Source organism: Myodes glareolus, chromosome 9 (genome assembly GCF_982192425.1).
Source record: "Myodes glareolus chromosome 9, mMyoGla1.1, whole genome shotgun sequence".
NCBI classification, from domain to species: domain Eukaryota; kingdom Metazoa; phylum Chordata; class Mammalia; order Rodentia; family Cricetidae; genus Myodes; species Myodes glareolus.
The window spans coordinates 27248301-27382589 of NC_142034.1; the positions used below are offsets into that span (position 1 = coordinate 27248301).

General features: G+C 43.3%; 2 protein-coding genes, 1 long non-coding RNA gene, 1 other non-coding gene and 1 pseudogene across 5 annotated transcripts; 3 read left to right on the top strand and 2 right to left on the bottom strand.

Moving 5' to 3' along the window:
• Window positions 1-8505: 8505 nt before the first annotated feature.
• On the top strand, window positions 8506-15461 carry Nxph3 (neurexophilin 3). The gene is made up of 2 exons (XM_048446976.3): window positions 8506-8938; window positions 11282-15461. Exons 1-2 carry the CDS (start codon window positions 8885-8887, stop codon window positions 11984-11986), a joined length of 759 nt encoding a protein of 252 aa, XP_048302933.1. The 5' UTR covers window positions 8506-8884; the 3' UTR covers window positions 11987-15461.
• A 5130-nt stretch (window positions 15462-20591) lies between these two features.
• LOC125408570 (uncharacterized) lies at window positions 20592-24798 on the top strand. The gene is made up of 3 exons (XR_007234495.3): window positions 20592-21162; window positions 21888-22180; window positions 24537-24798. It is a non-coding gene; the product is annotated as an uncharacterized LOC125408570 (long non-coding RNA).
• A 5031-nt stretch (window positions 24799-29829) lies between these two features.
• On the bottom strand, window positions 29830-111958 carry Spop (speckle type BTB/POZ protein). 2 transcript variants are annotated; one of them, XM_048446973.3, is made up of 11 exons: window positions 111740-111958; window positions 69266-69316; window positions 52226-52369; window positions 51400-51521; window positions 48038-48189; window positions 47804-47931; window positions 40710-40887; window positions 37354-37409; window positions 36765-36887; window positions 32468-32610; window positions 29830-31082 (listed from the first exon to the last, which is right to left on the bottom strand). In XM_048446973.3, the coding sequence occupies exons 3-11, from the start codon at window positions 52301-52303 to the stop codon at window positions 30938-30940; spliced, it is 1125 nt and encodes a 374-aa protein (XP_048302930.1). In that variant the 5' UTR covers window positions 52304-52369; window positions 69266-69316; window positions 111740-111958; the 3' UTR covers window positions 29830-30937. The 2 variants fall into 2 exon arrangements, with proteins under 2 accessions (XP_048302930.1, XP_048302929.1); XM_048446972.3 differs by lacking the exon at window positions 69266-69316.
• On the bottom strand, window positions 57468-57767 carry LOC148120806 (signal recognition particle RNA). Its single transcript, XR_015738959.1, has one exon.
• LOC125408569 (U6 snRNA-associated Sm-like protein LSm5 pseudogene) lies at window positions 60022-60280 on the top strand (annotated as a pseudogene).
• Window positions 111959-134289: the final 22331 nt, after the last annotated feature.

Here is a 134289-nt window from a genome sequence, read left to right on the forward strand (position 1 = left end):
GGCTCCTCAGACACCTGCCCCACAAGCACATACTCACATGCAGACACACACATGCCTGACCCTGGTTAAAAATGATAGAAACAAAACATCAAGCCTGAGGCGTACGAGCTTTGGCTCTTGGGGCCCTTGTCTCATCCTTTCAGGCCTCAGCGCTCTCGGACGTAAAATGTGGCAGTGGTTAGTGGGACCTGCCTCTTTGGGTTGCACAGATAGATGAGAGAATGCAGACCATGTCTGCTGACATGACTTGGCAAGTTCCCGACAGCAGGAAGACAACTGCATGGGCCGACCCCCTTCTGATTACCTCTCCAAACTTTGACTCCCTCTCGCTTGGGTTGGAAAAGGCTGGTGGGAGGGCAAACCGGGCAGCACCCCCCCACCCCACCCCACGAACAGCAGTGGAGTCCTGCAGCCTGCCCTACCGTGTACTGGAGACGGGAGTGGGGAGGAGCAGACACGAAGCTGGCATGGAGATTCTCATGAGGGTGACGACGGGGCTCTTCAGGAGGCAGAACACAGGGGCCACTGATCATCAACCATGACACGCTTGATTTTGCACCTCAATCTGCGAAGTCAGCACTCACCAGAGAGGGGCTGGCTTATCGGGAGTGTGTAGATGCTGGCCTTCCACCAGCTTCAGGGCCTGGCAGGCAGGGGCTGAGTTTGCATGAGATGGGTGTGGATAGCCACACTCCCCTGGTGACCCAGGGTTGATCAGTGGCAGAAAAGCCAGGTCTAGGTGTCGCTGCCTCTGCTGTCCCTCCGTTGATCCCCTGCTCATTCCTTAGGCCTCATGGCTGCTTCTGACACTCCAGGAAGCAGCCTGGACTGGGGCCCTTTTCAGGCTGTGGCCATCCCTAAGCTTATCCACCTTTGTCCCATGTACTCTCGTTGAAGCCTTTAGGGGCTGTGTGCTACTTTTTCTGTCACCTTGACACAGATTCGGGGTCCCACGAGAAGAGGGGAGCTGAGCTGAGAAAACCCTTCCATCAGACTGGCCTGTAAGCAAGCCTGTGGGGGCATTTTCTCCGTTAATAATTTATGTAAGTGGGGCCCCTGCTCACGATGGGTGGAATCACGCATAGGCACGTGGTTGGAGGGTATAAGGAGGATGGCTGGATATGAGCCTGGGGAGCAAGGCGGTAGGCAGCATTCCTCCATGGTCTCTGCTTGAGTCTCTGCCCCGACTTCTCAGTGATGAACTGTGACCTGGAAGGGTTAGATAAAATAGACCTTTCTTCCCCAAGTCATCTTGATGACAGTGTGCATCTCAGCGATAGAAAAACAGCTAGGACAGGCTGGAATTGCCAGAAAGGGAACGATGATGACCCCAAATAATTTATAGAGACAAAACCTGAAAATCCTCCCCTTTGACGCCCTAAGGTCCCCGGCTACCACTCACAGCCCTGATCCTTCCTGGAGCCCTAAACTCCCTCTGCCAGGTCTTTGATGGGATTTGGAATCCGATAGCCTTAGATGTCATCTGCCCAGCAGAAGTCCCAGTCAAGGCTACTCTGGGGAGCCCTTGTGATCCCAGGATCTCAAGGGAAGTGTCTGTTGCTCCCCTTAACCACTATCCAAGAGAGCCCAGCAGGACCCCACCCAGAAGGGCCTCTCAGCTAGCTGGTAGAAGCGCGCCGATGACGGCACAGTTATTCTTCCTTTGGTCGCCAGGCGTCGCTACAGGCCTGGAAATGGAGGCCCCAGCCAGGCGTGGTTACTATCCTGGGGAGTGGCCCCTAGAATTGTTGAAGCTCCTGGACAGGCCTGGCAGGTGACAAGACTCGATCTAAGGAAGGAGCTGCCACCTGGGGTTCTGGCAACAATGTTCAGCCGGGGGTTCAAAGAATCTCGAGTCCCTGAATTTGGGCTGGTGTGGTTGCAACCCACAAGGCAAACCCGATGGCCCTGGGGACTGGAGAGTTTGCAGGCCCTGGGAGCCCCGCGTCCCCTCTGTGTAAAAGAAGTAAAATTCCTCGTCACAGGTGACCCATTTCACAATGATGAGCCTGAAGCTGTGTGCGTCCCAAGATGTACGACCTGCATCCACCCGTCCGTCCGTTGTCTTCCCTACAGTCTGCCACCGACAACGCCGCCTTCCTCATGAGCTCTAGCATGGCAGTGACGCCTGGAAATCTGCTTGGCTCACAAATCAAAGTATTCCAATAGCTAGCACTCATTAAACACTTGCTGTCTGCGCGACATAGTTATTATCACCATGAAGAGCACAGAGGTAAAGAACCTGCTCAAGATGGTGAACAAATCCAGGCTAGGGACTAGGCGATCTGTCTTCGGAGCTCAGGTGCACAGCACCCCACCCCCCATTCATACCATTTTGGGGGCATGTAGGACACAGGAGTTCATGTAACCTAAGATGACCTCGAACTAGCCCATACATCTGAGCATGATCTCGAACTTTCGATCCTCCTGCCTTCACTTCCTAAGTGATGGCCATTCATTTTTCAGTCTGTGAACAGCACTGGGAAGGCACTGCGCCGCAGCGGGCGGCCAGGGGGCCTTGCCTTTCCCAGACTGCCCACCAGGTGGCGCGCCGACGCCACGCGCATCCTCGCACCACACCCGCGCTCAAATTTCTCCATCGCCCCCTGTAATGGTCTTGTTAACCACAGTGACTTGTGTCCAGCCGACAGGTGGCTGAGGGGGTTGCCACTGACCTGGTGCCAGGTGTTGGCTCCTTGCCAGATGCCTGTTTTCTCCTCTTTGCTCTTACCTCCCAAGATGCTGAAATGCAACAGGAAGCAGCCCAGTGCTCCTTTTGTTCCGTTTACAAAGCACTTTCACTAGCTACATCCAGACAAAGACCTGGGGAGAGAGAGAGGCTAAAAGCCCTTCACATCCTCAAGAAACTAAGATCTAGGGAGAGGAGAGACCAATCAAGATGGCGAGAGGTGGGTCTCAGAGCAGGACACCTAACCAGAGCAAATAGACTATGCTTTCCCCGGGAAAATGTTCCTTTGGATGGTGAAGGCTTGTGAAGCACTCGAGGTAACCCCCCCTCCCCGACCCCCACCATCCCACCCCCTCTTCGAGCCTAAGCAATGCACAGTTTAGGACTTTAGCAGTCTCCCTCAGGACATTCTAAGTCGAAGGTCCTCTGAGGTCTTCTCTCTCTTTTCTCATTACTCTCTACAGCCTCTGAGCCCCACTGTGGCCCTGCCTGGACCCCCCTGCCTTTTGTCGGCAATTCCCGCTGTCACTCCGGTAAGTCTCCAGGCTCACACACTGGTTTGCTTCCGGCAGTTTGACCTCAGCTGTCATCCATTTTCACAGTACCTGAGTCCTGATTCCCACAGGCACTTCCCACACCTGTGTTCCCCAGGCCAGAGCTGGGGGTCAACTCTGACCCTTTACCTTCTGCCATTGAATTGACCTCCTCCACCCTCCCCCTTAGACACTTTTCAGAGTCACCACCTCCCGTCCCCACTATCCCTTTCCTCACATTTCCAACCCTCTGGCCTAATTCAGGCTACCATCACCTCCTGGCTCACCCTGGCTCCCAGATTCAGCCAGCTCTCAGCTCCACCACTCACAAAGACCAGGATGCTCTTTGGGATGCTGTCTCCAGAGCACAAAGCCTACATGAGGACTCATGAGCCACACACTGAGACCCCAGAGTTCTGCGCTCTCACACCCCTGCCACAACCTGCCCCCCTTCCCTTGGGTCCCTCTTTCTGTCTCCTGGAACCTGTCTTCCCTCAATGCTAGGTGCCAGCATCTCAGAGCCTGGGCCTTCCCTTCTTGTATCTTCCACGTCTCCCTCCCAGCTCACATTCTCCATACAAATGAGAACTACCGTCTCCTGTCCAGAGTCATACTGCACACCAGCCAGGACCCGACATAAAAGTAGACACTTGATAAGTATCCATGGAACAAATGACTCTTTTATCTGGCCCCCTCAGAACCCCACTCCTGGGCTGTCTTTCATCTGTGGCTTTTCCTCGATCTGCTTCATCTGCCTAGAAGGTTCTTTTCTTCCCCCTGCCGCTCCACACATCATTTCCCACTCATCTCTCTGGGATCCATGTCGGCCCCCCTATTTAAGTTTGGCTTTTCCCCCTGGGCTTCCCTAATGCCCAATATGAAACTTTCTAGCCTAACTCTTTAGAATGCAAATTGCCATCTAAACGGGGGAGATTATCAATGATTATGAGCTAGCCTCTTCTCCCCCTCACACCACTCCAGACACTGTCTGTCTGCCTTTCAAACATTGGCTGAGCACAGACCAGGGGCCAGTGTCCTGTTTTCCTGGGGCTGCACTGGGGAGGCAAGGGGGAAACAACATAGACCAGACTCATTCAGAAGCAGGGAGGAGCATAAGGAGGTGACAGGCAAAGCGGGCCAGGAGCATTTGGGTGCAGAGGGGGCTGGGCAGGCCTTGGGTACTCAGCCTCTCTCCCTTTGTTGAGTACCTGCTGTGTGCAAGGCATGCTATGGCAAGGACCTGGGCATAGGGAGATGTAGCCCTGAGTGACAGATGCACCTTGGGAATCACCACTATGCCACCACCTCGGTGCTTGGTTCAGAGGGCACTGTGTCTGTGGCCTGTCTTCTCACCCTTTGCTGGTGCCTTCAAGGGTCACCTTTCTCCTTTCCTTGCATTCCCAGCATTCCTCTGTTCTTTTGTGTTGTGGATCATCTCCTCCTTTCCAACACTCCCCATAACAGAGCTTTTCTTTCTCTCTCTCCTTTTAGATGGGGTTTTACATAGACCAGGCTGGTCACAAACTCATAAAGATCTGCCTACCTTGCCCTCCCAAGTGCTGGGATCAAAGGCATGCACCATGACACCCAGTCTTTCTTCCTACCTCAGATATGATCTTGGGTAACCCGGGCTGACTTCAAAATCACTATGTAGGGGTTGGAGAGATGGCTCAGTGGTTAAGAGCAATGACCGAGTTAGGCAGGGTGACTTCTGCCTTGAATTCCAATACTGGAGAGGCCAAGACAGGAAGATCTCTGAGGGTTTGAGGCTAGCCTCATCTACCTAGACACATCCAGGTCAGCCATAGCTACATTGTGAGGCCTTGTTGCAAAAAAAAACAAGTTTGATTCCCAGCACCCACACAGCAGCCTACAACCAACAATCAGTCATTCCAGTTTTAGGAGATCTAATGCCCTCTTCTGGCCTCTACAGGCACCAGGCAAGCAGGTAGTGCACAGATATACATGCAGGCAAACGTTAAAAACAAAACAAAATCTAAAAAAAAAAAAAAATCCTTCAAAATCACTATGTAGTTGAGTGGTGGTGGTGCATGCCTTTAATCCCAGCACTTGAGAGGCAGAAGCAGATGGATCTCTGTGAATTCGAGGCCAACCTGGTCTACAAGAGCTAGTTCCAGGACAGGTTCCAAAGATACAGAGAAACCCTGTCTTGAGAAACAAACAAACAAACAAACAACCCATTATGTAGCTGAGGGTAGCTGTGAACATCTGATCTTCTGCCTCCACTTCCTAAATGCTGGAATTACAGGTGTGTACCACCATGCCTTGTTTATGGGGTGCTAGAGATGAAACCCAGGGCTTTATGTATGCTAGACAAGCAATCTACCAACAGAACTGCATCCATATTTTCAGAAGGCTGGAGGCTACCTGGTTGGGGGTTAAAAGCTTGTAAAGACATACAGTACTGGGTTCCTATTCCCCCAATGAAGCCTTCAGAGTGGAGGCTGTCACTCTACCCCTCTGCGTGGCACATCCAGGTGAGAGAGTTCCTGTTCCTTCAGTCTCCAGAAAGGGCCTCGTGGCCCACTTTGCTCCTGACTGCCTGCGCTGCCCCAGAGCACCTGGGAATTTTCTTCCTTTGCCAACTTTTTAAATGTCAGACTGCCCAGGACTCCTCCTCTTGTGCCTCCATCTTCCCCTGCCCCCTCCACACCCCAGGGCAGACTTTCTGGTGCCCCCTGAATGACCAACAGCGGCATAGCGATACGTCATCGCCACAGCGGAATGCCTCCACGACATGCTGCCCCGCACACCAGAGATTTACCTCCCCACCCCCGTCTGTCACACAGCCTGTCACACAAAGCAGGACACTGCATGGCACCCTCACCCCTCCCTACATCTGGCAACAGCCAAAGCCTGACTGGTTCTGTTCTCCTGGTTTGCCAGCTGCTGATGTCTTCAGGCCCCCAACCCGATCTTCTAATTGCTTCCCTTCCCCCTCCTCTTTCCAGTGAACTCTCCGAAAGCTGCCCAAAATGCAAGCTGGACAGGAACCAGTGCCTTAAAACCCTCCCGAGGTTCCCCACAAACGTGGGTACAGACCCCTTCCGCCGACACATAAGCCCCTAATGGCTGGTCCCTGCCTCTGGTCTTCCCCTGGGAGAGGCACTCCCAGAACAGTCAGATGCTGTCATTTCTAGCTTCCCGCACCCCCTGCGAGGAATAGCCCTTGCCAGCCCTACTCCTCTTGACCTCTTAGATAGGGAAGGTCAGTCCTGACCTTCCTGTCCCTCCCCCGCCTTTCCAGGTGCATCCTCAAGGCTTTCTGGAGACTGTGCCATCACACTCACTGCTGTGACTTATAATGATGGATTTTCACACAGAGAGGGGAGATTCTTGAGGGCCGGGACGGTGTTCCATTCATCTCTGGAGCCTGGACCCTGGCCTGGTGCCTGGTATGGAGGACAGGCCCCACCAGTGGCTGGCAGAGAAGAAACTTGGAGGAAGTGGGAGCCAGGAGTGTCCAAGAGGGAAGCGAGGGCAAGCCTGGCAGGAGGAACAGCCCGAAATGTGTGGGCAGTGCAAAAGCGAACCCTTCCTTTTACTGCACTCCCACGATGCCCGCTAGCCGTGGGGCTTGCACTGGGTTTACACATTGGATCTTCTCTCCTTCTCTAAATGACAGATCGGAAAACTGACATCAGAGCCTGGAAGTAACCTACCCAAGGTCACACAGCGCATAGGGGTCTCGGGTGGAATCTAAGCCTGTCTGGTCCGAGAGCAGTATTCCTTCTGCTGGGCCACGCTGCTCTCCTGGGAGCAGGACTTGGAATGGGCAAGGAGTGGGCCCAGCTACACCTCTGCCTAGCTGAGAGCGGGAACAAGCTGCCCACGCTCAGACCAGCAGCATCTTCCTTCCAGCTGGACCAGAGGCTCCAAGGCCACACAAAAATTTACCTGCTTCTTCCTCCCCCGTGGCTTTGGGAATCTTTGTGCACACACCACACACACGCGCACACACACACACACGCACATACACACACAAGCACACACCGGAAAGGCCTGGGGCATCCAGGAGACAGGGGCTCATCCAGGCTAGCTCCTTCTGCAGTCTCTCCCTCTTTGCACTTGGCCCAGGCCGATATTAAGATTCATCTGCATTCCTCGCACAACGCCTGGCAGATGGTGGGGGAGGAGGCTGGGTGTGAGCTGGGGGCTGCAGCCAGGGACCACACTGGATCTCAGAGGGACCACAGAAGAGAGTGCAGAGAACCTTCTCCAGGCCTGGCCTAGACTGGGGCCACTCCAAATGCCTCCAAGGGATCCAAGGATGCAACCTTTTGTTTTTCTCAAGACTAAAGGAGTTCTAGAGAGCTAGGAAGAGGTCTAGCTATTATCAGTGGGAGTGATGGAGGTGGTCCTGCATCTTTGGGAATCTCTTGTCTAGGTCAGTCCTTCTTGCCCTGGAGATCTGAAGAGACCAGGACAACCTGGGACCCCACTGGGATGGGCCCTCCCCAACCTGAATCCCTCCCCAACCTGATGAGCTCCTGTGTAGTAGGGAATGGGTAAGAAAGAATGGAAGGACAGCCTCTGAGAGGCCTTGTTCATCCCATTTAATCCTCTGTTTCTCAGGAGGCAAGCCCTTACCCTAACCCCAGAATCCAGCCTGGCCCCTAGTGGTCTCTTCTGGCCAGCGCCTCAACCAAACGCTTCATAATAATTGCTCCGAGGTCCTGAAATCTTCCAGGAAAAAGAACGGCCGTGCTAAGGGGTAGACACTTAGAAGAACTTCCCTCAGCACCCTCATCAAGTCTTGCAGGAACCAGCCTCTGTGGCCCGCTGTTGCTATCCTTAGACCCTTAAAATGGGTTTGGACAGAATTGTCTTTCCAAATTCCAGGACTCCTAAGGGTGGGGATAGGTAGGGCGACAGAACCTCGATGCCCGCTACAGAATATGAGGCGCGCTGCCAGAAGGGCAGAAAAGCTGGTGTCCCCATCGGCGGTCTTCCAGTCTCTCGCCTCCTCTCCCAGGGCTCCTCCGCCCGCCTCCTGTCCCCTACGCTGGAAAGTCGGCGTCCCAGGTCCCCTGGCTGCGGGCCGGCAGGGGAGGAGTTAACTCCGGAGGTACCGACTGGGCTCACGGTACCTGCCGCCGCCGCCAGTGGGAGGGACGAGGAAGCGGGAGCCGCCTGGGCGCCAGGAGCGCTCCAGTCTGGCGGGGCGCAGCGAGGGGAGCGGGCGGCCGCGGCTCGGCTTGGCCCGGGGCGTCCGCCAGGGGGCGCGCCGCGACGGGGCGGGAGGGGCCGTCTGGTCTGGGGAATTAGCACCGGGGACGGGCGCGCGCGCAGGTCCCCAGCACATCTGGGCGAGAGCCGAGCCTCTGGAAGCGAGCGGGGCGTCGAGCGCCTGTCTGGAGCGTCAGAGCCACCGCGCAGCCGGAGCCCCTTCGAGACGCTCCGGGCTCACATCTGGCACCGGGAGAAGGGACCGCGCAGCCCGCAGCTGGACGCGGGGAGGGGGCGGCGGCTACACAGCTGGACCGAAGGGGGCGGGGTCGGTCCCAGCGACCGGCTGAGGGAAGGGCCGCTAGTCACCGGGACCTGAGCATGGGACAGCGCGCCTGAAGGAGCAGCCCGGGGAAGAGGGGCCTGGGACCCCGAAAGGAAAAAAAGAGACGGGTGAGAGCGGAGGAGGAAGATGCAACTGACCCGCTGCTGCTTCGTGTTCCTAGTGCAGGGCAGCCTCTATCTGGTGAGTGGTCCGCGGGGAGAGGCGCAGGGCGGGGGCCAGAGGATGGGGAGAGCGCGGGAAGCTGCGGAGCCCTGAAACTTTCTCCCTCCCCCCCACCCTGACATCCCGGGGCTGCGGACGAACGCTGGAGGCTGGGGGAGAGGGCGGGTCCGAGGCCGGAGGCCGGACTGGAAGGGTTAATAGGGGCGGGGAGGAGGGTGCTCGGCTGGCCCACCCACTCCGCGGCTGATGGCGGGAGGTGCGAGTGACACTAGGGAAAAGGGCCCTCGGAGCTGAGTCGCCAAGGATTACCCGACCTCTCGTAGCATCCCAGGACGCGCGGAACGGGGGTGGGGCAGGTGACCTGCCCGGTCTGGGGACGCTGGTTTCTCCTCTGACCTCTAGGGCCCAGAGAACCCCAAACTGTGGGCCCTGGCGCGCCAAGCCCGGGCGGACCGGGGGCGGCCCCCGCGTCCCTGCCTCCCGCCGTCCCTCCCGCTCCCTCCCTCCTCGCCTGTTGTTTTCCTCGCCTCTCCCGGCTGCGCGCAGCCCGAGCCCCACAGGACCTGGGCAGGCGGCTCCCGCCCCAGGCGCTCACAGCAGCTGAACTGAGCGCCTAAAGCCCGCTCCCCCATGACCCAGAATGCCCTAGAACCCCACCCCGGACCCTAGCCCAGAGCTTAACTCCCCCGCGACCCATGCCCGCCGCCCCACAGCTGTCCCCATCCCCATCCTGTCCTGGAGAAGCCTCAGCGCCACTAGATCTGCCCCCTTCCTCAAAACGATTTCCATTGACAGCCACCCTCCCACCCCCAGTCCAATGTTGGGAAGGAAGCCTTCGCTGCTTGGCCCTGTGGCCCTGTTCACTACTGAGCTATTGACTATCTCAACCATTCAATTAAACCTAGAGCCAAGTAGGAACAAGTGGGCAGCCTTGAACCCAGCCCTAGGAGTCTCCCTTCCTGCCTTTCCTGACCCTGGAGGCGCTGAACCTGGAAAGCAGGGCCAGCCTTAACAGCGGGACAGATACTGGCTTGATCACAGCGCACAGCCATAGGCACAGCCAAGGCCAAAGCAAGAGGTGTAAAGACTAACCCTTTATGGAACCTCCCATCCCAGCTCCTCAGTAATTCTTCGGCCCCACCCACATCATCATCAGTCCAGATGTGGTAGTTGATCTGGTGTCTCCTCGCTGGAGACATAGACACACTGGTGAAACTCGGTTTGAGAAACTGAGCAAACACATCCAAGGCCACTGAGTCTAGGGAGCCAGGTAACCTCCCCGTTGCCCTGCCTAGCTCTGCCTGTTCTTTATCCCCTCCTCTAAAAAGCCTCCCCAAGGTGTGGTCTGTCACCATAGCTGAGGCTACTGAGGCAAGACAAGCCCTGGCAGAGTTTGACAGGACATTCCAGGTGGAGACAGGGCTTCGGTAAAAAGTCTTCTTGCAAAGGTCCATCTGGCCTGTGCCTTGTGATGGGACACTTGTGGCCCGTGTCCTGTGGTGATGTAACCTGCACATCCTGATGTCTTCACCTGGGAGACGGGACTCCCAAGAACTGGTCCCTCATCATGCAAGTGCCGTCTTGGCATGTCGTCACCAGTGTTCCCCAGAGAAGGGTTTTGCTTCCACAAGCTTGGCCATCCTAGGTGTGGCATTCGTACCTGGGTCTCCTAGTCTCAGCAAAACCTGAACCAAACTGGTTCCTGACCAGGATTGTCACTGGGTTCTAGAGTCCTATTTTATGGTCCATAAGCCAGCAGTTAGGCTAGGAATGGTGTCTCAGCCAGAAGACGAAAATGTCTTAAACAGCATGAGATATGTGTGTGTTGACACAAGGGAGCTCTAAGACAGAGATGGGGCTCCCCAAATAACTTGCAACTCCCCTACTCCAGGTGAAAGACTCCTGAGGACAGAAATGATGCATCCCTGGCATCTTGGCCATTTCGAGGGTAGGGAGTCTTCCTCGCCTTCAGACTGGGGGCTTCTGCAAGATCAGAAGCTGAGCCCTTCCCACTTAACTGGGGTTTATCTGGAGAGGAGACCTGTGTGTCTCTGACACCCTAGTCCATGAAGGGGAGAGACTTCCTGACCATCCTTCCAGATGTTGAATAGGAGCCAGGGACTGGGCAGTAAAGAAAACACACGGAGGTGACTGGAGTATCAGAGCATGAGAGTGGATCATGAGGGAGCCAGGGCATACACTTGACCGCAGCACAAGGGAACAAGCAGGTGTTCCCCCTTAGCCTGGGTCAGACAGGGACAGAGACCCTGGAGAGATGGTGATAGGGTGGTGGGGCAGATCTCAAATCCCTTGTGTCCTCTGGGGACAAAGCTCTAATTCTCTTTCCAAATCCCCCCATAGGTCATCTGTGGCCAAGATGATGGCCCCCCTGGCTCAGAGGACTCTGAGCATGATGACCATGAAGGCCAGCCTCGGCCCAGGGTGCCTCGGAAGCGAGGTCATATCTCACCTAAGTCCCGCCCCTTGGCCAACTCTACACTCCTAGGGCTGCTGGCCCCACCTGGGGAGGTTTGGGGTGTCCTCGGGCAGCCCCCCAACCGCCCCAAGCAAAGCCCCCTACCCTCGACCAAGGTAAAAAAAATATTTGGATGGGGTGATTTCTACTCCAACATCAAGACAGTGGCCCTGAACCTGCTGGTCACGGGGAAGATAGTGGACCACGGCAACGGGACCTTCAGCGTCCACTTCCGTCACAACGCCACAGGCCAGGGTAACATCTCCATCAGCCTTGTGCCCCCCAGTAAAGCTGTAGAGTTCCACCAGGAACAGCAAATCTTCATCGAAGCCAAGGCCTCCAAAATCTTCAACTGCCGGATGGAGTGGGAGAAAGTAGAACGGGGCCGCCGGACCTCGCTCTGTACCCACGACCCAGCCAAGATCTGTTCCCGAGATCACGCTCAGAGCTCTGCCACCTGGAGCTGCTCCCAGCCCTTTAAAGTTGTCTGTGTCTACATTGCTTTCTACAGCACGGACTATCGGCTGGTGCAGAAGGTGTGCCCAGATTACAACTACCACAGCGATACCCCCTATTACCCATCTGGATGACCTAGATGGGCCGCAGAGGCCTGTGCAGGAGGTCGGCTGTCTGGGTGCTGGGCAGGGAAAGGGATGGGCCTCAGGAAGGGAGGGGGTGGAGAGGACGAGAGGTCAGGTGGGGGAAGGGTCCCCAGTGCTGGCCCCAACCTGAGGTTAGAATGTACTCATTAAGGAGGAGGAATGGGCTCTGGGCAGCCTTAGAGAGTTTTCCCACTGGTCCAAAGCTGAAGCTGGGCCCTGAGGCCCCTGGGCAGGCAGGCCAGGTGGCTCCAGAGCAAGCCACAGAAAAGACCTTAACCCTTGGCTCTCTCCTTGCCATTCGGAAAGAGGACAGCAGTGGGCAAAGGGGTGTCCACTGTGTAGGCCAGGTAGACAACTTGGGATGGACAGCTCCGTGACTTCCTCCAATGGGGCTGGCAGTGGGCAGCCGGAGCCCCTTTCCTACACTGAGGCTGAAGTGGTGACCTCATCCCCACCCTCAGGTCTTTGATGTCATGACTACCTGTCACCAGCCAGGCCACCCCTTTCCGAAACCCCTTCTCCCTCCAGCACTGTGCCCTGCTGTAACCCTCTTGCTGATGGCACACCATCCCTGTCCTTCAACCGAGACAGGACCATTATTAGTTCCTCTTAGCATGAAGGTCAGTGAGCAGAAGCCTGCCTGTGTGCTGCGCGCCCATTCTCTGCCCTAACCCCGCTGAGAGTGCTCCCTCACTAGCCAGCTCTTCATATCGGACGGGGGACTCCGCAATAGGAATGGGGATTCCTTCTCTGGGCCCTGGGACTATCAGCAGAGTGGGGTGCAGGAGGCTGGACTGTGTGGCCATGCTGGAACTGTGCCCTAGTGTTGTCTGTAGGGTGGGGGGAGGGGTGGGAAGTCTTGTGAAATGCCCTGTCACTTCTGTGTGCAGAGTCTTGTCCTTGGAGCAGAGAATAAAGCTTTCCCAGGGCAGTGCATTGTGAGTTATCCAGGGGAGAGGGACCTGGGGCCCTGTCTGACTAGCATTTTCCAGATGGGGACCAAAGCTGTTGGCCTCTTGGTGCCGGGGCTCCCTGAGGCTTTGGGGCTACCTTCTCTGACACTCTTTGCAAGCAAACAGATTTAGTGCCAGTGGCCCAAACAAACACATTTGAGGCTGGGCATGGCACCTGAAGGGGCAGCTTGGGGGTAAGGGTCAGCAAGGGAAGTATGGGCCAAATCTTCCTCTCGGGTCCTCACTGAGTTTGTGTCTCTGGCCCTGCAGAGGGCAGTGGTAGATGCCCCAATGGTGTCCCAGCTCTGCCATTGTTTTTCTCTATGGCCTGGTAAAGTACACTGGCCTCACTGGCCTCTTTCTGTTTCTTCCCCAGCATCACTCAGCACTTACATCTCTGAGAATCACCCAGCCTTCAGGGTCCTCCCTAGCTCAGCAGGGGTGGGTAGGGCCCGTATCTCGGCCCTGGGCTTGGGTCAATGCTGACATACTTTAAAAACCTGCCCAATGACCTCCAAGCAAACTTGGCTCCAGCTCCAGAGGATGAAGAGATTCCTCTCTTCTCTCTCCAGCTGTGACTCCCATCTGCCTCTTGGGGGAAAAGGAACAGACTGAGGTGGCATGGGGACAAATGGAGCAGGAGAGTAGCCACGTCTTCCTCCTGCTGGAGAAGGCATCAGAATGGATGGACGCCCGGGCTGGCGCCCCTACCATGATGTCCCCTCTGGAGGTCTTTTTAGGTCTACTTTTTTTTTTCTTTTTTTGAGGTCAGCACTCAGGTCCATAGGTCCCTTTGGGAAGTGTAGCCATAATGTGTAGAGTCCTAGAGTGGGGGCCAGTGGCCTGACCTCTTCCAGTCTTTGCCTTCTGCCCACAAGCTCTGAGCCCAAATGGTTCATACTTACACCCTGCAGCACACACCTGGCTGCAGCCCTTCTACATGGGAAATGACCTAGAAAGTGAGATGGCTGCGGGCAGGGGGAGGGGGCGCACTCTCTTTCCAGCTATGCCCTGAATCATCCCGAAGCCATTTCTTCTGAGCAGACTTAAGACACACATGCCCCTACACAGCCTTCTCCCTCCCTCCCTTCTGTACCTGTGACTGCAGTCAGAGGGTCTGGGACTTCCCCCCTCCATCCTCTACCCCCACCAAGAGAAACCTTGGCTGCTAGAATCTGGAGGCTTCTCCCACCTGTGCCCCTCATCAGACACTGTCCTAGGGCACCTGTGGGTTGTAGCGGAAGAAGAAACTGTGAGGCGCCCCCATTTCCACCTCTGTGTGAACACTGAACTCTAGAGCGGAGTACAGGGGCACTCTGACCGGCCCCTCCTACTCCTCTTCTCCTGTGGAGAGCCAGCTGCTGCCGACAGCTGGAGGGCCCGGCCTTTCTGGCACACGGTGCTGCCTGCACAGGGGGTGGGTTCATTTTAATAACTTCATTTCACCCTCTTGCACACTCTGCCTCCTCTCCCCTGCCTATCTGCCTTCCCCGGCAACCAGGCTGATCTCAGTTCAGATCTGGCTAACAAATGTCTTCCCGAATCCTGATTCCTTGGAGGAGCCCTCTGGCCTCTCAGTCTTTCCAGATAGTTCATGAGCCCCCTTGATCCTCACAAGGGTAGTAGGTCCGCTCAACTTCCCTGGCTAAGAGGATACCCACTTCTGCCCTTCTGAGCAGGCAAAGGTTATGGCACCCTCTGTAGAGACGGGTCTCAGGTCCCACAATGCCCCTGATTTCTCACTCTGGCTTTGTAGAGCACCCACGGGAGACTGGCTTTTTCTGCAGGAGCCCTTCAAGAGAAGGTGGTGAGGGTCCTGCTTCACACCAACCCTTTGACCTCCCTAGAGCACCTTGAGGTCACTTTACAACCTTCTCAAACTGTTTGGGGACCCTGCTTCTGGCCTGTCTTGTCCCCCCACCCACCCACTCAACTCTGTAAGGGTCTTGTCTCTTCTATAGGCTTGCCCCTGGAGCAAGCCTAGCACACCAGACCAGGGAGCTCTTCAGTTACTTGGTTTGTGTCTCCCCATCAGAGTTTGGGGGGCATCTGGGGGAAGAGGTTGAACCTCCCTCAACAGACTGGACACTCTTTGGTTGACACCAGACAGAGGTAAAGAGTGTGTCTCCCTCGTCGGTTAGCATCTTTCTGAGGGCAAAGGGCTGTACTGTGGCTGAAAGAGAAGCACTGGCTTCCAAGTGCCAGGGTCCCCAGAGTTGCTTTGCCCTTCAGTACTACCTGGCTTCAGCAGTGCCTTCTCTATGCAATAGCTTGCTCTGGAACTTGGGAGCTAGTAGACGCTCCACCGTCAGTAAAGCCGAGTCCTCTTCCTGGTGAAGCTTAAGGCAAAACTGAATGGGCTTCTGTCCCTCCTCCTCTCTCCTTCATTCTCCTTCCCTAGATGAGCAAGCGGGAACTGAGTCACCCCCGTCCCCATCCTTGGCAGGGATGCTGATGACCTTGCATGTGGCAGGCTCCTATGGCGAGGACCATTGCTCAGAGAGGCACAAGGTGGGTGGGTGGAGAGGGAAGCTGGAGGAAGGGGTTTGTGGGGGTGGAGGCAGCTGAAGGTCACAGGGTGATCAGGGACTTGGATCATTGAGTGGGCATTTGCAATGGGTTGAGGGCAACTCCGTGATCCAGCTACTCTTAGTTGGGAAGTGAGCCAACGGAATGGCTGGGAGTGGGAGAGAGAAATGTTACTTCCGAAGGCTTGTAGTTCTGCGGTGCTGCCTGGAGAACCGGGGGCTGGGGTGACAGGTGACAAGAGACACCATCAGTCCCACCAGGCAGAGGCATGGTGGGGGTGGGGGTGGCACCTGCCAATTACGCCAAGGTCCTGAAGTGGCAGCTGACAATATCCCCAAGGCACAAATGCCACAAGAGACCCGCAATTTGCCCATCAGGGGCTAAGTTCTGGCTCCACCAGGGACCTTGCTTCCTGTGACCTGTCAAGCATTAAGAGTCAAGTTTGTGGAGCTCAGGGGTTCTCAGTTCATTATCTCAGAGCCACCTAGCTAGGTGTCCCAAGGACCATATCAATTCCTCCTGAACAACAGAGGCTTGCAAGGAACTGGCTACAGGCTGTGGAAGGAACTCAAGCCAGTCCCCATCAGAGATGGGTTGTCCGGATGACCTTGGACAAAGGACCACCTCCAAGCACCTCTTTATTTGAATTTTTGCTTTGTTGTTTGAAACAGGATTTCTCTGTGTAGCCTTGGCTATCCTGGAACTTGCTCTGTAGACCAGGCTGGCCTCGAACTCACAGAGATTTACCTGCCTCTGCCTCCTGAGTGCTCTGTGCTCTCCAGGCATGCATGCAACACCACTGCCTGGCTGATTTGAATATTTTGAGGCAGGGTCTCATAATCTAACCTTGGTTGGCCTGGAACTTGCTAAGTGACCAGACTGACATCGATCTCAGAGATTCACTTGCTGCTGCCTCCTGAGTGTTGGGAACAAGGGTGTGTGCTGCCTCACTTAGTGAGCCACCTTATTTGAAAAGTGAAAGTTCTCCCTATCTTGGTACACTGTTGGGGAAATTAAGTTACCTCTCCTCTTGTGCTTGGAGATAGGTTTCTGTGATAGTTCATCCTCCCTTCTGTGTGGTTGGGCAAGAGGGCCCAAGGTTGGAGGGAGAGACGTGAATCCCTGCTCTCCTTCTGTTCCATGATGCCCGCAGCAGAAATGGCTACAAGATATGCAGTGGTTTATCTGCCTTGTCTACTTGACTGGATTTAGAACAGTATAGGGGCCACACTTCTACCATTGTGTTTCCAAAAGATTTGACTAAAGGAAGAAGATTGGTCCTGGATGTGGGAAGGACCATCCCATGGGCGAGAGTCCTAGACTGTTAAGAAAAAGAAGCTGAATACCGGTGTTTATCTCTTTGCTTTCTGCGGATGCAATGTGACCAGCTGCCCCACACTCCTCATGTCATCCCTTCCCTGCCATGATGAACTGTGTCTCTTCAAACCGGGAGCCAAACTAAGTAAACAAACAAACAAGCAAACCCTTCCTTCATTTGTATCACTTTTTTGCTGTTGTCATAGAAACAAGAGAACCAATACACTAGCCATTTCCCCTGTTTTCTTAGGAATGGGGTCCCCGCTTGTTAGTTGGATACACAGCTGTCTAGCATAATCCTACATTTCTCTGCTCCCACCCCACGTTCCCGGCCTTCTGCACGTGGCCATGTGCCTGAGATCTGGCCAATGACCTTTAGGCCAAGTGATTATACTGTAAGTTTCCGGCATCTTAAGGCAGAGGTGTTCGTCCTTTGTTCCTTCTTCATCTCGTCATCCACCCAGCAGTCTGGATGTGGCCACAGCCCTAGCTGCCATCAGACTCCAGTGTAAGTGCACAGAGAAGGGGGAGGGCGATAAGTTGGATGGAGACACGGTCCCCGAGGGCCCCAAACTGCCTGCAGACTTCTGTATGTGAGAAAAAGGAAATTCCTGCCGTCTTTAAGCCTCTGCTTTAGGGCTCTATTTCTTTTTTTTCTTTTTTTTTTTTTCTTTCTAAAATCCGTTCTCATGCAGGCCAGGCTAGCCTGGCCTGGCTGTAAGCTAGAAACTGGCCTTGAACTCCAGGACTGCCCCCAATCCTCCTGCCTCTTTCTCTGAGTACTGGGATTAAGGGCAGGTTCTGGCATACCCAAGGGCTTTCATTTCTTGAAACTGTAGCTAGTGCTGGAGAACTTCCCTGCAGATTTTGGTCTTCTCATCTGTGAAACTGAGGCAATGCCCGCACATCTCAACACATCTCAGAAATGTGTATAGACTCCTGGGCAAGAACAGAAGGGCTTATCTCCTCTTTCCCTAGCCTCACTTCTGGAGATGGTACAAGCTGCTTCTGCTTTTCAGGGAACCCCAGGGAACTCAGGATACTCTGCCCCTGTCTTAAGGACCTCCAGGTCCCAAATTCAGTCCTCACATGTCTAAGTCCCCATACACATTCTGATGTTAGTGACACACAATCCTCGTTAAGGGCCTGACTGATCCCAGCCAGATGGGATCCTAATTTAATTAAAACCCTTTAATTACCTGCAACAACACTGCTTTGGAAGTCCAAAGGCAGAAGGGGGTTGGTGATGGGAGGGGGCACTGTTGACAGAGCAGAGGAGTGGCTAGCATTTTGGCCCTCTGGGAGCTGGCATTGCCTCCCATGCCTCCCATTGTGGTGGCCACGGAGTGCATGGAAGAGCCAGCACAGCCAGAATTCTGGCGTGGTCTATATAGGGCACAGCTGGGACAATGGGAAGGAGCAGAAAACTGGTTGGAGCAGAAAAGATCCTTGGGAAACTGAGTCCAGGCTCTGAAGCCTACTGCCGTCAGTGTTGGTCTTGAGGTGAGAGCAGGACCCACATGACCTGTTTATGGGACCCTGGCCCTGCCTTTGGGGAGGTAAAAGCATGGTTCGGATTTCTTTCCAAAGGTCTGGCTATAGAAATAGGGGCACCTCTGTAGCTACAGAAAGAAAGCTATGCCATTACAACAGTTTCTCCTCAGTGTCATTGTCCTAGGTGTGGACAGTGGAAAAGGGTCACTTAGGTGGGCTGCAGAGGGGTCATGCGGTTTGAGGACTCCTTCCTGTGATGTCAAAATGAGCTCCAGCCAGGCCAGAGCCTGCCAAGCCCCGGCAAGGACAGACTGAAACCTAGGCTCGTGAGCAGAGCTATTTATAGCCCATGTGGACATCATCCGTTAATACCCCTTCTGTTCTTCCGTCGTACTTATTCACTCCACAAATATTGTTTAATAAAGCCTCTCGAACTTCCAGCTGGTCTCCACTGGGCCGGGAGACCTGGAGAAGAGATGTTGGTTCGCGTTGGCGCCATCCCCTCAGAGGAACTCTTCTATCGGGGTCAATGTGATGCCAGGGGCTGGAGTCAAAACAGGAGAGGGAGCCACTCCAGAGTGTGTGAAGCTCAGTGCCCACCCCTTCCCCACCTGAGTTCCCCTCCAGAGCTACAGAACAGGAGCTTCTGGGTTTAGCTTTACAAAAGGGGTCCCCTAATACCGTCCTCTCCTGATGTTCCAGCCTGATCCTGACTTGGCCCGTATCGACAATGCTGTGTGTCTGTTAACTTTGGGACTCCTAGAAAACGTGGACATCTCTGATAGACTCAGCAGAGAGTGCACACATTGCTCTCTGCCATCACCCTGGAGGTTCCCTGAGACAGGGCCTGGGAGACCCCATCTAAATGGTCTGGGTGGTACTCTCCTTGGAGTGTAGTCTGAAGCTGCCCCAGCACCTTAGCACGTCCAGATCTGCGTGTGAGATCACAGCAGCTGGCTGTGCTGTGCGTGCTGTCTTTGTGAATACCTTCGTTCTCAGTAGGACCAGGAGTGGCTACCCTTTCGTCATTCCTGCAGCGGGGACAGTGGAAGAAACACAGCATCAGTGTCGGCACACTTCCTGCCCATCCTTATGGACTACATTGTCTTCTCTAGAATAGTCTGAAAAACCCACCAGTGAGGGGCTGGAGAGATGAAGAGCACAGGTTGCTTTTCCAGAGGTCATGAGTTCAGTTCCCAACAACCACATGGTGGCTCACAACCATCTGTAATGAGATTTGGTGTCCTCTTCTGGCCTGCAGTTCAGGCATACACGCAGGTAGAACACTACATACAAAATAAATAAATCTTAAAAACAAACAAGCAAACAAGTGAGTTCATGGGGAATGGTGATGGCTGGGATGCAGCCTAGGACCATCAGTTGTAAGATAAATAAATCTTATAGCTCTTGCCATCCTCTTTATTCCAGGAAGCCTCACTTGAACTCATTTTGTGACTCGGGAAAGAACAGTCTCCAAGGTGCCAGGGAAGCTGGAGCTCCCAGGAGTCAGGGAAAAGCTATGTAGAGCCGATGCATGGCTGAAGAGAACAGTCTTACTTGTCAGGTGATTTTGCTGTAGTTCCCTGGGCTCTGTGAAGTGATTTTCCTCCAACCATACCTGCTCACATTGTGGCTGGAAGGACTGGCCCCACCAGTAGTGAGTGCCATGCCAATGTGGCCAGTTCTGAGATGTTGTCACTCAGCCGCCCCCCCCCCCCAACTTATAAGCATCTCGAGGGAAGAGGGATGGCTTCCCCTGCACAAGGCAGGCTGTGTAGCCCAGCAGCGGAGAATCAGTTCTGGAGCCAGGCTGCCTGAATTCAAATTCCACTTTGGGGGGGGGAGGGGAGGATTGAGACAGGGTTTCTCTATGTAGCCCTGGATATCCTGGAATGCTCTGAAGACCAGGCTGGCCTCAAAATCAGAGATTCGCCTGCCTCTGCCTCCCAAGTGCTGGGATTAAAGTTTTGTACCACTGATGCCTGGCTTGAATTCAAATTCTTGTTCTGACATATCCTCACTGCAGACCTCAGATAGGTTGGTGAACATCTTTGTATCTGAATTTCTTTACCCATGGAATGGGGATGCTCTTTCCCTCTCAGAAGGTTTCTCTTAGAATGGGTAAAGTATCTGAAAATATGTTTAGCACAGGGACACAGACTACAACTATGCACACTACAGTCATGATGCTTGGAGGGTGGTGGCCATGGACTTTATCATGCCTTGCTCCAGGAAGAATATGCAAGAAAAAAAAACCTTAGGGAAGGCCAGAAGTTGTTGTATTTTTTTTTTTTTTTTTTACAAAGCACATAAAAACCATGGCCCCTTTTTGCATCGTGTAGCTCCTTGGGTCCAGATCCCACTTCTGCTGGCTCTTGAGAAGACCCTTCCAGCATGAGCTGTATGTGCCTCCAGGCCTCTACCCACTAACAATACACAATTCTGAGGGTCTTTGTTTAGGAGGCAAGTTGACAGTCAGAGTGCAGCCCCCACCAACACACTCTAGGCCTGGGTGTTCTCCCACCCTGCTTAGCCACTCTCAACCCCACTCCAGGCCTCCCAGCTGGGCCCTGGTCAAACTCAGCCATTTCCCTTTCTCCTTGGCCACCTACATCATCTTCACTCACTTGGGAAAGAATGGTCTCCAAGGTGACCAAATTCTTTCTCTGCTCAGGACAAGGCTCTACCCAGCCAACATGTTTGAAACCATTTGGTTTGAGTCTTAGCCCTCTCCACGCTCCATGAGCATTACTACTAGCTCATCAGCCTGGACGGGCCCAGGGTCCCTTGCTGGTACCCCCTTCGTGTATAAAACACGGCCCTGCCTAGGATGGGACTCTTGAGGGTGAAGACTGTCTGCTCAGCCTCGTGGTGAGTTCTCTGATGGCTCCTATGTGGGTCCTTTCTGCTGTATCCTGGAAGGGCTGAGGACATGGGATACACAGGACTTGGGTCAGGAAGTCTCACTCACGGATGAGTTCCAAATTTAGTGGCTATGTAGATGCCTCCTAGAGGGACTGAGAAACGGCTAGAGAGGGGATGCACCCCTCCAGGTCATTTTTATAGGACATGACAGTGTTTTTGGTTTGGGCGAGCACCAAGTAGGGGTGCACAAGTGTAGAGAAGCACATAACTAGCCCATTTACTAGCCCTGGCAGCTCCCTGGCCTGGAATGGGGGGGCTGCTGCCGCTCACTCAGGCTCTGCCATCTGCCACATCTCCGTGGAGATCAGAACTGAAGGGCTCATTGGAGGCAGAAATTTCTTTTTCCTTTTTTTTTTTTTTTTTTTTTTTTTTTTTAATGCAGCAGGATCAGGCTCAAGATGTCACTCTAGTGAAAGGGACCGGAGATGGGAGAGAAATGTCTAGGAAAACAGGGGAGAAATAAATGGAAGCTTCCATGCTCCAGAAGGAGGGAGGAACAGGGAACAGCAAAGACAGGAAAATGAGAAGAAAGAGGAGGAGGATTGTGCAGAGAGGGGCTTGATTTAGCATCCATCTTTCCTGGGCCGCTCAAGGCAGCAGCAGCCCAGGAAGCAGGGCTCTAGGCGTCAAGCGACTTCCTCCTGCCAACCTTTATTTCTGTGTAACTACAGGCTGAAGTGACTCCATCCTGCCTTTACCCCTTCCGGAATGTCTGCTCTCCTGACCTTTGGAAATATCACAATGATGACAGTGAGGATCATAATGGAGAACCCAAGAGTGATTTCTAGGTGACCGAAAGATTCAACGCAGACTTTTCCCTCAGACTCCAGGGGCCTTTCCACCTCTGCACATTACAGCAGTGAGAAACCTGGAGCCCACAGGACACTGGCTAGCAGACACCTTAAGAGACCTTTCTGGAGTGAGTCCTGCTGTGGAAGACTCCTGCAAATCCAGAGGTGCTCATGTATGTCACCACCTCACTGTAGGTTTGTGTTCTAAGAAATCCTCTAAGGAAATGGACTCCAAAAGTGTCCATTGTGGCATAGGTTAGAAATGGAAACAGCCACACGGAAACATCAATAGCACTGCCGGAAGTTTTTCTTTCTGGAGGCTTTATTCAATGCCAAGTTCAGTGTTAGGGATGTGATATTTATTTGCTCACTAACTCCTTAGCATCTATCTGTTATGTCCATTATACAGGTAAGAAAGTGTTTACCCTGATCTGACTCAGGCCCAGATTCTGCATGGCAGCACTCAACAGTGCCAACTCCTCTTCCACAGCTAGCTCAGACCTTCACTTAGAACCCCACTCTTTCCCAGTTGTGGCCATTACCTCATTTCTACTTAACTATAAAAAGCATAAGTCAGGCTGGGTGGTGGTGATGCACGCCTTTAACCCCAGTACTCGGGAGTCAGAGGCAGGTGGATCTCTGCTAGTTTGAGGCCTGCCTGGACTACAGAGCAAGATCCAGGACAGGCTCCAAAGCTATAGAGAAACCACAAAAACAAAAAAACAAAACAAAACAACACACACACACACACACAAAAGCATAGGTCAGGTATGGTATGGTGGCACACACCTTTAATCTCAACACTGGAGGTGGGAGGATCTCTGTGAGTTCCAGGACAGCCTGGTCTACTTAAAAAGTTCCAGGAAAGCCAGAGTTACATAAAGAGACCTCACCCACAACCCACCCCCAAACCCAGAAAACCAAACAAAAAACGTGAGTCACCAGAAGTAAACAAATTTTCTTACCTTCCCACTAAAAGACAGGTCTGCTTGTTTCTGCACTGCCTGGGCCCATGCACCCAGCCTCACTGTCCCCCCTCTCTACTGGGCTGCCCCAGCGCTCCAACTCTAAACACACGCCAAGTCCAGTCCCTGGCACACGTCAAAGTTCACAACCACCTGTAACTTCAGCTCCAGGGGAGCAGCTACCTCAAGGCTGCTTCTGCAGACACATGCACTTATGTGCACAGACCCCCCCCCCACACCGCTGACACACACATAATGAGAAATGTGTACCCATGCTTTGACTGCATGGATGTCTGTGTACGTGTGTGCCACATGTCCAGAGGACAGAAGAGGGCATCACGAACTGTAGTTAGAGATGGTTGTGAGCAGCATGTAGGTGCTGGGAACTGAACCTGGATCCTCTGGAGAAGCAGCCAGTGCTCTTAACCACTGAGTTCTCTTCATCCCTATATATAATTTTCAAAAATTAAAACATGTTCCCATTTTGTAAAAACACACATCCACCACCACACCCTCATGTGCTCCTTTGTCTCCTCTGTCCTTCCCATCACACCATGCCCGGAAGATTTGCAATCTTGCCCTGAAATGACCATAATCTCTGAGGGTTGCTATGCTACCAATTCTCCTCTGCCTCCCTAGTGCTTGGGTTAAAGGCATGCTTGCTACCGCTACTGCCACCACCCAGCTGCTATGCTGCTGCCAATTTGAATGAACATGTTTTACTTTTTCTTGATACTTTTAACACATTTTGTTAAATTTTCTGGTTATCATCACTTCTTCACTGCTGATTCTTTAATTTTTTTTTTTGGAGACAGGGTTTCTCTGTATAGCTTTGGCTGTTCTGGAACTCACTCTGTAGACCAGGATAGCCTTGAACTCAGAGATCTACCTGCCTCTGTGTTGGGATTAAAGGTGTGTGCCACCACCATCTGGCAAAATTTTAAAGCAAATTTTGTTAAATTCTAAGCTCCCATGAGTGCAAGGAACAGCTTTACTTGTGGCTGTGTACCTACATACATACAGCATACTCCTTGGCATACTGTGTGTTATATCTGTGAGTTATTAGCAGTAAACAGAAACAGTATAAAACCTTTAAAATATTTATTTTTTAATTGTGTATATGTGTATAGATTACATATGAGTAGGTTTCCTGAGGCCAGTGGTAGATCTTCTTGGAGCTAGAATCACAGGCAGTTGTGAACTGGGTGCTGGAATTCCAAGTTGGGTCCTCTGTAAGAGCAATAAACCACTGAGCCACCTTTCCAGCTCCTGAAGATTGTTATTTATGTGTGTGTGTTTATATGCCATGTGTGTGAAGGTCCCCAAACAGGCCAGAAGAGGGCACCGAACTCCCTGGAGCTGAAGTTACTAGCAGTTAGGAAGCACCTGACATGAGTGCTGGGAACCTAACGTGGATCCTCTACATGAGTAGCCCATGCTCTTAACCAGAGCTATGACTCCAGCTTCTCTAAAACCTTTATGGGGCCAAATCAAGGGAAAGACTTTTCAGGTTTGATGGGAGGATCCTGGGGGACCACCCACTCAAATGCCCTTTCTTTTCTAGAGAACTTTGGAAGGATGCACAGTAGAGGCCATGGCCCTGGGAGGACTGCTGGCGATGGTGGGTAACTCCCTGGTATTGATGCCTGCTTTCCATTAGCGTTCCATCAACACAGATTCCTAGTGCTGCTGAAAGACAGAAATAAAAATGTGTTAATTTACCCAGGGAGATCAAAACATGTAATAAGACTATTGGTTCATGTATCAATGTCAACAGATCTACAGATGAATAAAAACACACAATTTCATCTTGCCATTAAATGACATAAGCGCATTTAAACTTTTTTTAATTTTGTGTGTATGACTATTTGCTTCCATGTGTCTGTGCATTACAAGCATTATGGTGCCCAAGGAGGACAGGAGGGTGCTGGGAATTGAGCCCAAGTCCTTTGGAAGAGGAGCCAGTGCTCCTAACTCCTGAGCCCTCTCCTCAGACACAAATGCATTTTTTTGGTTAAAGATTTATTTATTTATTATGTATACAATATTCCTTCCATGTGTGCTTGCATGCCAGAAGAGGGCACCAGATCTCATTATAGATGGCTGTGAGCCACCATGTGGTGGCTGGAAATTGAACTCAGGACCTCTGGAAGAGCAGTCAGTGCTCTTAACCTCTGAGCCATCTCTCCAGCCCCCATCAAATGCATTTTAAAGTACCGTGGGTCAACAGGAAGTAACCAGGTACAGACATCTCAGAAGACAGTCTGAAACCACACTTCTGGTGTGCTAAAGCTGGTTCACACTGGCTTTCTAGAGCCAACTGCTCAATTTTTAGGAATCTTAAAAGCTAGCTGTTAAATAGCCATAGCGATCACTAAAAATTACAACTGAGAGGTGGTGGTTCATGCCTTTAGTTCCAGCACTTGGGAGGCAGAGGCAGGTGGATCTCTGAGTTTGAGGTCAGTCTGGTCTATAGAGTGAGTTCCAGGACAGTCAGAATTATTATAATAGAGAAACCCTATCTCAAAAAACCAAATAAATAAATAAATAAATAAATAAATAAATAAATAAATAAATAAATAGTATGACCACACAATTAGTAAAGTACTCAAAAGCTCTTCCTAATCATCTCACATCTTACAATTGTCTATGTGTATGGGGTTTTTTTTTTTTCATTCTTCTTTTTTTTTCTCTGAGACTCTCTGTAGCTTTGGAGCCTGTCCTGGAACTAGTTCTTATAGACCAGGCTGGTCCTGAACTCACAGAGATCTGCCTGCCTCTGCCTCCCAAGTGCTGAGATTAAAGGCGTGCGCCACCATTGCCCAGCTGTACGAGGTTATTTTCATCTATGGTCTCTACAGGGGAGATACTAGGAAATGGCATACTGTACATCTCCAATTTTCACTCAGTAAGGTCACTAATCTTCACTCAGTTGAAGATGTGAAGTCAGCCATGGTGAGAGCATGTGCATCATGCAGACTGGCAAAGAGCTTCTGTATACAGGACCCGAGGAACATGCCTTCAGTAGCATACCACTGAATCCACCACTGGCCCATGAAAACATTTAAGGTGTGAAGAAACTTCTACTTGAAAGATAGGCTGAAAAAGCCCAGAAGTGGGTCTTTAGGGAATCATTCTCAAGAGTGTAGACTAAAGCTGGCTGTTTTCTTCCTCATCTGAAAAGCCTAATTATTCCACAAGCATGACTTTCACTACATTACAAATAGCTGTGGCTGCAGTGTTCGAGACATCAAACAACCAAGCCAACAGCCTGTATACCATTACACACTGAAACAAATGAGTTCATTGACTTGACTGAATTATGTGATCAGGGGTTAGTTCTTTTCTTCTCTCACTGTCAAAACTTGTGCCAAGGGTAGCCTGTACTCAGTTTGTTGATTTATCCTGTCAACCCTGGCTTCTTCTGCCTCCATCATGACTGAAAATGCTTTACGGTAACTGCTGTCCTCCTAACGCATTTGCTTTTAGTCCTAGGGGGCTCTCTGGTTTGCTTCTGCCTCTAGGACTTCATTGGTAGAGCAGATATTCTACCCACCACCCTAGACCTCCAGTGCCGTATAAGCATTTGCTCTCTTAGTGACGTAAGTGTTAGTCTCTGTCCTTTGGACCCTTTTCCTCTTTTCTAAATGTCTGTTTTCTCTGACATGAAGATGAATTTTGTGACCACCTCCTTCTTCAGTTTGGGAAGTTGTCACCATTACCTTTCCTCTGAGCATCAGCAGGCAAGTACATGTTGCCATCAGACAAATGTGGCTTTTCGTCTTCTCTTTGGTTCTTGGTCCAAGCTCCAAATATTTTGACTGCTGTTGTTTCTTGGCTCTGGACCAGGAGGTGTGACCTTGAAGAAGTGACATTTTCACCTTCCAAACTTCCACAAGAGCAATGAATGAGAGCTACACAAGACAGGCCAGTAAGTGCTCAGGATGCCTGTGACATCTGTCAGCTGCAGGTACACTTCCTATACTGGAGTGGCATGCACTTTATCTTCATAATGTCTTTCCCCTAGAGTTGATCCCCTTCAACTCCTTAATCATTTCTGCTGCTTGTATTGAATTCCCTCAAGTCTAGAATTCTTTTTTTCTCAGAGTGCAGAAATCAGCAAACAGTATTGTAGATGGCACTTCCTCCTCCAGTATTACAGACAGGATTTACAGAGGGGAGCACTCATTTTGTTAATGGCTTAAAGATCCCATCAGTCAACAATATTCAAGTTCTGTTCTCATCTGGAGGTCAGAGCTTCTGATTCTCCCAGCTCATTATCCCAAAGGCTGATCTTCCTACATCTGCTTTCTTGCTCACTGTATCCAGGAGGCATTCACCTAAGGGGTCAAAGGGCCCACAGTGGCAGAGTCACCTCTGAAATTAAAAGCGGGAAAGCACAGCTACCTTGTGCATGCACATACACAGCAGGCCAATAACACTTACCTGAATGTTAGATTAGTCAGCAAGCCATTAGAAATGAATCTAAATGAGGGAGGGCAGATTTCGATGAAAAGTCACGAGACAAAAGGAAACACACAGGGCCCAGGCTGATTAAAAAGATAATTAGTTGTTGAAAATAAGGTTGGGTTTCAGCCAATAATTTGTTTTTAACAAAGGTATAGGAAGAGATGCACGGCAGCCATGCTGCACGTTGATCTAGTGGCTCTTTTCTAGGAGCTGAAGGGCCAGAACCAAGCACCAGTGGGTGCCAGGCGCAGCTCTGCCCCTCTACCCAGTTTAATGTTTGCATACATAGAAGCTGCTTCCCTTTCATCGGCACAGGGCTCATCCAATACGGTGGTCCCACAATAGGCTGAAGCCACAACTTAAAAGGAGCTCCCAGCTAGAGATCTTCTGGCCTGTCGTAGGATCTCCATGTTCCTGGCTGGAATTAAAAAGGAAAGCAAAACAGCAGTAGCTCTCTGAGAGCTCAAGTCCAGCGGCCTTATCAGTGAAAAGGGAAAGAGACATTTCTTTCCTAAATTGTTCAAACCTATAAAGGTCTTCAAGTTGCCTGATAACTGACAGGTTTAATCTCTATGTAGGAAATGGAAAAACTCCCCACCCCCCATGGATGGCCAGAGACCACAGGGAGGTGGGGAGATGGGGACACTGCCAGATATTCTATTTGGCCCCAAAACCTGCAACTCTGAAGGTTCTGTGGAACTACTTGCCTGAAATATTGTTTTGATAAATAAGCCATATCCTTGTGGAATTGCCATCTCCAACTGTTCCACTGGCACGGACATCTCTGCAGTGACAGCACATGCCCCAGATTGTGGAGTTAACTGGAATTAGATTTCAGATGTGGGGGAGCTAAGGGAAGAGGTGGTGGCGGTGGGAGGTTTATGAACAGTATGCTGGGGCTCTGATGTTGTCATAACCAGATGGCTTCAACTGTATCATTTAAACAAAAACAAACATGGCCAGAAATAATATAGTAACAGGAGCAGCATTGAGCATCATCATCTATACCTGAAATTTCATCAGTTTTCAATCTACAGTGAAGTCCACATTGGAAATTCTATCAGTATGGAAAATCCCAGAAGAGACCTTTATCCTGCCAAAGCCAGATGTCAGGCCAGCTCCCTTCCTGAGAGCACATGCTCTGAGTCCTCCAGCCTCAACCCCAGAACTGTGAGTGAAGCTCAGCGAAGCAAATCTGCTTCACCCTGCTGGGAGCGCTGAAGAACAGGCCAGTAGAGGCACCTTTCTGGAGCTTTGTTCTCACTATTCCCAGAGGAAGCAAGCTTCACTTCCAATTTTATACCTAAGCACTCCAGAAATGGAACTTCCTCTACTCCTTATGTAATCTTCAGGATATGACATTAGACGATCTGGTACTTGGTATTCATGTGACCTTAGTTAGGCATGTGCCTTCCTCCAGTTTCACCTCTTCCAGCTACAGAGCAACACTAACTAGCACCTGTCCAACTAAACTCGTTGAGAGGCTAGAGGTTCAAAAGGACAGTACAGACGAAGGTCTGCTGAGAACTGAAGGCTGTAGAACAAACACAGAGGCTGTATGGGCAAAGCAGATGTTGTGTCCACTGGATCACTAGGAGTATGCACCAACACGGCAAATGGGGGCCAAAATGACAGCGGTCAGCAGTCAGTACACAGAGAACCAGACACTTCCTTACACAGGTCACACTTGGGAAGAAACATTTGTGAAAAAACTGCCGCTAACTCATACATACCCAGCCCAGTAGTAGCTATACAATGAAAACCAGAGAATTTGCAAAGAGCAGTCACTGAAAGGAAATGGAGTGTGAAAAGGGCTGAGATTCCACCTAAGACTAAATAATGCAACTTTGGCCAAACAATGTATTCCTAGTGTTCCACTGTCTGGCCAGTGCTGTGGAGCTGGGAGCTCCACACATTCTTGTTATCTCACTGCAAGTTAAGACCTTAGTTTCCTCAGAAACACAGTCAATGACAGGACCCATCAGAGACAATAATTTCCCTTTATTTAATCTCCATATTCACGTCTCCTAAATACTTTTTTTTGTATTTTGTTAGGAGAAAGGAGATTTGGGATTGGGTATTAACACACATGGTTGGGGTGCAGAAAAAGCCTACTACAATTGCTTCTCTTGGCAGAGTAGGGCCTGGTTCCAGTCTCTCAATAGGACATGGTTGGCAGATCCTCAAGGAGGACAAGACTGGCAGATGCTCACAAAGGAAACTTGAGATTATGGAGAATAAATAAATCCCTACTGCTTCTTGGATATTTTAGATATAATTCCTGAAAGATTAAGATCAAACCAGGGCTTCAAAACCCCGTAAGCAAAAAACTCAGATCCGAGAGACAAGCCAAGTGAGTGAAACAAAAGACAAGAGATACCACACAGTACAAAATAGTAATTATTTATATTTCAAAAAGAAAAAATTAACATTTGGAAGTCTCCCCCTTGGAAGAGGGGCTAATCAGAAGTGACAGACTGGCTCCTATGCAGGCGACAAGTCAGGTACAAACAGCCGGGCAATCTGGGCTGGAATTTTTTTCACATAGCAATAATAATAAAATTTCTTTTTCTCTTCTTTTTGTTTTATGTATTTTCTGGATTTATTTCTTCTTTTTTTTTTTAAAAAAAAAAGGAGGGGGAAGGGAAGAAAAAATAAAATCAGAGAAAAATGCCAAAAAAAACCCACCAAAAACATTTTCCACAATATCTAAAAACAGAACCATGTTCTTGTCAAGACAGTATGAATTCTGGATGAATAACTTTTTTTTCCAGTTTTCAACACCAATAAAGATTTTGCAAAAGCCACTACCATCAAAACATTCATCTTCTAGATCAAATAACCTCCTTCCCCCTTCGCCTTCACGTGTCACTTTTCATAAGAGGATAAAAGGATGGGCTCTGTTCTTGCAAATGGTAAGTGCTAACGAGAGAGCTCTGCTGATACTTGTATGGTAGTGAGGAGTTTTCACAAATATCCAAGGTTTAACACAGCTGGAAGGACTAAAATTTGCTTCTTTCAACATAAATACTACTGGAATTCACAAACTGATTTCTGAAAAAAATTCTTTCTTCTTTCCTTTTCCCTTCTCTTAAAACCAAATGTCCATTTTGTTTTCCTTTTTGCTCCAGGCACCTGACGATTTGTTCTGCTCAGTCAAATGCAGGCAGGTTTCTCCAAAGTACCACTGCTGGGATGTGCTTGGGGCCAGCACCTAAACTGAATCCCAGGGTCAACTTGGCCAGGCCAAAGGGAACACGGTGACACGGCGACAGGGTTTTCATTAGGTTGAGCAGCCCCAGTCCTGGGCCCTTCCCTCCCCCCACCCGTTCCCCTAAGTTATTTAGTGCTGTTTTAAAGTCTGGGTCATGGTACAGTCTTTCCCCTGACACAGAGTAAAAGCTCCACAGATTGCGCCGTCTACCTGGTGGTCAGTGGCAGCAACGATGGCTGCTGCTTCTGGAAAATAAATGGAGTCTTATAACAGGCAGGATCTTAGGATTGCTTCAGGCGTTTGCGTGGGGGCCCCAGGAAAGGGCATTGTGCTGAAGCCAGAGAGCGGTATGCTTCAGCCACTAAGTGGGGATGTGACACCACCATTGACTTCCACCCAGAGGTCTCCAAGACATCCGAAGCATGACTAGGAGAAATGCGAGAGAGAGGTTACCAAAGGAAGTGTGCACATGGACCAAACAGCTGCCTAGATAGCCCACTTTTTCAGTGTTTGGTGTAGATGTGGTCAATACAATCAACACTACCCAAGACAGAACCCTTAACATGCATGTGCTTGCTAGACAATGTGCAGACCGGTGATTGGGCTGTGGCTCTAATTCCCAAAACTTGGACTCTGAGGCACTGCACTCTGAAAACATGGGCTGTTCGACAGAGTCAACATTGTTGATGATAATTATATTCACAGTTGCCAATAAAGAGAAAGAGCAAGGGCTTCCTTAGACATTCAGCTCTGAGCTCCCACCTGGTGGTGTCATTTACTAGTCTTGTTAACCACAAGGCACATCACAGCCAGGGCCTATCTGACGATCAAGAAAGAGAATAGCCGCTTTTTGCTCAATAGTTGAGTTACCTTCTAAAAAGTGACAAGTACATATCCAACACATAGTGAGCCTGAACAGAAATGACACTGGTCCTTCCCTTCCTCTTCTGTCTCAGGCTCACACCTCAGAAACAACCATGCAACTAGATCTATAAGATATTACTTCTGAATTAAACTTGGCCACTCATCTACCTGAGGACCTTTTTTATTTTTTTTTGGTTTTTGAGACAGGGTTTCTCTGTAGCTTTGGAGCCTATCCTGGAACTAGCTCTTGTAAATCTGTAGACCAGGCTGGCTTCGAGCTCATAGAGATCCACCTGCCTCTGCCTTCCGAGTGCTGGGATTAAAGGCGTGTGCCACCACCGCCTAGCACTGTGAGGACTTTTTTCACTCCAACTTTTGCTTCCCACCAAACAAGGAAATAATAGAGTATCTTGCAATGAAAAGGACTACAGTTATAACCTCCTTCAAAGCATTTTAGAAAGTGCTGCAGTGAGGTCACCTGTCACTTGGAGTGAAGGAACAGACCGACCTGGTAGACTGTTTCCTTTTCAAAACAGTCCTTAACAATCAGTTAATGTCCATCCCTTCTCTTTCCCTGAGCCCACCAGAGACATAAAACATATTTTACCAATTCATAAAAAATGAACCTCTGTTCTCTTGGAATCTGTCTATCTTTCATTTTGTCAGTGAAAGTAAAGTGAGGTTCCACACAGCTTTTCCAGGTCAGCAAGTTATCACTACTCAGTTCCACTGCTGTTTGGAAGTACAGGGATTCACTCACAACTAGGACCTGATCCATGAATGCAAAACCATTTTCACACTGTCAAGCTGAACAGAAAGACAAAAATTCTCTACTTACTACCAAAAGGTTAATGAATCTCCTTGCTCATTTTACTCACTAATTCAAAGTCTTTTTTATTTCTTTATCCCAATTATTCTGAAAGAAAAGCTTTGAAGATGCTACTCACTAGTTGATGAAATCCACTGCCTGAGTTTTCAGTTGATCCGCGCTGTGGAGGTCAGCCAGGATGAGAATTTCTGCAGCATTCTCCACGGAGAGGTTACTGCAGAGGGCATCCTCACACATGACCTTCAAACGCTCCAGGGCATACTGTAAAACAAGCAGTGCTGTCATCAGAGCAGCAGTCGCTCAGGGCTGACCGCTACTGAAGTTGTTCTCTGTAGCGGCACTGCTGTATAACTGGGTATCTGAACAGAATTGCAGAGTGCAGGAAAAGCCGTCACCACAGTTATAAAGCACAACCACACTCTGAAGGCTGGTTGCTTAAGCTTGAAAAGAAAACAACTGAAATATGGTGGGTAGTATCTATCAAAAATTCCAAAGTTTACTGCTAGAAAATGGCAATCAGAGCAGATTTTTATTCCAAAGCTCATTGCATTACCTGTCTTTCTTAAACAATCACCACCTACCCTGACAATGATGCATTAGCCACCTGCAAGCCAGCAGAACATTTTATTACAACTTTCACAGTCCTACAACTTATAGCCAACTGAGCCAAAAGCACAGGTCTTTTTGCCTAAGCAGTGTCACTATCCTGGCAAGATACCCCAAAGACCTATCAAGCTGTGAAAAGGGACCCTGTGGTAGTTTTCACCAGCATTTTTACCACACATTGTTCGTGAGTGAGGGTGAATCAAGGGCTTCTTTGAAATAGGAAAAGATAAATTAAGTTTTACTTTATTGGGGTTGATTCTTAGGGTAAAAGGACAAAGCACCAGAAACCCTGGTTCAATTTCAGTTTAAAACTTCTAAACAAACAACACAAACATCTGGAAATGGAAAGTCTCGGCCCACTGAGCACACTGATCCCGCTGACTAGGTCTGATGCCACTCTGCTACCTGCTCTACCACAGCATGAACTTACTGAGGAATAAAGAAAGCACAGAGCAAAATGTCATTAATTACTTCACAGGACAAGCGTTTGCTATGAGGCTTTCCAGGCTCTCTACAGGGCCTCCACCTTCAGGCCCCAGAATCATGACACAATGCCCCTCCAGGCTGAATCATGGCAACCAAATCAAGACAATTTTATTATGAACTTCAGGCAAGGAGGCATACCTGCTGGCACTGTGATCTCCTGAAGCAGAATGGAGTTTTATTGGTTTTGGTGTCAGTTTAATTTCTTATATTTGAGTAACTGAAAAACAATTTCAATGGAAAAGGGGAATGGCACTAGACAAGTAAGAAACGAGGGTGCTGGGAAAGTTGAGTAGACGTTCAGTCTTCTGCAGTGCCACTAGACTGTGGCACTTTCTTTTAAAAGGACTTCTGCTGTGAATAGCTCTGATCCCGCCCGCATAATTAGACCAAAGTAGCCACTCCTGTCTCTTGGGGGACAAAGTTTTTTTCTTAATTATGCTTCTGAAAACCCTGCCTAATGGCAGTACTTACTCAGGAGATTGAAATTGTGTCTCCCAGGCCCGGCCAGCGTGTTTTGTTTTGTTTTTGGTCTAATTACACATGTCCCCAGGAGATTGGAAAGGCTCAGAAGAAGCTGTTTCAGCCTCCAGGGTAAATTCTAGATGTTTAGATCCTTCCATGAAAGATTTTTTACTGTTTTCCTAAACTCACAGAGAGGTGTAAAGGTAAAGCATGCTTTCAAATAGGCTTGGAGCAAAGGCTACCCAGTGGGAAATTCTGAACGGAATCTGAAAATGCACCTACCAGTTACTACCCCTGCCCCCCATTTTCCTAAAATAGTGTTTCTTGGTGTAGCCTTGGTTATCCTGGAATTCTCTGTAAACCAGGCTGGTCTTAAACTCATGAGATTCGCCTGCCTCTGCCTCCCGAGTGTTGGGATTAAAGGTGTGTGCCACCACTGCCTGGCACTTCTCATTCATAAATTTATTGCACTGTTGGGATTCAAGTTTTTTTTTTTTTTAAATCAGAAGGAAACATGCTGCATTGAAACCAACATCCAAATGGCAATTTGGGCTAATTCCCATTCCTCTTGCCCCAAGGGTCACAATTAGGTTTTTGGCAGAGAATGAAAATGCAGAAACAGTAGTTTTTAACTTTGACTCTAGGGATGTGTAACTTTGAGCTTCAGTCTTTCTGTCTAAAACGTGGGCTTTGTAGTACTCATCATTCTTACAGGACCTCAAAGAGAAGTGATAAAGACCTGAGGTATATAAAACAAGGGACCAATTCTTTGGAAACCAGAGGCAGGTCAGACAAAACCATAGTAACTCTATGAAAGTTTGGATACACTCAGCTAAACCCAGTACTCAGGAACTGAGTAAGGTTCAGGGTGACTGTGAGGTTGAAGGCAGCTGGGGCTACAGAGCAAAGCCCTGTCTCAAAATAAACAACAACAAAAAAAAGAGCACTGGACTGTACTAATTTTACCCAGCTTAAAGAGAATATTTTCTCATTATCTCCATTGAAACCAAGTTTCTCCTAGTCAGAAATGAGGTTGACTAGAAGGGTGTGGAGTTTTCATGCTGCCAACTACTAATCAAGCCTCCAAAGGTGATAACAAAAATAATTACTATCCCAATCTTCATCAAGAGCAATGATTAGGTCTATATGCCTCATATTCAGTAATACTCCAAAATGCTGAACACAGCCTCTGTGATAAGTCTAGGCACCCTCCTTTGTTCTCAGACACAAAAGGAGGTATAAGAAGACAATTCTTGGGCTAGAGAGATGGCTCAGAGGTTAAGAGCACTGATTGCTCTTCCAGGGGTCCTGAGTTCAATTCCCAGCAACTACATGGTGGCTTACAACCATCTATAATGAGATCTGGTGCCCTCTTCTGGCCTGCAGACATACATGTAGACAGAATATTGTAAATAAAATAAATAAGTAAATCTTTAAAAAAAAAAAAAGACAATTCTTCACAGCAGAAACTGGAAGGCTTTAGCATTCTTATCTAGAGCTACTTCTTCAGAAAAGTACTGGAACTCGGACACAATAGAAGAGGTAGCACTCCCAGCAAGCATCTGCTTTCTCCTGAGGTCTACTGCTGGCAGCTAAGTAAGCCTTTTAATTCTTCCACATCAACTGCTCCTGCCTAACGCACAGGGAGCAATTATACAGGGCAAATATCAGTCTTCCTGGCCACCTCACAAGTGATATCTGCACAGGCCCCAGGACACAAACAAGCAGGCAGCCTTTGGGCTCTACATGCCTTCACAATGGAAGTCAGTTCCCATTGTGTTCTGAGATTCTTTTATCAGATGTGATCCTTGAGAAAAATGCTTCCAGGGTAAACTAAGTTGGAGGAATTCTGTCTACCGTTACTTATTTTCAAAAAATTATTAGTAAACCGAGTGTGGTGGCCTACACCTTTAATTCCAGTCAGCACTTGGGAGGCATAGGCAGGAGGATCTCTGTGAGTTAGAGTTCAGCCTGGTCTGCCTGCCTTTGCAAAGGCATGTGCCACCACTGCCCAGCTAGTTTCTCTCTTTAAAATTACATTTATTTGAAAAAAAGAAGACAGGAAAAAAAAAGCCAGGCAGTGGTGGTGCACACCTTTAATCTCAGTATTCAGGAGGCAAAGGCAGGTGGATCTCTGTGAGTTTGAGGATAGCCTGGTCTACCGAGCAAGTGAGTTCCAGGACAGACAGGACTACACAGAGAAATCCTGTCTCAAAAAAAACTGACACACACACATACAATATCCACTGATTTATTTTTTTGTGTGTGGGGGGCGTGTGTGTGTGTATGTGTGTGTCAGTTTTTTTGAGACAGGATTTCTCTGTGTAGTCCTGTCTGTCAGAGACAACTTGTGGGCGTCAGTTCCTACACTCTGTGGGTTCTGGGAATTGAACTCAGATCCTCAGGCAAAGCACCTTACCCACTGAGTCACCTCATAGGCCCAAGGCTATACAGTTTTTTGATAAAGTTTGGGTAAGTTAATGAAGTAAAAAATATCTTGAAAATTATAAAGTACAACCCAAACGTTAGCATTCTAACGTTTCTTGTTAGGTTAAATATTCTTGTTAGGTTGAATATTCTTGTTGGGTTAAAACTAAGATAGAGTAAGAAGAGGGTGACTATCAAACAACCCCTCCACTCCATTGGATGGCTCCGATAGTTTATCATTCAGAGAACAACACCTCTAGCACCAAAAGGTTACTACTGTGCTGGAACAACAGGATAAAGAAGATTGTCCTGCCCAATTAAGATGTATGTATGCTCACTTCATCCATATACAGCACATAAGCCCTTTCACAAAACTGAAGAGGTCACAGGAACACCTGGTCCTATGATTATCTTCCTATTCTTTCTTATCTTACCTTGTCAGCAGCTGCCAGCAAATCATCAGCCATTTTGTCAAGGTTTGGCGCCTTCCCTGTGTAGATGAAGCACATCATTTCCTTAAAGACATCAGGTTCCACATCGTTGATTTCGACCCGATTCTGTGCCGGAAGAAAAGTCAAAAATGAGAAGCATTCCAACAGAACACAATTCTAAACTATACTCATGTTAAGTTCTGGTGAAGAAAGCAGCTTGTATGAGTTCAAACCTAGCATGGATAGAAAGCCTCCTCCCTCTTCTCTCCTGGCTGCGTAAACAACACCTTCCCTCCCATCATTGTATACTACTTTTATTTTATCACAGACAGTTGGAAAACAACTACATGTGTAGTGTTTTGTTTTTAAATCTCTGGACTTTCTAGTATCTTTAGCCCAAACCACTGAGATGATCTCTGAACAGTAAGTCCACACAACTGGGACACTCCCAGACCACCCGTCTGCTCTCAAAGAAACAGCACTTTACTAACATGGCAAGATAAAGATAATTAGGAAAATAAATCTGCCAGACTGAGAAAGGTCTTACTGCAGTCACTGGGTTAAAAAGACACATGTCCATTCTGTTACACACCTTTTTGCTTTCCTCCATTTCATGTTCAAACATGGCACTGAAAACTGGAGACCGAGCTACAAAGTGAGAGGGAAACAATGAGGTTATGACATGGGAATTGCTTGATTACCCAAGTAATAATAATGATCTTTGTTCTTCCTGTTCCATTCCCAAGGAAACGATCTTGGCCTCAAATCACATCAGAATTAGAAAACATATGTTTCAAAACATTTCTTTGGCTCTATTTTAATCATCCACATTTAATGAAATTATTTATCTATATTGGGCAACAATGGAATATATACTACTTGTGTAGACTTTGAACTTTAAACTGGAAGGTATTCCATGGTCTAAGCAGGGTGTTCTAATATCTGGACTTTTGGCTGGAACAATGACTGGCATCTCTAGAGACTACACAGGAAGAAGGTCAAGAGCTGGGCTCAGTGGCATGCACTAGCTTGATAATGAACATTTATGGCAAATTGCCTGTCCCTCTAGCTATGTGTTCTATGTTCTTTCCTGTTTGGTGAAACCATCTTCCTTAACATTTAATTTTTTTTTCATCACAGAGAATTCAGTTTTTCTCTTTAGAAATGGGAATGAAGACAAAAGGTCAAGAAACAGTGCTATGGTCCACGTACTTTCTATGAACACTCATGAAACACCACACACATACACAAAAAATAAGCAGACTTAATTCCAACCAGAACAGTAATAAAGAACTCATTTTTTCTTCATATTGATGAGTAAATCAGGGATTGAGGCCAAAGTTAACACTTCCAACCCAGTACCTAAGAGCAGAAGGACAGATAGAGAGTGGGTAGGATGGTGGCAGAGACCTAGAACTTTTGGCCTTTAGTTTACATCAGAAAGAACAAATTTTAGCTTTGCCATTTTCTAATCATTTTCTTGGTAAAATCATTTAACTCTCTGAACCATTTACCCTGTTTCTCCTGCTTAATATATGTATGCATGCATATATATATTTTAATTTTTTACAAAAAATTATAAATAAACGAGGCATTAGTGATGCATTAAGTGTAAGGTAAGAGAATTTCGAGTGTGAGGTCAGCCTGGTCAAATTTCTCCCCGCTTTTTAAGATTTTGAATGTGAACCTCAGTATTTTAATCTATTTCAGAAGGTTATTTCTCAGAAGAATTACAGACTATATGGTGTGCATGGACTGGTACTTTAATACAAAGGGAAGGTTCACAGCAGCAGGTGGGGGTTAGAAAGTCATCAGAAGACAGACCATAGCTAATGCAATGGAACAGAATTCCCAGCAAGAATAGAGGAAATACTGAAGCAGACTCTTAGGGCTGACAGCTGCATGAAGGAAAGGTAAAGAAAAGGAAGGGAAGGCACACAGGAGAAACAGCTGGGGCAAGCAGGAGATACAGTTTGGCAATAGAGTGCTTGTTGAGCATCGGTGGGGCCTAGAGTTTGCTATCCTGAACCATAAAGGGGAAGAACAAAGTCGTCAAAGAACCAGGAGAAAACTGGAGCACGGAGTCAACTAGGATATGATCTGCAGCCTTTCCAACTTAGGAGCTATCAGGTAGTTCACATAACTTTGGAAAATTCTTTCCTAGCAAGGAGGTGAACTGAGGACAACATGGAGAAAGGAAGCAGACAGTGAATGTGCTACCTCAAGAAATTTAGCTCAGAGTATGTGGGGAAAAGAGCACATGCACTGAGAGAACCAGGCTTCTAGGAAGGCAGGGCGAGACTCAGAGAGCAGAAGTATACAGAAGCATCCATCCTCAAGTCAGGGATACCTCCTTGCCACTGAGAAGACAGGTGAGGGAACAAGAGGGCCTCTTGAAAGGAAATGTGGGCAAAAGCATCCTTTAGGAGTTAGAGGAATTTAGAGGGGATGACAGAAGTCTGAAACATCTATTGTTGGGAAAAAAGAAGGAGGCTGACTGCATCTACAGAAAGATACAGTGGGGGTCGGGCAGGGTGGGGAGTTGAGTTGAGGAGATGGTTCAGCAGATAAAATGCTTGCTGTACAAAGCACGAGGACCTCTTTTTGGATCCCTAGTACCCACTTAAAAGCCAGACATGTATCTGTAACACCAGCACTGGGAGGACATGGGAGAGCTGTGGGAGGGATCCACTGTGTTCCTCCCATGTCCTCAGATCCCTGGATTGCACTGATCAATCTGCTCAGTAAAAATGGTAAACTGCACGTCACTGAGAGACCTTAGCTCAAAAAGTAAGGTAGAAAGCAACAGAAGAAGACATGCAACTTCTGGGCTCTGCACATATACACACAGTAATGTACTTGCACAGACATGTGCGAAAACATGCTTGTACCACACATACAAGAAACAAACATTAAAAGAAAGAGAAAGAAAGGGAAGTAAAGAAGAGAGGGAGGAAGGGAGGGAAAGAGGAAGGAAGAAGAAAAAAAAGAAACATGTTGAGGGCCTCACTATACAGACAGACACTAGTCTGAGTTGCTCACTTCCTTCAGCATTGACAGCCTAGTTGAGGCAGAAAATGGGAAGTTGTCACATGAGACAGCTTGAGCTCACTTCAAGAGTAAACCTTAGAATGATGGAGTCAAGATGTCTCAACAAAGGAGTCCTGGGAAGAAGTATGTTACTTGGAGAGGAACACAATACTCCCTTATGCTCTGTACTCTGCAGAGCAGTGCGTAGCTATGGCTCCCATTTTCTATAAGGTGAAGTCAGCCTTCTCTCAGTTCCTCCTCTGGGTGAATCTTTCTGGTCTTAAAGATCAAGAACCTGATAGAACAAGACCTGATCCTCTGGGTCAGCAGCAATAGTCTCATTCTTCTTGTATGTTTATAGTGAAGAGACAACTTAACCATCTGAGGCCTAAGTCTCAGTTTGATAATATTTACTCCCTTGACCAGAATCCTGTCTATTGTATCCAAAGCCCAACTAGGAGCTACCACCTAGTACTCAAAGAGCTACTTTCCCGATGCAAAGATATGTAATATTTTTATATAACCATCATTTACACTTTGAAAATGATATAGCCTAAGAGTCCACTCAAGACAAACCAGAAATGCTACTTTTATGAAAAGCAGCCTTTTTGGTTATGAGAAATGTCCTCAGAATACAAAAATATAGTACAGGTATGGTGGTATATGCCTATTATTCCAGCACGGTGGGGGGGTAGTGTGAGGATGGGGTTAGGACTGAAAGTTTGAGGACAGCCTGGACTAAAATAGTAAGTTCCAGGTCAGCCTAAGCTGTCTCAAAATACCAGAATGAAAATGAACTTTGAAAATAAGTATTTAGGTGCAGAGTTCAAAAGTTGAAGTTGTTCCAAAGACAATTTTGCAGCCACTAGTTTTCCTATTGCAACAAAATTATAAAGTGAACCATGAATAAATACTAACCTGCTAGGATAGCCTTGTGAGCCTGGAATTCTTGGCCAGCCACACACAAGCAGCAATCTGTGAATCGGGAATTCTCCCATAGTCCTCCTAACTCATCTGCCAGCCGACACTCAGGAACCTTCACCATGTTCATGGTATTCTGTCCAGAAATATTGACGGAATCTTGTACTACACTCACCTATGAAATATAAGGAGACAGAAACAAAGCTTTTGTTACCAGCAGGTGGAGAGAGAACTTCTGCCACAGTGCAGAAATAGAAGATTTAGATACCACACACTTTCTTGAAATTATTTCCACAAATCAAGACTTTCTCCTTTGAATCAATTAACCATTTATTATAATCGTACTTCTTTTATACCACACTGTAGACAATGACAGCCTCACAGAGCAAGTTCTTCTCCAGTTTCTAATAAGTTCCATCTCCTTGCAAACCCAAGCACAGATACCAAAGAGAAACTGACAGGAACAAATGCTCAATTTCAAGTATTCCCTTTACCCTGCCTTAAAAGAAAGGCCACACACACGAAGAGCTACTATAGAGGTCACTGCCTTAGTTAGCATTTCTATTGTTGTGAAGAGACACTATGACCATGGCAATTCCTATAAACACTTAATTGAGGTGGCTTACAGCTCAGAGGCTCAGTCCATTATCATCACGGAAGGACATGGCAATGTGCAGGTAGACATGGTGTTGGAGAAGTAGCTGAGAGTCCTACATCTTGTAGGCAGCAGGAAGTGGTCTCTCTCACTGGGCATGACTTGAGCATATATGAGATCTCAAAACCCACCTTCACAGTGACACACTTCCTCCAATAAGATCACATCTGTGCCAACAAGGCCACACCTCCTAGTAATGCCACTCCATTTGAGGGGCCATTTTTTTCTCAAACCATTACAGTCACCATATAAAACTCTCTAAAGAAATCTAGTAACTTAAGCCCACTACCCATAAAGATTAGACGAGGAAAAACTTTCAGTAGGGAAACTGGGTGGATATACCATAAGTTTTACACCTGAATTCAGTCATCTGTGACAATGACATTCAAGATGGCTGACTGCAGCTTAGATATGCACTTATACCCCTGGAACAGAATGGCAATGCCAACTATATGGAAGGCTCCTCCAACCTTCCACTCTGGTTTTAGAAGCATGTTTCAACTAGTTAAATTAATTCAACCTAGACAGCTAAATTTTTAGATGAGTTAGTGAAAGTCAGCTGTTAGGATACCAATTATAAGGACTTACAAATCACATTAACATTATAAAATATGCTAGTCATTAAACAAAAAATAACATCTTGCAAAGCAGCCATGCACCCAACAAATACTGTGTTTTGTTTCCTACAACAAACACATCATGTTAGAAAAGTTAAGTTCAAGCAGAACTCAAGCCTTGAGAATTAACTCACTGCTCTTCTACTGATAAGAATCTGATAAGAAAGACAGTTTAAGAACATCCTTGATGGCCCACATTTCTTTTGACCTTCAAGATGCAAGTCATCCTTTAGCTGCAGTCACAAACCCAAAGGCAAAGTTAATGCTTGATCCAAATGACCTATAATCCCTTCTGTGTAAGAGTGAGATATTTACTACCAGGTCAAAAAACTTATTCATTTGTTTAAAACTGTTATGATCTTGCACAAGGAGGCAGTCAAGCTAATCAATTATGAATGTGCTCAGCATTAGAGCACATTTATCAGGAACAGATTATAACAATATTTTAATAACCCGAGACCCAGCACAAACCACCCCACAGAGATCCTCTCTTGTTTTTTTGTAAGATTTCTAATTTGGTTCAATCATTTTCTCATATTAGTATCCTCACTTCTTTGATATAATATTAACATTAAAAGTGAGAGTTGTCTGTTCCCAGTTATAATTCTAAATATTAATTTAGAAAAAAAAAGGAAAAGACCAATTAAATCTTGCTTTCTCATAGGGAAAGGCAGGAATCCCCAGGGATGGACAATGTAGAGAATGGAGAAAGCTTTTGGCACTATGTCTCTAGTTTGAATTAAATCAGGCTGACAGGAGCCCAAAATCATTAACACTTAATAGCAATTGAGTAGACTGGGTAAATGAATTGGCAAAAGCTAAGCTGAATTTCAAATGAACTATGGTTACCAGTGGACTTTCTGCTGGCTAGATACATGCTTGGTAATGAGTGGAGCCCAAAGACTGCGACACCCCCCAGTAGGGCTATTCTGCTCTTTGGACACAGACAGGAACACAGCAGGAAGGAGAATGTACCTTTACTGCCAGAGCCAGGCTTGTTCTGTAGATATATGGATGCTTGAAATCTCCAGAGCCCTGAATGTCTGGCACCTCTTACCAACATTAAATACGCTTAATTAAAAATAAATTTTAAATGGCACTCAGAAATGAGTCTTCAGAGCCCAAACTTTTAACTTAGAGAGGAATTGTTTTCCTCTGCAAATGATGATGCTAAAATGAGACCATTTTGAGAAAAATGAAAGTTTTTTTTAATGCCTATAAAGTTGACTATGGAGACTCATTCAGAACTGCAGCTGTGAAGATGACGTGACTGTGACATTTATGTCGTCTTATAAATGAATGCATGAAAATGTCTCAGGAAGGCTGTATAATCTACAAAGTTTCAAGTTATGGGAGGGTCTCACTTTTAAAGTCAACTTCTTTTTCTTCTCTCTCTTTTTTTGTTTTTTTGGTTTGTTTTTTCAAGACAGGGATTCTCTGTGTAGCCCTGGCTTTCCAGGAACTCACTCTGTAGAACAGGCTGTCCTCCTATTCAGAGATGGGCCTGCCTCTGTCTCCTTAAGTGTGGGATTAAAGGTGTGGGCTACCATGTTTGGCTTTAACTTCTCTCTTTTTTTTTTTAAATATTTATTTATTATGTATACAATATTCTATCTGTGTGTATGTCTGCAGGCCAGAAGAGGGCACCAGACCTCATTCCAGATGGTTGTGAGCCACCATGTGGTTGCTGGGAACTGAACTCAGGACCTTTGGAAGAGCAGGCAATGCTCTTAACCGCTGAGCCATCTCTCCAGCCCTTAACTTCTCCTTTTTAAAAAAAGAAAATTACAAAGAAAAAATTTTAAAGAAAATTTCATGAACAACTAAGGACTGTCAAGCCTTGTATATATTCATCCACTAAATGGGAAGTCCGTGAAAATATTTAATATCCATGAAAGACTAAGTACTGTCAAATCTTGTCCAGTCATCTCTATAAAGGGATAAGCCATGGAAGTCACTTTAGTGTCTATAGAATTAAAACTTGAAAAAATAAGAAAATGCCACACATTGTTTATAGTGTAGCACATCATTTGCAGCAGAAGACTAGCAGCAACCTGAATGTCAATCAGTAAGAGAACAAACCACACAATCATAAAACAGACTTTCCCTTGTACTAAAAATAAACTGTGGTTACATTTAAAGTATAAATCTTAGAAACAATATTTTAAAAAAGCAAGTCCTAGATGACAACATCAAATCTCATATCAGTTTTTGGTCAGGGGACAAGTATTCCATATACAGGAACCGAGATATCAGTGTGGTAGTGGGTTTGCCTCATCAACATGTTTTATAACCTACCAAGACGCTACATAGCAAGCTAACATCTCTATAGGTCAATAAAAAGCAAATATTAGTTGTTCCATATAGTATAACTAATGCATACCAACAATTCACTAAAAAAGAAAACTATGAATAGACATATTTATTTAAAATTGGGCAAAAATACATATTCCCAGGCAACCAAAGGAAGAGTCTATTCTTGAGAATGGAAAGGATACTTTAAAAACATAAGCTAATGTCTGGATATTTTACAAGTAGTGTTTATATTTCATATGATGTTTCCTATTTTGTCTTAACTGTCACCTTACAAAGAGGACTCTTCTACCTGCATAGGCAAAGAAGGGGGAACACATGACACCTTCACAGCTAAAGGACATTTGTTTTCAATATAAGTAACTGGAAAGGGTTAACAGAAGCTGAAAATTTTCACAAAGATTTCCTATGGCCCAAATTATTAAGGAGAAAATTTTAAAAATTTAATTTAAACATGCTTTGTATGTTCTCCCTTTCATTACTAAAGTAAATACGCTCTACTAAGAAAACTTGGGAGAGCCCTTGCTCTCTTGGGTGAATGGCATTCAGCTCCACTTAGTACAGCACAGCAGACAAGAAGTGGGAAATGGAGAACTGACATGGCTTTGACATTAATTTACTGTACAATGTTAGGAAAAATTACCTGACCTCCCGAGGCACTGCTTCGCTTGTGTAACAGAAATGAAGAAAACAGAACTAGTCTAGCTCAAAGGATTGCGATAAGGATGATTCAAGAAATGCTTAGAAAACATTTAAGTATGTTAATTAAACAAATGCAACTTGGGAAAATCGCCATATTTTCTAATAGAAAAAACTCATCAAGAACTGAAAGTAAACCCCATGTGGCATATTACAAACAAGACCACCCACCTGATGCTTTCAGTGATACCACTGAATTAAAGGCCAAAGAGGCACAAGCATGGTTCTCAATCTTCCCCTTTCTGATTCCCTGTGACCTCTGGGAGCACCAGAATCTCTGAATTAGCTGCACTTGAGTGCACATCAGGAGAGCAAAGAAGTATCTGGGTGTAGACTGTGGGAGCAATGCAGCATAGTGTGTACTTGTGACTAAATTCCATATGGATATCCTTTCATTAAAAACCTCTAAATAATTAGAAAATAAGAAAAACAATAGAACATAAAATATAAACAGGAATTAAAATAAACTTGCTTATAAGTATTCCACTGATACAAGAGAAACAGGTCAAAGGAATAGGACTTACAAGGAAAATGGTCTAGCTGTGAAAAGTGCTAAGAACTTGGATGAATTGCAGACATTTTAAAAACCCACATATCCAATACACACCCCCACGCAACCGTCTTGCAGTGTTGAATGCTACTAAGTCCACAGAGAGCCTTGGAACAGGAACGAGTCTCACTAGGCACAAGACCAAGTACGAGAAGCAACACTCAGCACCTGTGGCCAACTGGGAAGTGTGAGAGGAACAGATGGCACACCTGGTTCTATGGCGAGAAACCACGGCATCAGCAGAACCCAGCAGACGTTTCCCCGTTCAACATCTCCTCATTTCCAACGTGTCATCGCACTTCCCTTCTAAGTCAGTAAGGCAAATCTAAACTTAACCACAGGATTTCTCCTAAGAGAATTTCATATGGGGAAGTGAAAAAAGAATGCTGGAACTCAGCCTCAGCCCTAACCATAGGATAAGAGTAACCAAGTGAGGGCAGGCCAAACAGTTTCCAAATCACAGATCACAATCCAGGGGTCAGAGCAGCTGGAATAGTATGGGGACACCAGGAAAGGATGGACCCACTGTAGACTTGAAAATGCTACAATACAAGTCACGGTACTGCCTAAAATGCCAGCGGTAATATTTAGAGAAGATTCTCTTCAGAGAGAAGCTTCAAGACTGGCTTTCATTTTCAATAAAATTAGAATTTTCAACTATCTTAAGGGGTTTTTTGTTTGTTTGTTTGTTTTTTTGTTTTGTTTTTTAAATACAAATCTTCAGCACTCAGGAGGTTAAGCATAATGATAGGAGTGATCTTGAGGCCAGCCTGGGCTAGACAGAGCTGCTTTTAAAAAACCAAAGCGGTAAAACAAACAAACAAACAAAAAACCCCACAAATTTCTAGGACAGACAACAGGCAAAGACTAAAACCGATGCTGTTTATACAACATCTAACCTCAAACAAAGCCATAGTTAATTCTTATTGTTCTACTCAGGCAAACAAGTGTGACCTGCAACTAGCAAGACTTACATGAAATTCACATTTCAAATTCATTAAACATAAACTGCCACTCTTTACTTATTTATTCAGATGCTGATACTCTACAATTTCTTTCAGTTACTCTAGAATTAAAATGGAGAGGGAATGGCTATTATACAAACTAAATTTTACCTTTTCAGTATACAAAGTTTTCTAATCATTAGCAATTATTTGTTATAATCCACAAGCCTGCTACTACTGGCCATGTTTCACTAAAGGGCAAGAGTCCTAAGGGACAAGTTCCTGGACTACACAGTGTGATATGCCTTTGAAACGGTCATTAACACACAATACAAGCCTATTACTTGATGAGCTAGCTGGCAATTGCGACACTTGCCTGAACTCTGCCTCATGAAAGTACAAAACCATTTGCTTCACTCTCAGGAAGTAGTTCCCTGACTATGAGATATACAGGGACATTAATACTCCAGTTTAATCGATAGAATTTTTATTTATTTACCCCAAGTTTCTTGCATTTCTCCATGTATGGAAAATGGCAGGAAATGTCTCATTACAATATACTGTACCCATTTTAATAAGCCCTTTTCAATTGGATCTTGGGTCAAGAAATTTTTCTAAGCTTCTCCAAAGGCTCTTAGGCCACTGGTGAGAGACACTGACCCTTCAATATGATGACATCTGACTCTCCCCTTCTAAGCTACCAGTTTCCAGTTTTCATCCTAGAAAAAGTAGCCCCTCCCTTTCCTACTTCATAATGATCCCAGCAAGACAAATCATTAACACTCAGCTCCTCCAAGTAGTCACATAGTCCAAAGAGTAGAAAAGGAGAACAACCCAGCCAAACACTTGCCACCCAAGAAGCAACCAGAGAGTTTAAGCAACAGAAACACAAATTTAGTTGCAGTTGCTAGCCACTGCTCAGCCTGAAGTGTTAGCTTTTCTAAATACTATTTGAACTGCCCCCCTCACACACACACAAAAAGAAAAGAAAAAATAAAAAGGAAAGAAAGAAAGAAAGAAAGAAAGAAAGAAAGAAAGAAAGAAAGAAAGAAAGAAAGAAGATCCTGACTCAAGCAACTCAAAGCTGACAGATACAATCTTCGTTCTTATGAACAGTAACAAGTAGAGAGCCCAGGTGCCCAACAACCTTGAAATCATAAGGCAGTTCAATCAGTCACATAAATAACATTTGTACAGAACCACTCCCCTTGGGGATTTTTCTCATTTCACATCCTTGACACAATACAATTAAGTCTACCAATACACATCAGGTCAGGGAATTGCCAGTCTCAAAGCAGGGCAAAAGGACTCACCTCACAGAAGAGGGTGAGCTTGTCATCAGGGAGAAGCCCATTGGCCTCGTCCAAGAGAAAGTCTCTACGAATGAATTTTTTGAATCCCCAGTCTTTGCCTTGCACGAACCTATAAGCTCGCTGACTCTCTGGAATGAAAAAGAGAGTCATATTTAGAAGTACTCAAAGACCAGCTCAAATTCACAACTTATCAATGTATGAAGTTACTGGATGTGAAAGTAGAGAAACATTTACCCATAGCTTTGGTTTCTTCTCCCTTGGCATTCAGGATGGAGAACTTGAACTTTGCCCGAACTTCACTCTTTGGACAGCTAACCAATAACAGGTAAAGTGACAGGTAATCTTTGCTTTCTTCATCTAACCCTTTTGGGTTTACTCGCAAACACCTGCCCAACACAGAAACAAATGTGGATTAAAAGCCTTATGGCTCCTGAAGTCTAGCAGGAGACATCAGAATCCAGAGAGGGGAAGAAGTGATTCTGTTGCTGTTGTTGTTCAGGTTTTGTTTTTTAGAGTCTAAGTCCCTTACCAGGAGACGGAGTCAACAGAAACTTGAAAACAATATTTTTTACACCAATTTGGATCAGCTTTTAAAAATTAGACAAAAATAAAAAAGCATTCACATCTCTTACATCTCTGCCATTTCCTTTATAATCGTCAAATCATTCACCTATCTCAGCCTAAAACATTTAAAAAGTTTCTCAGACTACTCTGTTTTTTCAGTCTTTAATCCCAGAAAAGATAGTCCTCAGTTTCTCATGGGGAAATACTTTTTTAAAAAGTTGAGAGCCATTTAGTAACCCTGTGAGAGAAAAATGTATTCTGGAGAAGTATGCACACAGTACATACTCTTTTATATTTGTTTGCTTTTCTAAACAGGGTTTCTCTGTTTAACAGCCTTGGCTGTCCTGGAACTCGCTCTATTGGCCAGGCTGGCCTTGAACTCTGAGATCCACCTGCTTTTGCTTTTGGAATTAAAGGTATGTGTCACCATGTCTGGATGATACATACTCTTTTTATAGATATTTTATCATGAGTGTGAGTGTGTGTGAGACATGCCTGTGGAGGTCAAAGACATGGGACATGGGATCCCTTTGGAGCTGGAGTCGGGTGGTTGTGAGCCATCCAATGTGTATGCTAGGAACTAAACTCAGATCCTCTGTAAGAGCAGCAAGTATTCTTACTTGCTGAACCATTTCTCTAGCCTTCAGCAATTATATTTTAAGAGTTAAAATAACAGAGGTATTGTGGAAGAAGCACAGATAAAAGTAAATGCTTATTTGATAGGGGAATATTCTAAGCTTGGCTTCTAAATAAGAGTTTGAGATGCCAATCTGTTAAGGATGATTCAAAACAGAATCTAGACAAAACTTAATAGGTTCAACTGAGTTAAATTGTAAATGTCATTAGCTGAAATGTATGGAGTTCAGACATTGCTCTACCACACAGCATACACAAGCCACATGTATCTTCAGGCCTTGCCAGGGTTATGTCACCTTTCTCAAACAGGTGGTCTAATCCAGTGCCTCTCTAGGGAGTACAGATGCCAAATATACCACTATACAGTATGCTAGAGAGGTTAAATATAATGCCTAGGATAAACATTTCACTCAATAGTTAGTCTACAGTTTAATGTACAAAGTAAGTAAATATTAAATTAATAAACTCTTCAGTGGGTTATCAGAGATCAAAGTGGAAGTTCTTTTTTTATTTTTTATTTTTTTTAAAGATTTATTTATTTATATGTATACAATGTTCTGGCTGCATGTGTGCCTACACTCCAGAACAGGGCACCAGATCTCATTACAGATGGTTGTGAGCCACCATGTGGTTTCTGGGAATTTAACTCAGGACCTCTGGAAGGAAAGTCAGTGCTCCTAACCTCTGAGCCATCTCTCCAGCCCAAAGTGGAAGTTCAGAAACAAAAATGTTCTGATTTTTGCTGGGGACATATGGTTGGTTGTGTCCTTAACTACTTGCTCCTATTTCTCAAGATGGCACTCATCCTCACTCCCAGATGATAGTCACCTTGCAATAGACACTATTTAGTTCAGGAACCCCAAACTTAATCCATTCAGAACATGAACAACATACTATTGACTATACAGTAAATTCAGAAAAAGCTCAAAGACTTGTTGGCACGTGGTAGATATACCCATTGTTACTTTACGCACAGGGAAGCTACACTTAAGACATGTATAGCATGGAACGTGAGTAGAGGAAATGAAGTCTGCCATGTAACAATGTGCCTCCTGGATAAAATTTATCTCCACCCTGCCAGTTACAAAGCCAAATAAGGATGACCTTGAACCACTGCCCTGTTCCTTTTTTGAGAAAGTCTCAGCATGTAATCCTGGCTAGCCTGAAACTTGCTATGCAGACTAGGATGGCCTGGAATTCAGAGATTCATCTGCCTCTGCCTCCTGAGTGCGGGGATGAACGGTGTGTGTCGGCATACCCAGCCTAATCTTGAACTTTTATGAGAGGTAGAGAACGTCTCTACCTCTGAGCAGTGGGATTTCAGGGATCTACCACCATGTCCAGTTTATGAGTTCTGGGGATGGAATCTAAGTCTTCATGTATGTGCAGGTAATTTAAAAGTCAAGTCAAGATTTTATGTTAAAAACTTTAGATTTGTTGCTGCATGTGATGACACATACCTTTAATCTCAACACTCAAGAAGCAGAGGCAGGTGAATCTTTGTTTTGAGTTTAAGGTCAGCCTGGTCTTCACGCTGAGTTCCAGGCCAGCTAACACTTCTTAGTGAGATCGCATCTCCAAACCAACAAACAAAAAAACCCCACAAAAACTAGACTTGCTGCTTTCTAAAAAAAACAGAAAATCTGGTGATAGTTGGCCCTTCTCCAAACAAAGCTCTAGTTAGCTGAGCTGGGTGACTACTAGTCCTTCATATACTTACTGAAGTGCCAAGAACTAATCCTAGAACCTCCACATGCTAGCTGAGCACTCTGTCACTTAGCTACACCACCAACCTTCTACAAACCTTTAACAATTTTAAATTACACTTATTAATTTCTTTTTTTAAAATTTATTATATATAGTATTCTGCCCGCATGTATGTCTGCACGCCAGAAGAGGGCATCAGATCTCATTACAGATGGTTGTGAGCAACCATGTAGTTGCTGGGAATTGCACTCAGGACCTCTGGAAGAACAGCCAGTGCTCTTAACTGCTGGGCCATCTCTCCAGTCCCTAATTTCTTATGTGTGTCTGTATCCGTGGGCCCATGAGTGTCGTGGTTCTAGTGTGAAAGTCAGAGGACAACTTGCAGAAATCAGTTCTTTTCCTTCCACCATGTGGGCCCCAGGGATCAAATTCGGGTCTTCTGGTAACACTGGCACTCTTTACTCATTTACCCTATACAACTTGAGTTTGCTAAATTGTAATAAACTCATCAAATTATTTCAAACACTTGTAGTTGAGTACCTACTGTGTCTGACACTATTATAGGCAATGGGACAACAAAAGTAAAATCTGTGTCTTTAAGAACTTACATTCTGCCCATATCCTATTCAAACCAAGCAAACCAGGCAACTTATGGAACAAGTTTACAACTAGAGGGGGTTCTTCCTCACCATTTCAGTTTATCATTGGCTCCTGATGAAAAAGTTGAACTTTTTATGACTTCACCCATTTCCTCCCGGCAAAAACTAAAGTTATTGATGGTCCACATGTAGGAGAATTTCACTACCTTGATCTGTTGACAGAAAATTAGGAAGGAATTAAATAAGATGTGAGGAACCTGGAAAAAACAGGTTGAAGATCAGACAAGCACCCCTCCCTTATCCCCACAGAAGACTGCAGTTCAAGCAGTCCCTTGTCTACATGAGAGAAATCTCTGACCTGCTTTTATAACACTTTCAACTTTTGAAAACACTGGTTGGAAATGAGAAAAACACAGTCAAGGAAAGAACAGCAACAATAACAACAATACAAAGACAGGGTAGGTAAAGTCTGAAGCTTTGTGGTCCAAAAAGAGTCCGTAATTGACATGCTGATGCCATTCCGGGGACTGTGAATCTCAAACACTGCTCTGAGCTTTAGAACACATACCTATCAAGGAGGGTGTAAAGAATCTAGACAAAATTTTCTCTGTGAGTTCAAGGCCAGCCTGGTCTACAAATCAAGTTCCAGGACAGCCAGAGCTGTTATACAGAGAAACCCTGTTGCAAAACCAAAACCAAAAAAAAAAAAAAAAAAAAAAAATCTAGCTAAAGATTCCCCCTTGATTCACCATAGAAAAGCATTAGCCTTGGGGATTTAGACTCTATGTAAAGAAAATAAGAAATGCAAGGCTAATAAGGACCTCATCTTGTGCTTTTTGGCCCCTGAGAAACTAGGAAACCCAAAGTTGAAAAATGATTATGTTGCTTTTGTCCACTAGTGAAAACTTGAACTTACCTGTGTATAGCACCAGCTCTCAGCCACGGGACCACTCGACATTTCTGCCGGAGGTGGAGGACTTGGAACCCTTGACATCGCCAGTTTGAAGGTTAAACTGGGTTTTCAAAGTCAGGGAGCAGAGATTTCTGGTTTTTCTTCACCCTGGTAAGATCCAAGAATTAAGATTTATTAGCCTCTTTTTTAACTGATTTTTTAATGTTAATCTGAATTTTTATTATTCTTTTCTCATATAATACATCCTGACCTCAGTTTCATCTCTCTCTACTCCTCCCAGTCTCCCCAGTCCTTTCCCTCTTCCTTAGTATCCTATTATTTGTTTGATCTTCTAAGAATCTGGAAACTTCGTGGTCTGTCTGAAATGTTCTATCCTGATTTAAATATTAACTTCAGAGAAGACCATGTAGTCTCCTAGGCAAAATTACATTATTATTCAAGGACGGTGGCTTACATCTTTAATATCAGCACTCAGGAGGCAGAAGCAGGTAGATCTCTGTGAATTAGAAACTGTACATCAAGTTTCAGGCCAGCCAGGGCTACATGAGACCCTGTCTCAAATAAATGAATGAACTAAATAAAAAAATAAAACTCCATTACTCTTCTGCACAATGCTCAACATTATCTTTAAAAACTGCTGGGAAGGATGTCATATACAACTTTCATCCCAACACTAGAAACAGAAGCTGGTGTAGCTCTTGAATTGGAGGCCAACCTCGTCTACACAGTCAATTTCAAGCCAACATGTACTGTACAGCGAAACAAAACAACAAAAGAAACAGACACACGTGATCAAAGGGTGCATTAAAGCACATCTCTGAAAAGCTGTTTGACAAAGTCAACATGGCTAGCACTAGATACCTCCTTGCCACCAAAACCTTTCCTTAGGACACAAATGCTCTGCTCCAGTGGAAAATGACCTTGGTACCTTACCCTCCAATTTTCCTGATTGCCTGTGCTTCACTGCAAACTTAAGAACAGCCTTCTGTTCATCTTCTCTGCCAGCTGCTCTCTTAAAGGGCAACATTTTTACACCTCCCTTAGATGTGCTCCTTTCTCTACAACATCACGTTAAATTTTCACCTGACTTTCTAGATTTTTTTTCTTGCTTTTTCTGCTAATCACTCCCCAACCTCAATCCCCACCCCCCACCCCCAACAGAATCTATTATGTAGCTCTGGCTAGCCTGGAACTCACTTTGTAGATCAGACTACTTGAAACTTAAGAGATCCATCTGCCCGCTGCCTCCTGGGTACTGGTATTAAAGGTATGTGCCACTATATCTGGCCTTCTTCAATTTCTTTTATTGGGTTTTTTTTCTTTTACTGTTATCCCCCATGGCTTAATTTTCAATCATTTTCCCAATTTACATTCTTATGGCAACCAATCATTTCAACAGTATCAAATTTCTGCCAGTACACAAACATTCTCAAGTCTCTTAAACTTACACCTCTTCTATAGCCCCAGGCCCCTTTCAAACAGCTGCTATACATCTTGATGGGATGTACCACTAATAAATCCAACTCAAAACTATTTTTATAAATTAGGTCATGGACCAGTGTGATGGCTCAGCAGATAAAGGTGCTTGCCATCAAGTCTATTGACCTGAGTTTAAGTCCTAGAATTCACAAGGTAGAAGGAAATAACTAAGTCCTATAAATTATCCTTGTACTACATGCGTGCCATGGTACATGCATGATATCCCCACAAAATAAATAACATAAATATAATAAAATTATTTAAAATGTAAGGCCAGGAGTGTTAGGACATGCCTATATCCCAGCACTTGAAATTCAGAAGCAGATCTCTGTGAGTTCAAGACTAGCTTGGTCTACATAGAGAGTTCTAGGCCAGCCAGAACTGAGAACCTGTCTCTCAAAAACCAAACCAAACCAAAACAAAACAAAACAACAACAACAAAAAACAATTAAAAGTCAAAAGATGCAAAGTTGCAGAGATATACAGGGTAGATAAAGAAACTCCGTTCCACTGTTGGTGAGACACTAAAACGAGACATATACTGTGAATGTAGGAATGGTCATATCTAACAAAGTTTAAAACCACAGAACTTAGTACTCCCGCTTTGAATAGAATGTGCACTACAGCGGGGCTTGCCAAGTTTGGAAGTCACAGAATTACCTCTTTAGAAGAATGTTGGTCTTACCCCCTAGGCTTCTGATTCAACAGCTTGAGATGGGCCCAAGAGTGCACTTCTAGCAAGGTCCCAGGTGATCCTGCTGAGCTAGTTCTGGGACCATGGTGAGAACTACTGCCCTAGAGAAGCACTAATGCACAAGACATGGGCTACAGTGTCAGTGTGACACTGTAACAGTGAAAAACTAGAAACAAATTAAAAGCCCTTTAGTAATAACAGGTAAGTAAACTGGGTTATTTCCATAATGAAAAATGAGTTTTAGTGTTTAAAATAATAACTAGATTCTGTAAGACTGTGGTCTCCAAACACAGTGCCAATGAAAAGAACAAGTTTTTGAAAGATAAGTGTAGTTCATTATTTCTACAAATATAAGTATTGGTATAGATAAAAGCATACTGTAGAAGCAAAATAAGAATAAGAGAAACATAGCAATTTGTTACCAGTTTCATGGGGAAATGAAATTTGAAAAGAAGACACTTTGTCTCTTATGTTTTTGTTCTTAAAGATTTATTTTTATTGTATGTAAGTAGGCGTTTTGTTTGTATATACACATGTGCACACACATGTGCCTGGTGCCCAAGGCCTGAAGAGGAAGAACATCAGATCCCTTGAACTGGAATTACAACAGTTATGAATTGCTATGTAGGTGCTGGTAATTGAACCCGGGTCCTCTGGAAGAGCAGCCAGTGCTACTAAGCACTGAACCATCTCTCCAGGCCCTCTGATATCTGCTTTAAAATAAGGGTGCTAGGAAGTAAATAAAACAATACAAATCTCAGTTAGAGATAACAGGTGCTTGAGTATCTACTATTCTTTGAACAGTCTGACTTAAATAATTTTTAAAATGATAATGATAGTATGTGTGTTTATTACATATGTGCGTGGGTATGTGTGTGTGTGTGTGTGAGCACAAGCCATCGTATGCATGTGTAAGTTAGAGGACAACTCTTTAGAGTCAGTTTACTCTTCTTCCCTTTACATGGATTGCAGGGATTGAACTCAGGTAGTCAGGCTCGCAGACTACGCACTTTACCTCCTGAGCTATCTCACCAGTATGGTGCTGTCTTTCCTTTCTGCCCGGCTACCTGGAAGATCTAAGACAAAGTCTTTGACTCATCTCCTAAAATGACAGGTTTACATTCCTAGTCTACAAGCTTTGTTTATATTTAAACACACATTCTACTCTACATTAGTTTTAAGCTCATTATTTTCCTTTACCTCTTTGCTATAATTCTTTGCACTATTACAGTGTGTAGTTTTTTATGGGTGCTGGGATCAGAACTCAGATCTTCATGTTTACATGGCATGTTTATCACCTGAACTGTCTCCCAAGTACTTTTTCGGTTTGTGTGATGGTATAAATGAATAATAGTAAAATTATTCAATAGTAACTCAACTCACAATCATTTGCTTAAATAGCACTGGTAGGATTAATAAGATATATCTATCTGTACTTATCCAGAATAAATGTAACTAAATGTTCCATTGGTCATAACACTGCCCTAGAAGCATTTATAACTAAAGCATCATCTGCCATCATAGACGAAGTTAGTTGTCTTACACACATGGCATGCTGTTCCAAACAACTGCGTTCACCGTGGGCTTGTGCAAGTCATGAGACCCACTCTCACAGGCTTATTTGTCTAGTAACAAGTTAATATATCTTAGGCAGTTTTACAAATCCCAGTTATCATTGCTACCAAGAAAAAAGTTAAAGATTTCCTACTTTTGGGCAATGCAGCAATGAAGATGTGAATTTTACACGTGAGTTAAGAGCTTAAAACCTGGCTCGTGAGGCGTGTGTTGAGGCTATCCTCCACATTGAGTCATCACAAAATACGGATCTGAGCTTATTTTGAAGTTCTCTTTTTAAACCTTCAAATTCATCTAACAATAATTTATAGGGCTGGAGATGGAGTTAAGTGGTAGAAGGCTTGCTTAGTCCCAGTTTTAATACCCATTACTTTAACAACTACAAATTTTAAAAGTCTAGGAAAAAAACATCTTTTTTCTAATGCTATTCTGTTATTTAATTTCTTAGTTTCTATTTACTGATTATTACTCTATTATGACTAGGCATAAAGAAAGACTACTTTATTGAGATTGGGAAAATATGTGGTTTTTTTCTTTATTTTCTTTTTTCTTTTTTTCTTTCTTTTTTTACTTTTGACTTGTTTTACAACCAACTCTTTCTTTGATCTTTTTTTTTCTTTTTTTTAAATGCCCAACCCAGCACCTAGAAGAACTGAAGAGTCAATCTCAGCTCTGAGAAGCTCTAACCAGACAACCTGCTGGGAGGGAAATTGACTGGGATGGCAGAAGTCTAATTAATTTCACTTATAGTGGGCACCATGGGCAAAGTGTTCATCAGCAAAGTAACCTGGTGCTGCATGAACTCTTCAGCACTTCATGCCAACCACCGCAGATGCTCAGTAAAAACAATCTCAGGAAGGAAGAGATCTATTTGAGGGTCATAGTTTGAGAATGTTCGCGAGAGACAAATAGAGCCAAAATATATTGTTCACAGGTTCAAACAAGTTAAGACATGACAATCCAAGTTCTCTAAGGAGAAAATGATTTCCCCAGCTTACCAAACTCTAGTGCACTGACAACACTAGGTTGAGGATGCCTTTATATCCCACTGTTTATTTTTTGCTGTCTCTGTAAAATCCTGACCTGTAAGGAAAGACCTTCCTGGATTACACTGAAAAAGATGTTCTTCAGCATATTCCTCTCAACTCTAACACTGCAGGCAGTGTTACTAGTTAATGGCCATCTTTGATGGGATGCTTTCTAGCAGTACTACAAGACCCTGAAATTACTAACCATCTTTTGACAGGGAATTTAAGTCAATAAATATCATACAACTTCTAACTAGAAGGTTAAACTGTGGAAGGTATGATGTAGGTAAAAGGCAAACATATAAATGCTGTCATGCAAAAACAATGCTTTGCACTGAGTCTATACAGTTCACTTTTCAACTGAAACACCTTTTCCTGCTTTGTTATAAACTTGTATATATCCGATTGTCTGCAGTAGTTATTTTTTATTTTTTAATCTCTCTCTTTTTTTTTTTTTTTTTCCTTTTTTAAGAGACGGGGTCTCGCTATGTTGCCCAGGCTGGAGTGCAGTGGCTATTCACAGGCGCGATCCCACTACTGATCAGCACGGGAGTTTTGACCTGCTCCGTTTCCGACCTGGGCCGATTCACCCCTCCTTAGGCAACCTGGTGGTCCCCCGCTCCCGGGAGGTCACCATATTGATGCCGAACTTAGTGCGGACACCCGATCGGCATAGCGCACTACAGCCCAGAACTCCTGGACTCAAGTGATCCTCCTGTCTCAGCCTCCCGAGTAGCTGGGACTACAGGCGTGCGCCACCGCGCCCGGCTGCAGTAGTTTTTTTTTTTTTTGTTTTTTTTTTTTTTTGGTTTGTTTTGGTTTGGTTTGGTTTTTCGAGACAGGCTTTCTCTTTGTAGCTTTGGAGCCTGTCCTGGAACTAGCTCTTGTAGACCAGGCTGGCCTCAAACTCATATAGATTCACCTGCCTCTGCCTCCCGAGCGCTGGGATTAAAGGCATGCACCACCGGCGCCCTGGGCCTGCAGTAGGTTTTAAAGGTACTTAAACATAATTTGCATCTGTTCTTTGTATCCACTCCTTTATTGCTTAACATAGTACCTAGAAACAAAGGTATTATTCACTCCATAAACATACTTCAATTAAAATCCTTATCTAGTTACATTAAGTTAACTTTTCTGGTTTTCGTTGTTTCTTTTAGACAGATCTCTAAAACAAGATTTCAAACCAACACTGAGTACATCAGATGTGCAATGCAATGACAATCAGTAATTTGTTCTTTTGGATAAATTGAAAAACGTAGGTGCAAACGGTTGAAGAAGGCTGCTCGATCCCTTGTTCATTCCCCAGCCTCCCAGCCCCCTGAAATAATCACACAGAAACTGTATTAATTAAATCACTGCTTGGCCCATTAGCTCAAGCTTCTTATTGCTAACTCTTACATATTAATTTAACCCATTTCTATTAATCTGTGTATTGACACGTGGCTGTGGCTTACTGGCTAAAGTTCCGGAGACCGGCAGGGCTCCATGGCTTCTCTCTGACTCTGCTTCCTTTCCCCCAGCATTCAGTTTAGTTTTTACCCCACCTACCTAAATTCTACCCTATCAGGCCATGGCAGTTTCTTAATTAATCAATGGTATTCACAGCATACAGAGCGGAATCCCACATCAGCAAACTCCTAGTCTAACTCCTAGCCTATAACATCAAATCCAAGATCTAGGAAAAATGAGGGTTTGGGCCAGTATGAAGTTTATCTTCCTTTCATAAAAAAGAAAGATTGACTGAAATTTCTTCATTTTGGAAATACATATCAAGTGGGCTAATTAATTTGAATTAGCCAATAATTAATTGGCTTCTTATATAACCAGAATTATTTCAACATGTAGACAGATTCTATTAATAAGAAAGCCAATTGTTTATGTGTGTTATTCACTGAGGTAAGCTAGTATAGAAAAGTATAAATCAGACAGTTTATACAGCTATTTTGTTTAATCTTTCATGAGTATTCCTTCATCATTAATCTAATCTATTCATCCAGAGAATTAAAAAAAATAAATCAATGCACACAGTTTATCTCATACATGCTGAGTTAACTTTACATTCATCAGTTTTTAAATGACAGGAATAAATAAGATCATAAAAATATTAAGTTAAACCATGAAACTAAATAGTGCTTCCTGGCAATCCCATGTGATACAACATAATACCTAGTACAAATGAACTAGGAACAGGGTTTTCTACCAGAGAAAAGTTAAGAACTTTAAAAAGCCTACCTCTACCTTTCTTCACTTTTAGATTTGTTCAGTTTCTAAAGAAAACTCCCATGTCATACCTATTTTAAACCTGAGAGACGTTAACATCTTCTAAAATATAAGATGCCAAAACAGTTGATTTACAGACACACACACACCAAAAATACATAAAAGATTTGGGTATATTATTTTCAAAAGGCTAATGTGACCTAAAAGGAGTTTCTGTTTCTTTTGTTAGTGTGTTCAACCATATTCAGCCCAGGAAGTAATAATTTCTCATTACCTTAGGGACAGCTATTGCAGTTCACAGTGACATCTTTTGTTGCAATATCTGAATGAGATTTTAATATTTGTTATAAGTAAATCCTTTGTAGTTTGACCTAATCTAATGAGATATTAAATACACTGGGTTTTTTTCTTTTTTAAATGTAGAGACACTTTTTAAAATAAAAATAATCAAGGTGGTGTGGTGCATGCCTTTAATTCCAGCACTCGGGAGGCAGAGGCAGGAAGATCCCTCTGAGTTCGAGGTCAGCCTGGTCTACAGAGCAAGTTTCAGGACAGGCTCTAAAGCTACAGACAAACCCTGTCTCGGAAAAAAAAAAAAAACAGAAAAAGAAAAGCACTGGAGATCTCAATCAGCGAAGAAAAAGTTGAGGTTTTTCTTGTATGTCTATCCAGCTCATGCTCTGTACAATCCTACAGGACCACTGCTTTTTTGTTTGTTTTCATTAAAAAAAAATCCTATATAAAGACTTTGTAATATTAAGTGGATCTAGAGATAAAAAGAAGCAACTCCTTCCAGTGTGACAATGGCGGCCAAGGCAACCACAAACCCATTGCAGTTCCTACATCTAGAGCTTGTGGACAAGCGTACAGGATCAACAATTCACACTTTGATGAATAGTGATAAATTGTCGGTACATTTCCAAGACTTGATGACTTTGTCAATATGGTGCTGGAAAATGTCAGAGTTTGAAATTGCACCAGAGGATCTAAATTAGATCAGATTTTACTAATGGAAATAATGCAACAATACTGGTTCTTGAAGTAGAAGGGCCTGAAGTGTAAGTGGATTTCCTTGACTTATGCTACATTCTGGCTTTTTAAAACAAGCTTCAGGACCTGAGTTCAGATCCCCAACATCCTCATAAAAAGCTGAATATGGCAGCACACATGCATAATCCCAATGATGGGAAAGCAGAGACAAGTAAACCCCTGGAGTCTACTGGCAAACTAAACTTACCAAGTTGGTAAGATCCAAGTTTAGTAAAAGATCCTGTCTCAAAAAAATAAGGTGGAGAACAACAGACAAAATAACCTGAGGCCTAACTCTACACACACACACACACACACACACACACACACACACACCCTTAATAATAAATTTTTAATCCAAATGAGACAAGACACAAATTCTTTGGCGATTTATGCTGTTCTGAGTAAAATCTGCCTTTTTGTCCTGACCTGACCACCATGGCCTCTCTGTCTCATAGTAATTCCTACATTTCTTTTCAACCAATATGCTTTATTTAGTCTTTAATTTTGTTGGCACAAATCACTACTGAGCACATGGACTTTTTCTTCAGCCTGGAGAGCTTTTTCTCCTCATGTTCCTCTCCTATGAGGGCAGGGGTTAAGATAGGGTCTCACTTTGTAGCACAGGCTGGCCTTCATCTCACTGCAATCTTCCTACCATTCCCTCCCAAGTGCTGGGATTAGAGGTGTGAGGCACAGTACCTGGCTCCATCAGGTTTTTCTAGTTGACTTCCTCCTGTCACAGAGGTATCCTATAAAAAGTAATATAGCCTGGGGGCTGGAGAGGTGGCTCAGAGGTTAAAAGCACTGTTTGCTCTTCCAGAGCAAATTCCTTAAATTCAATTCCCAGCAACCATATGGTGGCTGACAATCACCTATAATGAGATCTGGTGCCCTCTTCTGGCATGCAGGCAAACATGCAGGCAGAATACTGCTTACATAATAAATAAATAAAATCTTTAAAAAAAAAAGTAGTATAGCCTAAGAGATCTCTTCCCTGACCACCTAATCTAGGGGCAGTCCTCATTTCTTAACCTGTTTCTTTTACCACATTACTCATTTTTTTATTTCCTGTCACTAACTAAAGTTAATTTGCTTCTATTTCCATAGCTATCTAGTCTTCCCCACTAGAATTTAACATTTTCCTGTCTCCATTAACAGGTACTCAATAAATATTTGTTCCATTATCCTGTTGTTAGTAGCTATACTCTTTGGGATATATTTTCCCTAAGTGGTCCTACTTACTAAATTAAACTTCATGAACTACTGAGTAAATATAGATATAAAAATTCTGGCATACATTTTTTGTATGTATATGCATGCATGGTACACATCACAAGTGAGTGGGTGCATGTGAACCTGCTCTTCTTATGTGTGCGTGTGTAAAGGCCAAAAACTGATGTTCAATATCTTCCATCACTCTCCCTTTTACTTACTATGGCAGGGTCTCTCATTGAAGCCAGAAGCTTGCCAATTCTGACTAGACTAATGAGGCAGCTTGCCCCTAGATCCCATTCCTGTCTGCTGGGATTACAAGTGGCTACCACCTGCCTGGTTCTGGAAATCCAACTATGGTCCTTGCTCTTGCTTGGCAGGCACTTTATCCAACCCCCCAGTCCCTCAAACATACCTTTAAAAATTAAAAAATAAAATCGTCATTATACTCATAAAAATTTATTAAAAGTATAGTCAGAATTCCTTTTTGAATCTTAGAAAAAAAGGAGAAAAGGGAATCTGCAGGGATATGGACGAATTCCTGAATTTATGGCAATACTGAGAGAAACACACTACCCAGAACAATTTTTCTTATAGAACATCCCATTAGCAGGCGCACACCTTTAATCCTAGCACTCAAGAGGCAGAGGTAGGTGGATCTCTGTGAGATTGAGGGCAGCCTGTCCATATAGTGGACAGCCAGGACTACATAGAAAGACTTCAGCATACACACACACACACACACACACACAACAAAACCAAAGAAATGAATAAAGAAAGTAGCATTACAGTAACTGCCAGGAAACAAGTCTAAATTTCTACAATATTTCAAGTTAAATTCTACATAATAAAATTCCAATAAAATAATCAAACTGAGGCAGATAGTTAGCATTTACTTAGATTCAATCTATAATTTTCCTATTTGACACAGCCTGATTACCTTAAAACTGACATATACAAAAAAGATAACTAAACATGTACAATGGTAGACACATCTATGTCTAGACACTTAACTAAGTTTTTCTACACTTATTGTTTTTCAAACTACTGTATATGTGGGAAACTCTGAAACTAGGACAGCATTTAGTATATAAGATTTCCCCAGGCTACAGACATTTCTTAGGCAAGTATAGATTCTGAGAGGGATGTGAGGACTCAGATGTTTGAAACTAAAGAGCTACTGTTCCTTCTTCCCTAGTACCAAACAAACTGAAAGGGCTCATGCGTACAAAGTTAAACTGGCAAGAAACAAAAAAGTATATAAAATATACTATCAAGTCTTTCTCAAAATGCAATAGGTTAATAGCAGACTGTTCCCACTCATTCCCAAGCTTCAAGGTATGCTGGAAGTTGACAGCCTTATTGCCCTCTGTAGAAGGCAGTACGTTATAAATAACCACAAACTGTCCTTGTCCCTAAGGAGATCTAGCAGCCAGCTCAAAGGTTAAACTATGGAACAATTTTCACTTTAGATACATCTTTTCCAGATAGCAAAAAATAAAAATACAAAAATTTTTATTGTCAATTTAAGGGTCTGGAAGTAATTTCTTTACCCAAAAATCTACTCTCCACTTTAAAGGTTACTGGTACTGACACACTGGCATCTTTCTCTACCCTCAAAATAACACTGGGAGAAGGCAGCATTGCATCTATGTTCCAAACTCAGAAGCTTGCCCTGGAAAGGAGATCCCTTCAACTACTTGTAGGACTGAAAAACTCCAGATATTAGAAACACTTTTGGAGTTCTGTTTTGCTTTTTAATTTAGGCAAAAATAGCTACGAAACAAAATACATGCAAATAACAATATATGAAGAAAAGAAATTCCACCTTAACTTGGATGGGAGAATCTAGAAAAACAAAACAAGTCTGAAACAAGCATCAGTTCACAAGACTTAGGCTAAAACGAGTAGGTGATACGCTGTTTTTGTTAATTACAGAACCCCCATTGGGAAGCAAAACTTTACCAGTTGCTTAAATAAAACAAAACAAACAAAAAAGTAAAACAACAACAAAAACAGCACCTAGGGCTCATCAGAATAAGCTCTCCACTTTAAAATCTGTCACTTGGGAGATGTCTAAAATGGAGTAACACAAATTCAAATAAAAAAACAAATTTGCTTTTAAAGGCGCTGTTTCATTTCAAAGTGGATTATTTTTATGACTCCATTTTCATAACTTAAAATCATGTGTTACTTCCAATGAATGGCATGGACAAAATCTTCCAAGACCACAATGAGCAAGCCAGGTAAAGGTAAAGATTTTAACAACTTCCACATGTCTAACACTGTCTACTGGACAATAATCAAAAAGAATTTTTAACTGGGATCATCCTTGTAGATTCCTGGGAATTTCTCTAGAGCCAGGTTTCTTGCTAAACCCTATAATAGCTTCCTCAATTATAACTCTTTCCTTGCTCTCATCTCTTTTCTTCCTTCTCAACTATTCCATTCCCTCAAGTTCTCTTTACCTTTACCCTTCTCCCTTCCTCTTCCCCTTCCACCCTCCCTTCTCTCCCCACCCCCATTCCTCACAATTTTGTCAGGCAGTCTTGACTGTTTCGACTTTCCGGGTGGATCTATATATGTTTTTCTTAGGGTTCTCATTATTTAGCTTCTCCAGGATCATGAACTGTAGGCTCAATATCCTTTGTTTATAGCTAGTATCCACTTATGAGTGAGTACATACTACATTCATCTTTTTGGGTCTGGGCTACCTCACTCAAGATAGTGTTTTCTAATTCCATCCATTCACATACAAAATTCAAGATGTCATTGTTTTTTACAGCTGAGTAGTACTCTAATGTGTAAATGTGGGACATTTTCTTTATCCATTCTTCGCTTGAAGGCTATCTAGGTTGTTTCCAGGTTCTGGCTATTACAAATAATGCTGCTATGAACATGGTTGAACAAATGCCTTTGTAGTATGATTGAGCATCTTCTAGGTATATGCCCAAGAGTGGTATTGTTGGGTCCTAAGGTAGGCCAATTCTCAATTTTCTGAGAAACCACCATACTGATTTCCAAAGTGGTTGCACAAGTTTGCATTCCTCCAGCAATGAATGAGTGTTCCCCTTACTCCACATTCTCTCCAGCATAAGCTATCATTGGTGTTTTTGATCTTAGACATTCTGACAGGTGTAAGATGGTATCTCAAAGTTGTTTTGCATTTCCCTGATGGCTAAGGATGTTGAATGTTGGGGACTATGGACCCCTTGCCTGTCAGAGTAAACAACTTGTTTTCCTTGCTGGCAGGGGCTCTGAGCAAACAACTTGTTTTAGAGCTTCTCTGAGCTCGAGACCCTCAAGAGTTCCTGATATCAGGGAAGTGTTTCTTGGAGGATTTGCAGCTGAGAGTTAGGGCCATTAGTCAAGGAGACCCTATATAAGCTGCCCTGGAACACAATAAAGGGGGAATTCTTGGCGTTACTCCTCTCTCCCCCCCCCCCCTCTCTCTCTCTCTGTGTGTGTGTGTGTGTGTGTGTGTGTGTGTGTGTGTGTGTGTGTGTGTATTTCAATCTCCAACCCCCTGCCCAACTCGCGAACTGTACCGTAGCGCATAGAGCAGGCATTGGGCTACAGTTGAACATTTCCTAAAGTATCTTTTGGCCATTTGAGAGTCTTCTGTTGAGAATTCTGTTTAGTTTTGTACCCCATTTTTTAATTGGGTTATTTAGAATTTTGATGTCTAATTTCTTGAGTTCTTTATATATTTGAGATCAGTCCTTTGTCTGATATGGGGTTGGTGAAGATGACCCCAGCTAAGACCCTAAGCAATAGAGGAGAGAGGGCCCGATCTTGACTTGCCCTGTAGTCAGACTGATGAATATCTTAAATACCACCATAGAACCTTCATCCAGCAACTGATGGAAACAGAGGCAGAGACTCGCATCGGAGCACTGGACTGAATTCCCAAAGTTCAATTGAAGAGTGGGAGGAATGAGAATATGAGCAAAGAGGTCAAGACCATGATGGGTACACCTACTGAAACAGTCTACCTGAGCTACTGGGAGCTCACCAACTCCAGCTGGACTGGGAAGGAACAAGCATAGGACCAAACTAGTCCCTCTGACAGTGGTTGACAGTTGTATGACTGGGGCAGACATAAAGGTCACAGGCAGTGGCACCAGGATTTATCCATACTGTATGTACTGGCTTTTTCAGAACCTATTCTCTTTGTATGGATACCTTGATCAGCCTTAAATATAGTAGGGAGGGAACATCACTAAAGCAATGTGCCTTACCCTCTCTGAGGATTGGATGGGGGTGGGATGGGAGAGTATGTGGAGGGAATGAGAGGAGGAGAGGGAGTAGAAACTTGGATTGATATGCATAATGAAAAAAAGATAGTTTGCTTTCTTTTTAAAAAAATAAATAAAAAGGAAAAAATTTAATAGAAGAAAGAAAAAGACCAAAATCTTAGTATTAGTTAATATTCCCAAAACTCACATGTGTGCCCCCATACACAAGATAAACAAAATGTGAGGGAAGACATAGATTATTGCATAAAGGACTGGAGAGATGGCTCAGCGGTTAAGAGCATTGCCTGCTCTTCCAAAGGTCCTGAGTTCAATTCCCAGCAACCACATGGTGGCTCACAACCATCTGTAATGAGGTCTGGTGCCCTCTCCTGGCCTTCGGGCATACAATTGTATACATAATAAAAATAAATAAATATTAAAAAAAAAAACAAAACTCCACCACTGGGCTAGAGACATGGCTCAGGTGGTGGTATTCTTTAAAAAAAAAAAAAAGATTATTGCATAAAGCTTTTATAAGCATAGTTGAAGCGAGAATAGAAAAAACATAATTTCAAATTTAAACAAGTTTGGGGGTTTTGGTATTTCTAGCAAAAATTTCATATTTATCTATTTAGTGTGTATGGGGTGAAGTGAATACCAGGGTTCTTGTATGAAGGCATAAGGCGAATTGTGGGAGTTGGTTTTCTCCTTCTACCATGTGGTTCCTAGGGATCCAACTCAGGTCATCAGGCTTGGGGATACAGTGCCTTTATCCACTAGCCATCTTCCTAGCTGACCTAAAACTTTTTACACAAGTAAACAAGCTACAGAGATGTCTCTGCAATTAAGAGCCACACTGTTCTTAGAGAAGACCTGTTCGATTCCCATCACCCATTTCAGGTGCATCACAACCCTCTGTAGTTCTGGCTTTAGAGGAAAATTCGAGCATTTGGTCTCCACAGGCTTCTGCACTTATGTGTACATACTTACACTCAGACACACATACGTACACATAGTTAAGAATATTTTTTAAAAATCTATTTTTTAAAAAATATTTATTTATTATGTATACAATATTCTGTCTACATGTATGCCTGCAGGCCAGAAGAGGGCACCAGACCTCATTACAGATGGTTGTGAGCCACCATGTGGTTGCTGGGAATTGAACTCAGGACCTTTGGAAGAGCAGGCAATGCTCTTAACCGCTGAGCCATCTCTCCAGCCCTGAAAAAAATCTTTAAATCATAAATGGATGAAAGGTTAGCTCTAACACTATGTATGTGTGTCCAGCATGCAAGGAATTTAAAAACTGAAATAATTTCATTTAACAAAGAGAGCTTCCTATAACCCATAGTATCCTCCGATCTTATAAGAAAAACCATTTAAAATATTTATTGCTAATAAAAATTGGCCACATAGGGGGTCCAAGGAATGAACATAAAAGAGAGTCAGAATCACCATTGGGATATAGAGTGAGGAGTACATTTATTAACTTGGAAACAAAAAAGCCTCACCTACTCCAGGATATTACCATACGACAAAAGCAACCCATTATATTCCACAGTAACCACTACAACCTATCAGGGAACTCAATTTTCCTCAGAAATACTTTCTGAAAGGAAAAGCCCTATCCTCTCCAACTAAGATAAGCAAGTACTCTACCAAAGAGTTACCTTCCCAGCCCCCCACTGTGTGTGTGTGTGTGTGTGTGTGTGTGTTTGTACACATGCGTGTGTGGGCTCACCGTGTTTGTCATCGCCCTTCTTAAAAATAAGCAAATTCAGTTAGGCAGTGGTAGCACACACCTTTAATCCCAGCACTCAAGAGACGGTGGAATCTCTGTAATTTGAGGTCAGACTGATCTACAAAATGAGTTCCAGAACAATCAAAGCTGTTTCACAAAGAAAATCCTGCCTCAAAAACTAAACAAACGAAAATAACCATATTCTGGCCTGGGAATGGAGCTCAGTTGGTGGAGTTCTTGCCTAGCATACAGGAAATCCTAGGTTCGATTCCCAGCACCACCATAAACGGGGCATAATAACAGATGCCTGTAATCTCCGCATCTGGGAAGTGGAAGCAGAAAAGACCAGTCACACAGCTTGAGGCCAAGACTACCTGAGACTCTATACTTGTGTGTGTTGGAGATCGGGGGTGGGGGGCAGAAAGAAGGGAGAGAGATAGATGGAATACTCACAAGATGATGGCTCTTTGGGTAAAGTCTTGCCAGGGACCTAGACTGGAAACTCCAGACTTGGAGGTAGATAAGGAGAGTCTTGGGGGCTCAATGGGCAGCCAGTTCAGTTAGGCAATGAGTTATGTTGAGGATTTAAATAAACTCAACAGAACAAAGGAAAACCAGTGTGCATTCCAAATCCTTCAATCAAGGGGAAAGTAAAAACATATAAGCAGACAAAACAGGAACACTGAAAAGGATGTCTATCTTAACAGAATGTTCTTAGTTCCTGATGAGCTTTGAAAAGATTAAAATTCAGTAACACCCATTTGCCCAGTAAGACTCTGTAAAAGTATATACTGATGTTTGAGTCATAAATCAGAGCACAGAGTAAACACTTGAAGAGTCATTTTGGTAGCAAGATTTTAAGTCAACATTGAAAAGCTAAGTTCTAAGGTATAATACAAAAAAGGTAAAACACTCAAAATTCAAACACCTTTAACAGCCCAAAAAAGCCACCACACTGCTTATGGTTTTTTGCTTTATAAACCCTCTAAGGAGCTCTACTTACTCTACTGCTTCCATATCATGTATTATCAACCCTTGATTAAAAATTTAAACCCAGCTGGGATTGCTGGTATATACACCTATAATCCTAGCATTTGAGAGGGCTGAGGCAAAAAAAAAAAAAAAAAAAAAAGATGATGAGTTTGCGGCCAGCTTGTGCTATACAGCACCACTATGTCTCAAAAAAAGAAATTTAAATTCAAACACAATTGCTCCCCTCATCATTAGTATGTATAATCTTTTCCTAGTATATATTAGTCACCAGAAAAAATATGATCAAAAGGTTCTAGCTTATTCTCAGCAGGGATATTTAGAATAAAACCATTATTAGAGTCACTTACAAAAATGTTACTTTGGGTTGGGGTGGAGAGATAGCTCAGTTGATAAAACACTTACCTTGTATGAATAAGAACCTGAGTTCAATCCCCAGAATCCATGCCCATATAGCTGGACATGGTAGCACTCACTGCTGGCAGGCAGAGACAGGGGGATCTCTGGGACTCACTGGCTAGCCAAACTATCCTAATTGGTAACTCCAGGCCAATAAGACACCCTTGTCTCAAAGGAGGTGGAGACTGTTACTGAGGATGACAGATTACCTCTGGCCTCCACATGCACATACACACAAGTACATACACATTAAAAAGGAAATCAAATCTATATTTTCCTTATATGACTGCAATTTTACCTTCCATAGGCACTAAAATCAAACAGTAAATTGCACTAAAGAAGTGCATTTTACAATCATGAAAAATATTTCTATCTCATTCTGCTTTACCCCTTTATGATCAAACTGTATAAATAAAACTACATAAAACTCACCAAGTCAAAACAGTAGGAAAGCTCTAATTTGTCTTGTCTAGCAGGAAATCTCTGTTGGAAATAGAAATGATGAGTCAGCTTAACTAGATTCTGAGTCTCATACATGTCTTACTTTGGCTGTTCTTAAAAGGGAAAGTTTACAAAAATCAGGTGATATATTTGCAATGGCATGACTGATAAAAGGACTTAATAGACAAAATTACTATTTTAATGCTCTTGACTGAATGATCTACTTTTTATTCAGCTCTCAAAAAGGGTATACTTGAAAGTCAGAAACCCAGTTGGTTCCAACACTCTTGCTTATAAGCAAAAATAAAATATCACTTGCCCCATGTTAATTTTGTTGAGAAAAATTACTACAAAGTATAAAATATGCCTTTAAAGTGTGGCTAAATTACACCAAAGCAATACCCATTTAAACAAAGTCATTTATCCCATGGTTCTAGGAAATAGCAGGAAGGAGCCCACAAAAGACAAGGTTATTAATACTGATTATACTGGGAGAGAAAGGGGTTTGTGTTGAAAATTGGAGAGATTATCTTTGCTGCTGTCTGTAGCACAACCTCTCCAATAATCTATCACATATCCTGCAAAGGGAATTGGACTTGTGGGAACAGAACCTAGGCAAGAATAGGTAGAACAGATCCTATTTTCCTTTAATATGGAAATCTCTGGTTAGCCTTCGAAGTCTCTTGAGTGTGTGCACATGAACTTTAACACACTGACTGAAATTAATTTTCCTTAGACTGTAAAGGATTTTGGTAAAGACAAATGTGGTTACCATTAGTAACAGAAAGAACCACCACCCTAAACAGGACACCCTAAACAGGATGCCAAATCAGAGACCAAAAAAATAAAACTTAGAAAAATCTCACAAACTTATATCAAGGAGCAGAAGTCGAATCAAACCCATTCAACAGATATTTGGTGAGCATCACTGTACAAGGCATTTTTTTTTCTTTTAAATATTTATTTATTTATTTTGTTAGTTTCCATGTCTGCCTACATGCCAGAAGAGGGCATCAGACCTCATTATAGATGGCTGTAGGCCATCATGTGGTTGCTGGGAATTGAACTCAGGACCTCTGGAAAAACAGTCAGTTTTCTTAACCTCTGAGCCATCTCTCCAGTCCCCTCCAAGGCATTTTTTTGAAATGGAAGTAGTCAAAGGAAGACAGTTCTGGCAAACCCAAAGGCAGGAAGATAAATGCCTTACAGTACTAACTTCCAGGCAGAAGATATTCAACTTTTTCAAGTGAAAAGGCCCTGAATATGTGTGAATTTTTCGTTTTTTTAAAGATAGGGTCTCACTGTGTTGCTCTGGTTGTCTTGGAACTCACAATGTAGGAGAGGCTGGCCTTGAACTTATAGAAATTCACCTGTCTCTGCCTCCTGAGTGCTGAAGTTAAGGGCATGAACCACAATGCTCAGCTTATATGTGATTCTTGAAGTAGAAACCTTTAGCCCTTTCCTCACTTTTTCTTAAGTTTCTAGGTTTTGTCTTAATTTCCTAGAATTAACATTTCTAGGCCCGTATACTAGAAAAGGTTAAAGTAACACTACAGTGTATAGATACATAGCTATACTCTACAGCTTAACAGTGAACAAAAGGTCTCCCACAAAACACACCTTTGAGTTTTCTCTTTCTCAAAGATAATTCAGGATTGAGAACTCAGTAATAAAGCAGGGTCACCCAAGAATAAATAGTTACAGACCAATATCCTGTCACATTACTTAAATTTTAATTTTACAATATAAGACCTGTATTTCAGGAGTTTTCTCTAGTGACCTAAGTGTTGAGGTCTAATGCATGTGACTATTCTCCAGCAGCAATCACTTAACACTGCAATTATATGAGAAGCAATGCTTCTGGAAGAGCAAGATCAGAACATACAGATTTTCTTCCGCTTTGTGAAATGTCACAGCAGTCGAGGGAACTTTCAGTCACCCCATCTCACACTGAGTAAAAGCCAGAGTGTATACAATGGCCCAAGGGCCCTGCACAAGCGGTACTCTATTACCTCTCTGGCCTCATCTCTGCTCTACCGCCTAAGCTCGCTGTGTTCCAGCCGGGCCACTTTCCTTTGTTGTAGCTCCTCACAACAGGCTCATTTCTGTCTTGGGGATTGTACCTGCAGTTTGCTGTCTGGGTAATGTTCTCAGTCCCTGAGAGATTACTGGGGCACATGCCCCGCTACTGGTGATTCCTTAATTGTCACTACTGCTGTGAGATCTTTCCCTGACAATCTTAAAATGAAATTCTCTCTCCCAGCCACAGTCTTATTCCTGCCTCGTTATTTTTCTATATTAAATAAAGTCATTCGGCATACTATATTTTTTACAATCTGTTTCCTCTAACTGAAAAATAAGCTATATAAAGGTAGATTTATGTGTTCTGTTGCTGCACCTAGACAGTGTCTGGCACATGGAAGACCAGAAACAAACCTATTTAATAAGTGGCTAAATTCAGCTTTCCTCCTGAACTTCCATCCTTTAAAGATGTGACAGTAATTCTACACATCCCTGTGGTGGCGGCGAATGCCTGTTACCCAGCACATGGAAAGGGACGGCTTGAGAGTAAGTTTGAGGTCAGTAACAGTTACAGACTAAAGCTCCAGTCCAGCTTAGAATACTTAAGGATACCCTGTGTCAAAACAAACAAAAAATTTACCTCTCTATAAATTAGGAATTTTTTTATTTTTTGAAACAGGGTCTCTCTGTATAGTTTTGGCTGTCCTAGAACTCGTTCTGTAGACCAGGCTGGCCTTGAACTCAGAGATTCACCTGCCTCTGCCACCTGAGTGCTGGGATTAAAGATGTGGGCGATCATACCTAGCTTAAAAGATTTATTTATTTATTTATTTATTTATTTATTTATTTATTTATTTTATGTAACGGAAGTCTTATCAGCATGTAAGTCTGCACACTGGAAAAAGACACTTGGATCCCCCTAGACTACAATTATAAATGGTTGTGAGCTTCCATGTGGGTGCTGGGAAGTTGAACCCAGGATCTCTGTAAGAGTAGTCAGTGCTCTTAACTACTAAGCCATCTCTAGCCTCTTAAAATTGGCATTTTTAAGGAACAAGGTTTAGGCTTATGCTTTTAATATCCAAAAAGTTGATAAAAGTATAATTATATATTTTCCCCCAACAAAGAAAAATACTTGTTTTTAATGATAACATCCTTGAAGACAAAAAAAGTTAAGAACTTCTGTGTTGTGGGATGGTGGTGGCACAGGCCTTTAATCCCAGCACTAGAGAGGCAGAGGCAGGCAGATTGTTACAAGTTTGAGGCCAGCATGGACTATAAGAGTTAGTTCCAGGACAGGCTCCAGGCTCCAAAGCGAGAAACTCTGTCTCGAAAAACCAAAAAAAAAAAAAAAAAAAAAAAAGGACTCCTGTGTTATGGGAACTAGTTGACAATGCACAACAGAGTGTTCCCTTTGTACTTATTATTTTTAAGTTTCCAAAAACTGAGCATGCTTTATTTATACTTTAAGATAAAATATTTTTAAAAGATAAATATGTAAACAAAACAATTATAAGAAAAATATATGGGCCTCCAGTAGTGGTGCATGCCTTTGATCCCAGCACTTGGGAGGCAGAGCAGGTGGATTTCTGTGAATTCAGGGCCAGCCTGGTCTACATAGAGTTCCAGGCCAGGCAGGGCTACTTAGTGGCACTGTCTCAAAAAACCAAAAAAAGAAAAGAAAGAACAGTTCCCTTTTTGCTTTTTAAATACTATGTTTTAAAGATTTATTTTTATTTTATATGCATGAAGTATTTTCCTTAGATGTATGTATGTGTGCTGTGTGTGCAGTACCTGCCAGAGACCAGAAGAGAGCACTGAATCACCTGGGTCTAGAGTTAACAATGTGAGTTACTATTTGGGGGATGAGAACTGAAACCCAAGTCTTTTGCAAAAGCATTTCCCAGCACCCAGAAAATGTACCCCCTGTTCTTGCATTTATTTGTGTGTATTTTACTGTGTGAGCAGCACACATGCAGAGAGGACATTTGCAAGCTTTATTCTTCACCATGTGGGGAATATACTCGGGTCATCAGTGTTGGCAGCAGGCACCTTTGCCATTCACTGAGCCATCTTATTGGTCCTTAAAAAGAAAATTCTTTAATATATTTTGATTGCCACAGAATAATAGATGCTGTTATGTATCCAGATAAAACAGACCAAAAGGATGACTATAGTTTAAAAATATTTTTTGACTAAAAAGAGATTCATAAGCAATTTTTAGAACAGAGGGAAAACTCCATAGTGTTAGTGTTCTTTTTGTTTTTTGTTTGTTTGTTTTTTGTTTTGTTTTTTCAAGACAGGGTTTCTCTGTAGCTTTTAGAGCCTGTCCTGGAACTAACTTTGTAGACCAGGTCTGTCTGCCTGCCTCTGCCTCCCTAGAGTTGGGATTAAAAGCGTGAGCCACTACCACCCGGGTTTGTTTTGTTTTTCAAGATGGGGTTTCTCTGTGTAGCCCTATTTGTCCTGGAACTCACTCTGTAGACCAGGCTGGCCTTGAACTCACAGAGATTCAGCTGTCCCTGCCTCCTAAGTGTTAGAACTAAGGAGTTCTAACCACCACCCAGCAGCTAGTGTTAGTGTTCTAAAGAAAGACTTAAGATATGTCTCTGGGCTGGTGAGACAGCTCAGTGGTCAAAAGCAAATAGTGTTCTTGCAGGACTCAAATTTGTTTTTCAGCACCTACATTAGGCAGCTCACAACTGCCTGTAACTTCTGCTTCAGGGCAATCTGATGACTCTAGACTCCAAAGATACTCACAGACACATTTACATTTAACAACCAAACAAACAAACATATCTTTGCAACATAAAATATAAAATATGGAGTTGATGTGACAAAGAATAGGTTACTAATTCCATTTTAACTCCATGATTACCATGGCATAAGAAAAAATATTCACTAAATAAAAGCACCTAGTAAACAACATGAGACATATATTTCAGCATATACACAGCATTTGTTATTTTGTTTTTTCGTTTATTTGGTTTTTTTTTGGGGGGGGCAGGATTTGGCTGTTTAGTCCAGGCTTATCTAAAACTCTGCATTCTCCAGCCTTCCAAGTGTTGGGATTACAGGCTGGCAGTAAGCCTCACTACATTTGTACTTTTGATAGAATACTTCACCCACATAAAAGTGAGAATATGCCTTGATTGTAAGATACTTTCCAGACCCAGTACTTATAACCTGAACCACGCCCTAAGATGAGAACACATATGAAAAAACACAGACATCTGGGACTCTAGTTTTATTAATGTGGTTTCCAATTCAAGGTCATACTGGCTGTTAAAAAAGAAGTATATAAATTCTTCCAAGTTCTTAAAGATAGTTCATACATTCATGAGACGGGTTGCTCCCCAAACTGGTTGTTAAAGAAACTACTTGACACTTGCAACAGGCAGTGTGTGCTATGAAAGAAGAGTTAAGTTTTCACTGTAACACTTCTGGATCCCAAGTGCTAGAAACCTCTGAACAGCATCCAGGTTTAAAGGGGGAAAAGCATGCACAGTACAAATTAAAAATATATTTAACCTCTCAATAATAAATAAAGCATAGCTAATTAAAGGCCACAAAAATTTTTTTACATGAAAGTCATTGGTCACTGAAATATATGAAAATATATTTGACAAAATTTATATGAAATAATTCTAAACTAATACCAATGTAAAATCATATTTTAAAAATGCCACTCCTATTTGTAGCACTTATAGTCATTAAATTTGAGGGAGGCAAAGGAATGAGGAAAACCTTCCAGAATTTAGAATATTGGTCTTCTTTTACTAGGACAAGGCTCTGAAATTTTCTTTCCTTATAGATTCTCCTAAGAATCTCATAATGAGGTAGCACTGCATTTTTATATGTTATATTTCTAGTGACAGACCAGAGGTTTAGCAGCTACGACTGGGACACACTGAATTTCTGAGGCAACACAGACTGGATCAGAGGTCATTAAACAGTCCCAATAAAGTATCCAAGTAGTTAAAAAGTAGTAAAATAGCTAAGCATTGTGGTACAGCCCATAATCCTAGCTCTTGGAAAGAGAAATCACCACAAGTTCAAGACAGACCTAGTCTATATAGAAGAGGAAAATCTCAATAGTTATGGGAGTTTATGGAAAACAGATATTAGATATAAAACAATATAATGTGGGCTGGAGAAATGGCTCAGAGCATTGAGAGCACTGGCGGCAATTCCAGAAGACAGGAGTTCAATTCCCAGCACCCACATGGCTGCTCATCACTGTGTATAACTCAGTTCCAGGAATCTGATACCTTCACAAGACAACATGTAGGCAAAACATCACTACACATAAAAATAAATCTTTAAAAAAGACTTTAAAAAGAAAATAAAGTGCAAACTATTAAAATGCAAAGCTATCATTATCAAATTCTACACAGGATCCACAGGAAAAAATTTTCAGCACTTTTCACACCAGTAAAAAGGAGAAGTATTAAAATTACATAAAGGTTTTTCTCATTCCTCTTCCTCCTTCAAATAATGACTATAAGATATTGGAGTAAACAGAAAATTCAAATGAAAATCTAGATAAAAAAACAAATTCAAACCACTGAAGGAAAAAAGGAGCAGTACTCCTACACACACACACACACACACACACACACACACACACGATACCTAAATTCTTTGATTTTTTTTTTTTGTCTTTAATAGCAAATTAAAAAACCACCAGTTGGGTGGTGGTGGCACACACCTTTAATCCCAGCACTAGGAGACAGAGGCAGGCGGGTCTCTGCGAGTTCAAGCCCAGCCTGGTCTACAGTGTGAGTTCCAGGACAAGCTCCAAAGCTACACGGAAAAACCCTGTCTTGAGAAACAAAAAAAGTAAAAAAATAAAAATAAAAAGCCATCAACAGAGTGGTGATACTATGAAATAAAAATAAAAATAGTATCATTAGAAAGGGAAGCCTAGGGCCAGGTTTGATAGTGCATGCATGTTTTTAATTCTAGAACTTAGTAAGCAGAAGCAGGCAGATCTCTGTGACTTCAATGCCAAACTGGTCAATACCAGCCAGCGCCATATAGTGAGACTCTGCCTCAAAGTAAAACTAACAAAATATGAATGGCCAAGCATATATATATATAGCAACATGGAAAGAGGTCAGAAAATAAAAACAAATTAAAAAAAAAAGATTGTTGTAGAATCTTTAGCCAAATGTGGTAGTGCACATCTTTAATCCCAGCACTTGAGAGGCAGAGGCAAAAGTATTTCTGTGGGTTGGAGACCAGCCTGGTCTACATAAATAGCTCCAGGACAGCCAGGACTACATAGAGAGAGACCCCATCTAGAAAAAAGAGAAATACAGTATACATGCATAAGTACTTAGAAATTAACATCAATACTAAGGATGACTTCTTTAACTGACAGTACTCCTCACAATCTCTATGGTTTTGTTAAAAAACTTCAATGAAAACTCAGGGGAAATAGAGAATTAGAAAAGCAAAAAACAGAGCAATTTTTTAAATAGACAATAACGTAGCCTGAATGAAGCCTAACCATACCCCAAAAATCAAAAGATCTAATCAGATCTCATTATAAAATACCTTTCCTGTGATTGATGGAAATAATATAGTGGCGGGTGATTCAAGCAAAGAGGAAAAAGACACTGGTTTCACACACTTTAGTAAGGAAGCACTTCCTAAATAAAAGAAAGCTCAGAAAGGCTTTGGTCCCTGTAGGGAATGTTTTTCATAGCAAACCTCTTTCCTCCCCCACACTACTCTGAAGAAGGGCCCTCCCTACCTCTGAAGACCAATCCCTCCTCCTCTAAATGACCTCGGATTTAAGTGTGTGAAAACTCAAAGACAGATTTTCCAAAAAACACTTGGGATTTTTTTTTGAGGGGGGAGAACTTCTTTAAAACATTTTAAGTCTTTTTTCTTCCTAATATTTTTCCTTCCCTTCCTTTACTTTTCTTGTTTCTGGCATATTTGTACTTTTCACTTCTTGGGGGAAAATGTAACTCCAAATAAACCAAATAAAATTCACGTCATAGCTCAAATCTAAAATAAAGGGAGGGGGGAGAGCAAGAAAGAAAAACTAACCTTATATTGTTGTCTTCATTTTAGCAGTAAGACTAGAAATAAAGTTCTGATTATCAAGTAAAAGAGTGAAATCAAACTTACTTGTACGTCACAAACCTTCAATTAATTTGGAGTCACCAGTTACAAGTCACCTTGTTTAAGAACTATAAAGCTACTTGAATAGGTCTGTACAACTGACCACTATAGTAGAATTTTATAACTTCAAAATTCAGAGCTGTAATACAATCTATATATCCCTACCTCATTCTCCTGGTCTACCCTCCAAGGACCTGTTTATTTCAGTGTTTTGAGCTATATAAGAACTGCTTCAAAAACAGAACAGTATTCAGGGCTAAGTGGCTTCAGTTGTTTTCAGAACACTCTGACATGATCTTATTTGGGATTTTTACCAACTTAGTGAAGCACGCAGAATAAGCATTTTACAAACAAGGAAATAAGCTTCCCAACTGTCCTGGTCACATGGTTATTAAGGAGCTTAAGCTAAAACTACAAGTCTTTTAACTACTAATCTAATAGTCTAATCCTTTGACTTCCTGATTCTTACATAAGGTTATATGTAAGAATGTATGTCAAATGTGCTAGGATTCAGGCTTTATGCTAGCCCCTGTCACCTGGCAGGATGAACTCAGGCAGTACCCTAGCCAGCCTAGGGTCCTATGGCTGCTATGCCACTATGCAAAGGTCCCTTTAAGAGACAAGTTTCACCCACGCCAGCTTTCTTCCTTTCTGTCATTCCCCTGAGGAAGCGGCTTTCTGTCCTTCTCTGTCTCTTCTTCTTTCTCTTCTCCTCTCCTCTGCCTCTCTCTCTCTCTCTCTCTCTCTCTCTCTCTCTCTCTCTCCCTCTCCCTCTCCCTCTCCCTCTCCCTCTCCCTCTCTCTCCCTTCCCTCCCCTGGCACTGGTTCTCTTTCCTCCCCTATTCCCTTTTTCTCAATAAACTCCACACTCAAGCTCTATCTGTATGGTGTATTTGTCTTTCACCCACCATGGGACCCACCAAAAGTCCCACCTCATGCTGTAATAACAATATGTCTTTTATTCAACATGTAGAAAATTGGTGAAATAGCTCACAGAAAGCATGTTTATATACCCTATCTTGCAATTTAATTTTTTGTTTTGTTTTGTTTTGTTTTTCGAGACAGGGTTTCTCTGTCCTGGAACTAGCTCTTGTAGACCAGGCTGGTCTCGAACTCAGAGATCTGCCTGCCTCTGCCTCCCGAGTGCTGGGAATAAAGGTGTGCACCACCACCGCCTGGCTTTTAGCTAGGATCTTATGAGCACAGATTGACTTCAAAGTCACTACGTAGCCAAGGATGGCTTTGAAATTCTGATTCACCTGACTTGGCCTCCTCAGTGTTGGAATGTGCCATTGTGCCTAGCTCAATTTCATTTTTAAGTGGCAACTCTGTAGAAATGGTCTTAGGTTCTAATGAATTCTGATCGTGTGTGTGTGTGTGTGTGTGTGTGTGTGTGTATGATATTTATATTTGTTTTGATTTCTAAAAACAGAGTTTCTTTGTGTAGCCTTGGTTGTTCTCCAACTTACTCTGCAAACCAGGCTGGCCTTGAACTCAGAGAGATACACCTGCCTCTGCCTCTCCAAGTGCTGGGATTAAAGGTGTGCGCCACCACCCGGCATTTGAGCATCACTATTAATGGAGACATCAGTAAGCTATTGACTGGGTTCATACCTTTCTCGAAGACTGAGTACTAGGAACAGATACTATGTAGCTAATTCTTCTATAATGACTTTCCACACATAAATAGTTCGCTCATCAGTTCTTAAAAATAAAACATTTACTATTCTAACCTCTCAGAATAATATTCTATTGTTTCCAGGAAACTAGTATCTTTTCTTCTAAAGACCTCTACTGCTCCTTTGCCACAACTTACAGAATTAAAAAGCAGGATTTCTACAGTTCTTAAATTACATTTACTTGTGGTATCTAGCATAACTACAACATTAACTGCCACTGCCTTCAACATAGTTGCTTGGGTCAACAGGATATGTTTGCATACCCCACCCATTATCAAGTCCTACCAGGCACTAGGCCTCTTTACTCCATATTATTCACTGTGTTCAAGACACGGTGTTCGCTCCCCTGAACAGTGTTACCTGGCTCTTAACTTACCTTCTGACTTCCTCTGTAGTTCAGTCTACAAAGTAGCCACAGTAAACTTTTTAAAATGCCAACCAGATCATGCACTTTTCCTCTTAACCACATTTAAAATAAAATTCAATCTCTACATCAGACCCTATAAGATCCTAAAATACGGGAGCCAGCTCATGTTAAATTCATGCCTACCTCTCTTCCGATCTTTTGACTCCAAACACACTGGCCTTCTAACAACAAGTCAAGCTTGTTTTCATCTCAGGCCTTTGATTCTCTCTTCCTTGCTGAGAAGTTCCTTAAAGATCATTTTCCTAGACATTCACATTGCTAGCTCCTTTTTGTTATTATGAGACAGGGTCTCACTATATATCCCTGGATGACCTGAAACTCACTATGTAGACCAGGATGGTCTATTTAGACCTGGCTGGTCTCATTAGAGATCCCCCTGCCACCACTGCCGCTGCCTCCTAGCACTGGGGCTAAATGTGCATCACCACACTAGCTCATTGCTAGCTTCTTGTTACTAACTCAAGATACCTCTTCAGGGTAGAAAGATGGGTCTCCTTTTTATAGACTTTGTGACCTCAGTCAAAAGTAACAGCCCAGTCCCTATTCCTTGGATGATTTGTTTCATGTGCATTAACCTACTATGGTATTTATAGCCTACAATTCAATCATCTTCTTGGTGCAACCATAATAATGACATTCTAGTCAGGTGTGGAGGTGCATGCCTATAATTCCAGTTCTCTGGAGGCAAGAATTCAAAGACAGCTTGAGCTATGTAGTCAGACTCTATATCAATTAACAAAAAGAAAAAAAACAACAAAGACATTCTGTTCCTACAGAGCTGAGGACCAGGACAGGGTACCGAGGCTCTCATGAGAAAATTCAACAGTGGTTTGCTGCTTCTTTTTTTTCTTTTCTCAACAGGATTTTATCTTTATTTTGGTCATAAACTTTTTTTTAAAAAAACAAAGTCACAGATTTATGATACAGATTAGATACGTTTTTGAAACAGAGATTCACTATACTACCCAGTGAATCTCCTAAGGTCAATGGACCCTCCTAGTTCAGCTTCCTGAGTAGTTGAAGACAGACCAATGCCACTATACCCAACTCTCGGCCATTCTTAATCTCAGAAAATTGACCTTATTCAATTAATTTAGGTCTAATTTAAAAACACATAATTATTATGCCTCTAAATTTTGTCTCTTTTAACCCACTGAGTCCAATTAGTGTTGCCCATAACGCACAGAAACACAAGGAACCTACCAGTGGCTACACCTGTAAAGAAAACCAACTCTCCCCTTCCCCAGCAGCTATCAACTGCCAACCACTAGCTTCTCAGAGTGGTAGAGTTTCCTGAGCTGCTGCTGCTGCTGCTCTTCTCTGATTGTGTGTGTGTGTGTGTGTGTGCGTGCGCATGTTGCTACACAAATGCCATGGTGTGCATACGGAAGTCAAAGGACAACTTTCAGGAGTTGGTTCCCTCCTTCCACCTTGAGTTCTACAGATAGAACACTCAGGTTGCTAGGCTACAGAGCAAATGATTTTACACACTAGCCACCTAGCTGGCCTCTGTCTCACCCTCGCAGTCCCCCTCCACTTCGAGAGAGATCACTAGTTTAGGGCTGAGGGCATAGCTTCATGGTAAGGGTTCTTACCTGGCATTCGAGAGGCCCTATACTCAGCACCCACCACAGATAGAATGGGAGAAGAAGTGAAGGCAGGAAGGCAGACTAGTTTTCTGACCACTGAATATATTTTTGTGTATTTTAGTTTTTGCCTGCAAATATATTTGTACACCATGTGCATGCCTCACACCCAAGTATACCAGAGAAGGTATAAAATTCCCTGGGTTGGAGTTACAAACAAAATGATGATGGACAGCCATGTAGACACTGGAAATATCCTGGACCTCTGCAAGAACAACCAGTGCTCTTAACTGCTCAGTCATTTCTCCAGTCCTCTAACCATTGACTTTAACTCTATCGATCTATATAGTAGTTCCAGGCCAGCCAGAGCTACACAGTGATGCCCTGTCTCAAAAAAGAAAACAACTAATCATAATGAGACTTGACAGTAACACTGGAATTTTCCAAGATGAAAAACTGCTTATAAACAGAGCGGTGGGGAGAGGTACCAACATGAGTATTTTAGACGATTTTGCCTCTGGATTCATATTCATTCTCTCTCTCTTCTCCCTTTCCTTCCCCTCCGAACCCACTGGATTCAATTAGTGCTGTCCATATGCACATAGGCATGGGTCATCCACTGGGGCATGAGAACCAACCTGTGACCACATTTGTAAAAAAAAAAAAAAAACAAAAAACAAAAAAAACCTGAATTTCATTTCTACATCAACCACTTTAACAAATATCTTATTGAGTGAAAATTGAATTTGTTAATACTAATTTTTCAGAAGTAAAAGAAGGAAGTTCTTTGCAATGAATCCAACTATCCTCTTGAGGGAAAAGGACTACACCCAGAGCATCTTATACTGTGACTGGCACATAGAATGAGCTCCATAAATGTTTAATTAATAAAATCGTCCTGAAGATATATCTAGAAACATAATTTTATACTAATGAGCAGGAAGCAAAACTCCAAAGCAACTTAGTGGCTTGCCAGATGTGACATTGACACTGAAGCCAACAGCAGAGCTGAGACCAAACACAGTCATATTGGGAAAGGGAAGTACTGGGCTGAAGAATTTCAAAGTGCAAATGGAAGACTGTTGACATACCGTCTGGCTGTAGTTAAGAACAATAGAGCTAATAATGATAGACAAACTAAAGTAACACCACAAAGACTCTGGTGAGGTATTAGCTACCCAGTACACAGAATACAAAAGGATTAAGCAAATTCTCTCCATTATGAGGAAAGATACTGTAAACAAACCAGAAAACAGATGAAACACTGACATTGCCCGTCGTAGCTTTCCAGTTTTATTTAATATGACTGCTCAATTTAAGTCAACTGTCAAGCTTCCCAATCCACTGCTCAGTCACAACCAAAACGAAATTAAGGTAGGTTTACAAACTGGATGTGGAATTATAATGATAAATTTGGAAATCTATTTGTTCTTGACCCCAGTAGCCCTTTCCTTACAATTCAACCAATCCTTGCTGATTAAAACAGCGCCTATATAGTTTGATTTTGATGTTCAAAAGGTAAAAGGGCTTTCTACTCAAAACTCTCTTTCAAAGCAGAATCATCTTATCACCTAAATCAAATTATCTGAATTATCAAATATTTAGAGATACCATTTGAGGCAGGGCTGTGATACACAAACTTTATAAAAGTTTTTCCCACCCCTACTAGTAGTAAAGTTACTCTGCCTCCCAAGTGCTGGGATTAAAGGTGTGTGCCACCACTACCTGGTTCTAACTAGCACTTATAACTTAAATAAACCCATTTCCATTAATCTATGCTCTATCATGTGGCACTACCTCTCTTCCATCTTGTACCTCCTGTTTCCTCTCTGTGTCTCCTGGTGTCTCTCCCTTTCTTTATCTTAGAGTCCCTCTATCCCCGAAGTTCCGCATATACCTCTTGCCTAGCTACTGGCCATTCAGCAAAAATGCAGCTCTTTACAAATGAGAAATGGGCATCAGTTGCATAAACTTAGAAGAAAACAAGAGCTGCCAATATATTCATCAGCTACTGCTGTTCTGGCACCTGAATTCTAGTGCAGTTTTACACATACATTCCTTAACATTCATTAACTATGCAGACCAGGCTGGCCTCTAACAAAGATCTGCCTGTCTGTTTCCCAAGGGCTGGGATTGAATGAGTGTGCCACCATGCCCAGCACCCCTATTTTTTAATGGTTGCACAAAACTCTTTATCTATACACATACACACACTTTTTTAATGATAGTACAGAACTCCCTTCTAGCCCTGCGGTATCATTTCCAGGTTTTTGTTACAACAACTTAGCAAAGCAGTCTATGAGGAGCTCTAGGAACCTTGGCATACTGTTATATCAAAATGTACTAATACTTTCAGTGCGAATCCTCACTGAGTATCTATCCATTCAATATGGCCAGAGAATGGGGGAAATGGGAATAAAACATTTTAAAGTAAAAAAATCAGTGAGATTTAGATTAAAACAAAACAGGCCAAACTGTCTTTCATTAACTAAGTGGAAAACTTCGACTAAAACTCCAGCAGATGTGATATATGGTACTGTCTGTTGTCTCTAAGGCTGAAGAGCTGATGTGGGCAGAAAATAGATTCCTATTCAGAGAGGAGGTAAACACCTCGTATTGTGAATTCTATCAACACAAGAAAACACAGTTCTGTCTCAGATCAGGAAGCATTTGACTAAGATGTACGCTAACCTGGCCACTTTTGTTCAGAATGGGCTACGAGAACAATAGTATGATTTATTTTCTTGCCTTTGTTACTAAGAAAGAATTCCTATTAATTCAGCTGTCTTCTGCACATCAGTCTATGATTCCAAAGGTGGCAAATATGCTAACAAAACAAACATGAAGAAGCTCTTGGTATTTTTACAGTTTTTAAATTAACAATTCATACATCATCTAACATGCAAGAGATATCCAATAATAACTGATTTAATTCATGGCATCTACTTTGGCTATTGTCATCTAATTCTGTAATGGAAATATTTGCAAAGAAACATACAAACACCAGAAAGTTCTAAGAATTTACATGTATAGGGGAAAGGAGTACATGGGTTCCTTTTTTTTTTTCTTTTCGAGACAGGGTTTCGCTGTGTAGCTCTGGCTGTCCTGGAACTAGCTCTTGTAGACCAGGCTGGCCTTGAACTCAGAGTGAGTTCAGAATCCCGAGTGCTAGGATTAAAGGCATGTGCCACCACCGCCTGGTCAAGTATATGGATTCTTAAAAGCAAAATAAACTTCTTAATTTACTTCTTTGTAATTTGCTATTTAATACATATAAAAGAATTTTCAGCAAAGGTTCTCTCTAGTATTATAAGAGAGAAAAAAACAATGACTATTCTCAATATATTCTTTCTTCCTCACCAATGTAAACTTACTATATCTAACATCTAAACTACTTAAGAACCATTTCTGTTATTATCAGGGATCACCAAAATTCAAGTCTCACAACTGCAGGCAGTAACAAAAAGCACTCAGAATCAAGGCCAACCTTATAAACATTCACCTATAAAACTAACCGTGAGCCAGTGGTGGTGGCACACGTCTTAATCCCTTCACTCCAGAGGCAGAGGCAGAGGCAGGCAGATCTTTGTCAGTTCAAGGCCAGCCTGGTCTACAAAGTGAGTTCCAGGACAGTGAAGGCTACACAAAGAAACCCTGTCTTGAAAAACAAAACAAAAAACAAACTAACAACAAAAACTAATCATGCTAAGACCAGTGCTGACAGCCAGAACTCTTTCTCATGATGAGGCTTGTCTTTTAGCCTTTGTTCTGATTACATCAGTACAGGGTCCAACTGTGACATGGACTCACAACAAACAGTTCTAGGCACCCAAAGAGATATCAATAGGTGCATTAATTGGATGGAATGACAAATAAGTGGCTAGGGTGATGACTTAATCACCATAGTGCTTGCCTTATAAAAGTGAGCTCCTAAATTCAATTACCAGTACCCATGCTTATTAGTTTGTTTGGTTTGGGGGGGTATATTTTTTTAAATCCCCAAAGTGGTGGCATGTGCTAGTAATTCATGCATTGGGGAGGCAGAGAAAGGCAAATCCCTGGGGCTTGCTAGTCACCACTCTAGTGTAATCAGTGATCCTCAAGTACTAGTGAGGATACTGTCTCAAAAAACAAGGTGGGACAGGTCCTGAGGAAAAACACCAAAACTGACCTCTGGCCTCCACACACATGTGCACCCAGATACACACAAGCAACCACACACAAAAGGAAGTCAAGACCAAACAGACACCTTTAATCCCAATACTTAGAAAGTAGAAGCAGGTGAATCTCTATGAGTACAAGGACAGCCTGATCTACATAATAAGGTCCAGGTGAACCAGATACATAGCGAGACCCCTGCATTTAAAAAAAAAAAAAAAAACTCAATTACAGTTTACTTAAAAAATGATTAACAGAGCGTGGGTGGTCCCCAAACTCTAAGACTATTAAGCCTTGATCTGCAGGTTTATGATTTGGGAGTTTATGATTTGACTGCAAGCTGAAGAAAAACTGAAATCTTATAGGTGTGTTGACAAATTCTACCTAACAGTTAAACATCCCATTTATCAAACAAATTCTATACATTAGCAAGTAAGAATTTTCAAATGAAAAAATTTAAACTATAGGGAAAAAAATATTCTAACCACACAATCAACAGATAAAAATAATACTATCTTGTTTGTTTCCAAGACACAAAAACGTATTTCTTGGACTTAAGAACATTATTAAGTAGCAATGACTCAAGGAGAGATAAATAAGCTACCTGATATTAATCCAAACATCAAACCCAAAGACATCCAACCCAACACTAAGTATGTACACAGTGTAAAGCATAAACTAAAGCAGTGTTAGGTTGGGTTGCCTATGTTAAACGCCAAACTACTATGATATAAGAGAAAAGAAAATGTCGGGATTGACTGTACATAGCCTGATAAGTAAACTGCATATTCATTGGCTGCTGTCTACTAGTAGTAGAAAACTTTATCCAATCAGATTACAGAAGGCAAATAACTTACAAAAATAAGTGACTTTGAAATTGATGATCAGCTGGGCGGTGGTGGTTCTCCCTAGCACTTGGAAAAAGAGGCAGGCAGATCTCTATGAGCTCGAGGCCAGGCTGGTGCAGCATGAATAATAAAACCCAGAGACAGATACTGGGGTTCAAGCTGAAGATCAGAAAAGCAAAGCAGGCAAGCCACTTGAGAGTTCTTACCTTTACCAAAGCTCAGACCAACAAAGGGGTGATCCTGTTCTCAGCATGACTGCAGACTGCAATGCTCTCTATCAGACCTCAGACTGCACTGAGCTGCTGCCTTATATTCCTCTCCAGTGCTGAGATTAAAGGTGTGTTATCCCGAGTACTAATATTAAAAGTGTGAGCTCTGTTTCTCTTTTAGACTGATTCACTCTCAGGTAGCCCAGGGTGGCTTTGAGCTCATAGAGATCCATCTGCCTCTGTCCCCTGAGTGCTGAGATTAAAGGTGTGGCCACCACTGTCTGTCCTCTAAGGCTAACTAGTGGCTTAGGTGTGTGGCTAACTAGTGACTTAGCTCTGCATTTTGATCTTCAAGCAAGTTTTATTTGTTAGATTACAAACAAAATACCACTACAACCTGGTTTACAGAGGGAGTTTCAGGACGGCCAGTGCTGTTACACAGAAACACTACCTCGAAAACTCCTAAAATAAATAAGTATAAAACTGATGAGCAATGTTTTGTACTTTTATATTATTTATATACAACTCAGCTGCTTTTATAAACTTTAAACTTTAATTTTCAAAAATTGCATTAACTTGGCTAATTCAACATATCTTTGTATTATGGTTAAAAACAAAGATGAGCCGGGCAGTGGTGGTGCACGCCTTTAATCCCAGCACTAGGAGGGCAGAGGCAGGCTGGTCACTGTGAGTTTGAGGCCAGCCTGGTCTACAAGAGCTAGTTCCAGGACAGGTACTAAAAACTACAGAGAAACCCTGTCTCAAAAAAAAAAAAAAATAAGATGATACTTATTCTGGAATTTCATTCCTTTATTCTGGAATGAAATTATGACCTTGAATTATGTATTAACCATGAATGAGCTCAAAAGCATATTCAAAAAGATATTTAAATACAAATTATTTTTGGTCAGGTGTGATGGCTCACATTCAATCCGAGCACTTGGGATGTAAAAGCAGAAATAATAAATTCAAAGTCATCCTCAGATACATGGTAAGATGGAGGCCAGCCTGAAATACATGAGGCCCTCTCTCAGAATAACAACAAAAAATTATGTGAAACAAACTATATGAGATCACTCTCAACTGATTTGGATAAAGAAAGGCTATTGTTCATTCAGTAACTACTTAGCAGTTTCTGGCTCTTCAGGACTTTCCTTACCAGCTTCTCAAGTAGAAGAAGAATAGATACATCCAAACCAACATGTTTTTATTTGTGAACCTGACCACAGAAGTAGCTACAAAGTTTAGAGGACCTACCTAAAATGAGGTTTGGAAGATGAAGAAATGTCTCACATGTTAAGGGCATTTACTATTCTTGCAGAGGTTTGGTTCCCTGAACCCACGTGATGACTTTCAACAGACTATATCTCCAGTTTCAAGTGATTCAACTTTTGACCTCAGGCTCCTGCACACATGCAGTACACAAACATACACTCGGGCACACATATACACATAAAATAGATTTAGCCAGGCCATGGAGACACCTTTAACCCCAACACTCGGGAGGCAGAAGGCGGATCACTATGAGTTTGAGGCCAGCCTAGTCTACAAAGTCAGTTCTAGGACAGCCAGGGGGAAAAAAAAAAAAGATTTAAGATAAAAATTTAAAAATTAAAATTAAAATTGAAGTTTTTATATTTTATATTTTCAAAAGATCTAACCATAGGGCATAGACAGTAGAATATCCACAAAATTCTGGAGCAATCTTTTTTGTTACAATTTTTATATAAACAAAATACACCTTATAGTATATAATTGTAAATTCTGACAATCACCTATAGTCATGCCACTCCAATCAAGACACAAAACATGACGAAGGTAAATTTCAGGACAACCACTTAAATAAGAGTAACTAAAAGAATACATTTCAGTAGGAAAAATTTTTTTTTCTTACCAAGTTTGAAGCAAATAAACAGGATCTAAAAATTTAGACCAGAGCCAGGCATGGTAACATGCACTTTTAATACCAGCACTCAGCAGGAAGACCACCAAGTTCCAAACCACTCTGATCTACATAGGGAGCTCCAGGCCAGCCAGGGCTTCTTAGTAAGATCCTGTTTCAAAATTTATATTAATAAAATAAAAATTTAGATGAGGATTTAATAAAAACAGAGAAATGGTCTATTCTCTACTCCTAATCCTGTTTCTGAGACAGTCCAAACTATCCCATGATCCACCCATTTCACTGAGTTGCAAGCTTTCCTTCACCTTTCATACTGTAACTTCCTGCTACTCAAACAGCTCTGTATGCTTCCATTTTGGACTTAGAAAGTCTTTCCACAAAAACTTGATTATTGCTAGGCGGTGATGGTACATGACCCCTGGGGCACACCTTTGATCCCAGTACTTGGGAGGCAGAGGCAAATGGACCTCTCCAGGACAGCCAGAGCTGTTACACAGAGAAAGTCTTGTCTCACAAAACAAACAAAAAAGCCAGATTATCTTCCACATGATTCTACTATATGTCCAAGTGTTAAACTCTAGCACCCTAGAAACAAAGGCACGGAGATCTCTGTGAGTTCAAGACAGGCAGGACTATTGAGATCCTGTCTCAGAAAACCAAAAACCAAAAAACACACAATATAGTCAAACTAAAAAAACCCAGGAGTCAGCCTTCACTCCTCACTCTCTTCTCCTCTACCTCAACTCCCCACCTCCAATTCTAGTCAATATTATCTTAGAAACACATCCCTTTCTTGATCTCCACATAAGTACAGAACCATCAATATACTGGAATATTATTTTAATTGCAATACTATACTCTCTCCTCTCTCACTCCTATTAACAATGAACTCATTGTTTGCTATGGCATTTTTTGAATGTCTTCCTTCTCCTTTTTTTTTTGTTTTTTGTTTTTTCGAGACATGGTTTCTCTGTCATTTGGAGCCTGTCCTAGAACTAGTTCTTGTAGACCAGGCTGGCCTCGAACTCACAAAGATCCGCCTGCCTCTGCCTCCCTAGTGCTGGGATTAAAGACGTGCGCCACCACCGCCAGGCCTTGAATGTTTTCCTTCTATCCAGAATGTTTCTCCCTCATCTTTGCAAACACCTATTGCAACCTTTCCAAGGAAAATTAAATGCTTCTTCCCTACTCTCAATGTGCACGTCTCTTGCTGTTGTAATTCTTCTTCTTCTTCTCCACTAGACTGAGACTCCCTGGAGAGCACTTGCTATGCTACATTAACCTTAGTGAGTTTGGTGTTTAGGCCGTACCCACACCACATTGCAGATACTTAATAAATGTTTGAACAAGTGTATACATCATGATTTAGATAATCAGCCTCTAGGTTTTCTGTCTAAGATTTCAGGATTACCATGTAGTAATGATCTTTTTTTGATTGATTGTTTTTTGAGACAGTTGTTTCTCTGTGTAACAATCCTGACCGCCCTGGAACTCGCTCTGTAGACCAGGCTGGCCTTGAATTAACAGAGAGCCACCTGTTTCTGCCTCCAGGATGCTGGATTAAAGGTGTGGGCCACTACCACCCAGCTAGTAATGATCTTTTGATTATTATTATAGCAGAGAATATCAGTTATAAAATTTCAGGTGAGTTACTTAAAACCCTTTCTGTGTCTCAGACTCCTCACATGTAAAACACAGAGGAGACTATCTTACTAGAGCGCCGTGAACACTAATTTGAGTTCAACACATGTGAAATGTCTAGTGCACTCTCTTCCGGCTGTGGGATTCAGTTGCTGTTCCCCTTTTGAGCACTGGACTGTGATCTGTGAGCCTATCCCTAAATAAATAACATTTTATTATACTCAAAAAAATAAAGAAAGGTCTAGTGCAATGCTTAATATGTGTGATCAAATATTATAGTAATTATTTTTTGTACTACTATGTCTCTAGGAAGGGAAAGGACTGAACAGAGATGTGTTCTCTGTCACAGAAAAGAACACTTTTCAACATAAAAAAAGCTATTCTAGTTTCTCTGTCATGCCCCGTGAGTTTAGTTACCTAAGAATTCTAGTGTCAACAAAATTGAGGGAGTTTGAATCTGAAAAACTCCACAAGTCAACAGCATTCTGAGACAACCTCTCAGAAGAGCTATTTATTGGCCACTTTATGGCAACTTATGTTGATTCTCCCTATAGTCAATACTTTGGTCAAAAGTAGTATTGCTTAAGTTTTTTTGTTTTTAAAATGCTCCTAGTAGAGAAATAAAGTACATCATTAAAGAGTTTTCAGTATTATGTACTTTAAAGAGAAAGCGCTTGAGTTTTTTGTTTTGCTTTGTTTTCTGAGGTAGGAGTTCTCTGTGTAGTCTCGGTTGTCCTGGAACTAGTGTTTAGACCAAGCTGGTCTCAAATTCAGAGATCAGGGGCTGGAGAGATGGCTCAGTGGTTAAGAGCATTGCCTGCTATTCCAAAGGTTCTGAGTTCAATTCCCAGCAACCACATGGTGGCTCACAACCATCTGTAATGAGATCTGGTGCCCTCTTCTGGCCTGCAGGCATACAAGCAGACAGAATACTGTATACATAATAAATAAATAAATAAATAAATAAATAAATAAATAAATTCAGAGATCCATCTGCCCCTGACTGGAGGGCTGGCATTAAAGGCATGCATCACCATTGCTGGGCTGAAAGTGTTTGAGTTTAAAAATTACTATTATTATCTGTACTCAGTTTTTAAAATATACGAGTAACTAAAAATAAATTCTAAAAAAAAATCCATAACATTTTACTTTCAAATGCACTAATATAATTCTTCCTAAAGATTTACATCCAAAATTATCTCCTCAATGAAATAATCATTTATATATCCTTGGTATATATTAAAGATATTATTGAGGTAAATGAAATATGAAGCCAGCATGAGTAAAATGAAAACAACTATATAACAATTCCCTATGACCTCCTATCATTCTCTTGCTACTTTTTTCTCAGGCATACGATACATTCAAAAGAAAATCTCTGGGCCAGCAAGAAGATGGTTTAGTGAGTTCACCTGTCACCAAATCTGAAGAACTAAGTTAGAGCCCTGCCACCCACAGGGTAGAAGGACAGTACTCCTGCAAGTAAGTCCTCTGACCACCACTCTCCAACCATGGCAGGTACATGCACGTGAACACACACACACACACACACACACAAAACGTGCAAAATAAATAATATGAAAAAACCTCTAAATGTCATTTAAAGATGAAAGATGAGAAGAATCAAGTTGCATGGAATAATACTGTGCCTAAAGAGCCAGAAATGGGTACCAATATGAATATAAACCAGTTATTTCATAAACCTCTTATTCTTGAAAGTTTCTGTAATAATTTCACTGTCCAAAAAAAGCTAAACCTTTTAATTTTACAGGAGAGTAAGATAACTGCAATATGCCTATCAAACTATACAGTACAATAAATATTTGTTATTGGTAAGTTCACTGTTTAATTTACACATAACTCCTATTCCTTATTTCTTATAAAAAGTAACTATACAGTTTCTAGTTTGTATAAAATTGGGCCACAGCTGTCTACTTTATATTTTTTATACTATATAGTTTAAGATGTACTAAAAATAAAAGCAATCCTCTGAGATACAATGTAGCTCTCATAAAGCCTTCCAACTATATCACAAATAAACTCAACTCTCCAACTAACTGACTGTGGTCTCTTTGTCATCTCACTAACCTGCCTTTCTCAAATTGATTCACAGCACTCTGAAAGCCAAAAGCATTCTTCTTCCTCTTATCAGAATATTACTTTTCTAGATCAGGCCAAGTTCTACCTTGCTGTCCCAGTTCACTCTGAATTCCTACCATTCTTACCGTAACTAAATGCTATTTAACTCAGGAGCTGACAATTAACTAGGATTACCTTTCCTAAATCTCTCATACCCCCATTTTCAAGATTTATTTTACATATCTGAGTGTTTGCCTGTGTGTATACACACACACACATATGTACCACATATGTGCTTGATGTCAGGGGGCAGAAGGTATAAGATCCCCTATAATTAAAGTTATGGACAGTTGTTAGTTGCCATGTGAGTGCTGGGAACCAAAACCCAGTCCTTTGCAAGAGCAGCAAGTGCTTTTAACTGCTGAGCCATCTCTTCAGCCTCTCACGTATCCTTTTGATAGAGATAATGACACCTAGGATAACTGCTTAAGAAAAAATTTAAAAACCGGGGCTGGAGAGAAAGCTCAGCAGTCCGCCTTGACAGTAGGCACCTTTATAAATCTACTGAGCCATTCATGGGTCCTGTTGCTCACACTTCCACAACATATGACACTTTAAAAAAATCAATCCCAAAAGATCTGATCAGCATATAAAGATTTGTGTACAAGAATGCCCATGGCAGCATAATTTATAGATAAAACTAGAGAAGAAATTTTGATTAATAGAGTTAGTTAAATGCAGTATTACATATTCAGGAACTAGGGATGTAGCTCAGTTAGAAGAGTACTTGGCTAGCAGGCACAAAGCCCTGGGTTCTATTCTAAGAACCACATAAACCAGATACGATGGTACACGTTTGTACTCCCAGCACTTGAGAATTAGAGAAAAGGATCAGAAGTTCAAAGTTGTTATTGGCTACACAGCATGTTCTAAACCAGTTCACACTATATGAGACCCTGTTTCAAAAACAAAACCCAACTAACTTAAAAAACAAATAACCAACAAAACCACCCTAACTAAACAGAACACTAATGTATTATGTATCTGTACAACAGACTTCTGTGATTATTTGTGGTTTATTTGTCCATGTAAACATGTGTTATTCTTGTGGTGCATGAACCTGAGTGTGTGGGTCTGGGTACTAGTGTGTGCGTATGAAAAAGTCAAATGAGGATGCCATGTCTTTTTTTTTTCCCTGTGACTCTTTGCTTTCCTTCAGACAGTGTCTCTCACTGAATCTGAAGATCACTGTTTTCCTTAGGCTAACAGGCTAGTGAGTTCTCAAGATCCACTCATCTCCACTTCCCAGTGTTGGAGTTAGATGTATATGCAGCCATGTGCAGTTTTTTTAAAATATGAGTTCTAGGGATGTAAACTTTTGTAAATATTAAATATATCTTTATTTAAATACATAATACAAAGCTGGGCGATAGTGGCACACATTTTTAACCCTAGCACTTGGGAGGCAGAGGCAGGCAGATCTCTGTTGAGTTTGAGGCCAATCTTGTCTACAAAGTAAATTCCAAGACAGCCAGGGCTACACAGAGAAACCCAGTCTCAAAAAAACCAAATAAGTATGTATGTACGTACGTACATACATACGTATGTGAATATATACACACACATATATAAATAAATATGTATGTCTGTGTGTAAACATATACATGGACATTTTTAAAATGCCCAATAATAGAAAATGTTGGGCTAGTGAGATAGCTCAGAGGATAAAAACTCAGTCACTAAAAAAGAGAAAGTGGCTGGAGAGATGGCTCAATGGTACAAGTGTGTACTGCTATTTCAGAGGACCTGAGTTTGATTCCCAGCACTCAGGTCAGGCTGCTCCCAACTGCCTATAGCTCAAGCTCCAGTGGATTCAGTGCCTCTGGCCTCTGCGAATATCTGCATTCTCATGAACAAACCCCCAACACAGTCATACATAATCCTAGTGACTCTACTACTCCTTCTGCTCTTACTGTGAGAAAGAAGGCAGAGGAAGGAAAGTCACTGAAAAGTTCATGGACCAGATAGTATGAAGTACACAGAGAGACAGAAACAAGACAGACCCTGCCTCAGCAAAGTAGAAGATGACAACTGACTCCTCAAAATCGTCCTTTAACCGCTACATGCCCTCAATGGCATGCACAGCCCATATTCACACACCTGCACTTACAGTAACAAACAACCAAATGGTTTAGAAAAATAAAAATGTCAACTGTTGTTAATTTCATGCTAGGTCTTGGGTAATTTTTTTTCCACTCTTATTTTTTCATGAACTATTTTATAATGAGAAAAACCAAATACTTTTATTCTGAAAAAAATCAAGTACAGGGTGTTTTTTGGTTTTGCTTTTTGTTTTGGTTTTTCAAGACATGGTTTCTTTGTGTAGTCCTAGTTGTACTGGAACTCACTCTGTAGAACAAGCTGGCCTTGAACTCACAGAGATCCACCTGTCTCTGCATCCTGAATGTTGGGATTAAAAATGTGAGCCACCACTGCCCAGTAGTTTTTTAATTCTTTAAGGATTAGTGCATGGGTTCATTACTCCATATACTATTATCACCACTACTTAAGGAGTGACAAAAGTAGCTAATAAAGAACTATTTTCACTAACAGTGAAATCACTAACAGTGTATCAAAGCTGGTTTAATTAAATTCTCAGCTTTTTTTTTCCCTCATGCAGCTCTGACTGGTTTCGAACTTAAGTGTGTAGCCAAGAACGCCCTTGAACGCCTGATCTGCCTGCCCCTATGCCTCATTTATAGGCCTACATCACCACACCTGATTTATGTGGTGCTAAGGATCAACTCTGAAGGTTCTGGCATGCCAGGCAAGCACTCTGCCAACTGAGCTATACACCCAGCTATCTTTGTCATAGTATTTTCAGAAGTTTCTCAATTAATTTGAGTCATTTTCATTAAAGGAACTTTTTTTGCCTCTGCAGAATTGGTTTCCATAAGCAGTAACAGGATGGATAACCATGAGCCAAGTCATCACCAAAACAACTTACATTCCAAAGGTTAACCATCACAACCATCCCACTACTTTGGCATCTCTGATCAAAAGATTTGAGCAGTAGGATACACTAAGACCATCATGTACCATGCCTTTGTGTTGTCAGGGTTTCAACTGCATCAGTTTTCATAGCCATTCCATTTTAAATGCTAACCTGCACTACAATATTTTTAAAAGATTCATTTTATTTATTTATGTGTCTGAATGTATGCATACATTTGTATGTGTGTTTTATACATCTATGTACATGTGAAGGCCAGAAGAGGGATTGGATCCCTTAAAGCTGGAGTTACAGGTGTCTGTGGGATGCCTAGCTTCTTGCATAGATACTGGGATATGAACTCTAGTTCTCATGACTGTGTTTCAAGCCCTTTTAACCACTGAGCCATCTCTCCTGGCCCTAGTCCCACCTTACTTTTGGGACTTTCTCTGCTTCTCATATACTAACTTCTGAATTCTTCTGTCTGTATTCACTGTCCCTTTAATCAGAGAAAAAGAATCAAGATGAAGGGGAAAAAGTATAAAAGTTACAAGGGAAGAATTAACTTGGGATACTAGAAATACAGGAATAAAGACAATAAATCTCAAGAAGTGACCAAAGGGAAATAGTACATTACACAAAAAACAGGCAAGGACACATGACAGACAGCCTAACACATCAAAATTGACTGTAAATGTTACCATTTTTATAAATCTTAGTGAATGAATTTTATATAAATTATTTCATGAGAATGAATTTCTAGAATTGTGCTTTGAACTTCATTTGTCCTTCCAAAACCCAGTATAAAAACTATCCAAAATGCCTGCTGCTGGGAATGCTTCTTATAAATGGTAAGCAGTCTAAGCCAACCACTTCCCAAACCCACTCCTCCTGGCTGTTTATAGCCGCTAATAGACCCACCAAGTCACCCAAACTCAGCATTCCAAAGCTATTGTTAATTCCTTGCGCACTGTCCACTTCCACTGAATACAGTTCCAGATGTCCTCAGATCTCCAACCTACTTTCTGTTCTATCCAGCTGACACAGTTCTCATTCACACTAGTGCCACTTCTTGTTCAGATAACTGTGAAAGGCTAACTAGTTCCCACACTCCCAGATCTTTCTCCATCAAATTTATCGTGTAAAATGTCATTTAGACATTTTAAAGACCATCAATAAGCAGATGGTATACAAATGTATTACCTTAAGGTCTGATTTCATTTGAAGCTCCACTCATGTATCTGCCTACTTAACATAGTTATACTTAGCCTCATTCACATCCCAAATTTGACATATCTAAAACTGAACTCCTGGTTTTTAATCTTCCCTCCAAATCCCACACATACTCCCATTCCTCTCTATCTCTCCCCCTCATCTCAGTAAGTGACACCTCTACCCATCAGTTGCTTGAGCCAGAAACCTGAAATCATTCATGACACTTTCCTTTCCCTCAACCTCCACACATTCAATCTATAATTAAATAGATTCTGCTTTGACACACTTCTCAGATACAGTCCCTTCTCTCACTCTCCTCTGCCACAATCCCACCTGCAAAGATTCCTATTTAGTGGTACAGGTACAGCCCCGGAATTGGGACTCTTGAAGGCTCCCTAAGCGTGCTAGCCTAACAAATACCTAGCTATAAGAACAAGACTTCATCAGCCTCTTACTTTATTTCTACTTTGTCTCTTGCTCACTGAATTCTGTTGTCTTCCTTGCTGGGTCTTTGAACACACCAGACACAAGCAGCGTGCCTCACAGCCTTTGCCCCTGCTTGTCTCTTTGACCTCCAACAGATATTTTCTTAAACCTTATGTGTACAGTGATTTCAAGAGGCGCTCTCAAACTAGACCTAGGATTACAACCCAATACTCTCCATCCCTTCTCCATCTCTATATTCTTGTTCCTGACATCTTCTGCCTGAATTTTCCTTTCCCTTCTCTGCTAATCAAAGATCTACACTTTTTGATTACTAGGATCTACACAGTGAAAGAAGACAACTGCCCCGAACTGTCCTCTGCCTTGCACACACACACACACACGTGCAAACATAGAATAAATAAGAATGTACCTAATTGTTTTAATGTTTGAAAAATGTAAAATTGTATACTATATTACATTAACTACATATTATTAAAATAGTTTATATCAAGATTATTACATGCTTTAAAGAATGTCTAGCTGAAAAGCTCAATCCCTTAGTCTGGTGTTTGAAAATGTTAACTCCTAAAATGTATTTCTAATCAAGAAATCTAAAATATTTTAAGCTCTTTTAAAATACAGCATTCATTTTGATATCATGTTAAGCAACTCAAAGTGACTACACTAGCAATCCAGGAAGATTACACCATGAAGCACATGTATCTCCTCATAAGGTTGCAGTTCTCAGAGTGTGGTGTGTCAGTGCCTGGCAAGGCTTTCAAAAGGTCTCAAAGTTATAACTATTTCAAGAAGGAAGCAGGAGGAAGAAGAAAGGAGGAGGAAGAAAATGTTTAGCTTTATGAATATATTGACATCTGTTCTGATTATGTAAAGTAATAATGAGTAAAAACTGTTAGGTCTAGTATAAAGCTAGGTAAATGGCATTAAATTAATATTACTCTTCGAGACACTGTCCACTGGTGATTTAGAAATAAAGGCAACTGCACTAGGAGAGTTCCTGTGGTTTTCTGAGACAGGGTCTCATGCAATCCATGCTGACCGACTTTCAATTAAACTTCAGATCCTCTTCCTCCACCTCCCAAATACTAGGATTACAAATGTGGGCCAATGTTCCTGATAAAGTAATAAAACCATGGATATGCTGTGAACAGAAACATGAGGGATGCATAAAGCACTTCTCAGTATCCTTGAGCACAGTGGTTTCAAGGAAAAGCACTTGTGACTGGGTTTTGAGATCAACTAGCTTCTTTTTTCATGAAACACTACTTTTTCTTGGAAAAAGAATAAACTGGGTATTCAGACATAAATATCCAGCAGACATTTTCTTGAAAATGAAGTGAGTCTGTCACATTAAGGAAAACAACTGACAGTATTTGTTGCCAATGATAAAATCTGAGTGTTTAATGAAAAAAATTACAATTTTGCATAATTGTAGCTGCTTGACAGCTTCCCAACACTGATTTTTTTTTCTCATGAAAAGGGTGGTGATCATAACTAAAGTGTTTTCGAAAATGTTGAGATGTTTTAGACATTTAGAAGATCTGCTGAACTCAATGAGGCAATAATTTTCCAAATGACCAGTGCTTGATACTCCTGGTAAAATCCATCAAGTGTGCACCTGCTCCAGCTGTTCAGGAAGTTAAGACTGGAGGGTCTCTCAAATGGAAGAGTCTGGAGCCAGCGTGGGCAACACAGCAAGATTCTATCTCTTTAAATAAAAATCCAGTCAAATGCAAGACATATCAACACATGTCAACATAACAGTTGCATCAATATAATTTCAGATCAACAGTGCAAACTAACTTACAAAGAAACTAACGTTTGTCAGGTTTTATTACACTATCAAATGTATGTGACTTTTTGAAATGGCCCTTTTCTAACTGTCCTTTGAGACTACATTTCCTTCCTTTATTTCAATCAAAATTATCTATCACATTGGATTGAATATAGAAGTAGACGACCACAAACTTGGCTCAGTTGGTAAAATTACTTGACAGGAAGACCTGACAACCTTAAGTTTGATCCCTGAAACATATGCAAAAAAGTCCAAGGGAGAACCTCCCAATAGAATCATGCAGAGGCTCAGAAGCTGGCTAAACTGAAGCATGCAACACTGCAGAAATAAGAGAGGCTCTGCTTCAAAAACAAGGGGGAAGGCAAGAAATGGCTCCTAAAACTTACCCTCTGATCCCTATATAGTCATAGTAGTACATATGTGCTCATTCTCTCTCTCTCTCTCTCTCTCTCTTTCTCTCTCTCTCTTTCTCTCTCTTTGTTTCTCTCTCTCTACCACACACACACACACACACACACACACACACACATATAGAATGTTGGGCATGGTTTACACTTTAATGCCAGCACTCAGGGAGGCAGAGGCAAAAGATTCTTTGTGAGTTTGAGGCCAGTCTGTTCCACCTCTGATCTACATAGTTCTAGGATAGCCACAGCTATGTAGAAAGACTGCTTCAAAAACAAACAAATAAAAACAAAGAATATAGACCCAGAAACAAAAATTTAGCTTAGCTGTCTTCTATTAAGATAGACATTTAAGGGACTTACAAAAATGTAAAAAATGCCAAGCTCACTCATTTTTCAAGTTTTTGTTTAATATTATTTCTAAAAAAAAAAAAAGTGGGGTAGTAGTGGCACACGCCTTTAATCCCAGCACTCAAGAGGCAGAGGCAGGCAGATCTGTGTGTGTGTGTGTGTGTGTGTGTGTGTGTGTGTGTGTGTGTGAGTGTGAGTTCCAGGCCAGTCTGATGTATAGAGCGAGTTCCAGGACAACTTGGGCTTACGCAGAGAAACCCTGTTTCAAAAATTAATTAATTAATTAATTAAAATATCATTTCATTTAATATGAGATGGAGGAGTTGCTTATCTTGAGACAAGGTCTCACTATATAGTCCTGGCTGGCCTAGAACTCACCAAATAGATGAGATTGGCCTCAAGTTCAAGAGATTCACCTGCTCGGCGGTGGTGATGCATGCCTTTAATCCCAGCACTCGGGAGGCAGAGGCAGGCAGATTTCTGTGAGGCCAGTCTGGTCTACAGAGCTAGTTCTAGGACAGGCTCCAAAGCTACAGAGAAACCCTGTCTCGAAAACAAACAAACAAATGAACAAAAAAACAAAAAAAAAGAGAGAGAGAGAGATTCACCTGCCTGAGTACTGGGATTAAAGGCATTCCTCACCATGCCTAGTGACAAGACTTTAACTTTATTTTTTTTAAGTAAAAAAAAAAATTCTTAAAATATTTTTCTTGGTGTTTACTTTTTTATTACAAATATTTAGAGTCTGTGTGTTGTGGCAGGCAAAGTGGAGGTCAGAGGACAACACACAGAAACCAGTTCTCTTCTTCCACCTTGGTAGCGGTGAGCACCCCACCTGTTGAGCCAACTCTCCAGCCATGTATTCTAAGTTCTAATTTGGTAATAATAAATATAACTCACATTTTAAAAAAAGAAAACAAAACTCTTTAAAGCACTCAATAACTTTTAAGATTGTAGGAAGTCCTAAGATACATCATTTCTCAAAGAAAACCTATCTCTAATTCCAGCCATTCCTCAAGTTTCTATTTATACCAAACTTGCCCTTCCCCATAAACAACTGGAGTTGAACCTGGAGCACATATGTGGCCCATGAGAAATCAAGCATTGGCCTGACCAAATCAGATCTCCCTTAGGAATCTGAATTAAGCCTCATGGAAACTAAAGTTTATTTATAGAGCACCAGAGTCTACCAGTTCTTACTGCTGAAGTCCCTGTAAGCAGCAGTTTTGGTTTCAGCACTTTCTGAAACCTAATTGTTTAGCTTTTCCTGTACTATACAGTTACTAAAAATCATTTGGTAATCTCTTTGTTTTAAATAGGTTCCATTTCCTCATGATCAAGATTTTAACACTACTATTGGGCAGGGTGACTCACTTGTAATTCCAACATTTAGGAGGTTGCATCAGGAAGATTGCCACAAATTAGAAACCAGTCTGAGAAAAACTGAGACCATGTCTCAAACAACAATGAGAAATACAAAAAGAAGAAGAAGTAAGAGGAGGAGGAAGAGAAAGAGGAAGAGGAGGAGGAGGAGGAGGAGGAGGAGAGAAAGGAAGAAGTCCTTAACACCATCAAGTTCAATAGCAATGCCATTACCAAAACTGTTTTATTGGTGTCTTTGTACCATCGTAACAGGTCACTTTCCAGGTGAATAATTGATCTATATAAAAAAATGAAAGCCACACGAACCAAACTAAAAAAGGGAATTGGAATTATAAACTCATTCAGAACAAGTAATCAGTTGCTTGATAAGGAAGAAAGGCTTAATTTTCCCCCTTTGAAGGTCATGAACATATTTCAACAGCAAGTGACTATGTTAAAATGTATCAACCAATTAGACAGGGTTTTTCAAGAAGCTTGATGAACATAAAGAGGTACTAACCCTTGTTTATCAGATAAGAACAATCACTATAAGTTTCTGATAATGAAAGCAGTATAGTAACAGCACAAGATAGGCAAGCTGACCCACCAATGGCACAGAAAAGAAAATAGAGAGGCAACCCTCATATACACAGACAAACACAGATGACATTTTAATAAGAGTAGGGAAGAGATGGATTATCCAAAACATGGGGCTGGGTAACTGGGTTAACCTCATGAAAAATTAGATCCATATTTTAGGGTCATCCTTATAGAAAAAAGTAGTTTTATCTTTCCCATACTAAATATCAAAATAAATCGAAGGCAGAGACCTAAATGTTAAAAGCAAAACTATAGTCACACATACACCTTTAATCCCCACACTCAGGAGGCAGAGACAGATAGATCTCTGTGAGTTTGAGGCCAGCCCAGTCTACAAGAGCTAGTTCCAGGACAGCTAGGACTGTTACACAGAGAAACTCTGTTGGGGTGGGGCGGGGGTGCAAAACTATAAAACATATAGGAGAAAACAAAATTTAATTTCTCCCTAATATAAAAGAGAATAAAAAATAGGCGTGATGGCATATGTCTGCAATCATACTACTTGGGAGTCTAAAGCAAAAGGATCACAAGTTTGAAGCCAGCCTGATTTATACTGCCAGCAAGACTCTCTTTGTTTTTTTGTTTTGTTTTGTTTTGGTTTTTGGTTTTTCGAGACAGGGTTTCTCTGTAGCTTGGGAGCCTGTCCTGGAACTAGCTCTTGTAGACCAGGCTGGCCTCGAACTCACAAAGATTCACCTGTCTCTGCCTCCCAAGTGCTGGGATTAAAAGACGTGCGCCACTACCACCCAGCTCAAAACTCTCTTTCAAACAAACATCAAAAGGAGAACAAAATAAATCTGATTATTGTAAAGTTTATGCTGGTCATGATGACTCATACTTGTAGTCTAGAATCTAGCACCTGAGAGACTAAGGAAGGAGACATGAGTTTCAAGCCAGCCTGGGCTACAGAGTACAACTATGTCTCAAAAACAAACCTTGTAGACTGGAGAGATGGCTCAGCAGTTAAGAGCACATACTGCTCTTCCAGAGAACTAGCATTCAGTTCCCACATCATGTGGCTCAAAAACCACCTGTAAACCCAGTTCCAAGGGATCGGATGCCCTCTTCTGGCCTCAAATGCACCTGAATATTCACTACATACAGACACACATAAACAAAATCATAATGTCTTTTTTTTAATATTTATTTATTTATTTATTTATTTATCTATTTATTATGCATACAATATTCTGTCTGTGTGTATGTCTGCAGGCCAGAAGAGGGCACCAGACCTCATTACAGATGGTTGTGAGCCACCATGTGGTTGCCGGGAATTGAACTCAGGACCTTTGGAAGAGCAGGCAATGCTCTTAACCACTGAGCCATCTCTCCAGCCCCATATAATGTCATTTTTAAGAAATTAAAAATAAAACTCAAAACTCAGCCTCAGTAAAAGATAAAGCTAAAAAAGGATTCGGTAACACCCGCTAGGATGCCACTACCAAGAAGAAAAAAAAATTGTTGGTAAGGATGTTGAGAACTTGGAACGCCTTTGTACTGTTGAAGGGAATGTAAAATGGTACAGGCACCATGGAAAACAGAATAAAGGAACTTGAAAAAATTAAAAATAGAATTACCGTACGCTCTAGCAATTCTAACTCTAGATATATACAACTAAATAACTGAAAGCAACATTTTAAAGATAAGTTTGTATATCAATTTTCAGAACATTTCTAAGTTAGATTCTGAAAATCAATATACCAATATCAGGCACAGGTTGGAGAAATAAATGACTCAGCTGTTAAGAACATAACTGCTTTTCTAGAGAACCAGCGTTAGGTCCAGCACACACATGGCAACCACAATAACCTGCAATTTCTGTTCCAGGTAATCAAACACATGGTACACACACATACTTGCAGGCAAACACTCATAAACCTAAACTACAAATAAATAAATATTTTAAATAAAAGACTTTAAAAAAAAAAAAGGGCTGGGCACATGGTTCAGGCTTGTGATCCCAGTGCTAAGGAGACAAGAGGATCCCTGGGCAGCTTGCCAGCCAACCAGTCTACACCAAGTGCTAAACTCCAGGCTAATAAGAGACCTTGTCTCAAAGAAGGTGGTTGTGTTTTGTGGACAACCTAAAGTTGTCCTTTGGCCTCCACATACATAGATACACACAAAAAGATTTTTATATAATTTGGTGATAGCATATGAATGGCATTATTCCTTATACTTCTCTACATGTTTAAAATATTTTACATTTAAGATTATTTATTATTTTGGGGGTAGTGAATATGGGTGCATGTGGAAGCAAAAGTCAACATCAGGTATCTTCCTCAATCACTTCAAACAAAAAATCACTTGTTTTTTGAGACAGGGTCTTTCACTGAACCTGGAGTTCACTAATTTGACTAGACTGGCTGGCCGGGAAGCCCCAGGAATCCTCCTGTCTATGCCTTCCAGCATGGAGATTATGGGCACAAGGTGCCATGCTGTTTTTTTAATGGATGCTAGAGTTCCCAATTCAGTCTACCAACTGAGTTCTCTCCAGTCCCTACTTTTTGTGTTTTAAGACAGGATCTCACTATGAAGCCCTGTCCAACCTGAATCTCCATACGTAGACCAGACTAGCCTTGAATTTGAGGCAATCCTGCTCGCTGCCTCTACCTTCCTTTTCAATGCGGGAACTACAGGTGTGTACCACTATACCCAACTTCTACATGGCTGCCTTTTTATTAAAAAAAAAAAAATCAAGTAAAGAGACACATACATCTCAGTTTAAGGAAATAAATAATTACAAGTACATTTTCCTTCTTAAAAATAAAAAAGCAGATCTGCAGACAGAGAAATTAGAAGTTTTTGGAAAACTTGTGCAAGTATCTCTAAGGCAGCTGATGGCAGGAAAATCTACACCAACAGTTTCTCAGGAACAGTCAGGAAAAAAGGTCTCTATATCAAGGAAGACTTATGTATGTTGAAGCTCCACTCTGTATCTAGCTTCCCTAAGCTGCATGCCCAACTTTACTATACAGAGAGCACCTAGGCAACGGCTGGTCCATTCTTTGGAAATGTGCCCGTCAGACCTACGAGATGGCTCAGTTGGTAAAGGCAGTGGCCACCAAGCCTGACAACTGGAGTTTCATCACTGTGACTCACATGTTAGAAAGAGAGAACTAACTCTTGTAGGTTGCACTCTGACCTCCCCACACGCACTATAAAATGCATGCACATCTTTACATATACACTCAAATAAATAACTATAACTTAAAAATAAATAAATGTGACTGCAGTAATAAGAATTATGGTCTAAGCATGCCTTTATAATTCTACTTTCAAAATATTTTCCTGTAATGGGAGCCTTACGAAAGTGAAAAAAGCAACTGGATCCAATTTATTAGCAAATGTGTCCACACAGCTTTTCAGAGTAATTTTACCATGCTGAAAACAAACACAAGAAACAGGTGTGCTTCCTCAAATACACAAGCAGAATTTAATGTGGAGCCAGTATTGTTATGAAACCAAATTGAGAATAAATAACCTTTGTAAATATGACAAGATGGTAAAAAGAACTTGGAAAATGGATTTCAGATAAGTATTAGAATACTGTTATTGTCTGGCTTTGAGTAACCTGAAATCAGTGAAAATATTCAAAATATCACCATATGGGAAGAGTCTAATTAAACTTTTGTTGCTAAAGCAAGAATTTAATCTAGACCCTAAGACCAGCTACAAAATGTGGTTCTATTGTATCTTTTATTTCTGTGACATTAGTGTGTGTTCATTAGTGTGACAGAGCTGCAGAAAGCACTCAAATGAGCAGACATTTTCCTGAGTCTATAGTACACAGTATCACAGGATGCTGCAATGTTCCAGACTCTGAGTTAAGACAACTGGGAATCAGAGGTCACGGTTTGGCTGAAAATTTTCCTTAATTAAGAACAATTTGTCTTGCTCCTTTTGAAAGATGAAAATCTAATAATAAAAAAATGCTATAACAGCAGAATCTTATATAACATTCTTACAGAGAAGTAAATGTGGAGAATTTAAAAGAAATGCTTTAAATGAGGAGAAGGAAAGAAAAACAAATCCGTACATATATATATCCACAAAAAATTCTTTTATATAATGTTAGAACACCACATGCTTCAAAAAATTTGTGTGACAAACTCCCTGTGTAGCTAAGGGATGTCTTAAACTTCTAAGACTCCTGCTTCGACCTCTAAGTACTTGAATCATAGATGTGGGGTAGGATGTTCAGTTTATGTGATGCCAGGAATCAAACCCAGTCCTTCCTGCACACTAGGCAAACCCTCTAGAACTGAGCTATATCCCAGTCCTCATTTCATATATTTCACCTCAGACAAAAAAAAAAAAAACAAACAACCAAATAAACAAAATTGTTTATGGGAAAAAACAAACAAAAAACAAACACTCCAGTATTTTCTATAGCCAATTTTATATCCATGTGAAGATAGCAATGTGTCCTTTGGAACACTATCTTTCACAAAGAATATTCAACACAAAGAAGTTGTGAGTTCTAAAATCTAGATCCTAGCAATGCCAGCAGCACAGAGGTTAGTCAAACACTAGGTACACAGAGTTTAAATAAAGGCAACTTTGTTTTCAGAATTTAGCTGCAGAGACCCACAAAGGACATGAACAACCTCTTTACGGAAAGGGAAGCTACAGAAAGGTAATGGGGGAGGCCGGAGAGATGTTTGGTTGGCTAAATATACTGGCTGCTCTTCCAGAGGACCTGAGTTCAATTCCCAGCACCCACACCACAATTCATAACAATTCAGGGAATTCCCTCTCCTAGCCTCCAAGGACAATGCATTCATGCAGTACACAGACATACATATAAGCAAAACACCACACACATAAAATAAAAGTCAAAATATTTAAATAAAAAAAAGAAAGAAAGGTAAAGTGAGGGCTGCACATCTGGGACAGAAAAAAAAAATACAAAAGAGTCAGAAACTTCTTGTGCCAAGCAAGGATGCACTCATATGCTGAGCTGAGAGGACTCCAGAGGTCAAACAGGGAAGGAACATCGTGTGCACCATAAAAAAATGTTGTAACTGTTAGTAAGACAGAACACATTAAAAATCCATGCATGCAATACAACAGTAACAGAAAGAAAAAGAAACTATTCATTTTCTACCAGTAAAGATGACTATTTGAGCTATGGGGATAACCCTAGATAGAGTACTTACTTGTTTCCCATGTTCCAAGGTCTTTAATAAATCCCCAGGACTGCCATTTGCCCGTGGCCTTTCTACTTACTATACCACCTCCCTACTCAGAAAACATTAAATGGAAAGAAAGGTTCATCTCAATCTTTTTTTTTTTTAATAGAAACTGTAATTTACTAACCCATAAAGAAAAGTTTTGTAGAAAACCAAAACTAGTCAAACAAAAGGAATTGCAGAATTTTAAAATCATTTTGCAACTACTGAATTAACTAAAGTAAAAAAACCATCATCTTAGGAGAAAGGCTGCTGGAAAAACAGCAGTACAATGCCAGAGTGGGACCACTCTCCAGAGTACCTGCTAATTTTAAAATTAAAATTTAACTGAAGAGTCTGGGTTTCATCACTTAAAACACACGACCAAACCCCACCTCATAAACAGAGGGTTCTGGTCCTATGCTTCCTAAAATTGTTTAGCTGGAATCTAACCAAGCCTTTAGGTCTCAATATCAGCTTATACTGATAAAAGAACAAATTATTAAAACCAAAAATATTTTTAAAAATTTTAATTTTTTAAAAATCAGAAAATTCCAAGAGATGATATACCTTGGAACGCAAATGGTCTGGTCCCTTCAAAAAGCAAAAGCCACTTATCCTGAGTAACTTCAAATAGTTTTGAGACTAAAGAGACATACATGTTTGAAGGGGGAAAAAATACAAACAATGGCAGGTATGGTAATACTTGCCTTTGATTCCAGGACTTGAGAGGCAGAGGCAGGTGATTACCTATGAATCTGAGTCTGGTCTATATGGTGAACTCTAGTCCAGCCACAGGACTACATAGGGAAACCCTGTCTCAAAATATAAAATAAAATTTAAAAATACTCATTATTGACTTGTGACTAATACTGCAAGAATAAGCGAGTAATGGGACTGGAGAGTTGGCTCAGTGGTTAAGAGCATTGCCTGCTCTTCCAAAGGTCCTGAGTTCAATTCCCAGCAACCACATGGTGGCTCACAACCATCTGTAATGAGGTCTGGTGCCCTCTTCTGGCCTGCAGACATACACACAGACAGAGTATTGTATACATAATAAATAAATAAATAAATAAATATTTTAAAAAAAAAAGAATAAGCGAGTAAAACAATGTATTTCAAGGAGATACATATAAGGGTTGAAATATATCTGCAATATATAAAAGTTTGTATGTTATACATCATAAAATATATCACATATAAACTTTAAAATACACTGGGCAGTGGTGGCTCATGCCTTTAATCCCAGCACTTGGGAGGCAGAGGCAGGCAGATCTCCAGGTTCGAGGCCAGCCTGGTCTACATGGTGAGTTTCAGGACAGCCAGGCTACACAGAAAAGCCCTGTCTGAAAAAACAAAATTAAAAAATAAAATAAAATACAATAAAAATGTGAACAATCACAGTGATGGACAGAAGGTAATAAGTATACCATCCTTTCTACTTTTCTATCTCTTTAAACTTTCATTTCAACAGTTGGAAAAAAACTTAAATCTCAACATACACTTTTTTCAGAAACCCCTCAAAACAAACTTTCCTTCAACTGTTGATCCCTCCTTTGCAGGTCTTCTCAGTACAGAACACAAGCATACTATTTATATTTTACTTTCTTTCCTTTTTTTTTTTTTTTTTTTTGGTTTTTCGAGACAGGGTTTCTCTGCAGCTTTGGAGCCTGTCCTGGAGCCAGCTCTTATAGACCAGGTTGGCCTCAAACTCACAGAGATCCTCCTGCCTCTGCCTCCCGAGTGCTGGGATTAAAAGCATGTACCCATATCGCCCCAAAAGCATGCAAGCATTTGTTTTGTTTGTTTGTTTGTTGTTTTCTGAGAAAGGGTTTCCCCGTAGCTTTGAAGCCTGTCCTGGAACTAGCTCTTGTAGACCAGAGCTGGCCTTGAACTCACAGAGATCCACCTCTCTCTGTCTTCCAAGTGTTGGGATTAAAGGCCTATATTTTACTTTTTAACTCTTATTATTTCATATATTTAGTACATCAGATTTTCCAAAGATCAAAATATCCTTTAAGCGCAGAAATCTTTTCATTCATTCATTTTGGGGGGAGGGGGGGTGGCGTTGTTGGGGTGAGACTCTCACTATGAAGTTCAAGCAGGCCTAGAACTAACTATGTAGATCAGCCTGGTCTGCCTGCCTCTGCCTCCTGAGTACTGGGATTAAAGGTGTACTCCAACATACCCAGCCTTTTCATTTCCTTACAGCTCACAGTAAGGTATTCTGCAATCAGAAGACTGCTAAGACCAACATTCTGGTGGAGATAATAGACAGTACCTTAACAATTGAGTTACCTTTTCAACACAACAAAAAGCAAGTAACGTACTTTCAGTCATAGCTACCAAAAGGACATCAGACGATATGTCACATAAGCTTTTGGAGTTCCACGGAAAGAAACTAGAATATGAGTGAAAAGGAAGAAACTGAAATACAAGTCTATACACCTTCCTAGTACTGCCATGGGCTTACTGTTCTCCAGGCATATGACTTTACTCTAATAGCATTGTTCTTTGATTGAGGCATATCCTTTAACACCCTTAACATACAGAACAGTAACAGAATGTATCCACAGTTCCTCAATGTAATGAAACTTAGGAAACTATATAATGAACTTAAAATCTCAGAGAAAACACTAAAATTTATTTTTAAAGTATGATAGTGTTGGTTAGGAAACAGGCAGATGAGCTGTTGGCAATAATATAAATTCATAAACCACTGTGGAAAATGATTCAGCAATATTGCCAACATTAAAGATGCATACATCCATTGATCTGGCACATTCACAAAAATAAATTAATCCAATAGACACCTAAGTATACATAAAAAATGAACTGAGGCTCTGTAAACCTACTGTTAAGAAAGAACTGGCTAAATGATGATCTACCATATATAATGCAACCTTTGCTACTTTTTTAAAAAGATACTACAGACACTATATGATCACCAAGACAAATTGAGTGAAAAAGTAAAAATTGGATATAGTGTCTCACCATTTGTGAAAAACAGATACCAGAGAATAAGTAGATATATGTATTTGTAATGTATGGGTTCTGGAAGGAGACGATGTTGCCTTGGGTAACTTGATGGGCAGGAGGAGAATGACAGAAGGTTTTTCATTCTCACTGTGTACCTTTTGAATTTTTTTTCACGTTTGTTTGTATTACCTTTTATTTTTTAAACAAATTTCTGTGCCAATATGAATTAACAACTTATCTTAATCCTAAAAGCGGTCCATTCTTTTGTACCATCAAAAATTTAAATAAGGCTTAAGTGAATTTAGAAATGAAATGTTTTCAGATAAGAACAAAGCATCCTAGATGAAGAAAGCCTACTTAGAAGAAAGACAAGCATTACCTCAATAGTTTCACTTCTAGATTCTACTAGAGCCTGGTCTAAGTATGGAGGTAGGCCACATTATTTCCAACTACCAAACTAGCCACTGTAATAACTCTTTTAAAAGGTATAGTCACCAAAATACGGAAAGGACACCAACTATCCTAATGTTCAATGTGGAGTGAGCACAGTAATTTATACTATTGGGGGGGGGGGGGGCGCAGAGTAGCCAGCTCTTTTCCAACACAGATGACATATGTTCCCCCCAATTCCCAAATCCCTTGGCTCCAAGTGCAACATGGCAACCGGAAACAGCACAATAGACACCTGAGCCACATAAAGGCCAGTGTTAAATGAGGAAGTGAAAAGTGTATACATACTTTAAAGTCCAGGAACCTAAGGTCCTAAAGTTAACAAGGCAACCAAATAAGTCTTGTGAGAATACCCAAGAATGAACACAAAGGAAAGGGAATTTCAAAATAAGGCTGTTTTAGGGCCCACTCCCAGGAGTCTAGCTGAGACATTAGGTTAGCCAGCCAACCGAAAAACAGAAAATGCCCCTCCCTTTTCCATTCTTCCCACCTAACAACAATTTAGCTATTCATTTCCATACAATTCAGTAAACCTTTTGCTAGTAAAGAGTTTATCTTTGTGACCAGATGTGGTGGTGTACACCTAACACCTGAGAGGCAGAGGCAAGCAGATACCTGTAACTCCAGTAGAGACCAACCTGGTCTGCATAGGCAGTCCAGACTCGTCCTGGCTATATGAGACTGATTGTCTCAAAACGGAAACAAACCTCTCCACCCCTATGGTAGAGAGAGGTAAGACAAAGTTTCTAAGAGTGACAATATAGCAGCAAACTAAAGAATTAAGTATACTCCGTAGACTGAAACTCCAAATCCTAAGTCACTGAAATATTTATGTAAAGTTCGTCAGTTTAATTTTGGGGGGGGGGGGGATTTGCCCATATGAAAGAATTATCACTCTCTTTATTTAAAATTAATACTTCTGGGCAAGCTGTTCAATTGTTTCAGGTTGCCTCTGTTTTCATATGGCCACAGAACATCAGCTACGTACAGCTAAACTGAAAGACTATGGAAGAACTCTGCCCCCCCCTTCCCCCCTCCCCAGCAAAGAACCAACTAGGTCAGACAACTGAGATGAAGCTCCTGAGCTCTTCATTTCCGTTCTGGTTTTGTTGTTACCCTAAGCCTTAAACTGTGTGTGACACTTTCCCCTTCCTTGCCTAACTCTCTAAAGGCAACTCTGGATTTTACTAAAAAGGAATTCCTACCGTGGTTTCTTTTTTATGGTCCTTAGTCCTTCATAATAAGACTATTAAAAAAAAAAAGTCCCCTGCCAGAATAAATGAGTTGGACTTACTCCTAAATTTAGGGAAAGTTTGTAGTAAGGGTTCAGCATGACGACCGGAGTGGTGGAAAGGGAAGTAAAGTAATTCTAGAACTAGAAGTTGCACTCAGTTTCAAAAGGAGGGTCAGCGTGGGACACGTTGGCTCTCGGAGGCGTTGGTAGCCTGGGAGTCTCTAGGGCAACACCAGATGCGAATAGTGCTTTGTCCTTAAATCCCTCGCATAATTTAAATTCTCCCTCTCGGATCGAAGCGACAAGCTCACTATTGGGTGGCAAGTCTAGCACTGCCTGGGAAGAAGGCGGGCGCGTGGTCAAGGGGCTCTTTATCCCGCAGGTCCCTGCAACACAGCAATGCGCATGCGTCCTGAGGCAGCGACCAGGCACCCCGAGCTCCTTCACATTCGAGCATGCGCAGTCCTCCATCTCGCCGCAGGCGACAGCTCACTATTTGGCAAGGGGGATGGGGTTGGGATATGATGGTGAGGGAGGCTGGAGGCAGGGGGCGCGTTTGTGTTTCCTGAATGCTTGAGGTAGGAAGAACAGACGGCTGACTAGGCTCTGGCTTCCTCAGGCCATGAAACCAGGGTGTAGAAAATGGGGTAGAGAATAATACATGAGGGGAAGTGTGTGTTTGTGGGAGGGGGGGTCAGTCACTTCTCAAGGAAAACCCCCGCACCCCGACAGGCCAACCCCCTTCCTCGACTCTTGACACACACACACTCACCTGAGAACGGCGGCGACAGCTGCTGGTCCCTGTCCCCCTGCGCTCGCCTCATACTGCCCGCAACATCCGGGACCTGCGGGACCGCCGATACACAAATACACACTCTCGGAGCGCGCACACACACACAAACACACACATATACACACACATACACACACATACACACCGACACACACCGGCCCGGGCGTCCTGTCGTCAGCACGTCGACGCAGCGAGCGCGTACCCGCCGGGCCCCACCCCGCGCGGCCTCCTCCCCCGGCTTCCCGCCCCGCCCCGCCTCGCCCCGCCCCGTTCTGCCCCGCCCAGCCCCGCCCCGCTCAAGGCCCTCCAGCTCCTCCTTCTTCAAGACCCCGCCTACCTTCCCTAGTGCGCAAGCGTCGCGAGGCGGTTCCAGAGCCCCGGAATTTGAGCGGAAGGCGGGGCCAGAGTGGGAAGAGGCGGGAACTCGGAGGGGGTCGCGTGCGGTGCGCGGAAGATCACGCCGAGGTGCGAGGCCGGAATAAAGGAGGATAAGAGCCAGGGACCGGGTTGGTGGAGCAGCTACAGGCATTTCACAACTGAAATCTAGATGTGCAATATGTGGATTACAGATGACTTCGCTCTTACTTTCTTTTTTAACTCTCAATAAAATGTTTTCTTAATTTTAATGATTGCCAGAGACCTTTTTTGAAAAGAACTTTTACATTTTGTTTTTGTTTGTTTCGGTTTTTGAGATAGGGTCTCCCTATGCAGCCAGGGCTGGCCCGGCACTCTCTTTGTGGACAAGCTGTTCTCAAATTCATAGAGATCCACGTCCAGTAAGTCTAGCCTGCAAATGCTAACGTTTATAAAGTACTTTACTCCGAGGCTGTGCGGCACACCTTTAACCCCAACACTCAGGAGGCAGAGGCAGGAGGAGTTCTATGAGTTTAAGTCCAGCTTGGCCAGCCAGAATTACATGGTAATACTATGTCTCAAAAATCAAATAAGTAAATTAGCATTTGTAAACAATAACCAAAGGACCATAAGATGTGTGTGTGTGTGTGTGTGTGTGTGTGTGTGTGTGTGTGTGTGAAAGAGAGAGAGAGAGAGAGCACAAATGTTGAGAGGTGGCTGGTTCTGTGACAATTTATTGGCTAGGACACCTGGGTCCCCAATCTGTCTCATGTTTTAACTCCCATGGGTCAAAAGTGATTCCGGAATTGAGTAGAATTGTCTTGGAACGTCTTGGCCATCTCGGAGTATCATGGCCCTGGAAGAAAATAGTCATCTTTATGTTGAAGTAATGATGTCAGCAATGGGATGTTTGTTGTTGTTACTTACATTCTTTGCTTACCTTAAACGTTAAGGAAAAAAAATTATTTCTGAATCAAGCCCTCAAAATCCAAAACAGAGTCTGTCTCTTTTGCCTACACAACTCACACGTGCACCTAGCACTGGACAAGAGAGCACCCCAGTGACCCAGTGGGTTATGAGGTAGGCACAGGTTTCAGCCTGTCTTGGGAATAGCTTCCTGGAGCCCTACTGCTTTCCAGGCCTGTGGGACAGTCTCCAGGAGACTGTGCTTCTGTCTCTTGCCACATGATTCTTGGCACCATGTGGCTGGTGAGCCTGTTCAGCAGGGAAGGTTGGCAGTCCGTGAGTCAGGCCTCAGGGTTGGAAAGAACTCTTGAGAGTGCCATGCTGCCTTCCACTTTCAAGTACAAAAGCAGACCCTGTTCCCAGTTTTAGATGTCTTAGGAGACATGGACGAAACTCTCCAAAAACCCCAGGACTTAACAGTCTGCGTTCCAGATAAAATTACTCTCCTTGTTGTTTGTTTTTCTGCTTTGTTTTTGGGTTTGGGTCCTTGTTTTGAGACAATCTCACATAGGCCTGGCTAGCCCCCAAACGCACTAACAGAGGCTGGCTTTGAACTCCCGACCCTTCTGCCTCTACCTCCTGAGTGCTAGGATTGCAGGTATTTTCCACTATGCCCAAGCAAAGTTGTTATTTTGTAAAATTGGAGGTCTTAGATTCTCTAATGATGTGGTTAGTGTGCTTGCCTCTGAAACAGAAAGCGCTCTTGTCACCTATTAGGCAGTTGCCTGAAACTTTTCCAATTAGATTTCATTAATCACCATTATCAACAAACGTTCATCTCTTTAGCTGAAGCCAGAAAGGTGTTTGGTTCTTGTAAAAATTCAAAATGTTCCGATGGTAGCCCAATGACCAGTTACAAGTCACTAGCTCTTGGTGACACTGAGACTGTTTAATTACCTATTCTCTTGACTTCAGATTTCACAGGAGAGCAGAGGGAGAGAGAAAAAGAGAGAGTCCCTTGGGAAAGGAGCGTGGGGAAGAGGTGCAGAAAGGAATGGACATCTGTTTCAGCTTCCTTACAATTGAGACTAATCCTTACAGTTTAGCTAGCCTCTGCCCAGGATATGGGAGAGGGCCCCTCTGGGTATGGAGTCTGTGCCAGCAGCTTGTCCAGACTGGGCCTGAATCCCCAGTGATCTGGAGGTCCATAAGAGGTCCTATTGCCATCTGTGGCTCTGTGCAATGAGGCGCCCATTTTACTGTGAGGACCACACTGCCCACCTGAGATATGATCCCAGCAGCCTCTGCACAAAGGGCTTTGATTTGGTGTGGAGCTGATTAAACGATTGTAGATGTCCTTGGAAGCACTGTGTGCAAGAATTTTAAACAGCTTCTCCTTTTTAATATGCACTTCCTCTTCGGTTTTAATTATTTTGTTCCTACATTTTCCCTTTCAATTTACTAAAATCTAGAAATGTAATTAGAGCAGAGGCCAGGCTCAGAGAAGGCTGCCAGGATTTCTACAGCATGATTAAATATACCAGGCATCCCTTTAGTGTCGGACTGAAAAATAAGATTCTCATTATTATCTTTCCCTTATCCAGGAAAGAATCGGCACCACGTACCAGTCCGGATTTATTGAAAATGCAGCACTAATTAAAAACTCACCCAGCCTCTTGACAAGGTTTGGGTAAAGAAAAAAAAAGTTCAGTTATTTAATTATTTCCTCCATTTCATGTTTTGTTGTTGTAACCACAACAAGCAAAGAAGCCCTCATCGCTCCTCGTTCCTCAAAATAAAATTTTTCTCTCCTCATGAGGGACTTAATGAGGCTTTTATCTATGCAACAACAATCAAGCCTACAATGGCACCAACTCAATTCGCGGCTCCTTGTGATGCTAGGAGACATGCAGAAGTCATTTTCTTAATCCAAAACACAAACGACAAAATGTTCATTGGCTGTCATGAGCCAGGTCTGGGCAAGGGATCTGTCCCCAAAGACCCTGAGATGTCTGGTGTTTATTTATTTTTGCCAACGAGGATCATGGGCTCCATTTTACAGTTCAATAAGAAAAGGCACAGCTTTTCTTGGAACCACAGGGGAGGTAGAGGCAGGCCAGCCTGAAGAGGAGTACGAACCACCATTTTAGTCGGAAGCTCTTCAAGGAGGTAAGTCTCTGAATTTTTCTTTCTTTCTTTTTTAGATTTATTTACTTATTATGTACACAGTGTTTAGCCTCCAAGTATGCCTGCAGGCTAGAAGAGAGCACCAGATCTCATTACAGATGGTTGTGGGCCACCATGTGGTTGCTGGGAATTGAACTCGGGGCCTCCAGAAGGGTAGTCAGTGCTCTTAACCTCTGAGTCATCTCTCTAACCCTCTTTGTTGTTGTTGTTGTTGTTCTGTTTGTTTGTTTGTTTGTTTGTTGAGACAGGGTTTCTCTGTAACTTTGGAGCCTGTCCTGGAACTAGCTCTTTTAGACTAGGTTGGCCTTGAACTCACAGAAATCTGCCTGCCTCTGCCTCCTGAGTACTGGAATTAAAGGCGTATGCCACTACCCGCCAGCTAGTCTCTTTTCTTTGTTGAGTTCTTCAGTTAGTTCTCTGACAGCTTTGAATCCCCCCCGACCCGCCCCCATCCAGCCCAATGGCTACCGTGTCAGGATTCTTTGTAGAATGGATAATACAGGAAGATTGGCAGGGAATATAGTCCTGTGTGTTGGCAATGTCCAAGCCTAAGGAAAAAGAGACAGGTGACACATTCAAGGACAAAAATGTAAGATCACAAACAAGAAGGGAAAAAAAACAAGAACACATTGACAGTGTTGTTCTAGGGTCATGATGAGGTTAATAGAAAATTGACAATGGAAACATGTTCATTGATTGATTAAATTTCATGGTGAAGCCGTGGGGCTTAATGAATGAGCAGGTTTCTTTTTTGCAGACTCAAGTTCAAACCCAGAACTAACATTTACTATGACATAAATATAGCTAAGACTCACATTTTCCAACTTATTATATGGTGATGAGATCTATTTGAACACAGCTCCCTCTCTGGCCTGAGTAGACTTGCTTATTTACGTGTGTGTCTTTGAACACGGACTTGGGGTAACTGTTCTTCTTCACTCACCCCTCTCGTCTATGCTCCATGCTTACTCTGTCTCTCTGCCCTTTTGTGGAATTCTCCAGGCAGCACAGAATCAAGGAAACACAACAGCACAGCCGGCCCAGCCAGAACACTGCCTTTTACCAATTATGGCTCCTGAACAAACTCGTTGACCTTGGGGCCAGTTTCCTCACATTTCACCCAGAGCACCTGGTTGCAAGCACCGTGCCAACTCTGGTTCTATCCACCCGGACTGGAATTTTCTAAAGAAGTACTCCAGAACTGGCTAGAGTTTCCAAGAGGCCGACTTGGAAATTAGGCTGGAGACCGCGGACTGCTGGAAGAAGAATTACCCTCAGAAAGTGTGGTGACGAGGTTCAGCCTCAGGACACTGCAGCTAAGCGCTGCCCACCGTCAGACTCATCACCACTGCCACAAAGGATGCCTAATCCTCCCTCCGTCTTTGTGCTTTATGCTGCAAAGCCCAAGCCCCAGCTAGCTGCACCCAGCTTACCAATCCTAGGTCCCACCTGAGACCCTGGCCACCAAGGGAACAAAGAGGAAAGACCTCACTACCGTGGTGTGCACAGCATGATGCACAAGACTCCTGTCCCTAGACGATGTCAGTGACGCAGGTCAAATGCTTTCCCTATCTCCTTGGTGAAATGGACTGTGCATCGTGGGGTAATACAAAGCGTTGAATGATATATTTGTTCAAAAGCTCTTGGCATATAAAAGGCATTCTGTCATTTTACTTCCCTCTTTAATAAAACAAAAGACTGGGAATGATGTACTTACCCAGGTATTTGATTTCAATAAGCTTATAGATATTGAAGTGCTGAATTTTTAACCTGAGAAAATGGCTGGGAAACATGCTGTCTCAAAGGTGGAGCGCCAGGCAAAGAAGCAGCAGACAGAGAGAGAGCAGAGGAACTGCAGACTCAAATCCTAGTTTTTGCCTTGGACCAGCCACACAACTCCATCTGCATGCCATTCATTAATTTTCAAGATGGGACTAAAGCCAGAAGTAGCAGCTCACGCCTATAACCCCAGCACTAGGGAGGTTGAGGCAGGAGGATCTTCCATGAGTTCAAGACTTGCCTGGGCTACATAGTTACGTTCCAGTCCAACCTGGGCTACAGAATAAGACTCTGTTTCAAATAAATCAGTAATAATAAATAAATTATGTAAAATTTATTCAAACTTATCACTTCAAAATAAATTTTAGAAGCACAATGTTTGTTTTACACAAAGAATACATTAAAGACAAGAGGCAGAGGCAGGCAAATCTCTGTGAGTTTGAAGCCGTCTGGTCAATACAAGTGAGTTCCTGGACAGTCTGAGTTTTTTGACCTTACCTCAAAAAGAAAGAAAGAAAGAAAGAAAGAAAGAAAGAAAGAAAGAAAGAAAGAAAGAAAGAAAGAAACAAAGAAACAAAGAAAGAAACAAAGAAAGAAACAAAGAAAGAGGGGGTATACTAAAGAGTAGATTTTATCCACTTTGCATGCCCCATTAAGAATTTTTATCAGTATATTTTGGGGGGAGGTTGTTGATGTGGGAAGTCCTTCTGTATATGTGTTGCTTTTATTGGTTAATAAATAAAAAAACTGCTTTGGCCTATGATAAGGCAGAGTAGAGCTGGGCAGAAAAACTAAACTGAATGCTGGGAGAAAGAAGATGGAGTCAGTGAGAGCCATGTAGCCACAGAAGAAAGATGAAAATTTGCTGGTAGGCCACAACCTTGTGGTGATGCACAAATTAATGGAGTTGGGTTAGTTTAAGATATAAGAGCTAGCTAGAAATACACTTTAGCTATTGCCAAAGTATTACAATTAATACAATTTCTGTGTGGTAATTTTGGATCAGAGCAGTTGGGAACAAACAAGCACTCTCCCCCAACAGGTTGTTTTTTATTTTGTTTGTTTGTTTGTTTGTTTGAGACAAGGTCTTACTATGTAGCCCTGGCTGGCCTAGAGTGTTTTGAGCGAACCAGGCTGGCCTCAAACACTGAGATCTGCCTGCCTCTGCCTCCCGCCTGGGTGCTGGGGTTAAAGGTGTGTGCCACCATACCTGCTTCTTTCTTTTTCTTTCTTTTCTATTTTGAATAAAATTGATTCATCTGTTGACATCTACCCCCAAACAACATCGCCTAAATGCAGATGCAGATAATTAACTTAGAATAAAAAGGGTTTTCTGCCTCCACTCACATAGAAATTACTTTGAATTTTACAATTTTAGATTAGCCTTGCCATGGCTCTACTTTCTCAAGGTGAATTGATTTCAAATGAAAGTTTACTCTACGTTAGAATTCTATTTTTTTTTTTTAGGAATTTAATCTAAAATTCAATTATGAAAGTTTGTTGCCCAAGTGAAAAGTCAACTAGCGATTACTGAATGCTCTTTGGGCACGGAATTTCACCAGGTGCTAAAGGATGGGTCTGAGGAAATCACAAGATTGTTCCAATTTTCAAATTTTTCAGTCCATAACAAAACTAGGTTATCACTAGCAGGGACCTCACAGATCGTGACTTTTGACAAGGCTTGTTTCTCAAGCTCCGGGCTTCTGAAAATTTCCCCATAGGCTCCAAAGGAAGAGCAGAGCAATGGGGTTAAGACAGGCCAAGCCTCTCTCTCTGCTGGTTCAGGGCAGAAGTTAGGCACCGTCTCTTGTTCTTCTATTTTCCCAGACCTCTCATCAAATCTTTTGGGAACTCCCATAAATTCCAACTTGAGATCACTTTTGAATGCACAACTTCTCACTGTCTCATTCAAGTTGAAGCTAGCATCTTCTTTGGCTTGGACCTAGAAAGTCCTAACTGGTTTTCTTAATCTTTTTGTTTGTGTTTTTAAATTTGAGACAGGATCTTACTGTGTACCTCCTGCTATCCTAGCAATCATTATGTAGACCAGGTGAGCCACTAATTCAAAGAGGGCCTCCTCCCCAAGCTGATATTAAACTGATGTACCACCGTGCTCAGTGGTTTTCCTAATCTTTTGTGTATCCCTTCACCCATTTTTCATTTAACAACTAGGGCAGTCTAACAAAAGCTAAAGTCATTTGTAAGTCCCGATTGAAACCATTGTCTGGGCCAGGACTAGTATTGCACGCCTGTAATTCTAACAGTGGTAAGGAGATAGAAACCAGGAATTCAAGGTCACACTTTGCCACAAATCAAGGTTAAAGTCAGCCTGAGGTACGTGAGATTCGGTCTAAAAAAAAAAACTAAACAAGATACTCAGCACTTAAGAGCACTTTCTGTTCTTGCAAAAGACCTAGGTTCACTTCTCCAAACTGGCAAGGTGGCCCACAACCACCTATAATTCCAATTCAGGGTATCCAGTGCCTTTTTCTGGCTTCTGCAGGTACCAGACAATACACACATGTAGGTCCTCACACATACACATTAAATAAAAACATATAAATTTTTTTTGTTTTTGCTTTTGTTTTTGTTTTTCGAGACAGGGTTTCTCTATAGCTTGTGGATCCTGTCCTGGAACTAGCTCTTGTAGACCAGGCTGGCCTCAAACTCACAGAGACCCACCTGCCCCTTCTCCCAAGTGCTGGGATTAAAGATGTGTATAAATCTTTTTTTATTTATTTATTTTTATTTTCTGAGACAGGGTTTCTCTGTTGCTTTGGAGCCTGTCCTGGAACTAGCTCTTGTAGACCAGGCTGGTCTCAAACTCAGAGATCCACCAGCCTCTGCCTCCCGAGTGCTGGGATTAAAGGCGTGTGCCACCACCGCCAGGCTAAACATATAAATCTTAAGGGGAAAAGAAAGTACTTTGATTGGCCACTGGGCTGAGAGTGAAATCCAAACGCTGCAGCCAACTGCAGAAACCTAAACCCATGCTCAATCCTACTGATCGGCTTTGTTTTCTGCTCTCTTCCAGTCCCCCTGGTCGTCTATCCCAGTGCCTAGAGCCCTTCAAGCTCCCTGCCTCCCCAGATCTTGGCAGTTAGTATTTCTTCTGCCTGGTGCGTTTTCCCCTTGCTTGTCACAGAACTGTCTCTTTTTCCAGGACTAGGCTTAACTGTCACAACCTCAGACACCCTTCTCTGAGCATCTCTCCTGACACAGCACTCTGGGTTGCATTGGCTTGATTTGACTGTTTGTTTCGTTTTTGTTTTCAACACTAACAATAATTTATAAGTGTTTTTGCGTAATTGTTTGTGCATGAGTCTTCTCTGCTAAGATTATCAGTTCCCTGGGGCCCTGTCCCCTGTTGTCCCTGAAGTCCGATGCTGACCATGGATAGAAGGTGCTAAGCACATATTTACAGGAAGAATAAGTGGGGACCATAACTGGGCCTGGGAGGTCCGAGAGGACCTGAATCCACGTCAGGAGTTGTCCTGGTTAGTTGTTTTTCCGACAGAGTCTTGGGACGAGAACCCTCAATGGAGAAAATGCCGCCATCAGCTCCAACTGCAGGCACACCTGTGGTGCATTTTCTTGATTAATGATTGATGTAGAAGGACCTAGGGCTTTGTGTAGTGCTACCTCTGGGCACGTGGTCCTGGGTGGTATAAGAAAGCCAACTAAGAACTGGGCGATGGTGGCACATGCCTTTAATCCCAGCACTTGGGAGGCAGAGGCAGGCGGATCTCTGTGAGTTCAAAGCCAGCCTGTTCTACAGAACGAGTTCCAGGACAGGCTCCAAAGCTACACACAGAAATCCTGTCTCTAAAAAACAAAAAAAGAAAAAAAAAAAAAGCCAACTGAGTAAGCTGTGAAGAGCAAGGAAGTAAGCACGCTACTCCATGACGCATGCTTCAGTTCCTACCTCCAGGTGCTGGTCCTAAGTTCCTGCTCCGACTTACCGTCAGGAAGAACTGTAAACTGTAAGTTGAAATAAACCCTTCGCTCCCCACATTACTTTTGGTCATTGTGGTTTGTTTTGATTTGTTTTCTGAGTCAAGGTTTCTCTCTGTAGCCCTGGCTGTCCTGGAACACACTCTGTAGACCAGGCTGACCTCAAATTCAAAGATCCACTTGCTTCTGCCTAGTGCTTTAAAGGCCACCGTCAATAACAACTCCCCATGGTCACAGTGTTTTATTGTGGTAATAGAAACCTAACAAGGCCAGGCAGTGGTGGTACACGCTTTTAACCCCAGCACCCGGGAGGCAGAGACAGGTGAATCTCTGTGAGTTCGAGGCCAGCCCGGTCTACAAGAGCTGGTTCCAGGACAGGCTCCAAAGCTACAGAGAAACCCTGTCTCAAAAAACCAAAAAAAGAAAAAAAGAAAAAGAAACCTAACAAGACCAGAAATTGCTATCTGGATCGTGGGATATTTCTGTGGCTGACCTGACCACATTGTGTTAGGGAGGACGTTAATAAACTGTAATGAAATAAACCCTTTCCTCCCCAAGTTGCTTTCGGTCAGCATTTTATCCCAGCACTAGAGAGCAAACTGGGACAGAGGTCTAAGTGGAAAACTGATAAGCAAAGGGGTAATAGAGAAGACAAATGAGGAGGACAAACCATCTGGACAGGGGCCAGGGAGAGTACGGGGTGTGTGTGTGTGTGTGTGTGTGTGTGTGTGTGTGTGTGTGTGTGTGTTTGTACATCCATGAAAATTAGTGGCAGAAGGGCAGAGAGCAAGTGGGAGGGCCATGTGAGTTGGGGCGGGGGTTGTTGGCCTAACCACAGAGATGAGGACAGGGAGCAGTGGAGTTCCGCTATTGGCAAGAGAGGAGTCCGTCCCCTGAAGACCCCTGTTCTTGTTTCCCCCTCTCTCTGACTGCTCCTTCTGATACATCAGACCCTCTTCCTTAGTTCTCTTAGAATACTGTCTTTCCTTGGATCCACTCACTTCCTCTTGTCACGCTGTCCTTACTTGCCTGGCGACGGCTCAGTCTCTCTCAGTTCCACTTCCATCCATCTGCTAGAATATTCCCAGTCTGCCTGGAGCCAGGCCCTTCTCTCCAGCCCCAGACATACCCAACTACCTCCCTGGTGGCTCACAGACACCTAACAACAACAGATCTGGAACCCGCTTCATCTCTGGACTTCTCTAGCTCAGCAGCAAGCCGGCGCAAGCCTGGAAACTGGGAAGCACTCTCGGCGCCCCCGGGCCACGGGCCACGACCAAGGCATCGCTGAGGGTTCTGACACTCATTCTTTACTCATACCTCAGGCCCACCCACTTCCTTCCATCTCTGTTGACACATCCCCGGTTGTTCTGTGGATCACAAAAGCCTCCTCCCAGGGCCCCCAGCTTCCATCCTCCGCTCTCCAGCCAGGGTGACCCTCTGAAATGCTAGCCTAATCCGATCACTTGTTTGCATAAAACCCTCCAACGGCGCCACACTACCCTCAGGGAAATAAAGTCCAGACTCTTTCATGAAGAAGAAAGACGCTCTGCTGGATGACCTATGCCCTTTGACCTGGGTTTTTTTCTCCAGGCTCCTCCTCCTTCTCTTAGCAATAGAGTTTCCAGTCATACAGTGACCTGCTTCGGTCCCTGGGAGTGGACCAAGTTCTGGCTTTTTGCACATGTCACCCTCCCCCAACACCTTTCCCGGTTCTCACTCATCCACTACCCATGTTAATTTTCTGCTAAGGGACCAGCGTGATGGGGTCAGTGGGTAAAAGTCCTTGCTGCCCAACCTGACAACCTGGGTTCAAGCCCATGTGACGGAAGGAACAAGCCAATAACCCACAACCCACAAGTTAGTCTCTGACCTCCACATGCATGCCATAGCATACAAATATGTACTATGGCATATTCCCTTATACACACACACACACACACACACACACACACACACACACATTAATATAATAAAAAAAACGTTTAATTCTCTGCTGACTGTTGAGGCTCTTTACCCAGATGCCTTCAGGGCACTGTCTGGTGTTCAGAGGTTCTGAACCTGTGTCTCTGGCCTTGCACTCTCATTTCAGGCTGCAGTTTGTCTGGTTCCTTCCCCCAAGCTGCTGCCAAAACTGTCCACTCCTAAGGGTGGAGGTTTTCTTTTGCTTTTTTTTCTCTCCTGTAAATCTGGGACCAAGCAGCATTCCTGGCACATAGCAGGTATTTGGGTAAATGTGTGTGGGCTGAATGTATAAATGAAGGAGTGAAATAAACATTCCTTTCAAGAACGTGACTCCTGGTCTTTGGGGCACAGAAGCTTCCATTAGCTTCCTCTTCCTGCATCCATTGTTTAGCCAGGAGCTGGTTCTGAGGACAGGGACACTCTTCCAAAAGGCTCCTTGACTCAGGCCCTCTGCTGGGAGCCAAGCTTCCCTTAAAAGGCCACCTTATCGGAAAGTGCCCGTGATGGCATTTATGAGACCTATTTTTATCTGTGCTGGAAAGCCTCAAAGTTAATTCCCAAGCCAAAGACATTAAACTCAGGAACGTGGATGAGCAAGGAAGCATCTTGGAGATGCCTTTGAGTCACGGCTTTGTTTCCTGTAGAAGAGCTTCAGATCCTCCCCATCGCCAGCCCTTGTTTTTAAGGACAGCCTGACTCTAAAAGGCCTTTGATCTTTCTTTCGTTAAAACGAGATCCCGTGCCCCCTAATGACCTGGGCTGCGGTGTCTTCTTCCCTGAGATTCTGCTCTGCTGGGGCTCTCAGGGCCGAACACGGAGCAGCTTGCCTCATAGCTCCAGTTCATTCCAACTGGTTTCCCAGCCCCACCCGCAAATGGAAATTAATCACTAGATGTTAGGAGGATGCAGGATGGCTAGAGGGAAGGGCTCCCACTCAGCCTGGCCAGAGGGATAATTGGACAGAAGCTGCAGAAGCAAGGAGAGGAACCCAGCAGGATTGTCATGCAGCCGAGGGCCTGTGCCAAGGAAAGGCTTCTGTGCGGCCACTGCAGAGCTGAGGGAAGGATTGCACTGGGGGTGTAAGGAAGAGGGCTATCGGGAAGGGGGTTGGAAGGGAGCACCAGGGAAGGAGGGGAAGAAGGAGAAGAAGGGGCAGTGGAGATGAAAGGGGTTGGAGGAAAGGAGAGAGAGGGTGCAGGCGTCCAGGTGGGGTAGAGTGGGAGAAAGTAGGTCAGGGTCAGATGGTAGCCCCAGAGAGATGGTCAGACCTATCCTGAGCTGTGGCTAGAAATCTAGATGTGTGCATTAAAAATGAAAGCTGGGCCAAGCATGGTGGTACGTGCCTGTAATCTTAGCATTTGGGAGGCTGAAGCAGGAGAATCGGGAGTTTCAGATCAGATTGAACTATATAGTGAGACTGTCTTTTGTCTAAAAAGAAGAGGGGAAAGGATGTAAGGAGAAGGAGAGAGAGGAGGGAGAGAGTGAGACAGACTGTGAATGTAGCTTAATCAGCAGAACATTGTCACACACACACACACACACACACACACACACACACACAAAACCCTGGGTTTAACCCTCAGCACCCAAGACATCGGGCAGAGTAGCACACACCTGCAATTACAGTATTCAGGAGGTAAAGACAGGAGGATCATAAGTTCAAAGTCGTCCTTGGATGCGTAGTGATGTTGAGGCTAGCCTGGACTATGTGAGACTCTGTTTCCAAAATGAAAAGAAAGGGAAGAGGGAGAAAAGCAAAGAGGAAGGAGGAAGTGGGGGGGGGGAATGGATAGGGAGGAAGATGGAGAGACAGAGAGAAATACTAACAAAAATCTGGGCAACGGGGGCTGGTTCAGTGGTTAAGAGCATTGACTGCTCTTCCAGAGGTCCTGAGTTCAATTCCCAGCAACCATATGTGGCTCACAACCACCAGCAATAAGATCTGCTGCCAACTTCTGTCTGCAGGGATACATGCAGGCAGACCATTGTATACATAATAAATAAATAAGTCTTTAAAAAAAAATCTGGGCAATGCAAGAATGAATGCTCTTACTCCAGGTTCAAGACCTGAACTTTACAGAGGAGTGTCATGGTACACCCCTATAATCGTGCCACTTGAGAGGCTGGCACAGGAGGACTACAAGTTCAAGTCCACATTGGGTTACATAGCAAGATAATAGATCCAATAAATAAATCTGGGACTGTAGCGACAGCTGCATGGTTAAAAGCACTTACAGCTCTTGCAGAGGACCCAGGTTTGGTTTCCAGCTCCCACATGGTGGCTCACAACCACCTATAACTCCAGTTTCAGGGGCTCCAGTGTTTCTTCTGACCTCCTCAGGCACTGCATGCACATGGTAACACATACACACACTGAGGCACACACACACATACACATTAATTAAATAAATAAATAAATAAGGGCTAGCGAGATGATTCAAAGCTCAAGTGTTGGCCTTGCAAACATAAGGATCTGAGTTCGAGCCCCAACGCCCACATTAAAAAGCAACAAAACAAAACAAATCAGGCCTAATGGTATGCGTTCGTAATCTCGCTACTGGGGAGGCAGGCACAGGCAGATCCCTCAGGCTTGTGGGCCAGCCAGCCTACTTGGTGAGTTCTCGGTGACTAAGATACCCTGTCTCCAAAAAAAAAAAAATGTGTATGGAGCCTGGGAATGACACCCAAAGTTGTCCTCAGGCTTACACACACACACACACACACACACACACACACACATACACACACACACACATACACACACACAAATAAATAAATAAATAAACCAGATCCTGTTTTTATTGTCATTCCCGATGGGATAGTGAAATTAGGAAAGATATACTATACTGTCTTAAAGAATGGGAAGCTGGGAAGCTGGAGCTCTTTGGTCCTATCTCCCAGCAAAACCCTCCCTGGGTCAGGATCTTTGTCTCATTGCCCCTTTCTCCTCTCCCTTTCCCAGTCCCCTTCCCTGGTACTCCAGGTACACCTGGGAGGACCACAGTTCCCTGGGTACCTCTGCCTCATTGGCCACTCTGGGACAAGGATCAAACAAGAGCTTGGAGCTGGGCAAACCAAGTGGCCCACTCACTCACCAAGTGAGAATCCTGGGAAAGCCTTGCTCCAGGGATTCCCTCTCGCCATGCCCTGGGTGACTGAGTCAGGCTGAGGGGCGGTTGATACTTTTTAAAGCTGTTCTCATCAGAGAGGGCAGCATGGGGCAGATGCTTCTACACCAGCCTAGAGAGTGACTCCAATCTACTCCAGCTGCCCCAGTCCCCTCTGCTCTACCCTGTTCAGAAAGACTCCAGAGGCATTTCAGTGCCAAGATAGAAGCTCTGTTTCTTGAAGGATCTGGTTACTTGGAAGATGAAATATACTTTGGAAGCCTCAGATAGCTAGTTTTCAAAGACTTGCCCTTATTCACTGGGGCAGGGAGAATGCATATGGGTTGCTCTGTGTGGGCAGGAGGCAAAGTCCTCTCTAGATGAAAAGCACAGCACAGCCTTCCAGAAAAGCAGCCGATTATGGAAGGGTCAAGCGACTGCTCTGCTTCTGGGGGCCACAACGAGGAGTGCGAGCCACCCCCGCCTTCCCTCTCCCGAGCAAGTTTTGATCACTCATACGTCTGCTTCCCCAACGCAGGGGAAGGGATCATTCTGATGATCTCATTTTGGACAAGTGAGAAGCGGAAGCTTTTTAACTCTGACCCACTCGACTGCTTGCTATGCAGTGGGCACTCCGGTGTGTAGGCAGTGGGTGGCAGCAGCTGCCAGAGACCTTCCCCCGAGGATGCATCAGTTGGTACCAAAAGCCTACATCAACTCTTTCTCATCTCCGTGCCAGCAACTGCAGGTCCTGGAAGAAAGCCAGGAAGTCCACCGTGAGCCCTGCCTTCTTCCTCGGCCCCCAGCCTCTAAGAACAAGAAGGGCTGGCTGGAGAGCCCCCCCGAGAATGGAACTGAGGGTTCTTAGACACGTTTCCAGCTGTTACACTTGCTAACATGAGGACTCACACGCGCGTGCACACGTGCACACTCAGCAATAAATTCAGTGTCAGGTTTTTGTGCTCCATCTGTCCCATGCCCGAAGCAACGGCAGGAAGAACTTCTGTCAGCAAACTGTCACTCCTTGTCGCCTGCCTTCCTCCCTCCCTTCCTCTCTTTCACCAACATTTGTTGAATGCCTACAGTGAGCCTGTCAATCTTGGGGTTAAGGCCATTAGAAGCACTACTCTGATAATAGGCTCTGATATTAGTGCTGTAGCAAAGAGGGTGGCCGCTTGGTGGTCCTAGGGCAGACCTGACAGGATGGCCTGTTTACCTTACGCCAGCCAAGAATGATACAAACAAAACCCGGGGAAAGAGAGGTCTTGAAAAGGGGAGCATTTCCAGTCTCTTCTCCTCTCCCTCCTCTTCCATCGCCTGTCTTTCCTTTCTTTCTTTGAGGCAGAGAAGGTCTCGCGTAGTCTAGGCTGATCTCGAGCTCACTGTGTAGCTGAGAATGACCTTGAACTTCTGGTTTTCACACCTCTACCTTTCAAGTGTTGGGATTACTGGCAGGCACCCACCAAGTCTGGTTTGCGAAGGGCTGGGTATTGAAGCCAGGACGTGCGTGGTGCATGCTAGGTGAGCAGTTTACCAACTAAACTATGTCCCTGGCCTTCCATCTTCTCTTATCATGACAAATGGCATTGATCGGGAGAAGATGAAGATCCTCTGCACCCTGTAGGTGGATTTGCATTCCAGTCAATCGCGAACAGTTCCATCCTAACCCTTCACGCTCCTCCCTTCCCTACCGACTTAGATTGGTTACTTCCTGTATGTGTGTTCGCTGCAATGACTGGACAGGTGTCAGGATTTTGGACCCTTAACATAAGAGGATCGGAGATAGAACAGTTAACTCTATTTGAGGAAGACAAATCAGTTAACCCTTGAACTAAGTCATAAACACTTGGTTATGTGTTTACTTGTATCACCCTCCCCCAATGGGAATCATAGGGGAAGGGTTCCAGGCAGCCTTCTGTTCCACAGTCTCTCTGGCACACAGCACGTTGCCACGGTCTGTCTCAGCGCATACCAATGCAATGTGTTGAATGAACAGAGTGGCTAAAAGTACCAAATGGAAAAGGGGATTCCAAGCGTAGGGAACTCTGGGCACAAAGGCATGACAGTAAATACCATACAAGGGAAGCTGCAACTGGTTCCTGGTGAATGGGAGCGCTGGGAGTGTGAGGTGAGTGGGATGGAGCAGGCTGGAAGTAGCAGGAGTCGACGGAGGGAAAATAGACACCAGTGGGCTCCCGAAGGGCTTTTTATGCTGCCTTGAGAAGGTAACCGGGGAACCTTGGAAGTGATTTCGGAGCGAAGTGACAGGATCAGGTTTTTGATTCACAGAAATAGCTCTGGCAGGGTGTTAGGGTGAGAAGTGAGCTCCAGGGGGAGGACAGAAGCAGCAAATAGAACCTTCAGTTCTGTGTCCCCCCCCCCCCCCACCTTTCTCTTCCTGAAGCCCCCAGCAACCCGCCTGAAGAATCTATTCTAGGAGAGTGGTGCCCCCTGCTGATAATGTCTGGTACTGCACTTCCCTGGACCACCGGGGAAATAAAAAATTTGGCCCTGAACAAAAAGTACCTGGAAGCCTTGAGCACAGAACTGCGACTTGAATGAAAATGAGAGCGCCTCCTTAGGAAGAGAGGGGCCCATGAGGACATTTTGGATAATGACTAATGCCAGATAAAATATAGAATGCTGGCTAAATTTGAATACAGAGACATATACCAAAAATGTGTTGTTTATCTGAAACTCAAAGTGAGATAAGCAGCTTGTATTTTTGTTCATTAAACCTGGCAGCCCCGGAGAGTATCTGGAGGGTCCAGGAGGAAACTGGAAATTCAACTGGATGGACTGCTGTGGCTGGTGTACCACTAGTGCCCTCACCCCTTTGCCTCATCCATAAAGCCACTGAAAGCAAGTGTGTGTGTGTGTGTGTGTGTGTGTGTGTGTGTGTGTGTAAGAGAGAGAGAGAGAGAGGCAAGGTCTCCCTACATAGCCCAGGTTGGTCTCGAATTCACAAAAATCTGTCTCCCAAGTGCTGAGATTAAAGGTGTGTGCCACCATGCCTGTCTGGGAAGTCGCTTTGAATTAAAGAAGCCCATGATTATGATGGATCTTGTGTATGGAGCCCCCAGGAAGTCTGAAAGGAGTATGGACCCTTTCTCACATAAACATGAGCCCTACTTAGTGTATCACACACACACACACACACACACACATTTCATGCACACTTCATGGAATGTCCAGCTTTCGTGTATAGAGTACTTGCAGGTCTGTGGTCTGAATGTGGCAATTCTAGGATCCCAGGTAGGAGGAAACGCATCTAGTCAGATCTAAGATGAAACATGGTGCGTTTGCTAGCTGTGAACATCTAGATACCACAACCAAGACTGAGGATGGGGAGGAGCACAGGCCCCTTGTCTTGGCATTGGCTTGAAACACCTCCCTCTTTTACCTTCCCCAGAAATCACAGGGAGTTCACTCATTTGAACTTCAGGAGAAGGGAGAAGCAGCAAGCTGCACTTGAGGGCTTGTGTCCCTGCAGGCAGGAGCTGCTCACAGAATAGTTCTCGGTTTCTCAGCCCTTTGGGTCTCCTGGCTCCTTGCATTGACTGAATCACTCAGGGTTTCAAGTTCCTCTGGGTCCTCTTCCCGCCCTTCCTACCAATGGCAGACAGGACTCACTGGCTCCATGTCTGCAGAGCATACAGTGGCTACTCTCCAGTATATTCTGGAGGACACTGGGAGCTGGCTGATTAAACCAGTCTGAACATACTTAAGGGAGCTTTCAGGAAGAACCATCAGAGACTCCTTGCAGCCCCTCTTGAAAAGCCCCTGGGACCTCCACAGCCTACCCTCCACCTGGCCTCACAGAGAGGACAAAGGCCAGGAAAGGTTGTCTTGGGCAGAGGCCAGGGGAGGTCATTTGGGGCTCGCAGATTGTTCTGAATTATGGACACTCTCATCCCAAAACTTGTGTCTTTTTCAGTGTACTTGGTTGGCCATTGTCCCTCTGCTGGGACGCACTGTGGAACACGGCCTCCAAATTGCAAGAGCTGTGAAATGAACCCGGGGCTCCCCTCACGCTAGGAAAGTGTTCTGTCACTGAGCTACACCCCCAGCCTTTGTTAATTTTTGTTTTGAGATGGGGGCTTGCTAAATTGTCTAGGCTGGCCTTGAACTTGCCAACTTGCCATCCTCTTGCCTCTGGCCCTCGGTAGCTAAGATTACCAGAAGTGAGTCATAGTATTAGCTCAAACTGAAAATTCTACCACACGAACACTCCTAGTGAGATACCCTTGATGTCTAATCAAAGAATATATTTATTTATGTAGTACTAGGGATTGAACCTAGGTTTTCACAAATGACAGCCTCTGAGCTATATCCCCAGTCCCGGCTTATCTTTTTTTTTTTTTTTTTTTTTTTTTTTTTTTTTGTCCTTTGGCTCAGGAATCTCATGTAGCCAAGGTTGCCCTTTAAGCTGCTATTTAGTTAAAAGGACCTTGAATTTCTGAACCTCCCACCTTCGTCTCCTGCAGAGTGCTGGGGATGCAGGCATGTTCTACCATGTCTGGTCTTAACATTGTGCTGGCAATCTAAAGTGCTGGCATGGACTTCATGCATACTCAGGCAAGGACCCCACCAAGTGAACTGTATCTCCTCTCCAGCTCCACTCATTAGTTAGTTCATTTGGTTTTGGGTTTTCTTTCTTTCTTTCTTTCTTTCTTTCTTTCTTTCTTTCTTTCTTTCTTCTTCTTCTTCTCCTCCTCCTCCTCCTCCTCCCTCTCCCTCTCCCTCTCCCTCTCCCTCTCCCTCTCCCTCTCCCTCTCCTTCTTCTTCTTCTTCTTCTTCTTCTTCTTCTTCTCCTTCTCCTCCTCCTCCTTCTTCCTCTTCCTCTTCTTCTTTTTCGTTTTTTTAGAAAGGAAGAGTCTCATGTAGCCCAGATTGATCTTGGACTCTGTGTGGAGTCAAGGATTAGCATGAATTCCTGAACCTCCTGTCTCCACCTCCCAAATGCTGGGATTACAGCATGGTAACCACGCCCAGCACTCCCTGCCCCCACTCTTTAAATTAGGCTCTCATTAACTTGCCCAGGTTGACCTTTAATTTGCTACCTGCCTTGGCCTCACAAGTAGCTGAAATTAGAGGCAAATACCACCAGGCCTGTCTACAGAGAATAACATTTTGTCCAACATCTCCTGCAAGTGAAAATGGAATTTATCATCGAGATGGTGGGATGACTATATTCTCTTTGGAAGAAAATGGATAGCCTCTCCCAACATCTTTTAGTTAGAATGCTCTTTTCTGAACTGTAATGGTGTTGGGCATGGCATTCGACGACTTGTAATCCTAGTACTTGAGATAAAAAGCCCGGGGTTAGTGTGTGTTTCTTAATTATATGTATGTGTCTGGGTTGTGGTGCATGCGCGTGAGTGCAAATGCCCTCAGGCAAAAGGTATTGGATCCTCAGCAGCTGGAGTCATAGGTGGTTGAGTCACCAACATGGATACTGGAAACCCTGGTCCAGTCATCTGCAAGAGCAGCAAGAGCTCATAACCCCTAAGCCATCTCTCCATCACCTAGACAGGCGCTGAAGTTTAGTACCAACTGCATATTGAGGTCTAAGCTACCCTGGGATAGATGAGACTCTGGCTCAAAACATAAAACAAAGCAAAATAAAGTAAACCATAATGGTAATAGAGTCTATGTTTCCATTCTGTTTTTAAAAAGCCAGCATTATTTACTGTCAGTCCCCAAGTTCTTTGGAAGTTCTACTAGGAATTTCCAGAAAATCCAAACAGCTCAGCTTACTGAAGACTAAGGAAGTCCCAAACCCAATATAGAAAAACAAATCAGGCTCCCTGCCCCCACCCCGCCCCGCCCTGCCCAAGCTGATCAACCATCAGCTGATGCACCTTGGTGAATTTTCGGCTTCCTACTTCAAATGTGGGAGGCTGCTTCTGGCCCAAGCTCTCCCCAGGAGGGCCTTAAGGATAAGATGGCACAGCATAAAGAGCCCTGGGAAAGCAGGAGCATTGTAAACATGTGAGCTCACTGCTCCTGAAGACAGCTGGTCTGTTTTCAGTGGGAAGGGCTGAATGATCCCACAGAGACTGAGGGCAATTTCTCTGCCAGGGCATCTCGGGGAAATGACCAGTTCTGCTTGTAAAATATACAAACTGTTCCCTGACAAGTAGAACCAGCTATTGGAGGCAATGGGCCTCCTGAGGGGCTTCACTTTTCTTCCTTGGAGGGCCCAAGTCCAGAAGACAGCCATAATTGGAACACATCCCAAAGACCTACAGCTGGTCACCTAACCTTCTGGCTCTTGGGTTCTCCTATCTCAGAAAAACAGACATGTGTTTGGTGCTCCTTGCAAGTGTGTTACGGGGAGCAAGGGCACAGAATCTGTTCCTTATGCAAGATCTACAGTAACAGTACCTTCCTTGCCACATCCTTTTAAAAGCAACATCGTTTTTATTTCTATGGTTAATTCTAGAATAGCTTCCCTTAAGATTATACCCCAAATAGCAATTGGGCTATTCTTCCTTGCTGTAGGCCAAAATGGCAAATCAGTTTATCAGGAGCCTGAGCAGAAAGACCCAAACAGAGAAAGCAGACCTTATGTTTTGACCAAAATAGAGCTAAACACAACATAGCTCGTAGAAAAAAAAAAAACACAGGGCTTAGGGAAGTCTGCAGGCTGGGTTCCTCCCTTCTGCACATAACTGAGAATTAACTGCAGAGGAGGACCTTTGATCTTTCAAAACCCGAGGCATCAGGTTTTCCAGGGTTAGCAGATCAACATCGCCTGTTTGAACTTGCCTGGCATTTCAGTATCGGGCCTGTTAGAGACCGACATAGAGCTGACTTAGTCAACTCTGGCCTTCTCTTCCCATGCTCCGACAGGTAGCATGCTGGTAGGAACAAGCTGGTGGCTTAGTTCTTAGGTCTCAAGTTGAGCAGAACATTGCCTCAGCTGAAAACCATAGTCCCGCCACGTGTTCCCACAGAAACTAACTGGAGACAGCAGACCAGGGGTGAGTGCGAGGCAGCTGAAAAACCACCTTTCCTGCTGAGCAGGGAAGCCAACGCTCCAACCTCTCCAGGTTTCAGCTTCTGACACCTTGCCCGGACACCTTCCTGCTTATCACTTGCATTTCTGAGATGTTGTGGTTTGTCTTCCAGCCTCCCTATTAGATTATGAGCAAGAGGCAAGCACCAGTCCTAGTTATCACTGAAGCTCCTGCATGCTCACTGGTAGTACCGGAAGTGTAGGATGAGCAGATAGGAATACCCAGGAACTGAACTCCCAGGCACCCAGCTGGCAGGACAAGCTGATCCTATGAGCCATCTCATCTCAAGCTGCTGAAACCAGTCTCGGTGACCAGCACTGGATACTTTCAAAATAGATAAATGGCAGGGAAAACTGATGCTTCTTGTTAGAACAGTAGATACAGACGATGGCCACCTGTGGGACCCTAGCCCTGCTGATAGGCTCTCATCCCCAGCCAACCCACAGAACACCCAAGAACTTTGACTCCAGCAGAGGAAACAACCTTCACGGTGCTGAAAAAACAGGGAGAGAGGAAGTAAACGCTACCAAATAGATTTAAAATCCCCCCCAAGGGGAAGGAGTTCAAGAAGAGTCAGCGCATCATGACACCCAGTCCCTAGGGAGCATGAGGAGTGTGACCAGGGCCAGGGCGGGGCTTAAAAGGCTGGGCAGAGGGTGGCAAGGCAGCACTCAGGAAAGAGGCCAGGCTCCCATCTGGAGAGCCAAGGGGCGGGGGCTGGAACAGATGGGAGGAAAGTTGCAGCTGGTGGCAATGCACTTTCATGTGTAAAGTTTGGTCCTTGGAGGATTGCGATCCAGCTCTGAAGGCAGCAGTGGGCAGGTGGCTCTGCTCCACGCTCCTCCTTCTCCCCCCCCATTGCCACCCAGAGCACTTGACAGCTGCTCTGAACCAGGACTCAGCCACCCTGCCTTCCGCCAGCATCCCTTTCAACAGGCAGAAGCTGGCATGGTGACACCTTGGCACGCCAGAATGGCAGAGGACTGAGATGCTTCAGCTGAAGGGGGCAGGGGAGCAGGAGGGACGAATCCAGGCTCCCCAAAGGGGGCCAGGTGGACTGAGCACAGAAGGAAGGAGGGAGGGAGTCAGGAAGAGCATGTTCAGGGACCTTGGAAACACGTTGATGATTCATGCACAGGTTCTCGGCGAAGACTGGCTGAGGGGTGCAGCAGGGGCAAGAAGCGGATTCTGAGGTCCTGGCCCGTTTCAACCTCTAGGTGTTCCTTGAGAACACACCTTTCATTTTTTGGCG

What these genes read in the sequence shown, in the direction of transcription:
- Nxph3 (XM_048446976.3), top strand. Translation starts at nt 8,885, where the DNA reads ATGCAACTGACCCGCTGCTGCTTCGTGTTCCTAGTGCAGGGCAGCCTC. An exon ending in TGCAGGGCAGCCTCTATCTG is followed by an intron (nt 8,939 to 11,281) that starts GTGAGTGGTCCG and finishes ATCCCCCCATAG; the next exon opens with GTCATCTGTGGCCAAGATGA.
- Spop (XM_048446972.3), bottom strand. Translation starts at nt 52,303, where the DNA reads ATGTCAAGGGTTCCAAGTCCTCCACCTCCGGCAGAAATGTCGAGTGGT. An exon ending in TCACAAGGCTATCCTAGCAG is followed by an intron (nt 37,410 to 40,709) that starts GTTAGTATTTAT and finishes CTCACTTTGTAG; the next exon opens with CTCGGTCTCCAGTTTTCAGT. An exon ending in TGCTGGCAGCTGCTGACAAG is followed by an intron (nt 32,611 to 36,764) that starts GTAAGATAAGAA and finishes CTTGTTTTACAG; the next exon opens with TATGCCCTGGAGCGTTTGAA.